Below are 109,410 nucleotides of genomic sequence, written 5' to 3'. Positions count from 1 at the left end.
GGAGTTGAGGGATCATATCTCAACATAATAAAAGCCATATATGAAAAACCTACAGCCAAAATCATACTCAGTGGGCAAAAAATAGAAGCATTCCCCTTAAGAATGGGAACAAGACAGGGATGCACACTTTCACCACTCTTATTTAACATAGTACTGGAATTCTTAGCCACAGCAATTAGACATGAAGAAAAAATAAAGAATATCCAAATTGAAAAGAAGGAAATGAAACTGTCATTATTTGCAGATGACATAATATTGTACATAGAAACCTTAAAGACTCCATCAAAAATCTACTAGTGCCCTGGCTGGTTTGGCTCAGCAGTTAGAGCGTCGGCCTGCGATTCTGAGAGACCCGGGTTCGGTTCCCACTAAGGGCACGTACCTCAGTTGCAGTTTGTCCCTGGCCCTGGTTGAGTCGTGTGGGTGGCAGCCACTTGATGTGTCTCTTTCATGTCAATGTTTCTCTCTCTCTCTCTTCCTCTTTCTCCCTCCCACTCTATCTGAACAAACAAATGGAAAAATGTCCTCGGATGAAGATAAAAAAAGAAATCTACTAGAGCTAATAAATGAATTTGGAAAAGTAGGATACACAATTAATGTCAAGAAATTGACAGCATTCTTATATATCAATGAGGAAATCACAGAAAGAGAAACTAAAAAAACAATCCCATTTATCATCGTGGCAAAAAATTAAGATACCTAGGAATAAAATTAACCAAAAAAGTAAAGGACCTCTTCACAGAAAGCTACAGGTCATTAAAAAAAAAAAAAAATAGATCAAGATATAAAGAAGTGGAAGCATATACCTTGTTCATGAATTGCAAGAATTAACATCATTAAAATGTCCATACAACTTAAAGCAATCTACAGATTCAATGCAATCCCCATCAAAATACATATTTCACAAATGACATATTTCACAGAACTAGAACTAACACTCCAAAAGTTTATATGGAACTAAAAAAGGACCCCAAATAGCCACAGCAATCTTGAAAGAGAAGGGCAAAGTAGGAGGGATCACAATACCAGATTTTAGGTTATACTACAAACCCACTGTAATCAAAACAGCCTGGTACTGGCACAAGGACAGGCAGATAGATTAATGGAACAGAATAGAGAACCCAGAAATGGACCCAAGACAATATGCTCAATTAATATTTGACAAAGGTGGCAAGAGCATATAGTGGAGTAAAGACAGTCTCTTTAACAAATGGTGTTGGGAAAATTGGACAGCTACTTGCAAAACAATAAAGCTAAACCACCAACTTACACCATACACAAGAATAAATTCAAAATGGATAAAAGACTTAAATATAACTCATGAATCCATAAAAATTCTAGAAGAAAATGCGGGCAACAAAATTTCAGATATCATACGCAGCAGAATTTTCACTGATACATCACCTAAGGCAACAGAAACAAAGTTGAAAATGAACACATGGGACTACATCAAACTCAAAAGCTTCTAAGCACAGCAAAAGAAACAACCACCAAAATGGAAAGGCAACCCACTCTATGGGAAAGTATAACTGCCAACAATACATCAGATAAGGAGTTAATTTCCAAAATATATAAAGTGCTCATACAACTCAACAAAAGGAAGACAAAGAACCCAATTAAAAAATGGGCAGAGGACCTAAATAGGCACCTCTCCTAAAAGGACATACACGTGGCCAAGAGACGTATGAAGAAATGCTCAACATCACTAATCATCAGAGAGATGCAAATTAAAACAACTATGAGGTATCACCTCGCACCTGTCAGAATGGCCGCCATTAACAAATCATCAAATAATAAGTATTGGTGAGGGTGTGGAGAAAAGGGTACTCTAATACACTGCTGGTGGGAATGCAGACTGGTGAAGCCACTGTGGAAAACATTGTGGTGTTACCTCAGAAAGTTAAAAGTTGAACTTCCATTTGACCTGGTGATCCCACTTCTAGGAATATACCCTAAGAAACCTGAAACACCAATCAGAAAGAATATATTACCCCTATGTTCATAGCAGCACTATTTACAAGAGCTAAGACCTGGAAATAGCCCAAGTGTCCATCAGTAGGTGAGTGGATACAAAAGCTGTGGTACATGTACACAATGGAGTACTATGCAGCTGTAAGAAAGAAAAATCTCTTATCCTTCAAGATGACATGGAAGGACCTGGAGAGTATTATGCTAAGCAAAACAAGCCAAGCAGAGAAAGACAAACAGCACATGATCTCACATATTTGTGGAATGTAATGAACTAAACAAACTGATGAACAAAATTGACCTAGAGATATAGAGGTAGGGTACAGACTGACAACCCTCAGAGGAGGAGGGATTGCAGGGGGAAGATATAAACCACAGAACTTATATGTATGTATGCATAACCAATGGACAGAGACAACAAAGTTGGGAATGGGGCAGGGGAGATGGGGAGGAGGGTGTCAATGGGGAAAAAGGGAGAAACATCTGTAACAAAAACAAATTAATTAAAAAAAAAGAAAATCCATAGTTATGATGACCCTATCAATGGCCAAGCTTCATTGAACAATTTCTCATTCATTGCATATTCAATGTATTGGGTATTTATTTATTTATTTATTTATGTATTATCCTCACCCGAGGACTCCCCCCCCCCATTTTTGTTCAGATAGAGTGGGGGCAGGGTAGAAAAGAGAGAAACTTTGATGTGAAAGGGACACATAGAGTGGCTGCCTCCTGCATGACCCCAACCAGGGCCAGGAACGAATTGCAACTGGGGTATGTGCCCTTGGCTGGAATCAAACCTGTGACTCATCAGTCCATGGGCCGACACTCTAACCACTGAGCCAAACCAGCCAGGGCTAATGTATTGCATTTTTTAATTTTACTAATGACAAAGTTGGTGAACACAAACTATTGAAAGATTAAACAAAGACAATTTCAAAACAATGAAAGAGAATATGTCAATATTTGCATGATAGCAAATGAGAATTCAGCTTTACAAGAACATCAGTTATGAAATAGTCCAGCCTACAGCCAGGACATTCAATATTTGAATAGGAGTTAATTTCAGCTGTGCGGGGAAGTAACACGGTTTTTCATAACAAAAGCAGTGAGCTATTACATTAACATATTCTGGTGCTTGCCTGCATGTCATTGGTCATAGAATTAAAAAAAAAACAAAACACAAGAATTTAATACACAATCAAGATCAGCTGCAAATAGAACTTAAAGTCAGTATAGTAAAGGAATCACGACCAGTGATACTAGATTTGGCCTTTTTTTTTCTAGACATGATAAAGTTATTACCAAGCATTCTTTCCTTCCTTGAAATAGTGGAATTTGTTCTAGGATATTTTTCCAACAGCTTCATAGCACTGGTGAACTGCACTGACTGGGTCAAGAGACAAAAGCTGTCCTACACTGACCGAATTCTCACTGCTCTGGCGGTTTCCAGAATTATTTTGCTGTGGGTAACAGTATTCAATTGGTATGAAACTGTGTTTGATCCAGCTTTCTGTAATTCAGAATTAAGAGTTATTGTTCATATTGCCTGGGTAGTAAGCAACCATTTTAGCCTCTGGCTTGCTACTAGCCTCAGCATATTTTATTTGCTCAAGATAACTAATTTCTCCTGCTTTTCTTTCCTTCACCTAAAACGGAAAGCTAAAAGAGTGGTTGTCATGATGCTGTGGTGGTCTTTGGTCTTCTTGATTTGTCATCTTGCATTGGTAAGTGCAGATGAAAAAATGCAGATGAATGAATATGAAGGAAACGTCACTTGGGTAACCAACTTGAAGAACATTGTACATCTTGCACATGTGACTGTATTAACGTTTGTATACTTCATACCATTTACTATATCCTTGACAGCTTTTGTGCTGTTAATCTTCTCCCTGTGGAAACATCTCAAGAGGATGCAGATCAGTGGGAAAGGATCCCAAGATCCCAGCTCCAAGGTCCATGTAAGAGCCATGCAAACTGTGATCTCCTTTCTTTTGCTATTTGTCATTCACGTCCTGACTCAAATGATCAGAGTTTGGAGTTCTATTACTCTGCCAAACAATTCAGTTCTCATGCTTTTCCAGGTTCTTGGCATCTTGTATCCTTCAGGCCACTCACTGATCCTGATTTGGGAGAACAAGAAGCTGAGACTGGCCTTTCTGTCTTTTCTGTGGAAGCTGAGGTGCTGGATGAAAAAAAGGAAATAAGTGGACACCATGTGTCTTTCGGCAGAAAACAAACTAATGGTGATGAAATGTTCTGTCCTTCCTACTACATTTCTCAGGCATGCAATCTAATTTTACAAAATAGTGTAAGAACTTCCTCAGGATTATGACGCCATGAGTATCTCACAACATATTATACATTATGATCCCGAAAGTGAAGAACTAATAATCTATATTTATGCATTTTTAAGGACTGACAACTCATCTCAGGAAATCATCGCTATTTTTCATTGTAAGAAGTACCACCTACATGTACCACGGTGTGTTTATATTATTTTCTTGTACCTCCAACATTCTGGATGGTGAGGACTTTAGATTCTAAATCACACACTGAGGTTGTATGTTTGGGACAGATACTATTCCATCATGAATTTTTACTTCATGATTAATACAGAGCACTCAGAACTGTTGTTAACAAAAGCTGCATCTAATAAAACTAAAGAGTGACAGAATATATTTAAGTATATTTTACATACATGTACAATAAACAGTACTAAAGATTAGTAGATTTAAAATAAGTAGATGATGCCCTGGCCGGTTTGGCTCAGCGGTTAGAGCGTTGGCCTGCGGTCCGGAGAGACCCGGGTTCGGTTCCCGCTAAGGGCATGTACCTTGGTTGCAGTTTGTCCCCGGCCCTGGTTGGTCGTGCGGGTGGCAGCCATTCGATGTGTCCCTTTCACGTCGATGTTTCTCTCTCTCTCTCTCTTCCTCTCTCTCCCTCCCACTCTATCTGTACAAAAAATGGAAAAATGTCCTCAGGTGAGGATGAAAAAAAAAAAAAAAAGTAGATGAAAGCTTAGAATATAATCAAGTTCTACAATAGGGATGAAGAAGAAAGCAAAATGATCATGACATTTTTGTTGTTGTTATGGTTCCATGTAAAGTTCAGAAAGTCATTTCTTAGAGTTTTTTAATTCAGAAGCTGTTTTCTAAATTCAAAAACTGATGTCAATTTATTTAGTTCACTTTTACAGCATGTTTAGGGCTCTGAATTGGCAGTCATCTCCATCTTGTTACCTAAAAATTTCTTTTAAATTTCAGACTAAAAGTGTCAAATCTTCTCGATCTTAAATATATGCTCAACATAAGAAGAGTGTAAAATAGTGGTACATAAGTCAACAATTTTTCTATGTATATGAAAATTGTTATCTGTGAAATCTAAGTGATAATTATAAAAAAAGTCTTCAAGATCTGTTTGTATTATACTCTTCTGGAATACGATAAAATAGAAAATCTGTTGAAATAAATTTGATAGCAATTTCTATTATAAAAAGAAATATATAATCATGTTCAACTACTGAATTTATGTGTCTACACTAGTTTTTAGCATAATGAAATTTTAACAAAATTATGTATATGTTAAGATAAACATTTTCCACATCTGATTTATCATCTGTCTGCCCCATTAGAATACAAGCATTACAATGTGAGATGAAATCTATCCTGTTTCCTGCTTACTCCCCAAGACATAAAAGCCAGCTTATGGGATAGTTGGTCAAAATGACATACTAAAGACTAAATAATAGATGAATAAATGACATTAGGTCTGAAGAAACAATGGAAACAAACCCATCACAAAACCAGCAGGTGACATAGAGTTCCAGGTTCTGTTTCTTCATCATTTAAAAGCCTCTAAACAAATCCTCACATGCTCAGTTTCAATTAAGGCCTTTGGGTCAATAAACAGCTGTCATAAATGGACTCCAAAACATAAAGCAACTGATACATAAATTTTATATTGCTTTTTAAACAGTGCTGATGTGTCTGGGGAGCCTTCTATGCAATTATGCAGGGAGTCAGGCTGATCACAAGTATGCCTTTGGAAGCCATTGCCTTTCTCGACCATGGGAGAAGAAAGACATATGGAGGAGTATGTGAGGGAGATGTTTGGCGACAGCCCTGTAAATGGTGCACATAATTTTCACTCACAAAGCATTGATCAAATTTAGTTACATTTTGACACCAACGGCATTTTTTCATTAGATCCTTTCAGGTTTTGTTAAATAGCGCTGAAATTTCCCTACAACATGCTTTTAGGTAATTATATTTTCTTAAGGGTATATGACAGAATATTTTATTAGAAAAGTATCTCTGCTATAATAACACTTTATGGCAACAGGAAAGTATTTGAGACATGAAGAAGAATTGTTATAGCACTGTATATTGAAATACTGATAAATGTATAAAAATATAAAGTATAATATGAATAAGTGTACATAAAATTGCTGTCACAGAAAGAAAAGAGTATTGCAAATTTTTCTAATTAATGATAACTTTCAATAGAAAAAGAATTGTTAATTGTTAAGTAAAATCTAATTTATATAATTATAAAAGTGCTAATATTAGGTTGATGCCTCTAATGTTGGGAGGAATCTGAACAATGGGAATTTTCATACTATGTTTATTAGATTTTGAACTGGTAAAATAACTTTTTGCAAGAGTATGCCATTATGTTTTTAATTTGAGATGCACATCCTTAGACCCACTAATGATACTTCTGTATTTTATATTGGAGAATTTTTTGTATTTGTTTAAAAATATATATATGCAAAAATGTACATATTGCTAAGGAAAACATGCCCTAGCCCTGCAAGATATTGCCACCTAATTGGCACTGTAATGGAGTCTTTGAAAGGCCATTCTTCTATTCTGTCAAGCCAGCAACTTAAGGATGGTGGGGAAAGTGGTAAGATGAGTGAATTCTATGAGTATGGGCCCACTTCCACCTGTTCTTGCTGTGAAGTTGGTTCCTTCATCAGAAGCAATGTTGTATACAGTACCTTTATGGTAGATAAGACATTTGTAAGTGAATTCATGGCAATTTGGGCAAAAATATTACATTCAGGGAAAGCGAATCCATCTCCAGAGTAAACATCTATTCTAGTATGTCCAAATGTCTCCATTTTCATTGTGAAAACAGTCCAATGTAATCAACCTGCCACCAGGTAACTGGGTGATCACCCCTCAGAATGGTGCCGTATTTTAGACTCAGTGTTGGTGTCTGATACCGGCAGAGAGGGCATTCAGCAGTGACCACTTTCTTTCTGGCACCCATAGGGTGATGCCAGGGATGGTTGGGAAAAGACTGTATCCACAGATACAGGTCATCATGTCTAATTATTTATTAAACTTATTGTCTCTTTAAGTGACCCTTCTGAAACATTTACACAAGACACAAATATCCTCACAATTTTGTCCATTCAGAGAATTATGACTACACAACTCTTTCTCAAATTGCCTTGTCACTAATTTTTCAATAATGTTGCTTCCCAATTGCTGACCAACCAGCCAAACCATTGGACACATTCAATGAGACAATATGTAATTACACCTCTTTCCATTCCTCCTTCTAAGCAAAGATAAAGCCAGATATAACGGTCAGACTTCTGTCTACTAGGAGCATTTATGTTCCCACTGTTATTGGAAGCAGTCCCGGAAGGAGCTCCAGTGCTATAGCTGTCCACTTTGTATGGCACCTGCATGTTATGCAGAACCATGTGTAAACCAGACCCAAGTCTTCTCTTCTTCTGTCTACTGATTGTACGGAACTCTCCATAAGGCCAGAGATAAAGGCTCTGAAAAAGATAGTGTAGAAAAATTGGAAATCTGTAGTATTTGGGTCACTTATTCAGGTAACTTCCTAGTGCCATCAGGACCTTCTTGGGCCTGATCATGTATATACGACTTTCATTTGATGACTCTACATGACAATTATATGGTTCAGTGGGTTAGATACACTTAGTTCATAATGGGCAGCTCAGCTCACATTGTAACTTGGTGGCCTATGGTGGAAAGCGTTGTCTCTACTAAGGCCCAGTAGCAGGCTAAGAGCTGTTTTTCTAGCTGATGAGGAAGGCAGGCCTTTGCTCCAACATCCTAAGAAACTGCACTGTGATTCACCCATAAAGGCCTGCCTAAAAGTGAAAACGGCATACCTATCTCTCATGGATACTTCACACAAGAGACTATTGAATCTATTTTATTAATAGTCTCCAGAAGAAGGCAAGATTTAATACTCACACAATAAAAGGAAAGTTTATATTACTTGAATGCAGATATATAGAGAGCTTGCTGTTTTGATTGTACAACCTCAGCTTAGCACAGAATAAATATAGATAGCCAAAATTCACTAGTGGGGATCTGAATGATCACAATCCTTTCCAGAAGAAGCATGTTGTTACACAGACAAATAGACAAACACAAGACTAACAAACCATATTCTGGTGCATTTCTCACCAGAGAAGAGATTTTTTTCTACCAAATAGATAGACCAAAACCAAATTCCTGATTATCACCACTGTACTCATTTGCGATTGTTGAGCAACAGATCAGCACAAATTTAAAGGCTAAAACCAACACACATTTATTATTTCATTTATTGGGGTCAGGATCTTGGTAACGTTAAGCTTTGTTGTCTGCTTCAGGGTTATAGCAAGCGGCAATCACAGTTTTGATTACACTGAATTCTCATCTGCAGGCTTGACTGGAGGAGAATCTACTTCCAAGCCCATGCATATTGTGGACAGAATTCATTTTCTTGCAGCTCTCTCCATAACATGGCTGCTTACTCTTCAAGGCTAGCAAGAATCTCTCTCTCAGAGGAGGCTGAGCCCCATCTTTAAAGGTTTACCTGATTATGTCAGGCCCATGAAGAAAAATCTCTGCTTTAATTAACTCAAAATTATTTGGTAATGGAGAACAAATATACTATACTTTTATAAACCTACCCATATGAATAAAAATAAATGCTAGTTAAATACAGCCTGTTACTCTAATGTGATTTATTTCTCAAAAGTAGAGCCTTTTAGTATACTTTACATCTCAGCAGTTTCGGTTCTGATATGAACCTAAGGAGCAGCCATTGCTCAAAGCCTAGGCTGATGCCAACTGTCCACAGAGGTAAGTTCAACTGACAAAAACCAGATGGGCAACTCAAGGGTGCTGACCATGAATATGTATATATTGGGACTAGCAAGGCCACTGCCTATATATCTAGAATGCTTTCTCCTGATCTTTTTTTTTTTCTCTTACATAAGGTTTTTTTTTTTTTTTAAATGAATTTTTATTTATTTTTTTGTTACAGATATTTTACCTTTTTACCCCATTGGCACCCCCCACCCCCCTCCCTCCACCCTGTCCCCGGCTTAGTTGTCCATGTCCATTGGTCATGCATACATGCATATAAGTTCTGTGGTTTATCTCTTCCCACCCCCCCCACCCCCCATCCCCTCTTCTGAGGGATGTCAGTCTGTGCCCTACTTCCATGTGTCTGGGTCTACTGTATTCCTCAGACTGTTATGTTCATTATATTCCGTATATAAGTGAGATCATGTGGTATTTGTCTTTTTCTGCTTGGCTTCTTTCACTTAGGATAATACTTTCCAGGTCCCTCCATGTCATCTCAAAGGATAAGAGATCTTTCTTTCTTACCGCTGCATAGTACTCCATGGTGTATATGTACCACAGCTTTTTTATCCATTCGTCTACTGGTGGACACTTGGGCTGTTTCCAGATCTTAGCTATTGTAAATAGTGCTGCTATGAACATGGGGGTACATATATTCTTCCTGATTGGTGTTTCAGGCTTCTTAGGGTATATTCCCAGGAGTGGGATCACTGGGTCAAATGGAAGTTCAATTTTTAATTTTTTGAGGTAGCACCATATTGTTTTCCATAGCGGCTGCACCAGTCTGCATTCCCACCAGCAGTGTACTAGAGTCCCCTTTTCTCCACACCCTCGCCAACACTTGTTGTTTGATGATTTGTTGATGGCGGCCATTCTGACAGGTGTGAGGTGATATCTCATTGTTGTTTTAATTTGCATCTCTCTGATGATTAGTGATGTTGAGCATTTCTTCATATGTCTCTTGGCCATTTGTATGTCCTGTTTGGAGAGGTGTCTATTCAGCTCCTCTGCCCATTTTTTAATTGGGTTCTTTGTCTTCCTTTTGTGGAGTTGTATGAGCACTCTATATATATTGGAAATTAACCCCTTATCTGATACATCATTGGCAATGATGTTCTCCCATATAGTGGGTTGCCTTTCCATTTTGATGATTGTTTCTTTTGCTGTGCAGAAGCTTTTTAGTTTGATGTAGTCCCATGTGTTCATTTTCTCCTTTATTTCTGTTGCCTTAGGTGATGTATCAGTGAAAATTCTGCTCCGTATGATGTCCGAAATTTTGTTGCCTACATTTTCTTCTAGAATTTTTATGGATTCACGGGTCACATTTAAGTCTTTTATCCATTTTGAGTTTATTTTTGTGTATGGTGTAAGTTGATGGTCTAGTTTCATTTTTTTGCATGTAGCTGTCCAATTTTCCCAACACCATTTATTGAAGAGGCTGTCTTTACTCCACTGTATGCTCTTGCCACCTTTGTCAAATATTAATTGAGCGTATTGCCTTGGGTCCATTTCTGGGTTTTCAGTTCTGTTCCACTGGTCTATATGCCTGTTCTTGTGCCAGTACCAGGCTGTTTTGGTTACAGTCGCTTTGTAGTATAACCTGATATCTGGTATTGTGATCCCACCTACTTTGTTCTTCTTTTTCAAGATTGCTGTGGCTATTCGGGGTCTTTTTTGGTTCCATATGAACTTTTGAAGTATTTGTTCTAGTTCTATGAAATATGTCGTTGGTATTTTGATGGGGATTGCATTGAATCTATAGATTGCTTTGGGTAGTATGGACATTTTAATTATGTTAATTCTTCCAATCCATGAACAGGGTATGTGCTTCCACTTTTTTATATCTTCCTCTATTTCTTTTTTCAATGACCTGTAGTTTTCTGCAAATAGGTCTTTTACTTCTTTGGTTAAGTTTATTCCTAGGTATTGTAATTTTTTTGGAGCGATGGTAAATGGGATTGTTTTTTCAGTTTCTCTTTCTGTGAGTTCATCATTGATGTACAAGAATGCCGTCGATTTCTTGACGTTAATTTTGTATCCTGCTACTTTGCCAAATTCATTTATTAAGTCTAATAGATTTTTGATGGAGTCTTTAGGGTTTTCTATGTACAATATCATGTCATCTGCAAATAATGACAGTTTCACTTCCTCCTTTCCAATTTGGATCCCTTTTATTTTTTCTTCATGTCTGATTGCTGTGGCTAAGACTTCCAGTACAATGTTAAATAGGAGTGGCGAAAGTGGACATCCCTGTCTTGTTCCTGTTCTTAATGGAAATGTTTTTAGTTTCTGTCCATTGAGTATGATGTTGGCTGTAGGTCTTTTATATATGGCCTTTATTATGTTGAGATATGATCCCTCTATTCCTACATTGCTGAGCGTTTTTATCAGAAATGGATGCTGGATTTTGTCGAATGCTTTTTCAGCATCTATTGATATGATCATGTGGTTTTATTCTTCATTTTGTTTATGTGGTGTATCACGTTTATTGATTTGCGAATATTGTACCAGCCTTGCATCCCTGGAATGAATCCCACTTGGTCATGGTGAATAATTTTTTTGATGTATTTCTGGATCCGATTTGCTAGTATTTTGTTCAGGATTTTGGCGTCTATGTTCATCAGGGATATTGGCCTGTAGTTTTCTTTCTTTGTAGTGTCTTTTTCTGGTTTTGGAATTAGAATTATGCTGGCCTCATAGAACGTGTTTGGAAGTCTTCCTTCTTCTTGAATTTTTTGAAATAGTTTGAGGAGAATGGGTGTTAGTTCTTTTTTGAATGTTCGGTAAAACTCCCCTGTGAAACCATCTGGGCCTGGGCTTTTGTTTGCTGGGAGAGTCTTGATTACCTCTTCAATTTCCTTAGTTGTTATTGGTCTGTTCAAGTTTTCTATCTCTTCCGGGAATAGTTTTGGGAGACTGTGTGTTTCTAAAAATTTGTCCATTTCGCTGAGATTGTCGAATTTGTTGCCATATAGTTGTTCATAGTAGTTGTTAACGATCTTTTGTATTTCTGTGGTGTTGGTTGTTACTTCTTCTCTTTCATTTCTGATTTTGTGTATTTGGGTTCTCTCTCTTTGTTTCTTGGTGAGTCTAGCTAAGGGTCCATCTATCTTGTTTATCTTTTCGAAAAACCAGCTCTTTGTTTCATTGATCCTTTGAATTGTTTTTTTGGTCTCTATGTCATTTATTTCTGCTCTGATCTTTACTATTTCCTTCCTTCTACTTGCTCTGGGGTTTTCTTTTTGTTTGCTTTCTAATTCTTTAAGTTGTGAGGTTAGAAATTTTTCTTGTTTTTTGAGGTAGGCCTGTAGTGCTATGAACTTCCCTCTCAAAACTGCTTTCGCTGCATCCCATAGATTTTGTGTTGTTGTGTGTTCATTTTCATTGGTTTCCAGGAAGTTTTTAATTTCTTCCTTGATCTCCTCGGTGACCCATTCATTGTTTAATAACATGCTATTTAGCCTCCATGTGTTGAAATGTCTTTGCATGTTCTTGTTGCAATTGATTTCTAGTTTCATGCCATTGTGATCTGAGAAGATGCTTGATATGATTTCAATCTTCTTGAACTTGTAGAGATTTAGTTTGTGTCCTATCATGTGGTCTATCTTTGAGAATGTCCCATGTGCACTTGAGAAGAATGTATATTCTGTCGTTTTGGGGTGTAATTCTCTGTAGATGTCTATTAAATCCATTTGGTCTAGTGCTTCATTTAGAGTCTCTGTTTCCTTGCTAATTTTTTGCCTAGAGGATCTATCCAGTGCTGTCAACGGGGTGTTGAAGTCCCCTGCTATGATTGTATTGTTGTCGATTTCTCCTTGGAAGTCCTCCAGAAGATTTTTAATATATTTTGGTGCTCCTATATTGGGTGCATATATGTTTATCAAGGTTATATCTTCCTGTTGGATAGATCCTTTCAATATTATGTAGTGGCCGTCTTTGTCTCTAGTTATGGTCTTCATTTTGAAATCTATTTGATCAGATATGAGGATTGCTACCCCAGCTTTTTTTTGCTTTCCATTTGCTTGGAAAATTTTTTTCCATCCCTTCACTTTCAACCGATGTGAGTCTTTTGTTGAGAGGTGGGTCTCTTGTAAACAACATATAGATGAGTCATGCTTTCTTATCCAATCAGCTACTCTGTGTCTCTTTATGGGAGCATTCAATCCATTTACGTTTAAGGTGATTATTGATATGTACTTATTTATTGCCATTTTTGTTTAGTGTGGTTCTATTTTTCTTCCCATTTCTAGTGCTAATTACAGCAGTCCTTTTAACATTTCTTGCAGTGCTGGTTTGGTGCTAATGTATTCCCTTAGCTTTTTTTTGTCTGGGAAGCTCTTTATTTGATCTTCTATTTTGAATGATAGCCTTGCTGGGTGGAGTAGTCTTGGATTCAGATTCTTGTTTTTCATGACCTTGATTACCTCATGCCATTCCCTTCTGGCCTGTAGTGTTTCTTGTGAGAAGTCAGCTGAGAGCCTTATGGGGTTCCCTTTGTAGGTAACCTGTTGCTTATCTCTTGCTGCTTTTAGGATTCTCTCTTTGTCTTTAATTTGTGGCATTTTAATTACTATGTGTCTTGGTGTGGGCCTGTTTGGGTTCTTCTTACTTGGGACTCTCTGTGCTTCTTGAACTTGAATGCCTTCTTCCTTCACCAATTAGGGAAGTTTTCTCTCACTATTTTTTTGAATATATTCTCTATCCCTTGCTCCTTTTCTTCTTCTTCGGGGACTCCTGTGATGCGAATATTATTACGTTTCCAGTTGTCCCATAGTTCTCTTAAGCTGTCTTCCTGTTTTTTAATAGTTTTTTCCTTTGTTTTTCTGATTGGTTGATTTTTTCTACCCTGTCTTCTAATTCACTGATCCGGTCCTCAGCTTCCCCTACTCTGCTTTTTAAACCTTCCAATGTGTTTTTCATTTCGGATATGTCATTTTTATCTCTTCTTGTTGGTTTTTAATTTCCATTTGGCTTATTTTCAGTGTCTCTATATCCTTACTCATGCTGTTCAGCTTCCTCAAGATCATGGCTCTGAATTCTAGCTCTGTTAACATGCCTAATTGCTCCACATTGATCTCATCTTCGGTGGAGGTCTCTTGCTCTTTCATTTGGCTTCTGTTTCTGTGTTTCACCATTTTGGCTATCACTGTGGGCTTTGGAGCCTGTCAAGTTCTCCCTGTGGGTGTTGGTGTTCTGCTGTTTGTGGCTCCCTCTCCTGTGTTTAGATGAGCGAGGGAGGACCCACGTTGAACACCACTGTCAAGTCTTACTTTCCTGGTTAAAGTTGCCAGCCCAGGAAACGTACTGTTATCCTCTAGCTTTTTGCCTGGAGGCTAGCAGTCTAGGTTAATTGATGAGTTTTGGGTTGTCAGTTGATTGAAAAACTCCCTCTGGTGCTCAGCCAAGGGGCTTTCACGAGGGTGGGGCAGATGCTGGTCGTTAGTGAGCCTCAATTAGCACTTCAATGGCCCACAGGGTGGGGTTGGATCTCCGAGGGAAGGGCTGCTGCCTCTCCTCAGAGCCCTGGGAAGGAGCAATGTGGCCACCGTCCTGAGTGGCTGCACTCAGCCAAATCTCTGAGCGCCCTCCAAACCCCGAGTGTCCTGACACAGTTCCAGTCCAGTCTGCCCTCCCTCCGCTGGAGCCCAAGGTGAGTGGCTGTGGCTGTTTCAGCCTCTGTCCCGGCTGCGCTGTGGGGCCGCCTGGGAGTGTGACCCGAGGGCGCCGCTTATAGCTGAGGCCGCTGCCGAGCTGACCGTGGGCTCCCAGCCCCGTCTCGCGCCTTCATAAGCCTACCGGGATCGGGTCAGTGTCCCTCGTTGTATGGTCCTCGCAAGCTGCTTTTCTGTTGGTTTTTCCAGTCGATTTGTCTGTGTTATAGTTGTAATTCCAGTTTGGTTCTGGGAGACGGTCTGTGTAGCTCCGTTCACTCCGCCGCCATTTTTCGGTTCTCCTTCTCCTGATCTTTTGCTTTGCTTTTCCTCTCTTGTACAAAAACCCGTGCCTGCACAGAGATATTAAGATCAACTTAGGGATAAAAGTTCCTTATATTTTTAGTTGCCGGCACTTGAGTAAATCTCCTTTCTTCTCACCAGCTCTTATCTCATGAGTTTGGCTTTTGTTGAGTCATCTAGCCGAACCTGGGTCTGGTTGCAATTTGATTTGGTATCTTAATTATATGCAACATTTCTTCATCCTTGCCATATTGTGCAGGCTAGATGTGAGTCATATGTCCTCCACCACTGAAGGGGAGGAAAATATATGGTGTATGAACATCTGAGAACAGTCATCAGACAGGGCCTTGTAGGGCCTGTAACTGCTGTTGCCACAGAGGAAGAATACTATTTTAGCAGTGCATAAATTGGAACCAGAACTAACTAGTCCATGTAAATGTTCATGCAAAGACTCCTATATACTAGTCAAACTACTATTAGTGATTTTTACCAGTGATATTACATCAGTAGAGTATTGAGGCCTGAGATGACTTTTGAGATGATCAAAATTGCCTCATATTGTAATCCTAAATTATATCCATTTATGTATATATATCTCTCCCATTATTACAAAGATTTAAATTTTCTTGACAGTGTCTTTTCATAAGTCACAGTCACTACTATTTTTGTTGTTGTTCAGTGTGTTTGTGTGTATGTGTGTGTGTCCCAGCTATAAAGTCTGCATATCCCCAAATCACAAAAATTTTACTCTGTTTTTTTCTAGAAGCTTCATCATATGATCTTTTATAGTTAGGTCAGCTCAAATTAATTTTATTGTATGGTGTGAGATAAGGGTTGAAGTTCATTATTCCATACTGTTATTCACTTTCACAGCATGATTTAATGAGAGAATTTTTTGAATTGTTTTAGTTCCTTTATTAAAAATGAACTCCCCATACATGCATGGGTTTATTAGTAGATATTTTTTCTATCCATTGAGGTGTTTGCGTAATAAACAACAGTATCACGCTGACTTAATATAGTTCTACATTTTTAAATTCAGATATTTATATCACAGAGCAAAAATTTTCCATTTTTATGTAGTTTAATATATTAATTTTTAAAGTTTATGCCTCAGTCTTTTGGTATTCTACCTAAAAAAATTGACCTAACCCTAGTTTGCAAAAGTTTTCCCCTATATTTAATTCTAAAAATTTTATTGGTTTAGCACTTTCATTTAAGTCTATGATCAATTTTAAGTTAAGTTTTGCCTATGGAATAAAATAAGAGCTTTATGCATGTGGATATTCAATTTTGACAGTATCATTTGTTGAAAAAAAAATGATTTCCTCATTGTATAGACATAGTATCTTTTTAAAAACATCTGCGACACATACTCTTAAGATGGCTGTGTAGGTCAATTTGGTATTTGCATCCTTTCATAAGCAAAACAAAATACAAATAAACTACAGAACAACCATCATTCAAAGCTTCCTGAAATCTGACTGAGTGGAAGCCCTACAACTTGAGAATTGAAGAAAAGCTACATGCCTGGCTGGTGTGGCTCACTGGTTGAGCGTTGACCCATGCACCAAGAGGTCTCTGGTTCAATTCCCACTCAGGGAATATGCCGAGATTGTGGGCCCAATCTCCAGTCGAGGACATGCAGGAGGCGGCCAAACAATGTTCTCTCTCATTGATGTTTCTATCTCTTTCTCCTTCTCTTTTTCTCTCTCTCTAAACTCAGTAAAGAAAACAATATTAAAAAGAAGAAGAAGCTACATCAAGATTGGTGGAGAGCTAAGAAGAAGAAGTGGTTTGCTCCACCCCCATGTGTAGTGGTTAAAACTCAGAAGGGACATCACGGCTGCAGAGGTCCCCCAAGAGGAGCGAGGTGTCCAAGTTCCAAATGAGGTCCCCACAGCACAGGATTCCAGTGCCACAAAGAGAAATTCCCATTATATCTGGCTATAAATGCCAAGGGGATTGAGGCAGAGGGAGATGGAAGTCAGCTAGAGTCACACAAATTTTTCTGTTCTTTTTTTTCAATGTAAATATTTACATTTTTAAAAATGTTTAACCCATTTTAAAATTTAATTTAATTGCACAGTATATTTATAATACTTTCAACAAAGTGAAAAATATTATCTGACCATGATGGTGAGTGTTAATATGTGAACTTTAATTGTGTTTGATTGATAGATGTCCATTATTACTCATGTTGGTCACTATTTTTTTTTAATCTTCACCCAAAGATATTTTTCCATTAATTTTTAAATACAGTGGAAGGGATGGAGGGGGAGAGAGAGAGAAACATTGATATGAGAGAGACTCATTGGTTGGTAGCCTCTCACTCAACCCCAGGGCCAGGGATTAAACCACAACTGAGGTTTGTGTCCTTGACAGGATAAAACCTGTTACTCTAGTCCCAGGGTCAATGCTTTAACCACTGAGACAAACTGGCCAGGGCAGGTTGTATACTACCTTAATTAATACAGCTTTGTAGTAAGCTTTGAAATTAGAAACTGTGACTCTCCAAGTTTGTTCTTTAAAAAAAAATATTTTTTGGCTATGTGAGTGCTTTTCATGTCTATAAACATTTTAGGAATAGTTTTCATTTTCTGCAAAATTGCCTTCTGGAATTTGATAATGATTTCATTAAATTTATAGATCATCTCTTCATCTAAAGATTCCAGTCTTACCTGGATTTTAGTTCACTGATTTTTCTTCCTTACACATCTTGGTGATAAATTTAAAATATAATTTTGACAATATATTTCCCTTATCTTGGTTGGTGTAGGAAGAAATCTGCTTCTTTTTTTACTGCTACATTATACTCATAAGCAGAAATTCTCCCAGGTTAACTTTAAAGTACCAAATAACGCAGGATCAAATAAGTAACAATTCTTGTTGCCTAGGGTCTGTATCAGACAGGCACAATTGTAAGCACTCTACAGAAAAAGTATACTCACTCCTCACAAAGACCACTCGAACAGCTTATCATGGATACCTGCTTCTTACTGATGATTACACTGAGGCAGAGAGCAGTATTCAAAGAGAGTCCAAGGTCAGAGATATACAAAGCGGATCATCTGGTATTCCCTTATGGCAGTCCAGGTCTAAGATCGTCCCCTAAAAACAATTACAATATAAAAATTGAAACAATAAAATCTAAGGTGAGAGGCTGATTTTAACAGTTATTCATCTTTAAATAAATATTAAGCAGTCAGAAATGAATTAAATAGAGAAAGTAAAACTGAATTTTCATATACAGAGAATCTACACTCCCCAAAGGAAACCACCTCTTCTTTTGAAGTTGCCAAGGCATATTTATGAGATTTATGAACTTTTTAATTAAATGATTAATATTAAATGGAAAGAAAAGAGACAGTTTATCAAAGACATAACATGAATGAGATGTTTGAAATCTACTAATAATGGGCAGAAAAGCCTGATTGAAAAAAATATATTTTGATTTAAACCTAGATGACCTCACTGATACTTATTTTAACATTTTGAAAATTATGGGACAATAATTCCTTCCTTCCATGAGATGAGCTTGTGTGTGTTTATGTTTATGAGTTAATAAACAATAAGAGAATATTTATATGTTAGTTATCAGCAACCAGCCCTTATGGAGTATAGGTCATCCTGAGGTACTCAAGAAAGCCTTGATGCCTTAATCAGAAAAGATTGGTTAGTTGTACATAAATCTGACATTAAAAATAAAAATCCCAAAGGGACATTAAATGGTGATGGAAGGTGACTTGACTTTGGGTGGTGAACACACAATATTGTATACAGATGATATATTATAGAATTGTACACCTGAAGTCTATGTAATTTTATTAACCAAAATATCCCAAATAAATTTAATAAAAAATTTTAAAAATCCATTAGTGATGATGATCCTCTCAATGGCCAAGCTTCATTGAACAATTTAGCATTCAATGTATTGGGGTTTTTATATTTTAGTAATGAGAACGGTGAAGAACACAAGTTATCGAGAGATTAAGCAAGGTAAATTGTAAAACAATGGAAGAGAATATGTCCATATTTGCCTGCTAGCAAATGAAAATTCAGCTTTACAACAACATCAGTTATGAAATAGTCCAGCCTATAGTAAGCACATAAAGTATTTGAATAGGAGTTAATTTGAGCTGTTTGGGGATTAATGATGTTTTTCATAAGGAAAGCAGTGAGCTCTCCCGTGAGCATATCCTGGTGCTTTTCTTCATGGCACTGGTCATAGTATATTTAAAACACAAGAATTTAATGCATAATCAAGATGAGCTGCAAATGCACCTTAAGGTAAGAAGAGTTAAGGAATCACGACCAGTGATATTAGACTTAGCCTTTTTTCTAGCAATGATAAATTCATTATTGAGCATTCTATCCATCCTCATCATAGCAACATTTGTTCTAGGAAGTTTTGCCAGTGGATTCACGGTACTGGTGAACTGCATTGACTGTGTCAAGAAACAAAAGATTGAGATGACATGGAGGGATATGGAGAGTATTATGTTAAGCAAAACAACTTGGTTTGTCATTTTGCAGTGCTACACATAGATGAAAAAATTCAAATAAATGAGTGTGACGGAACTGTCACTTGGGAGACAAACTTGAGGTACATTGTATACCTTACAAACATGACTGTATTCATGCTTGTAAACTTTATCTCTTGTGCTATACCATGACAGCTTTTCTGCAGTTAATTATTTCCCTGTGGAAACACCTCAAGAAGATGCAACTCAGTGGCAAATGATTTCAAGATCCCAGCACCACGGTCTGTATCCCAGCCTTGCAAACTGTGCTTTCTTTTCTCTTGTTATTTTTCATTTAGTTCCTGGCTCAAATCATTTCACTTTGGAGTTCTTTTACTTTGCTGAACAATTCAGTTCTCATTCTTTGCCAGTTTCTTGGCATTTTGTATCCTCCAGGCCACTCATTGATCCTGATTTTGGGGAACAAAATGCTGAGACTAGCCTTTCTGTCATTTCTGTGGCAGCTGAGGTGCTGGTTGAAAGAAAGGAAATAAGTGGGCACCATGTGTCTTTTGGCATAAAACCAACTAATTGTGATGATATGTTTTGTCCTTCCAACTGCATTTCTTAATGTGTATAGAATTGAGTAAGGTATACCTAGAAAAACTTGTATCTAAACTTATCAAAAAATATATATGTGTGCATGTATATGAACATTACAAGAAAGCTTATAAGATTACCATATTATATTTTTCATGCATGCGATGTAATTTTGCAAAACAGTGTAAGAAATTCCTCAGGATTCTGAAGCCACGAGTGTCTCACATATGTGTTGTACATTATCATTTTGTAAATAAAGAATTAATGTTGTATATTTATGCATTTTGAAGGCCTGAAAACTCGTCTCAGGAAATCATTGCTATTTCCTATTATAATTAATGCCACACATATGTACCATGGTGTGTTTAGATTATTTTGTTTGTACCTTCAATATTTTGGATGGTAAGATATTCAATTCTAAATCACACATTGAGAATGGATGTTTGGAATAGATATTATTCTATCATGAATTCTTACTTCATTGTTTATATAGAGTACCCAGAACTTTTAGGAAAAGATACTCAGAGTAAAATTAAAGAGTGATAAACATATATAGAATGTGTTTTATATTCATGGACAATGCTCAGTACTAAATATTATTTAACAGATGTTGGTGAAAGCTTAGAAAATAATCAAGTTCTACAATAGGGATGAAGAAGAAAGCAAAATGATCATGTCATTTTTATTGCTGCTATTATCCATGTGCAGTTAAACGAAAGTCACTTCTTAGAGTTTTTTTAATTCAGAAGACTGTTTTTAAGGAGGAAACCAATGTCAATTTATTTAGTTCACACTTAGAGCAAGTTTGGGGCTCTGAATTGCCAATCATTTTCTCCATTTTGTTACCTAAAAATTCTTTTTAAACTTCAGACAAAAAGATTGAAATCTTCCCTCTTTTAAATATATGCTCAACATAAGGATAATGCAAAATTTTGGTATATAAGTCAAAGACCTTTCTAAAAATACAAAAAATTGTTATTTATTTAGTTTATGTAATAACTGTAAGAATGCCTTCATGATCTGGTTTTGTTATATTGTGGAAAATGATGGAATAGAAAGTGTGTTGAAATAAATTTGGCACATGTTCTATTATAAAAAAGAAATGTATAACCTTATTCAACAATTGGATTCACTTGTTTATATTTGATCTTAGCATTACAAAATTCTAACAAAATTATATATGTGTTAAGATAAACCTTTCCCACATCTGATTTACTCATTTGTTTTTATCATCTGTCTGCTCCATTAGAATATAAGCATTATAATGAGGGATGTTGTCTATCTTGTTTCCTGCTGACTTCCCAAGACATAAAAGCCAGGCCCTGCGATAGTTGGTCAAAATGACATCTTAAAGACTAAATAAATGGATGAATAAGTGACATTAGATCTGAAAAACCAATGAAAACAAAATGCATCAGAAAACCAGCAGGTGGCATAGAGTTCCAGATTCTGTTTCTTCACCATTCATACACATCCACACATGCTCTGCTCCAATTATGGTCTTAAACTGGATAAATAAACAACTGTCACAAATACACTCCAAAACATAAAGCAACTCATGCATAACTTAAATTTTGTATTGTTTTTTAATAGTGTTGATGTGTCTGGGGAGTCTTCTATGCAGTTATCCAGGAAGTCAGTTGATCACAAGTATGCCATCGGAAGCTTGAGGTTTCCAAGGTTGCCTGGAAGCCGTTGCCATTCCAGACAACTGGGAGAAGAAAGACGTATGGAGGAGCATGTGAGGGAGGTATTTTGGGTCAGGCCTGTAAATTGTACACATGATTTTCACTCACAAAACACTGATCAGGTACAGTGACATTGCCACACCGTCTGTAAGGGAGGCTGAAAAATTAGTCACTCTATAGACCAGAAAGATGAAAACAATTCATTTAGAAATGGATGCTGGAGGAAACTTAATAATTTCAGTTGAAAAGCCAGTGAGTGGTTGTAAACAGAAGAAATTCCATTGTTTAGAATGGTGCTGTATTGTCCATATACCTGGTAATTTGACATGGCCTTACATCAGCTGTGAATTTGTTTCTGTATTTCTTTATAAGTTTGAAATAATTCAAGTTCCCACTAAATATTCCTGTTATAAAACCATCATGAATTCTGCATTAAAGCATTTGTAGCTTCTTCATATTTTTTGCTTTTAACATCTGATTTAGCTTCTGCACTTTCTTTTATTAATTATTTTTAGTTATTTGTTCCAGTACTTGGGTGTGTTTTTTGAACTAAAAATAATTGCAGTAAATGATTACTATTAATTAAATTGCATAAACAAAAGTATTTGATATATAGAAGGATAAGTAACAATTAATAACTGAATTATATAAAGTTATTTCCTAGCAATTAATATTGAAAATTTGAAATATTTGCATATAGATGCATGGCTCAGGGAGATAAAAATACAAATATGTAGAAAATAATTTCTTTCATATTTGCATGCTTACATACTTTACTTCACTGATTTAGTCAGGGCACAAATGGTAATTTGCAGCTGGTGTCAAGATAAGTGGACATCATTTGCATTTATTGTGGGAATTATATAGTAGCTGACTGGAAGTAATGTGATAGGTATTCATGAAACATTGTGTTTCTTTACAGAACTGTTCAACTTAGCACTGGAATTACAATATGAATAGAATGAACTATCTTTTTTTGAAGGTCTCTGGAACTATATCACAAAGCAGAATTTTTGTTGAAGAAAATATTTACAGAAAGCATCATAAGTGGATATCCATCTGCAACTGTTTCATGAATAAGCTTTCAGTGAGGCATCACATTAGAAACATTCTCATACAGATGTCAGTTGGAATGAAGGTCTCCTTTCTGGTAGTGGCCACAGGAGAACTCATCTTAGGATTGCTAGGAAATGGGTTCATTGGACTGGTGAACTGCATCGAATGGGTCAAGACTGGGAAGGTTTCCTCAGCTGACTTCATCCTCACCAGCCTGGCTGTGGCCAGAATTATCCATCTGGGGGTAATACTATTGGATTCATATATAATGGGGCTCTCTCCACATCTGTATGCTACCGGTAAACTACCAAAAATTCTTAGTATTGTTTGGGCACTAACTAATCACTTAACTACCTGGTTTGCCACCTGCCTAAGCATTTTTTACTTCCTTAAGATAGCCAATTTCTCCCAGTCCTTTTTCATCTGGCTGAAGTGGAGAGTCGACAGAGTGGTTCTTGTGATTTTCATGGGGTCTTTCTCCTTATTATCTGTTAACTACATAATGCATAATTGTCTTAGTGAGTTGTGGATAAGTATCTATAGAGTGCCTGAAAGAAATATGACTTTAGTTTTAGATGGAAGTAAAATATTCTATCTTAAATGTCTTCTTCTTATTAGTTTGACCTATATTATCCCGTTTTTCCTGTCCCTGATCTCTTTGCTCCTATTATATTTATCCTTGGTGAGACACACCAAGAATTTGCAGCTCAACCTGACAGGCTCAAGAGACTCTAGCACAGTAGCCCATAGAAGGGCCATAAAAATGGTGACAACATTTATCCTCCTCTTCATCATTTACTCTGTATCTACTGTAGCAGGAAGTTGGATCTCCACTGACTTACAGACACATCAGGCCATTATGTTTGTCACGATGATTTCAACTATCTTTCCCTCAGGCCACTCTTTTATTATAATTTTGGGAAACAGCAAGCTAAGACAGATCGCTTTGAACTTACTGTGGCACTTAAATTCTCTGAGAAAATCAAAACCTTTCACTTTATAGACAGAATTTGAAGTAACCTGCTGTATTCAATGGCAAAATACCTTAATGGAAAACCTTCAGCATTTCTTCATCAAGTTTTTTCAGGTTTTGTTAAATAGCACTAAAATTTTCTTACAACATGCTATTGGGTAGTAGTATTTTTTTAGAGTGATATAAGAGAATATATGATTAAAGAAAATATCTCTGCTATAATAACACTTTTTGGTAACAGGAGAATATTTGAGAAGTGAAGAAGAAGAATGGTTATAAAACTATATAATGAAATACTGATAGATGTAAAAAAATATACAATATAATGTGAATAAATATATATATAAAATTGCGGTCATGGAAAGGGGAAAAGCAATGCAAATTTTTCTAACTAATGATAATTTTGAAAAAATTGCTAATTGTTAAATGTAATAATAATTTATGTAATTATGAAAGTATTAATGTTATTCTAATGCTTCTAATGTTGGAAGGAATCTAAAACAATAAAATTTTTCATACCATATTTCTTGGATTATAAATTGGTAAAATAACTATTTGCAACCATATGGCATTATTTTTTAAATTTGAAGATACATGTCCTAAGACCCATTAATTGTACTCCCATATTTAATTAATTAATTTCTTTAAAAAGTTTTTATTTGATTTTTTTTAGATAAAAAGCAAGGGAGTGGGAGAGAGAGATAGAAACATCAAAGAGAGAGAAACATTGATCTGCTGCCTCCTGCATGTCCTGCACTGGAGATTTGGCTGACAACCTGGGCAGGCACCCTGACCTGGAATAGAACCAGCGACCTCCCGGTGCATTGGCCAACGCTCAGTTTCCTGAGCTATACCAGCTGGTGTACACCTATATTTTATACTAGAAAATTTTTTCTACATGTGTAACAGAATATATATGCAAAATGTACATGGTTGTGGGGTTGGATGATGGACATTTTGTAACCTTGTGCTAAGCACTCTCACCTGACCTGGGGGGGGAGGGGAACCTGGCCCATCCAGGTGTATTGGGTGCTTCATTTGCATGTGAATAAGGGTTTATGATCTTTTGGCTTCAAGGAAATAATTTTAACCTGGGGGTACCAATCTGCAAATAAATGGGACTGCATCCAAAGATCTGGAGCATTTGCTCTCTTGCAAAGCTCCCTCTCACTCCAAGCAGCCTGTGCTTGTAGTTTCATTGCATTGCACCTATCCCAGCAGGCCGAGAGACGGTACATGGTACTGTTATTTTTAATAGCTGAAATTGAGAATTCATATAAATGCCCATCTGTTATAAAATGGGCATACATATTATGGCATACAGACAAAATAAAATACAACACAAAAATTAAAATAAATTAAATCTATAAATTCCTTAGTTCCTTGATAAAAAAAAAAAAAGACATAGAGCTCAAAAGTTGATTTGCTAAAGCAAAATACATATCTAATGTAGTATTTGGGTATGTTTATGTATTTGTAGTACTACTTTGACTGCTGTAATAAAATTACCCAGATTAATCATAATAGCTAGGAATGCAAATAAGCAGACAAGAGAATTATGCTTGCTAACGATGCTATTAAAATATGAAAGTTTATATATCGTGTTTTAATATAAAAGTTACATACGTATCCATATGAACATGCTATAAAAGCAAAGAAGAATTGGTTTGAGTTCACTTTGTATTCATTCTTAAAGTGTAGTAAAAACAGCAAGTAAAATATTAGAAATTATTGTTTTTAAGTTACTCTTGATGACGTTTTAGGTGAAGTTGTTTTTTCAAGCTAGACCTGATGCTGAACATGATGTAAGTATCAAAAGGACATGGAAAAGATTGATAGTGTTCTTAAATTACAGTGAACTCTGCCTCTAAGAAAAATCGATGAAGTCACAATTATAAGTTAGAGATCTACCATTTATCTGCCATCATCATCATCATCATGATCATCACCATCATGATCATCATCATCACTATCATGTATCTCATTTAATGATTTATATTTCGAACATTACATAACAATATCGACAAGGTGTAATTTCTGAAATATCATTGAATTGAATTGAATTTAGTAAATAAAAAAGATCAAGTCAAGCAGAATACCTCAAGAAATGGAGTGTTCTTTTCTTTTAAATGTATTACTTGAACAAATTATTTATAGATGATCTTAAAATCATAGAATTAAGCTACAGAATCCCATTTTTTAACATAAGAAGTAGAGTAAATGTAAAAGGACTACTGAAGAAAGTAAGTCGGAATAGAATTGATGTATTTATATTTTGGTTGTTTGTATATATTTGGAGATCAAAGTCTGCTCCTAATTTTTCCTGTAAGGATTAACTATTGTAATGACACAGTTGTACACAGGCTACCATCCAAGAAAATCTCATCATGTGGTTCTTTCAACTTAGTGGAGTGTGAGTAGTCCATGAATATATCTATTCTGTGACCAAAATTAGAGAAAAGAAGAGAATTGATACATTTTCTTCTTAACAATAATGAAAAATGAAAATGCTTTCTTTAAGACTTTGGTGCTATATATTTTATTTAGTTTACCAGTAGAAGATTTCTAGAAGAAGAAAACTGGATTGTTATCGGTATGAATCGTAGGACATGGTAATACTAAGAGACCGGCTATAGAAATACTAAAGAAATAGCACTATTTATTGCATGCTCATTTCAAGTATATGTGACCTTCTTGGGAAACTTGCCCCAGCCCTGCAAGATATTGCCACCTATGTGGCACAGTAACTGTGACTTCAAAAGGCCATTCTATCATTCTGTCAAGCCAGCTACTTCAGGATGGTGAGGAATATGGTAAGGTGAATGAATTCCATGAGTATGGGCCCACTGCCACACTGTTCTTGCTATGAAGTTGATTCCTTGATCAGAAGCAGTTATATACAGTACCTTAATGGTGGATAAGGCATTTTGTAAGTAAATATATGGTAGATTTGGCAAAAGGTCTACATTCAGGGGAAGCAAATCCATATCCAGAATAAACATCTATCCAGTAAGACCAAAACATTTCCATTTCCATTATGAAAATAGTCCAATATAATCAACCTGCCAGCAGATAACTGAGTAATCACCCCTGAGAATAGTGCCATATTTTAGACTTAGTGTTGGTGTCTGATACTGGCAGAGTGGGCATTCAGCAGTGGCCACTGCTCCTGCTGTTCTGGTCATGTTGTACATGAGCCCACTGGGGATGACAGGGGTGGTTGGGGAAAGACTGTTGTTCACAGATCAGGTCATCTTTTCTATGTGTTTATAAAAATTATCCTCTCATGAAGTCACCCTTTTCGGAACATTCACATGGAACACCAATATCTTCACAACTTTTGTCCATTCAAAAAGTCTGTGCACATAACTCTTTCTCAAATTGCCTTGTCACTAAATTTCCAGTCACGTTGCTTCCCAATTGTTGACCAATCAACCATACAATGTCCACAGCCAATGAGACAGTATGTAATTACATCGCTACCCATTTCCACATCTAAGCAAAGTGCACAACCAGGTACAATGGTCAGAATTCTGTCCACTAGGAGGATTTGTTATCACCACTGTCATTTGAAGATGTCCCAGGAAGGGGCTGCAGTCCTGTAGTTATACACTTTGGTATGGCACCCACATGTTATGCAGACTATCTATAAATGAGGCTCTTCTGGCTGGTGTGGCTCAGTGGACTGAGCTTTGTTCCATGGACAGAGAGGTCCAGGTTCGATTCCGGCTCATGGCACAAGCTCAGGTTGTGAACTTGATCCCAATATGGGGCATGCAGGAGGAGCCAATCAAAGTTTCTCTCTCACGTGGATGTTTCTATTTCTCCCTCCCTTCCTCTCCCTCTAAAAAAATTAATAAAAACATATTTTAAACCAGGCTCAAGTCATCTGTTCCTCTATTCACTGATTGTAGAGAACACTCCATAAGGCAAAAGGCAAAGGCTAGACAAAAAGACAGTGTAGAAGGATTGAAGACCAGGAGCATTTGGGTCACTTATTCATGTAACTTCCTAGTGCCATCAAGACCTGCTTGGGCCTGATCATGTATATACCACTTCCATTTGATGACTCATCAGACAGAGAATGATTTTTCTATACCAAATAAATAGACCAGAAGCAAATTTCCAATGATTGCCACTGTACTCATTTGCGACTGCTGTGCAATAGATCACCACAAATTTAGTAGCTAAAATCAACAAACACACCTTTATTATTTCATTTTTTGAGGGTCAAGATCTTGGGAAAGTTAAGCTTTGTTGTCTGCTTCAGAGTTATACCAAGCGGCAATCACAGTTTGGATTACATTGAATTCTCATCTGTAGGCTTGACTGAAGAATAATACACTTCCAAGCTCATGCACATTGTTGACAGAATTCATTTTCTTGCAGCTCTCTCCATAACGTGGCTGCTTAGTTGTTCAAGGCTAGCAAGAATCTCTGTCTCAGGGGAGGCTCAGCCCCACTTTAAAAGATTTGTCTGATTATGTCAAGCCCATGAAAAAAATCTCTGCTTTAATTAACTCAAAATTATTTGGTAATGGAGAATAAATGTACTATACTTTCATAAACCTACTCATATGAGTCATAATAAATGTTAGTTAAATGCAGCCTGTTACTCTAACATGATTTTTCTCTCAAAAGTAAAGCTTACATGTTAAAAGGCTTTTTAGCATACTTTACATTTCAGCAGTTTCAATTCTGGTATAAACCTAAGGAGTAGCCAGTCCTCAAAGCCTTGGCTAATGCCAACTTTCCACAGAAGGAAATTCAACTGACAAAAACCACATGGGCAACTCAAACTCAAGGATGCTGATCATGAAGATTATATATATATTGGGACCAGCAAGGATACTGTCTACATATCCAGCATGCCTCTTCCTGATCTCTTTGCTTTGCTTGCCCTCTCTTGTCACAGAAAAACCTGTGTCTACACAGAGATGTTAAGATGAATTTAGGGACAAGCGTTTCCCAACTTCTCTCGAGCTGGCACTTGAGTAAACCTCTTTCCTTCTCACCAGCCATTATGTCATGAGTTTGTCTTTTGTGGAGGCATCTAGCCGAACCTGGATCTGGTTGCAAGTTGATTTGGTACCTTAATTATATGCAATATTTCTTCATGCTTGCCTTATTGTGCAGGCTAGAAGTGAGTCATATGCCCTACATCACTGAAGGGGAGGAAAGTATGTGGTGTGTGAACATCAGGGAGCAGTCATCATGGAGAGTCCTGTACGGTCTGTAACCACTGTTGCCACAGATGAGGAATAATGTATTGAAAGCGCACAAATTGAAACCAGAACTAATTAGTCCATGTAAATGTTCATGGAAAGACTCCTCCTTACTAATAAAACTAGTATTAGGATTTTCACCAGTGGTATTACTTCTGTAGAGTATTGAGGCCTGAGATGACTTTTGAGATGATTGAAATTGCCTCATATTGTAATCTTACATTATATACATATATGGATATATATCTCCCATTATGGCAAAGATTAAAATTTCTTGACGGTGTCTTTTTATGAAGTCACATTCATTACTACTTTTGTTGTTGTTTTGTGTGTGTGTTTGTATGTGTCCCAGCTAAAAAATTTGCATATCTCCAAATCACAGAAATTTTATACAATTTTTTCTAGAAGCATCATCATTTAATCTTTTATAGTTAGATCAAGATCACCTCAAATTAATTTTATTGTATGGTGTGAAATAAGGGTTGAAGTTCATATTCCATATTGTTATTCACTTTCTAAGCATCATTTATTGAGATAATTTTTTAATTGTTTTAGTTTCGTTATTGAAAATGAACTTCCATACATTCATGAGTCTATTAGTAGATATTCTTTCTATTCACTGATGTGTTTGTGTAAGAAAAAAACACTATCACATTGACTTAATTAGTGTAGTTCTATATTTTTGAAATCAGATATTTATATCACAAAGCAAGTACTTTCAATTTTTATTTATTTATTTTTTCAAGTTTGATTTTTTTTAAATGTAAAATGTATTACAGATGCTCCACATTTTTCCCCCATTTACCCCCTCCTCCCCACTCCCACCCCCCTCCCTCCTTTTCCCACACTATTGTCTGTGTCCATTAGTTATGCATATAAGTTCTTTGGTTTATTTCTTCCCAACCCCTTCAACCACTTTCCCTTTGAGGTTTGTCAGTCTAGCAATGAATTTGTACTTCTTAATCTCTTCACCTTTTTCACCCATTCCCCCAACCCCTCTCCCAACTGGCAGCCAACAAAATGTTCTCTGTATCTATGAGAATGCTTCTGTTCTACCTGTTCATTTTGTTTGTAGATTCCGTTGTTGATAGCTATGTATTCATTGTCATTTTGTTTGTTCACATATTTTATCTATCTTTTTCTTCAAAAAGACCCTTCATCATTTCATATAATAACGGTTTGGTGGTGATGCACTCCTTTAACTTTTTCTTGTCTGGGAAAGTCTTTATATGGCCATCGATTCTAAATGACAGCTTTGCAGGAGAGAGTAATCTTGGTTGTAGGCTCTTGCTATTCATCACTCTCAATATTTCTTGCCACTCCCTTCTGGCCTGCAAAGTTTCTTTTGAGAAATCAGCTGACAGACTTATGGGAGCTCCCTTGTAGGTAACTTGCTGCCTTTCTCTTGCTGCTTTTAAGATTCTTTCTTTGTCTTCAACCTTTTGCATTTTGATGATCATGTGTCTTAGTGTGGGCCTCTTGGGGTTCATCTTGTTTGTGACTCTCTGTGCTTCAAGGACTTGTATGTCTGTTTCCTTCACCAAGTTAGGAAAGTTTCCTGCCATTATTGTTTCAAACAGGTTTTCGATTTCTTGTTCTCGCTCTTCTCTTTCTGGTACCTGAAAGATGTGAATGTTGGCATGCTTGAAGTTGTCCCAGAGGCTCCTTACACTATCCTCATTTTTTGGATTCCTTTTTCTTTTTGCTGTTCTGATTGGGCATTTTTTGCTTCCTTATATTCCAAATTGATGGTTTGCTCCTTGAATTTACGTATTCTATTATTGAAGCTGTGTAAATTATTCTTTATTTCACTTAATGCCTCCTTCAATTCTAACTGTGCATCCATGGTTTCTGACTGGTCCTTTTTTATGCTCTTGAGGCCCTCACTAAGTTCACTGAGGTTCTCACTAAGTTCATTGAGCATCCTTATAAGCAGTATTTTGAACTCAGCATCTGTTAGGTTGCTTATCTCCATTTCACTTAGTTCTTTTCCTGGGGTTTTGTTCTGTTCTTTCATTTGGGACCTGTTTCTTTGTCTCCTCATTTTGGCTGCCTCCCTGTGTTTGTTTCAGTGTATTACTTAACAAGAGGTATGGGGCTAGCTGAGACCAGATGCTGCTCGTTTGAAAGAATTTAATAAAAACCTGAAGCAGGATCCAAGACAGGCCAATCCTATGGTTAAGCATCTGGCAACAGCTTGGGTGGGCCTGAAAGTTGGGTGGGGCGGGACCTCAGGGAATCACCAGGGCGGGGCCACCAGTGTGAGCCAGGTTGCTGGAGTACCAGATATGGCAGCTGTCTGCCACCCCAGGGAAGGGCTCACCAAAGAAACAAAGGCCTCTGACAGCACATTTGTCCCAGAGAAAGCCCCCTCTCCAGCCCTCGCTCCAGTGCCAAGTAGCTCGGTTCTTCCGTGTGTGTCTCTGGTGCCCCTTGAACTGCCTCCCCTCCAAGCTTAGAGGGAGAGAGTCCGATAAGTCCATGTGCCGGCCCTTTAGGGAGCTGCCTGGGGCTCCAGCCACTTCAGCTTCCCTGAGCCTCAGTTCCCGCTGGTTTTTCCAGCCAGAAGTTATGGGGACTCTCTTCCTGGCACTGGAACCCTGAGCGGGGCACCTGGTGTGGGATGGGAACCCCTCAGGAAGGACCTTCCCAGCCAAGGTATCCTCCTGATTTTTATCCGCCACACTTGGGTGTGGGACCAACCCATCGCGCCACCACCACTACCGCAGCCACCGCTGCCGCTGCCCCTCCTACCAGTCTGGATGTGGCTGCTGCTTTAATTCCGTAGTTGTAGGACTTCCATTCAGCTGATTTTAGGTGGTTTTGAATGATGGTTGTTCTGTAGTTTAGTTGTAACTTTGATGTGGTTGTGGGAGGACTCGGTACTGTGTTTACCTACCCGCCAACTTGACCAGAAGTGTACTTTCAATTTTTATATAGTTCAATTTATTAATGTTTAAATTTATGCTTTAGTCTTTTGGTATTCTACCGAAAAAATTCACCTAACCCAAGTTTACAAAGGTTTTTTCCTATATTTAATTCTAAAATTTTTATTGGTTTAGCACCACCATTTAGGTCTAAGATCAATTTTAAGTTAACTTTTGCCTATGGTATAAAATAAGAGGCTAAATTCAGCTTTATGCTTATGAATATTCAATTTTGCCAGCATCATTTGTTGAAAAAAATTATTACCTCAATATTTAGACATAGTATCTTTTTAAAAAACATCTGAGACACACATCCCTTCAGATGGCTATGTAGCCCTGGCTGGTTTGGCTCAGTGGTTAGAGCATTAGCTGGTGGACCAAAAAGCTGCGGGTTCAATTCCAGTCAAGAGCATGTACCTCAGTTTCAGTTCGTTCCCCGGCCCTGGTTGGGGTCATGTGGGAGGTGACCCATCGATGTGTCTCTCTTGCATCTATCTTTCTCTCCCTCTGTCTCTCTCTCCTTCCCATCCTCCCTTCCACTTGATCTAAAAATCAATGAAAAAATATTGGTGGTGAGGATAAAAAAGATGGCTGTGTAGGTAAATGCAGTACTTACATCTTTTCACTAACAAACCTAAATTACAACCATCATTCGGATCAGTCTGAAATCTAGCTGAGTGGAAACCCCACAACTCAGCAATTAAAGAAAAAGCTACATCAAGATTTGTGGAGGGCAGAGAAGCAGAAGTGGTTTGTTCCGCCCTCACATGTAGTGGTTAAAACTCAGAAGGGACATCTCAGCTGCAGGGGTCCCCAATGAGGATTGAGGCATCCCAGCTCCAAATGAGGCCCCCCAGCTCAGGGTTCCAGTGCCAGAAATAGAAGTACCCAAAATATCTGGCTGTAAATGCCAAGGAAATTGAGGCTGAGGGAGATAGAATTCGGCTGGAGTCCCAGACATTCCTCTTTTTTTTTGTTATTGTAAATATTTTAATTTCTAAAAATGTTTAAGCCATTTTAAAAGTATTTAACTGCACAGTATTTTATAATACTTTATACAAAGTTAAAAGTAAAAAACAAAAACAAAACACTTAATCAGCTTAAAAATGAACAACCTCTCCTCTTTGCCCCTCTTGAAGATGCGAAAATATTTAAATCAATGCGATGTACGTATTTGACTAAAAGGATTTTTAAAAGTAAATTTCTTCTGAACTATCAGTATGCTGACAGTAGATAGGAATTTAAAACAAAACAAATCTAAAATAATAAAACCCACAATTAAGTGAAGTTTTCATTTTATTCAGTTGTGAATAAAATAGCAGCCATTGTTTTATTCAATGTACTAATGGTATCAACCTCAGAAGAAATGATCTGCCTTGTTTGTGCAAAACAAGAACAGCTACCTTCTGTTGAAAGGAAGTGAGGTTTTCAACCTTAGTTCATTTTCATTTGTGTCAGAATTTCCAAATAAATAAATGGCTCCAGCTAGTGTCTTGGCAGTCCAGTTCCTTATATGACTACATCTCCCAGGAAGTCACTATGTAGACACTTACAGGCATAATCTTTGGAACATTTCACAGTTTCAAAAAGGCATTTAAAGTCTGGAGGATACATATCTGTTATTTTCTTCAATATATCCATTGCATTACTTGGATGCAATGAATTACTGTAAGTAGCCTATTAGCCTGTCATTGTACTTCAGAAACACTGCTTCAACATGTGAGACAATACATCATAGTTAACAGGTGTTAATAAATTTCTGTGAATAAATTTCTACAAGGAGTCGATTGACTAAAACACAGGTTTTGTTGTACTTGTTCTAATGATTCCCTACTCTCTGGCTTTTCCAGTTTCCCACACTGGGTGTATATGTCACATGATGACCAAGGTTCCATGTGCAGAAGCTTAGTCTCACAGACTACTTGCCAGAGCACACTTAGTGCATGATACATGTTTTGATTCTGGGGTGTGCCATTATCTGCTGGCAGTTTGTTTCATTAATAAACAAATTTAATTCTACCTGTCCATGTCTATATAGAGAAATACAGTAACATATACTGTATTGTGTAAAAGTTTCCAAATAATCTTTTTCTCATTTTTGGTTGGAAAGATTCCAACCACTTTTAAAGGGATACCTTTATACCACGGTAGTGTTTTTATTCCAATAGGTTTTGAAAAACCACCTTTGAATTCACAACAGGTTTTACCACTCTGTAATTCTAGGCTCCAGTTTAAAGAAGTCACAAGTGGAACATGTCTAGTTTTCCACCCAGCTTTTTCTGCGGGACTCCAAATGTGGGGCAAAAGTTTTGTCACTTTCAAGGATAATCACTCTGGCACCTCTGTGAAGTAATACTGGATTCAGGATTCCAGAAGCTGAGATTTATTCCAGGATTAATTTACAATCCTCTTCTTCTTTCAGCAGGCACTGCACCATAATCTCAGCCATTCTCAGACTGATATGTAACATGAAGCAGCACACAGACATCCTTGAGGGCCATTCTCTGAGACCCTCACTGGGCAATAGCTGTGGCTGGAAGTCAGACAAATCATGGTGGTCCTTTGCTGGACATTGTATGTCCTTCCAAATAGCTGCTCTGGACCTCAAAATGCAAAAGCACTGGATAATGTTGATCACATCAGCCCCAGAGGAAGCCCATCACTGGGACACACATCTTTAAACTGTAGTGTCTGTTCCAATGTGACCCAGAATCATTACAGCATCAGTGAACTCCTCGTACGGAACTGTACATGCAGCATCTCCTTACCACCTGACTAGGCCAGGCAAAAGCCCGGGCATTTCTCTTAAAGGGCCTGCTCTTGGATTTCCTTGGATTCAAATTCCTCTGAACTCAAGCACTGGAGCAGCAGCTTGAAAGGCACCAGAGATATGTGGGGAGGAATTGAATTGTCCAGCATCAATGTGAGAACTGGAGGGGCAGCTTTCTCTCAGACAAAAGTGCAGGCATAGGCTACTGTTCCTTTGATGAGCCCTAACAGCACAGAACCTGCAGGTTGCACCATATCTGAGACTCCAGCCTCACCTAACTTTTGGGCCCACCAAAGCTGTTCTCAGTGGCCTTTCCATACAAATGACCTATTTTAGCTAATGCTTCAGATTTTCATAAAATCTCTCCAACAAGCAGCATGAGTCCTCAGTATGCCCTATACCTTTCAATCAGTGGCCACAAGCCAGTAACTGGCAGGTGAACTTAGTTCACAACATGGCTTCCCCAGAGCACCTCCAAGCCCAGCACAATTAACAGCCATCTGCAGATCACATTATAGCTCATGCAGAGTGGCTCTGGGAAGAACACAGATGGTAAATGACCTGATCTTGCAACCCCGTGAGGCCCCAGAACCACAGCACCCAGTGGACAGCTTCAGACCTCATTAACACACTACCACTCAACCACTTCCACAAGTGACACACTCAAGGGGCAGACATAGCAAACATCGGAGTACCACTGAAGTATGTCCAGAGCTGTAGGGTGGGCCCCTGCACGGCCAATCTTCCACAGTGGTCAGTGGTTTCAACCAGTCCTTGCAGCTGATTGGCCCAAAGGTAAATCATTCCCATTGACATTCCAACAGCAATCAAGGATCAAGTTCAATAGGAGTGTGTACACAGCACTCACGTGGAATGCACTGGAGCGCCAGGTTTGGTAATCAGGGAAGCTGTGCCACTGGACCTTACAAGATGCCTACTACATAAGGCCACTCTGCCAAGCGTGGGAGATGTCACAGTCCTACCTAATGTATAGCAACAAACACAGGGAGTCAGCCAATATGAGAAGATAAAAAAAACAAAAAACAAAAAAAACAAAACAAAAACAAACAAACAAAAAAAACATGTCCCAAATGAAAGAACAGCAAAAAACTCCAGAAAAAGAGCTAAACAGAATGGAGGCATGCCATCTACCAGATGCAGAGTTCAAAACACTGGTTATAAGATGCTTAATAACTTAGTGTAAAAGTAGATGAACTTAGTAAGAACTTCAAAAAAGAAATAGAAAATAAAAGAAAACAGAGATAGAAAACAAAAAAGAATCAGTCAGAAATGAATACATTAGCTTAAATGAAGAATATGTTTCAAGGAATCTATAGTAGAGTGTATGAGGCCAAAATAAAATCAGCTATTTGAAATGAAGAAAGCAAAAAACACCAAATCAGAAGAGCAAGCAGAATAAAAGAATTTTAAAAAGTGAAGATAGTGTAAGAAGCCTCTGGGACAACTTCAAGCATACCAAATTTCACATCATGTGGGTGCCAGAAGAATAGTGACAGCAAGAAATTGAAAATCTATTTGAAAAAATAACGACAGAAAACTTTCTTAACCTGCTGAAGGAAATAAACTTACAAGTCCAGGAAGTTCAGATAATTTCAAACTGATGAAGCGAAAAAGACCTACACCAAGACACGCCATCATTAAAATGCAAAAGGTTAAGTACAAAGAGAGAGTCATAAAAGCAGCAAGAGGAAAGCATTTCATTACCCATAAAGGAGAACTCACAAGACTGTCAGCTGATTTCTCATCAGAAGTTTTATAAGCCAGAAGGATTTGGCAAGAAATACAGACAGTGATGAAAAGCAAAGACCTGCAACCAATATTACTATATCCAGCAAAGGTATCATTTAGGATAGAAAGACAGATAAAGAGATCCTCAGACAAGAAAATGTTAAGGAGTTCATCACCACTGAACTAGTATTATATGAAATGTTAAAGAGTCTTATTGAAGAGAAAGAAGAAGAAGAAGAAGAAGAAGAAGAAGAAGAAGAAGAAGAAGAAGAAGAAGAAGAAGAAGAAATATGACAGTAAAATGGCAATAAATACATATATACCATGAGTTGAAATTTAGAAACAAATAAACAAACAAGTAGAATGTAAACAATCTCATGAGTACAGAGAACATTGTGATAGTTGTCAGAAGAAAGGGGATTTCTGGTGATGGATGAAAAAGGTGAAGGTATTAAGAGGTACAAATTGGTAGTTACAGACTAGTAGAGAAGATGTAAATCACAGGATAGGGAATATACTTAATAACATTCTAATAAATATGTGTGGTGTAAGATGGGTGCAAAATTGATTGGGATGTTCACTTACTAAGTTATATAATATCTAAACACTGATGTGTACACCTAAAACTAATATAATAATATATGTCAATTGTAATTGCAAAATAAAAAATTATTTAAAAAATCATCTGACAATGATGGTGAGTGTTAATACGTGAACTTCAATTGTGTTTGATTGATAGATGTCCACTGTTACTCAAGTTGGTCACTATTTTTTTTAATCCTCACCCAAAGATATTTTTCCATTGATTTTCAGATAGAGTGGGAGGGATCGTGGGAGGGAGAGAGAGAGAAACATTGATATGAGAGAGACCCATAGGTTGGTAGCCTCCCACACAGCCCCAGGGCCAGGGATCAAACCACAACTGAGGTTTGTGCACTTGACAGGAATCAAACCTCTGACCCTTTAGTCCCAGGGTCAATACTTTAACTGTCAAGCCAAACTGGCCAGGACAGGTTGTACACCATCTTAATTAATACAGCTTTGTAGTAAGCTTTGAAATTAGAAACTTTGTTCTTTTAAAAAATATTTTTTGGCTATGTGAGTGCTTTGCATGTCTATAAGCATATTAGGAATCGTTTGTACATTCTGCAAAATAGCCATCTGGAATTTGATAGTGATTGCATTGAATTTATTGATCATGTCTTCATCTAAAGACTCCAGTTTTACCTGGATTTTAGTTCACTGGTCTTTCTTCCTTACACATCTTGGTGATACAATTAAAATGTAATTTTGACAATATATTTCCCTTATCTTGGTTGGTGTAAGAGGAAATCTTGCTTCTTTCTTTGCTGCTACATTGTACTCAAAGCAGAAATTCTCCCAGATTAATTTTGAAGTACCAAACAACACAGGATCAAATGAAGAACAATTCTTGGTGCCTAGGGTCTGTATCAGGCAGGCACAATCGTAAGCACTCTACACGAATTGTATACTCACTCTTCACAAAGACTACTCAAAAAGCTTATCATGGTTCCCTGATTTTAAAAAGTAGTTTTTAAACTTGATTTTTAGAGAGAGAGGAAGGGAGAGGGAGAGAGATAGAAACATTGATGAGAGAGAACATCGATTGTCCGCCTTCTGCCTGCCCCTTGCTTGGGACCTAACCCATAACCTGGGCATGTGTCCTGACTGGGAATTGAGGCGGTGACCTCTTGGTGTGTGGGTAGATGTTCAGCTACTGAACCACACTGACCAAGTGGTTACCTTATTTTTAATTGATAACTATACTGAGGCAGAGAGCAGTTTTCAGAGGTCAGAGATATGCAAAGCACAGAATCTGGTTTTCCCGTAAGGCACTCCAGCTTTAAGATCATCCCTGAAAAACAATTACAACATAAAGATTGAAACAATAAAATCCAAGGTTAGAGGCTGATTTTAACATTTATTCATCTTTAAAAAAATATTAAGCAGTCAGAAATGAATTAAACAGAGAAAGTAAAACTGAATTTTCATGTACAGAAAAGTCTACACTTCCCAATGGAAACCACATGTTCTTTGGAAGTTGCCAAGAAATATTTATAAAATTTCTGAGTATTTGAATTAAGTATTTAATATTAAATAGACACAAAAGAGAAAGTTAATCAAAGAAATAACATGAGAGATGTTTGATATCTGTTAATAATGGGCAGAAAAGCCTGAACAAAAAAAATATTGATTTAAATCTAGGTGACCTCACTAACACTCATTTTAACATTTTGAAAACTATGGGACAATAAATCCTTCCTTCCATGAGATGAGCTTGTGTGTGTGTGTGTGTGTGTGTGTGTGTGTGTGTGTGTTTATGTTCATGAGTTAATAAACAATAAGAGAATATTTATATGTTAGTTATCAGCAACCAGCCCTTCGTGAGTATAGGCCATCCTGAGGTACTCAAGAAAACCTTGATGCCTAATCAGAAAAGATTGGATTATCTGTACATAAATCTGACATTAAGAAAAAATCCCAAAGGGATGATAAATGGTGATGGAAGGAGACTTGACTTTGGGTAGTGAACACACACCACCATATACAGATGATGTATTATAGAATTGCATACCTGAAGCCTAATAATCTTATTAACCAATGTCACCTGAATAAATTCAACAAAAAATTTTAAAAATCCATAGTTATAATGATCCTATAAATTTTCAAGCTTTATTGAACAATTACTGTACATTCAATGTATTGGGTTGTTATATTTTACTAATGACAAAGGTGATGAACACAATTTGTTGAGATGAAACCAGGAAAATGGCAAAACAATGGAAGAGAATCTGTCAATATTTGCATGCTAGCAAATGAGAATTCATCTTTACAACAACATCAGTTGTGTAATATTCCAGCCTACAGCAAGGACATCAAGTATTTGAATAGGAGTTCATTTGAGCTGTTTGGGAAATAACAATGTTTTTCATAAGGAAAGCAGTGAGCTCTTCCATAAGCATATCCTGGTGCTTTTCTGCATGGCGTTGCTCATAGTATTTAAAAGACAAGAATTTAATGCACATTCAGGATCAGCTGCAAATAGAACTTAAGGTCAAAATAGTAAAGGAATCACGACCAGTGATATCAGACTTGGCCTTTTTTCTAGACATGATAAATTCATTATGGAGCATTCTTTCTGTCCTCATAATAGCAGAATTTGTTCTAGGAAGTTTTGCCAACGGCTTCATAGCAGTGGTGAACTGCACTGACTGGGTCAAGAGACAAAAGCTGTCCTGCGCTGATGGAATTCTCACTGCTCTGGCGGTCTCCAGAATTGCTTTGCTCTCGGTAACAGTATTCTATTGGCATGCATATGTCTTTATTCTGGATTTTTATACTTTAAAAGAAGTAACAATTGTTTATATTGCCTGGGTAATAAGCAACCATTTTAGCCTCTGGCTTGCTACTAGCCTCAGCATACTTTATTTGTTCAAGATAGCCAATTTCTCCTGCCTTTTATTTCTTCACCTAAAACGGAAAGTTAAAAGAGCAGTAGTCATGATCCTGTGGGGAAATTTGGTCTTCTTGGTTTGTCATCTTGTAGTGCTGAGCACAGATATAAAAATGGGGAAGATTGATTGTGAAGGAAACATCACTTGCAAGACCAACTTGGAGGACATTGTACACCTAACAAATCTGACTGTATTCACGCTTGCAAACTTTATACCCTTTACTATGTCCCTGACGGCTTTTCTGCTGTTAATCTTTTCCCTATGGAAACATCTCAAGAGGATGCAACTCAGTGGGAAAGGATCCCAAGATCCCAGCTCCAAGGTCCATATAAGAGCTATGCAAACTGTGATTTCCTTTCTTATGCTATTTGTCATTTACTTCACGGCTGAACTCATCACAGTTTGGAGTTCTTTTACTCCACTGAAAAATTTAGTTTTCATTCCTAGCCAGTTTCTTTCCGTCTTGTATCCTTCAGGCCACTCATTGATCTTGATTTGGGGGAACAAGAAGCTGAGACTGGCCTTTCTGTCATTTCTGTGGCAGCTGAGGTGCTGGTTGAAAGAAAGGAAATAAGTGGGCACCATGTGTCTTTTGGCAGGAAACAAACTAATGGTGATGGGATATTTTGTCTTTCTTACTGCATTTCTTTTCTTTAAAAAAATTATTTTCCTTATTGATTTTTAGAGAGAAAGGGAGAGAGAGAGAAACATTGATAAGAGAGAACATCAATTAGCTACCTCCTGCATGCCCCTCACTTGGAATTGGGCCAACAATTGGGGCATATGCCCTAAAGGGAATCGAACCAGCGAACTCTTGGTGTATGGGTTGACGTTCAACCACTGACCCACTGGCAGGACAGCTACTGCATTTCTTAATGTGTATAGAATTGGATAAGGTATACCTAGTAAAATCTTTATGTAAACTTATCACAAAAAAATGTGTGTGCATATTTATGAAAATTACTAGAAAGGTTATAAAATTATCATATTATTGTTTTCAGATATGCAATCTAATTTTATAAAATAGTGTAAGAAATTGCTCAGGATTCTGAAGCCATGAGTATTTTACATATGTAGTGTACATTATTATCCTGTAAGTGAAGAAATTATCTCTATTTGTGCATTTTTCAGGACTGAAAACTCATCTCAGGAAGTCATAGCTATTTTCCATTGTAATTAGTACCACACATATGTACCATAGAGTGTTTAGACTATTTTGTTTGTACCTCCAATATTTTGGATGGTAAGGATATTCAATTCTAAATCACATATTGAGGATGGATTTTGAAATAGTATTCCATTAAGAATTCTTACTTCATGGTGTATTTTATTTTTTTATCTTCATCCGAGGATATTTTTTCCATTTTTGTTCAGATAGAGTGGGAGGGAGAGAGAGTACGAGACAGAGAGAGAAACATCGATGTGAAAGGGACACTTCGAGTGGCTGCTTCCCACAAGACCCCAACCAGGGCCGGGGAAGAATCCCAACTGAGGTATGTGCCCTTGACCACAATCAAACCTGTGACTCATTGGTCTGTGGACCGACACTCTAACTGCTGAACCAAACCATCCAGGGCTTACTTCATGGTTTATAGAGAGCAACCAGAATTGTTTTGGGGAAAGATGCTTGTAATTAAATTAAAGAGTGATAAACATATTTAGAATATGTTTTATATTCATGTACAATTAATAGTACTAAACATTATTTATTCAATAGAAGTTAGTGAAAGCTTAGAAAATAATCAAGTTCTACAATAGGAATGAAGAGGAAAGTAAAATGGTTATGTTGTTTTTATTGCTCCTATGGTTCTCTGTGCAGTCAGGAAAGTAATTTCTTAGAGTTTTTTTAATTTATTTTTTAATTCAGAAGACATTGTTAAAGAAGAAAACTGATGTCAATTTATTTAGTTCACACCTAGAGCAAGTTTGGGGTCTGAATAGCCAATCATCTCCATCTCGCCACCTAAAAATTCCTATTAAACTTCAGACAAAAAAATTCAAATCTTTTCTATCTTAAATATATGCTCAACATAAAAATAGTAAAATTGTGGTACATAAGTGAATGATCCTTCCACAGATATGAAAATTGTTATATTTGAAGTTTATGTAATAATTATGAAAATACCTTCAAGATCTGTTTTTATTATAATCTTGTGAAAACTAATGAAACAGAAAGTTTGTTGAAATAAATTTGGTAGAGTTATATTATAAAAAAAGAAATCTATAACCTTGTTCAACTGAATTTTCTATCTTGAAAGTCTTCATCTTCTTAGTTTGACCTATATTATCCCCCTTTCTTGTCCCTGATGTCTTCGCTCTTTTTATTTCTGTCCTTGGTGAGACACAGCCAGCATTTGTAGCTCAATCTGACAGACCCAAGAGCCTCTAGCACAGTAGCCCATAGAAGGGCCATAAAAATGGTGACAACCTTTGTCCTCCTCTTCATCATTTACTTCATTCCTTCTCCAGCAGAAAGTTGAATCTCTACTGACTTACAGACATATCAGGCCATTATGCCCGTCATGATGATTTCAACTAACTTTCCCTCAGGCCACTCTTATTATAATTTTGGGAAACAGTAAGCTAAGACAGATCGCCTTGAGATTACTGTGGCACTGAAAGTCTCTGAGAAAACCCAAATCTTTAACTTTATAGACAGAATTTGAAGTAACCTGTTGATTTCGATGAGAAAATACCTTAATAGAAAACCTTCAGCCTTGTTCATCAGGTCCTTTCAGGTTATGTTCAACAGCACGAAAATTTCTGCACAACATGCCTTTAAGTAATTATATTTTCTCAAAGTGATATAATATTTGATTAAAGAAAATATCTCTGTTATAATAACACTTTCTGGTAACAAAAGAGTATTTGAGACATGAAGAAGAATGGTTATAGGACTATATAATAAAATGTTGATAAATGTATAAACAATATATCATGCGGTATGAATAAATGTATATAAAATTAGTCACAGAAATGAAAATATTAGTACAATTTTTACTCACTAAAGATAAATTTGAAATTATAATAGGAAATGATTTGTAAAGTGTTAAGTGTAGTAATAATTTATATAAATATAAAAGTGTTAATATTATTGTGGTACTTCTAATTTTGGAAAGAAACTGAAACAATGGGAACTTTCATACTATATTTCTTGAGCTATGAATTGGTATAACAACTTTGTGTATGAATATGGCTTTATGTTTTTAAGATGAATGTGCATATCCTAAGACCCATTAATTGTATTTCTATTCTTTATACTAGAAAATTTTTGGTACGTGTGTAACAGAATATATGTGCAAAAATGTACATGTTATTACAGTTCTTAAGGGCTGAAATTGAGAATTCATATAAATGCTCATTAGTTATAAAATCAACAAGTAAATTATGGCATATGGACACAATAATATGCAATACAAAAGTGAAAATGAACAAATTACTTTTTTAAACTTTCTAGTTCCTTGACAGAGAATAAAAAAGACATAGAAAGGTAAATTTATTAAAGAAGCATAAGTCTTTAGTGTAGTGTTTGTATATGTTTATGTATATGTAGTACTACTTTGACTGCTGTAATAAAATGACCTAGATCAATCACAGTAGTTGGGCATGCAAATAAGCAGATGAGAGAATTGTACTTGCTAATGATGCTATTAAAAACAACCATCAAAATGGAAAGGGAACCCACTGTATGGGAGCGTATAATCACCAATGATACATCAGATAAGGGGTTAATTTCCAAAATATATATAGTGTTCATACAACTCCACAAAAGGAAGACAAAGAACCCAATTAAGAAATGGGCAGAGGTGATAAATAGACACTTCTCCAAACAGGATATACAAATAGCCAATGAACATATGAAGAAATGTTCAGCATCACTAATCATCAGAGAGATGCAAATTAAAACAACAATGAGGTATCACCTCACACCTGCCAGAATGGCTGCCATCAATAAATCATCAAACGACAAGTGCTGGCGAGGATATGGAGAAAAGGGGACTCTAGTACACTGCTGGTGGGAATGCAGATTGGTGCAGCCACTATGGAAAACAATATGGTGTTTTCTCAAAAAATTAAAAATTCAATTGCCATTTGACCCAATGATCCCACTTCTAGGAATATATCCTAAGAAGTTGAAACACCAATCAGAAAGGATATATGTACCCCTGTGTTCATAGCAGCACTATTTACAATCACTAAGATCTGGAAACAGACCAAGTGTCCATCAATAAATGAGTGGATAAAAAAGCTATGGTACATATACACAATGGAATACTATGCAGCTGTAAGAAAGAGAGATCACGTATCCTTTGAGATGACATGGAAGGGACCTTGAGAGTATTATGCTAAGTGAAATAAGCCAGAGAAAGACAAATACCACATGATCTTACTTATTTGTGGAATATAATGAATACGGTGGGCTAATGAATGAAATAGAACCAGAGACATAGAAAGGAGTATAGTTCAGACTGCCAAACCTCAGAGTAGGGGGACAGAGTTGGGGGATGGATGAGATGAACCAAAGAACTTATATGCATGTATGCATAACCAATGGACATAGACAACAATGCTAGGAGGGTGGAGGAGCTGGATGGGGAGGAGGAGGTCTAGGGGGGGGAAGAAGGAGAAACATCTGTAACAAAAATAAATTAATAAAAATTTGAGAAAAAAAAGAATTGAAAAAAATATGAAAGAAGGTTTATATACTGTATTTTTATGTCAAGGTTATATACATGTCTATAAGAAAATGCTATTAAAGCAAAGTACTACTTTTTTAGTTCGCTTTGCATTAATTTTTAGGATGTATTAAAAAGTAGCAAATAAATTATAAGAAATGTTTTGTTTTTAAGATATGGTTGATGAAATTTTAAGTGAAGATGTTCTTTCAAGGTAGACTTGATGCTGAGCATGATTCATCATAAGAGCATAGAAAAGATTGATAGTGTTCTTAAATTACAGTGAACCCCTCCTCTAAGGAAACTGGATGAAGTCACAACAAAAAGTTAGAGATCTCCCATTACCTGCCATCATCATCATCACCATCATCATCACCATCATGTATTTCATTTAATGACTTATATTTCAAACTTTACATACATAAATCAGATCATGTGTAAGTAATTTCTTAAAGATCATTTTACGTAACTTAACTTACAAAATAGAAAAGTTAAAGTTAAGCAGAATACCTTTAGAAAAAGAGTGTTCTTTCATTTTAATGTATTACATGATCAAATTATTTATGGATGATCTTAAAATCATAGAATTAAGCTATAGAACCCTATTTTTTTTATCCTCACCTGAGGACATTTTTCCATTTTTTATTCAGATAGAACTGCAGGGAGAGAGAGAAAGAGAGAGAGAGAAACATCGACGTGAAAGAAATAAATTAAATGGTCAGCACCCGCACAACCCAGCCAGGGCCGGGGACAAACTGCAGCCGAGGTACATGCCCTTAGCAGGAACCGAATCCGGGTCTCTGTGGACCATAGGCCAATGCTCTATCCACTGAGCCAAACTGGCCAGGGCTAGAGCCCTATTTTTAACATCCAAAGTAGAATAAACTATTGAAAAATAGAAGTCATGGAATAGGATGGTGCCTCTGTGATTAAGGTTATTTATATATTTTATATTTAGAGATCAAGTTCTGATCTTAACTTTCCCTACAAGGAGAGCCTGTGGTAATGACACAGTAATAGACAGGTTGCCATTCAAGAAAATCTCGTCACATGACATCCATTACCAGTTTCTTTCAACTTAGTGGAGTGTGACTAGTCTATGAATATATCTATTCTGTGACCAATGTTTGGGAAAAGAAGGGAATTGACACATTTTCTTTTAATAACAATGAAAATGCTTTCTTTGGAAGCTTGGTGTTATATATTTTATTTAGTATCCCCACAGAAGATGATTTATAGAAGAACAACAAACGATTGTTTCCAATATGAATCATAGGGCATGGTAATACTAAGAGACCACCTAAAGAAGTAGTGTTCAATTTCCACTTGGTGGTCAAGATCAATTACTCCAGCCTGCACAGTATCTTCCTTCTTTGCCTGTTGATTTAGAAGCCCAAGGAGTTCAAAGTGGCTGGATGGCAGTCTTGTTTACAGTTTGCCTTTCTACAATGACCTCCAGACCTGCAAAACAAAAGGTCTTGGGAAGAGGAAACAGATTTTGCTATTCGGTTACTAGGGGTGATAATGAACAGTGACCACTGCATTTCCACTCCTGGATTCCTGCACTTGTGAATCCTTGTTACTGGAGAAACAGCACCATTTACTGCATGCTGATTGCAAGCATATGTGACCTTCTGGAGAACTCTGCCCCAGTCCTGCAAGATGTTGCCACCTAACTGGCACTGTAGCTGTATCTTCAACAGTCCATCAACCATTCTGTCTAGCCAGCTATTTCAGGAAGGTGGGGAATGTGGTAAGATGAGTGAATTCCATGCAAATGGGACTTTTGCCACACCTATCTTGCTATGAAGCCGGTTCCTTGATCAAAAGTAATGTTGTATACAGTACCTTGATGGTGGGTAAGGCATTCTATAAGTGCATGCATGGTGGTTTTGACAGAAGCTTTATATTCAGAAAAAGCAAATCCATATCCATAGTAAACATTTATTCCAGTAAGACCAAAACCTCTCTACTTCCATGATGAAAGTAGTCCAATGTAAGCAACCTGCCACCAGGTAACTGGGTGACCACCCCTCAGAATGATGCCCTATTTGGGACTCAGTGTTGGTTTCTGATACTGGCAAATTGGACATTTAGCAGTGGCTATTTTGGTCCTGCCACTCTGGTTATCTTGTACATGAGCACATTGGGTGATGCCAGGGGTGGCTGGAAAAGCCTGTTTTCAATCAAACAGGTCAACTTATCTACTTGTTTATGAAAATTTTCGTCTCTTGAAGTCACCCTTTGGTGAACATTCATATCAGACACCAATATCTTCACAATTTTTGTTCATACCGAGAAATCTATTCACATACCTCTTTCTCAAAGTATCTAGTCACTAATTTTTCAATCACGTTCCTTCCAAGTTCCTGACTGTCCAGGTAAACCATTGGCCACAGTCCATGAGTCAGTATGTAATTGCATCTCTTTCCATTTTTCCGTCTAAGCAAAGTGCACAACCAGGTACAGTGGTCAGAATTCTGTCCACTAGGAGGCTTTCCCTTCTCCACTGTCAGGTGAAGCTGTCACAGGAGGGGCTGCCGTGCTGCAGCTGTGCACTTCGTATGGCACCTGCATGTTGTGCAGACCATGTGCAAACCAGGCCCACATCTTCTCCTCCTCTGTCAGCTGATTGCAGAGAATGCCTCATGAGACCATGGCTAAAGACTGGAAAAGAAAGGCAGTGTAACTTCCTAGTGCCGCCAGGACCTGCTTGGGACTGATCATGTATATACCACTTCCATTTGATGACTCTGCATGTGAATTGTATGTCTCAGTGGTTCAGATAAAACTCAGTTAATAATTGGCAGGTCAGCTCACTTTGTAATTTGGTGGCCCATGGTCAAGAGTTTTGTCTCTACTAAGGCCCAGTAGCAGGCTAAGAGCTGTTTCTCTAGCTTCAGAGGATGGCAATGCTTTGCTCCAACATCCTAGAGACCTGCAGTGTGATTCACCCATACAGACTGGCAAAGGCTCCAGACAGTATGCTTATCTGTCACTGAGACTTCATATGTGCATAACCAATGGGCACAGAGAATAGTGTGGTGAAGTGGGGGTGGGGAGCAAGAAACAGGGGATCAATGGTGTAAAATAAGAGGGACAGCTGTAATTTATTTAACAATGAAGATACATTTTAAAAAGAGAGACTATAGAATCTATTTTATTAATATTCTCTAGAGGTAGACAAGTTTTATACTCACACAATAATAGTTGAAGGTTTATGTTAATTAGATACAGACATACTGAGAGCTTGAAGCTTTGACTATAAAACGTCAGGTTCAGCACAGAATAAATATAGATAACCATAATTCACTAGTGCAGATCTAAATGCACCATAATCCTTTTCAGAAAAGCATATTCTTGCATAAATAGACAGGCACAAGATTAGCAAACCACATTCTGTAACATTTCTCACCAGATAGAGAAGAGATTTTTCTCTACCAAATAGACCTAAAGCAAATTCTCAATTATTGCCATTGTATTCATTTGCAATTGCTGTGTAACAGATTCACAAATTTAGTGCTAAAACCCATAACCACACATTTATTATTTCACTTTTTGGGGGGGACAGGAATCTGGACAAGGCTTAGTTGTGTTCTCTGCTTCAGGGTTTTGCGAAGCTGTGATCACAGTTTTGACGACACTGAATTTTCATCTGCAGGCTTCACGGGAGAAGAACCCTCTTCCTAACGCTCACAGGTTGTTGGCGGAACGCATGTCCTTGCAGCTCTCTCCACGGGCACTTTGTAACATGGCTGCTTACTTCTTCAAGGCTGGCAAGACTGTCTCTCACTCAGGGGAGGCCCAGCCAGTGTTTAAAAGTTTTTCCTGATTACATCAGGCCCAAGAAGGATAATCTTTCTGTTGATTAACTCAAAATCAGTTGATTTGCGATCTTCATTACATACAAAATCCCTTCATCCTTGCCATATTCTGAAGGCTAGAAGTAAGTCATTGGTCCTGTCTGCGCTGAAATTATACGGGGTGTATGGATGTGAACACAAGGGAACAGTGATCATGGAGAGCCATGTAGGGCCCATAAACCACAGCTGCCACTAATGAGGAATAGTATATTGGCACAATTTGAACCCAGAACCAGCTTGGTCATGTACATGTTCATGAAAAGATTCCTCTGTAGTAGTCACACTGTTGTTTGTGGGTCTCACCAGTGGTTTTACATCTGCCGAACTCTGAGGGCTGGGCTGACTTTTGAGAGAATTGAAATTGCCTCATAGTGTAATCCTAAATTATATACATCTGTATATAAAACTCTCATTTCTAAGGCAAAGGTTTTAATTTTCATCGTGGTGTGTTTTCATGAAATCTAATTTATTACTTTAAAAAACAATTTATATACTCTTGAAAAGATTTTTAACCACAAGACCCCCTCCCCCCAGCTCCCGCCCCCCATCCTGCCTCCCCCACACTATTGTCTGTGCCCACTGGTTTTGTATATATGCAAATAAGTTATTTGTTTTATCTCTTCCCTCCCACCTGCCTCCCTTTCCTCTGAGGTTTGTCAGTCTGTTCCTTATTTCCATGCCTCTAGATCTATTTTGTTGGTCAGTTTTTTTTTTTTCTCTTTTCTTTTTGTTTAGTGTGTGTGTGTTCGTGTGTGTATGTTCTAGGTAAGAAATCTGCCTATCCCAGGTCACAAAATATTATACATTCTTTTCTAGGAGCTTTATTATATTATCTTGTATATTTAGGTTTATGATCACCTCAAAGTAATTTTATTGTATGGTGTAAAATAAAGATGGAAGTTTATTTTTCCATATTGTTATTCACTTTCCCAGCAACATTTATTGAAGAATTTTATTTCATGTTGAATTGTTTTACTTTCTTTGTTAAAAATGAAATGACCATACATTTGTGGGTCTATTACTAGACATTCTTGCCTGTCCATTGATCTATTTGTGTAAGTAAACAACAGTTTCACATTGACCTAATTACTGTAGCTATACATTCTTGAAATCAGGTATTTATATCACAGAGAAATTTTTTTTTATTTTTATGTAGTTTAGTTTATTAATTTTTAAATTTAATGCATCATGCTTTTGGTGTTGTTGCTAAAAAATCACCTAACCAGTTTACCAAACATTTTTCCTATTTTTTTTCCTAAAAGTTTTATTGGTTCAGCTCTTCTGTTAAGGTCTATGATCAATTTTAAGTTAATTTTTGCATATGGTAGAAAATTACTAGCTAAATTCATTTTATACATATGGATATGTAATTTTGCCAGCATCAATTGTTGAAAAAAAAAAAAGATGAGTTCCCAACTGAATCGACATAGTACTTTTTAAAAAATCCTCACCTGAGGATATTTTTCTATTTATATTCAGATAGAATGGAAGTGAGAGAGAGGGAGAGAAAGGGAGAGAGAGAGAAACAACAATGTGAGAGGGACACATTGACTGGTTACCTCCCACATGACCCTGACCAGTACTGGTGAAGAACCATAACTGAGGTACGTGTCCTTAGCTGGAATTGAACCCATGACTCATTGGTTTGTGGGCCGTTGCTCTTCCGCTGAGCCAAACCTGTGAGGGCTCAACATACTACTTTTTTTTTTTTTTATCCTCACCCGAGGATATTTTTCCATTCCTTGTTCAGATAGAGTGGGAGGAAGAGAGAGAGAGAAACATCAGTGCGAAAGGGATACATCGAGTGGTCGCCACCAGCACAACCAAACCAGGGCCAAGGACAAACTGCAACTGAGGCACGTGCCTCCAGTGGGAACCGAACCTGGGTCTCTCTGGACCTCAGGCCGACGTTCCAACTGCTGAGCCAACACTGCCAGGGCTCGACATAGTACTTTTTAAAGAATATCTGAGCCCTGGCAGGGTTGGCTCAGCAGTTAGAGCTTTGGCCCATGGACCAGAGAGTCCTGGGTTCAGTTCCCTCTAAGGGCATGTACCTTGGTTGAAGTTTGTCCCTGGCCCCGGTTGGGGTCCTGTGGGTGGCAACCAATCAATATTTCTCTCTTACATTGATGTTTCTCTCTCTCTCTCTTTCTCCTTTTCTCCCTCCTGCTCTATCTGAAGATAAATGTGTGTGTGTGTGTGTATGTGTGTATGTATATATATATGCTCTTAAATGCTGGAGTAGGTAAATGCAGGTACTCGCAATCTCACACAACCACACCAACTAAACTAAAGAACAACCATTATTCAGAACCACCTGAAATCTGGCTGAATGGAAGCCTAACAAATAGGGAATTAAATAATAATCCACATTGAGACAAGGAAGAGAGACAGAGAAACGGAATATGCTGAGCCCACACCCACGTGTGGTGGATAAAAATCAGGAGGGATATCTTGGCTGCGTAGGTCCTCCCTGAGGAGGGAGGGGTCTCAACCCCAATTCAAGACCCTCACCCATAACTTCTAGCTGTAAAAACCAGGGGGATTTAGGCTGAGGTAGACAGAGATCTGCTGAGGACACAGGCAGTTTCTTTCAAAGGGCTTGCACTTGAACTTACTCAGAGTCACTCCCTCTGAGATGCAGTGCTGAGGCAGCAGCTTGAAGGGCACTAGAGACATCTAGGGAGGAACTGACTTGTCCATCATCAGGGCAAGAGCTGGGGAGGCAGCTTTCTCCTAGACAGAAGTGCTGGCAGAGTCCACTGTCCTTTTGATGAGCTATCCCCACAGAGAGCCTGCAGGCGGGGACCATATCTGAGTCTCCATCAAGTTGGCTCATATTATTTGCCCCTCCCTGGTGATTTTGTGAGGCCTCTTAGCACCCAACTTTTGTACCCACCCAAACTGTTTTTAGTGGCTTTTTCATACAAATGCCCTGTTTCAGCTCATGCTACAGATTTTTAAAAAATCTCTCAAATAAGTAGCATGTGTCCTCAGAGTGCATCATACCTTTTGTTCAATGGCTCCAGGCCTGGCATTAGGAGCAGCTGGACTTGGGTCATAGGTTGGCCTTTCCTGGGCACCTCCAAGCCAAGCACAGCTAGCAGCCAGTTGCAGGCCACTTTGTAGCTCATGCCAGGTAGGCCCAGGCAGTACACTGGTGGCAGCTGACTTTGTCCTGAATCTCCTGAGAGGCCCCAGATTCAGAGCACCAGATGGACAACTTCAGACCACATTGAAGCACTACAACACAACTATGTCCACAAGTAACACACTGAAGGGGTGGACTCAGCATATTCGTGCCCCACTGAAATAAGTCCTGCTCTTGGGGTGGACCACTGTACAGTGGTCTGTGGTCACAGCCAGTCTTGCTGCTGACTGACCTGTGGGTAAATCCCTCCTACTGACATGCCAATAGCAATCAAGGCTCAACTACAGTAAGAAGGTGTACACAGTACATGAAGAATGCACTGGAATGCCCATATTGGGTAATAAGGGAGATTGTGCCACTAGACCCTATAGGACACTCATTACATAAGGCCACTCTACCAAGCCTGGGAGATATAGAAGCTTGACCTAATACATAGAAACAAACTCTGGGAGGCAGCCAATATAAGGAGACAAAGAAACATGTCCCAGAAGAAAGAACTGAACAAAACTCCAGAAAGAGATCTAAATAAAGTGGAGATAAGCAATCTACCACATGCAGATTTTAAAACGCTGATTATAAGGATGCTCAATAAACTTAGGGGAAGAATAGACTTCGTAAAAACTTCAAAAAAGAAATAGGCAATATAAAAATGGAAATAGAAACATAAAATGAACCAGTCAGAAAGATACATTAACTGAAATGAATACATTACAGGGAATCAACAGTAGAGTACAGGAAGCCAAATATCAAATCAATGATCTGGGATATAAAGAAGCAAAATACACCCAGTCAGAATAGCAGAAGCAAAAAATAATTTTAAAAAATGAGGATAGTATAAGAAGTCTCTGGGACAACTTCAAGCATACCAGCATTCACATCACAGTGCTGGAAAGAAACAAGAGATAGCAAGAAATGGAAAACCTATTTGAAAAAATAATGACAAAAATATTCCATAACCTGGTGAAGGAAATAGATATACAAGTCCAGGAAGCTCTGAGAGCATCAAACTGATGAACTCAAAGAGAACCACACCAAGGCACAACATAATTAAATGCAATAGATTAAATACAAAGAGAGAATCTTAAAAACGGCAAGAGGAAAACATTTAGTTACCTACAAGAGAGAACACATAAGACTGTCAGCTGATTTCTCAAAAGAAACTATGTAGGCCAGAAGGCAAGACATATAGAAAGTGATGGAAAGCAATGACCTGCAACCAAGAATATTCTACCCAGCAAAAGTATTCTTGAGGAGACAAAGAGCTTCCCAGACAAGAAAATGCTAGAAGAGTTCTTCACCACCAAAACAGTATTACATGAAATGTTAAAGGGTCTTCTTTAAGAAAAAGATGAAAAGTAAGAAAAATAAAATGGCAATAATTACATGTATATCAATAATTGAAAGCTGAAAACAATCAAACAAGTAGAACAGAAATGACTCATAGATAGAGAGTACATTTTGATGGTTGCCAGAAGGAAGTAGGAATGGGGTGATGAGTGAAAATGCAAATGGATTAAGAAGTACAAATGGATTATTACAGAATAGTCATGGAGATGTAAATTATAGCTTAGGAAATATAGTTCATAATATTCTAATAACTGAGTATGTTTTAAGATAGGTGGGAGATTGATCAGGATAACCATTTAGTAACTTATGTAATATCTAAACACTGCGGTGTACATCTGAAACTAATATAATAATGTACGTCAATTCTAACTGAAATAATAAAACAATGGCTTAAAAAATCATCTGAGGACTTTTGGTCAAGATGGCAGGTAGGTAAACACGGTAACACATCCTCTCACAACCACATCAAAATTACAACTAAACTACGGAACAACCATCATTCAAAACTGCCTGAAATCGAGCTGAACGGAAGTCCTACAACTACGGAATTAAAGAAGCAGCCACATCGAGACTGGTAGGAAGGGCAGAGGCAGACAGGCTGGTCCCACACCCACATGTGGCAGATAAAAATCAGGAGGATACCTCGGCTGGGAAGGTCCTCCCTGAGGACGGATGAGTCCCCGTCCCACACCAGGCACCCTGCACAGGGTTCTAGTGCCAGGAAGAGAAGTTCCCATAACTTTTGGCTGGAAAAACCAGCAGGAACTGAGGCTCAGGAAGGCTGAGGTGGCTGGAGCCCCAGGCAGCTCCTCACAAAGGGCCCACGCACGGACTTACCGGACTCACTCCCTTTAAGCTCGGAGGGGAGGTAGCTCCAGGGGCACCAGAGACATACAGGGAAGAACTGAGCTGTTTGGCACTGGAGCGAGGGCTGAAAAGGGGGCTTTCTCTGGGACAAATGTGCTGTCAGAGGCCTTTGTTCCTTTGGTGAGCCCTTCCCTGGGGTGGCAGACAGTCGCCATATGTGGGACTCCAGCAACCTGGCTCACACTGGTAGCCCCGCCCTGGTGATTCCCAGAGGCCCCACCCCATCCCACTTTCAAGCCCACCCAAGCTGTTGCCAGTTGCTTAACCATAGGATTGGCCTATCTTGGATCCTGCTTCAGGTTTTCCTTAATTCTTTCAAACAAGCAGCATCTGGTCTCAGATAGCTCCATACCTCTTGTCAAGTAATACACAGAAACAAACACAGAGAGGCAGCCAAAATGAGGAGACAAAGAAACAGGTCCCAAATGAAAGAACAGAACAAAACCCCAGAAAAAGAACTAAGTGAAATTGAGATAAGCAACCTAACAGATGCTGAGTTTAAAATACTGCTTATAAAGATGCTCAATGAACTTAGTGAGGGCCTCAAGAGCATAAAAAAGGACCAGTCAGAAATGATGGATGCACAATCAGAAATGAAGGAGGCATTAACTGAAATAAAGAATAATTTACACAGATTCAATAGTAGAGTATGTAAATCCAAGAAGCAAACCATCGATTTGGAATATAAGGAAGCAAAAACGCCCAATCAGAACAGCAAAAAGAAAAAAGAATCCAAAAAATGAGGATAGTGTAAGGAGCCTCTGGGACAACTTCAAGCGTGCCAACATTTACATCTTTCTGGTGCCAGAAGGAGAAGAGAGAGAACAAAAAATTGAAAACCTGTTGGAAACAATAATGGCAGAACACTTTCCTAACTTGGTGAAGGAAACAGACATACAAGTCCAGGAAGCACAGAGAGTCCCAAACAAGATGAACCCCAAGAGGCCCACACCAAGACACATCATCATCAAAATGCAAAAGGTTCAAGACAAAAAGAGAATCTTAAAAGCAGCAAGAGAAAAGCAGTTAGTTACCTAGAAGGGAGTTCCCATAAGGCTGTCAGCTGATTTCTCAAAAGAAACTGCAGGCCAGAAAGGAGTGGCAAGAAATACAGTGATGAAAAGCAAGAACCTACAACCAAGATTACTCTGTCCTGCAAAGCTGTCATTTAGAATTGATGGCCATATAAAGAGTTTCCCAGACAAGAAAAAGTAAAGGAGTTCATCACCACTAAACCATTATTATATGAAATGATGAAGGGTCTTTTTGAAGAAAAAGATAAAATATATGAACAAACAAAATGGCAATGAATACATGTCTATCAACAGTGGAATCTACAAACAAAATGAACAGGAAGAACAGAAACATTCTCATAGATACAGAGAACATTTTGTTGCCAGATGGGAGGGAGGTTGGGGGAATGGGTAAAAAAGGTGAAGGGATTAAGAAGTACAAATTCATTGCTAGACTCACAAACCTCAAAGGGAAAGGGGTTGGGAGGTGGGAAGAAATAAACCAAAGAACTTATATGCGTAACCAATGGACACAGACAACAATGTGGGAAAAGGCAGGAGAGGGCTGGAGTGGGGAGGAGGGGGTCAATGGGGGAAAAATGAGGAACATCTGTAAACATTCAACAATAAAGATTAAAAAATAAATAAATAAATAAATAAATAAATAAATAAATAAATAAATAATCATCTGACCATGGTGGTGAATGTTAATATATGAATTTCAACTGTGTTTTATTGATAGATATCTTCTGTTATTCAAGTTGTACACTATCTTAACAGCTTTGTAGCAAGTTGAAATGAGAAACTGTGATCCTCCAACTTTGTTCTTTAAAAAATTTCTTTTGATTACTGTTAGTGCTTTATATGTCAATAAACATTTTAGGGATAGCTTTCACTTTCTGCAAAAGAGCCTTCTGGGACTTCATAGTGATTCCATTGAATATATACAACATCTGTTCATGTAAAGACTCCACTCTTACCTGGATTTTATTTCACTGATTCTCCTTAAGTATCTTTGTGATGCACTGAAATTAAAATTTTGACAATTTATATCCCTTTTCTTCATTGTTGTAGGAAGAAATGTTGCTGTTTTCTACTGCCACATGTACTCATGAGCAGAAGTTCTCCCAGGTTAACTTTGAAGTATCAAATAATAAAAGATCAAATGAATACTAATTCTTGATGCTTAGTGTCTGTATTAGACAGGCACAATTGTAAACACTCTACACAAATCGTATACTTACTCCTCACAAAAACCACTCAAAAAGCTTGTCATGGTGACCTGATTTTTTACTGATGATTACACTGTGGCAGTTTTCAAAGAGAGTCCAAGGTCAGAGGTAGGCAAAGCAGAGACTCTAGTTATCCCTTATGGCAGTCAAGATCTAAGATTATCCTCTAAAAGCAATTATAATATAAAAACTGAAACAATAAAATCTAATGTTAGAGTCTGATTTTAACTTTTATTAATCTTCCAATATTAAGTAGTCAGAAATGAATTAAACACAGAAAGTAAAACTGTATTTTTATATACAGAGAAGTCTAGACTCTCCAATGGAAACCACATGTTTTTTTGAAGTTTCCAAGGAATATTTATAAAATGTATAAACATTTTAAATAAATAATTAATAATAAATATTAAGTAGACCTAAAAGAGAGAATTTATCAAAGCCCCAACATGTGAGAGATGTTTGATATCTATTAATAAAGGACTAAAAAGCCTCAATGCCATAAAAGATGGATTTAAACCTATATGATCTCACTGAGATTTATTTTAACATTTTGAAAACCATGAGACAATAATTTTTTTCTTACATGAGATGTGTGTGTGTGTGTGTGTGTGTGTGTGTGTCTTGCTTATACGCTTAAGAGTTTTTAAACAATAAGAGTATACTTGAATGTTAATTATAAGCAACCAGCCCTAGTGAGTGTTGGCCTTTCTGGGGTACTCAAAAAAACCTTGATGCCTTAATAGGGAAAGATTGAATTTTTTCTACATAAATATGACATTAAACAAAAATCCCAAAGGTATGATAAATAGTGATGGGAAGAGACTTGACTTTGGGTGCTGAACACACAATACCGTATACAGATGATATATTATAGAATTGTATACTTGAAGCCTATATAATTTTATTAACCCATGTCACCCAAATAAATTCAATAAAGTTTTAGAAAATCTATAGTTATGATGACCCTATCTGTGGCCAAGCTTCACTGAACAATTTAGCATTCACTGCATAATCAATGTATTGGGTTTTAAAATTTTACTAATTACACAGTTGATGAACACAAATTATTGAGAGATGAAACAAAGACAATTTCAAAACAAAAAGAATATGTCAATATTTGTATTTTAACAAATGAGCATCAGCTTTACAACAACATCAATTATAAAATATTCCAGCCTACAGCAGGGACATACGATATTTGAATAGGAGTTAATTTGAGCAGTTTGGGGAAATAACAAGGTGTGTCATAACAAAAGCAGTGAGCTATTTCATTAGCATATCCTGGTGCTTTCCTGCATGTTATTGGTCATAGAATTTAAAGAAAGAAGAATTTAATACACATTCAAGATCAGCTGCAAATAGAACTTAAAGTCAGTATAGTAAAGGAATCACGACCAGTGATACTAGACTTGGCCTGTTTTTCCTAGACATGATAAAGTTATTACCAAGCATTCTTTCCTTCCTTGAAATAGTGCAATTTGTTCTAGGATATTTTTCCAACAGCTTCATAGCACTGGTGAACTGCACTGACTGGGTCAAGAGACAAAAGCTGTCCTGCACTGATCGAATTCTCACTGCTCTGGCGGTCTCCAGAATTATTTTGCTGTGGGTAACAGTATTCAATTGGTATGAAACTGTGCTTGATCCAGCTTTCTGTAATTCAGAATTAAGAGTTATTGTTCATATTGCCTGGGTAGTAAGCAACCATTTTAGCCTCTGGCTTGCTACTAGCCTCAGCATATTTCATTTGCTCAAGATAGCTAATTTCTCCTGCTTTTCTTTCCTTCACCTAAAACGGAAAGCTAAAAGAGTGGTTGTCATGATGCTGTGGTGGTCATTGGCCTTCTTAATTTGTCGTCTTGCTTTGGTAAGCACAGATGAAAAAATGAAGATGAATGAATATGAAGGAAACGCCACTTGGGTAACCAACTTGAGGAACATTGTACACCTTGCACATGTGACTGTATTCACGTTTGTATACTTCATACCATTTACTATGTCCTTGACAGCTTTTCTGCTGTTAACCTTCTCCCTGTGGAAACATCTCAAAAAGATGCAGATCAGTGGGAAAGGGTCCCAAGATCCCAGCTCCAAGGTCCATGTAAGAGCCATGCAAACTGTGATCTCCTTTCTCTTCCTATTTGTCATTCACGTCCTGGTTCAAATGATCAGTTTGAAGTTCTATTACTCTGCCAAACAATTCAGTTCTCATGCTTTTCCAGGTTCTTGGCATCTTGTATCCTTCAGGCCATTCACTGATCCTGATTTGGGGGAACAAGAAGCAGAAACTAGACTCTCTGTCATTTCTGTGGCAGCTGAGGTGCTGGATGAAAAGAAGGAAATAAGTGAACATCATGTGTCTTTCGGCAGAAAACAAACTAATAGTGATGAAATGTTCTGTCCTTCCTACTACATTTCTCAGGCATGCATCTAATTTTACAAAATAGTGTAAGAACTTCCTCAGGATTATGATGCCATGAGTATCTCACATACATTCTGTACATTATTATCCCGAAAGTCAAGAACTAATGATCTATATTTATGCATTTTTAAGGACTAACAACTCATCTCAGGAAATCATTGCTATTTTCCATTGTAATGAGTGCCATCCACATGTACCGCAGTGTATTTATATTATTTTATTGTACATCCAATATTCTGGATGGTGAGAATTTTGGATTTTAAATCACACACTGAGGTCGTATGTTTGGGATAGATACTATTCCATCATGAATTCTTACTTCATGGTTTATAGAGAGCACTCAGAACTGTTGTTAATAAAAGCTGCAGCTAATGAAATTAAAGAGTGACAAACATATTTAAGTATGTTTTAAATACATGTACAGTAAACAGACTAAAGATTATTAGATTTAAAACAAGTAGATGGTCCTGGCCGGTTTGGTTCAGCGGTTAGAGCGTCGGCCTGCGGTCCTGAGAGGCCCGGGTTCGGTTCCCGCTCAGGGCACGTACCTCGGTTGCAGTTTGTCCCCGGCCCTGGTCGGTTGTGCGGGTGGCAGCCACTCAATGTGTTCCTTTCGCATCGATGTTTCTCTCTCTCTCTCTGTTCCTCTCTCTCCCTCCCACTCTACCTGAACAAAAAATGGAAAAATGTCCTCGAGTGAGGATAAAAAAAAACCAAAAACAAGTAGATGAAAGCTTAGAATATAATCAAGTTCTACAATAGTGATGAAGAAGAAAGCAAAATGATCATGAGATTTTTATTGTTTCTGTGGTTCCATATGCACTTAGGAAAGTCATTTCTTACAGTTTCTGAATTCAGAAGATGTTTTCTAAAGTTGAAAACCGATGTCAATTTATTTAGTTCACTTTAACAGCATGTTTAGGGCTCTGAATTGGAAATCATCTCCATCTTGCTACCTAAAAATTTCTGTTAAATTTCAGACTAAAAGAGTCAAATCCTCTCTATCTTAAATATATGCTCAACATAAGAATAGTTTAAAAGCCCTGGCCAGTTTGGCTCAGCGGTTGGAGCATCACCTGCGGACTAGAGTCCAAGGTTCGGTTCCCGCTAGGGGCACGTACAAAAAAAAAAAGAATAGTGTAAAATAGTGGTACATAAGTCAATGACCTTTCTATGTATATGAAAATTGTTATCTAAAAAGTCTAAGTGATAATTATAAAAAATGTCTTCAAGATCTGTTTTTATTATACTCTTCTGGAAAATGATAAAATAGAAAATCTGTTGAAATAAATTTGGTAGCAATTTCTATCATAAAAAGAAATATATAATCTTGTTCAACTACTGAATGTACGTGTCTATATTAGATCTTAGGATGATAAAATTTTAATAAAATTATCTATATATTAAGGCAAACCTTTTCCACATCTGATTTGTCATCTGTTTTTATTATCTGTCTGCCCCATTAGAATATAAGCATTACAGGATGATGTCTGTCCTGTTTCCTGCTGATTCCCCAAGACATAAAACCAGCTATGAGATAGTTGGTCAATATGACATACTAAATAAATAGATGAATAAATGACATTAGGTCTGAAGAACTAATAAAAACAAACCCATCACAAAACCAACAGGTGGCATAGAGTTCTAGGCTCTGTTTTTTCACCATACAAAAGCCTCTAAATCCTCACATGCTCAGTTTCAATTATGGCCTGAGGCTGTCATAAATGGACTCCAAAACATAAAGCAACTCATACATAACCTAAATTTCATATTGCTTTTTAAACAGTGCTCATGTGACTGGGGAGCCTTCTCTGCAGTTATGCAGGGAGTCAGGCTGATCACAAGTATGCTGTCGGAAGCAAGTGGCTTCCAAGGTTGCCTGGAAGCCACTGCCATTCCAGAAAACGGGAGAAGAAAGGCGTATGGAGGAGCATGTGAGGAGATATTGTGGAGACAGCCCACAAATGGTGCACATGATTTTCACTCACAAGACATTGATCAGAATCAGTCACATTTCAACACCAACTGTGAGGGAGGGTGAAAAAATAGTCACTCTATAGCCCAGAAAGAAGATGAAAACATTTAATTTAGAAATAGATTTTGGAGGGAACTTAGTAACATTTGAGTTGAAAGCCAGTAAGTGATTGTAAAACAGGAGTTTTTCTTTTTAGAAGGGTGCTGTACTATCCATGTTACTGGTAATTTGACATGCCCTTGCATCAGCCTTAAATTTGTTTCTGTGTTTCTTTATAAGTTCTAAATAATTCAACTTCCCACTTAATAGTACTGTCCTCATAAAACCATCATGAATTCTACATTGAAGCTTTTGTAGCTTCCTCTACAAATATATTCCCAATATTCTTTGCTTATAACATCTGATTTAGCTTCTTCGATATCTTTTTTTGAAATATTTTTTTCTTCCTTTATTGATTTGAGAGAGAGAGAGGAATGGAGAGGGAGAGAGAGATAGAAACATCAATGAGAGAGAACATCGATTGGCCACCTCCTGCATGCCCCCCACTGGGGATAAGGCCCACAACCTGGGCATGTGCCCTGACTGGGAATCGAACTGGCAACCTCTTGGTGCATGGGTTGATGCTCAACCACTGAGCTACACCAGCCAGGCCTCCAATATCTTTTATTAATTATTTTTAGTTATTATTTGTTCTAGTACTTGGGGGTGTTTTTTGAACTAAAAATATCTGCAGTAAATGATTACTGTTAATTAAATTGCATGAACTAGAGTACTTGATATGTAGAAGGATCTCATTGATAAGTAACAAATGACTGAATTACATAAAGTTTTTTTCCTAGCAATTACTATTGAAAATTTAAGATATTTGCATTTAGGTGCATGGCTCAGGGTTATAAAAATAGAAACAGGTTGAAAATAATCTCACTCATATTTGCATGATTATATATATTATTTCACTGATTTAGCCAGTGGCACAGATGGTAATTTGCAGCTGGTGTCAAGCTAAGTGGACATCATTTGCGTTTATTGTGGAAATTATATAGTAGCTGACTGGAAGTAATGTGATAGGTATTCATGAAATCTTGTGTGCCTTAACAGAACTGTTCAGTTTAGCTCTGGAAATGCAATACAAATAGAATGAACTATCTTTTGTGAAGGTCTCTGGAAGTATATCAAAAAGCAGAATTTTTGTTGAAGAAAATAATTACAGAAAGCATCATAAATGGATGTTCATCTGCAACTGTTTCACTAATAAGGTTTCAGTGAGGCATCACATTAGAAACATTCTCATACAGATGTCAGTTGGAATGAAGGTCTCCTTTCTGGTAGTGGAAACAGGAATACTCATCTTAGGATTGCTAGGAAATGGATTCATTGGACTGGTGAACTGCATCGAATGGGTCAAGACTGGGAAGGTTTCCTCAGCTGACTTCATCCTCACCAGCTTGGCTGTGGCAAGAATCATCCATCTGGGGGTAATACTGTTCGATTCATACATAATGGTGTTCTGTCCACATCTGCTTGCTACGAGTAAACTACTAAAAGTGGTTACGATTCTTTGGGTACTAACTAATCACTTAACTACCTGGTTTGCCACCTGCCTAAGTATTTTTTACTTCCTTAAGATAGCCAATTTCTCCCAGTCCTTTTTCAACTGGCTGAAGTGGAGAGTCGACAGAGTGGTTCTTGTGATTTTCATGGGGTCTTTCTCCTCATTGTCTCTTAACCTCTTAGTGCAGGATGGTCTTAGTGAGTTGTGGATAAATGTCTATAGCGTACCTGAGAGAAACATGACTTCACTTTTCGATGGAAGTAAAATTTCCTATCTTAAAGGTCTTTTTATTGTTAGTTTGACCTATGTTATCCCCTTTTTCCTGTCCCTGATCTCTTTGCTCCTTTTATATCTATCCTTGGTGAGACACAGCAAGAATTTACACCTCAACCTGAAAGACTCAAGAGACTCTAGCACAGTAGCCCATAGAAGGGCCATAAGAATGGTGACAACATTTATCGTCCTCTTCATCATTTATTTTATTTCTATTCTAACAGGAAGTTGGATCTTCACTAAGATACAGACATATCAGGCCAATATGCCTGTCTTGGTGATTTCAACCATCTTTCCCTCAGGCCACTCTTTTATTATAATTTTGGGAAACAGCAAGCTAAGACAGATCGCTTTGAACTTACTGTGGCACTTAAATTCCTTGAGAAAATCAAAACCTTTCACTTTATAGACAGAACTTGAAGTAACCTGCTGTATTCTATAGGAAAATACTTTAATAGAAAACCTTCAGCCTTTGTTCATCAGGTCCTTTCAGGTTTTGTTAAATAGCACTAAAATTTCCTTACGACATGCTTTTAGGTCATTATATTTTCTCAAAGTGACATGACAAAATATTTGGTTAGAAAAGTATCTCTGTTATCTCTGTTACATTTTATGGTAACAAGAGAGTATTTGAGACATGAAGAAGAATGGTTATAAAACTGTATAATGAAATTCTGATAAGTGTATAAAAATATAAAGTGTAATAAAATAAATGTACATAAAATTGTTGTCACTGTTAGGAAGAAAGTATTGCAAAAGTTTCTAACTGATGATAATTTTGAATAGAAAAAGAATTGTTAAGTGTTAAGTAAAATTCTAAGTTATATCATTATAAAATTGCTAATATTAGGTTGATACTTCTAATGTTAGAAGGAATCTGAACCATGGGAATTTTCATATATTTATTGGATTATGAATTGGTAAAATAACTTTTTGCAAGAGTATGACATTATGTTTTTAATTTGAGATGCATATCCTTAGACCCCTTAATGGTACTCCTATATTTTTTATTAGATAATTTTTGTGCATGCTTAACAGAATACATATGCAAAAATGTACATATTACTACTGTTCTTAAGACCTGAATTGAAATTTTTGTTAAGATGGCTGCAGGCAGCCCTGGCCCGTTTGGCTCAGCAGTTAGAGTGTCGGCCTGCAGTCCAGATAGACCTGGGTTTGGTTCCCGCTAAGGGCACATATCTCTGTTGCAGTTTGTTGTGCGGGTGGCAGCTACTCGATGTGTCCCTTTCACATCAATGTTTCTCTCTCTTCCTCTCTCCTCTCTCTCTCCCACTGTATCTGAACAAAAAATGGAAAAAAATGTCCTCGGGTGAGGATAAAAAAAAAATGTTGGTGGCAGGCAGGACCAAAGGGATGGTGAGTGTGTGAGAAAGTGTGAGTGGACGTGAAGGTGGATGACCAAACCCAAGCAATGAAGAAACACGGAGCAGAAGGTTCCTGTCCTGGGGATGGGAGCAGCTGGCTACCGTGGTAAGTGGCCCTTCAGGGTGCTTCTCCCTGCACCACAGGGAGGTCCCACCATTTTGGAAGATCCTGGGTCTTCCTTGGGAGGAGGCAGTGGGAGCAGCTAGGGCCCAGCAACCTGAGCCCACCAGCACACCTGGCACCATCGGACCAGTGGACACCCTGTGTCAACACAGATTGGTGCACAGTAGTGGAGCTCCCAAGGTGCTGGTCGTGGAAGCTGCAGACAGCCCTGAGCCCAGCAACATCCCCCACAGTAACAATCCCTCAGAGTTGAGATATACCCCCAGCAACAGAGGCTGGGGAGCAGATATCCATTCCCAGGCAACAGAAGCACAGGCCAGCAGCTGAGATCCATCCCCAAAAACTACAGCAAAAGCTGAGCAGGAGTTGAGCCCCACGGGGCAGCAGCACTCCCAGACACCAGCAGTGGGACCTGGGCCCCACAGAGGCCTGTGCGGTCCAGTAGCTCACAAGAGCAGTGGGAAGCCAGAGCCTGAGAGAGACTGGTGCAATCCAGCTGCACACCGTGGGACCTGCAGGGTGCGGGGGCACCAGAGAGGCCTGTGCAACCCAGCAGGGACTGTGCAATCTAGTTACCGGCAGAACCTTCAGAGTGCTGAAACACTAGAGAGGCCTGTGCGACCCAGCAGGGACTGTGCAATCTAGTTACCCATGGGGCCTGTGGGGTGCTGATTCACAAGAGAGGCCTGTGTGAGCCAGCAGGGACTGTGCCATCCAATTAGCTGAGGCACCTGTAGGCTGCTAAAGCACCAGAGGGGACTATGCAACCCAGAAGGGACTGCATGATCTAGTTACCCATGGGACCTGTGGGGTGCTGAAGCACCAAGTGGCCTCTGCGACCCAGCAGCCCATAACATAGGCATAGAGCCAGGTCCCCAAAAGGGCTGTGTGATCCAGTTAGCTGCGGGACCTGCAGGGTGCGGGGGCACTAGAAAAGCCTGTGTGATCCAGCTGCACACAAGATAGGCATAGAGGATATGAAAATGGAGGCAGAGTGAATAGAAGCTACGCAGACAATCTCCTAGGACCAAACAGGAATTACAACTAAAATAAAGACAAATCCCTGGAAAAAAAAGCGACAGAAAAGCAGCAGGCCAGGACCATATAACCAGGGACACTGGTAGGATTCTCAGAGACAGAAGAGGGTGGCAGGCTGGGAGCCCACAGACAGCAGCAGTTTTAGCTGTTACGGGGCCCTTGGGGAATAAAGAGCAAGCCCACTCCACAGTGCAGAGCCAGAACAGAGCGCTAAAATAGCCACAGCCACTCACCTGGGGGCTACGGCAGAGGGAGGGCAGACTGGGCTGGAACTCTGTGGGGACACCCGGGATTTGGAGGGCACTCAGAGTTTTTGCTGAGTTGGAACCAAAAAGGATAGTGGCCAGTGTGCTCCTTCCTAGAGCTGTGGGGAAAAGCAGCAGCTGTCCTCTCAGAGATTCAGCCTTTCCCAGGTGAGGCAAAGAAATGCAAATCGAGGCTCATTAATACCAGCATCTATCTCACTTTCTGGAAATTCTCTTATGCAGAACACCAAGGCTACATTTCAAGGCACTGAGTAACTGAGACTACTAGCCATCAGGAAAAAGCTAGAGGATAACTGAACCTTTCCTGGGCTTGCAAATCTTCCCAGGAAAGTAATACTTGACAGTGGTGTTTAACATGGGACCACCCAGGCTCATCCAAACCCAGTAGAGGGAGCCACAAACAGCAGAACACCAACATCCACAGGAAAAATTTGGCAGGCTCCAAACCCACTGTGATAGCCAAAATGGTGAAACACAGAAACAAAAGCCAAATGAAAGAACAAGAGACCTATACTGAAGATGAGATCAATGAAAGGCAGCTAAGCAAATTATCAGAGGTAGAGTTCAGAGCCATGATCTTGAGGAAGCTCAACAGCATGAGTAAAGACATCAGCACCATGAGTAAAGATATAGAAACATTGAAAACCAACCAAGTGGAAATGAAGAATGGCATAGCAGAAATTAAGAACACATTGGAAGGACTTAACAGCAGAGTAGAGGAAGCTGAGGCCAGATAAGTGAATTAGAAGACAGCACAGAAAAAAATCAACCAATCAGAAAACCAAAAGAAAAAAACAATTAAAAAACAGGAAGACAGCTTAAGAGAACTACAGGACAACTGGAAACATAATACCATTCGCATCATAGGAGTCCCTGAAGAGGAAGAAAATGGGCAAGGGTTAGAAAATATATTTGAAGAGCCCTGGCTGGTTTGGCTCAGTGGTTAGAGCATCGGCCTGCGGTCCAGAGAGACCCGGGTTCGGTTCCCGCTAGGGGCATGTACCTCGGTTGCAGTTTGTCCCCGGCCCTGGTTGGTCGTGTGGGTGGCAGCCACTCGATGTGTCTCTTTCACGTCGATGTTTCTCTCTCTCCCTCTCTTCCTCTCTCTCCCTCCCACTTTATCTGAACAAAAAATAGAAAAATGTCCTCAGGTGAGGATAAAAAAAAAAAAGAAAGAAAGAAAATATATTTGAAGAAATAGTGACAGAAAACTTTCCTAACTTGATGAAGGAAGAAGGCATTCAAGTTCAAGAAGAACAGAGAGCCCCAAGTAAGAAGAACCCAAACAGGCCCACACCAAGAGACATAGTAATTAAAATGCCAAAAATGAAAGACAGAGAATCCTAAAGGCAGCAAGAGATAAGCAACAGGTTACCCACAAAGGAAACCCCACAAGGCTCTCAGCTGACTTCTCAACAGAAGAACTACAGGCCAGAAAGGAATGGCATGAAGTAATCAAGGTCATGAAAAACAAGCATCTGAATCCAAGACTACTCTATCCAGCAAGGCTATCATTCAAAATAGAAGGTCAAATAAAGAGCTTCACAGACAAAAAAAAAAAAAAAAAGGCTAAGGGAATATATTAACACCAAACCAGCACTGCAAGATATGCTAAAAGGACTGCTGTAAGTAGTAGAAGAAATAGAAAGAAAAATAGAACCACACTTAACACACGTGGCAATAAATAAGTATACTTCAAAAGTTCTTATGGAACCAAAAAAGACACTGAATAGCAACAGCAATCTTGAAAAAGAAGGACAAAGTAGGTGGGATCACAATACCAGATATCAGGTTATACTACAAAACGACTGTAATCAAAACAGCCTGGTACTGGTACAAGAACAGGCATATAGACCAGTGGAACAGAATAGAGAACCCAGAAATGGACCCAAGGCAATATGCCTAATTAATATTTGACAAAGGTGGCAAGAGCATACAGTGGAGTAAAGACAGCCTCTTTAATAAATGGTGTTGGCAAAACTGGACAGCTACATGCAAAAAAATGAAACTAGACCATCAACTTACACCATACACAAAAATAAACTTAAAATGGATAAAACACTTAAATGTGACCCATGAATCCATAAAAATTCTAGAAGAAAATGTAGGCAACAAAATTTCAGACATCATACGCAGCAGAATTTTCACTGATACATCACCTAAGGCAACAGAAACAAAGGAGAAAATGAACACATGGGACTACATCAAACTCAAAAGCTTCTGCACAGCAAAAGATACAATAATCAAAATGGACAGGCAACCCACTGTATGGGAGAGCATCATTGCCAATGATATATCAGATAAGGGGTTAATTTCCAATATATATAGAGTGCTCATACAACTCAACAAAAGGAAGACAAGGAATCCAATTAAAAAATGGGCAGAGGAAATAAATATACACCTCTCCAAACAGGACATGCAAATGGCTAAGAGACATATGAAGAAATGCTCAACATCACTAACTAAAACAACAATGAGGTATCACCTCACACCTGTCAGAATGGCTGTCATCAACAAATCATCACACAACAAGTGCTGGCAAGGGTGTGGAGAAAAGGGGACTCTAGTACAGTGCTGGTGGGTATGCAGACTGGTGCAGCCACTATGGAAAGCAATATGGTGTTACCTCCAAAAAATAAAAATTGTATTGCCATTTGACCCAGTGATCCCACTTCTAGGAATATACCCTATGAAGCCTGAAACACCAGTCAGAAAGAATGTATGTACCCTCATGTTTGTAGCAGCACTATTTACAATAGCTAAGATCTGGAAACAGCCCAAATGTCCATCCCTAGACGAATGGATAAAAAATCGGTGGTACATATGCACAATGGAGTACTATGCAGCTGTAAGAAAGAAAGATCTCTTATCCTTTGAGATGACATGGAGGGACCTGGAAAGTATTATCCTAAGCAAAACGAGCCAAACAGAGAAAGACAAGTATCATATGATCTCACTTATTTGTGGAATATAATGAACATAACAGTCTGAGGAATGGGGTAGTCCCAGAGATGTGGAAGTGGGTACAGACTGACAATCCCCAAAAGAAGGGGTGGTGGGGGAGAGATAAACCACAGAACTTATATGCATGTATACATGAACAATGAACATGAACAACAAAGCTGGGGACAGGGCGGGGAAGGAGGGGGAATCAGTGGGGAAAAAAGGAGAAACATCTGTAATAAAAATAAATTAATTAATTAATAATAAGAAAAATAAGAAAACTGATGTCAATTTATTTAGTTCACACCTAGAGTAAGTTTGGGCTCTGAATTGCTTATCTTCTTGATTTTGCTACCTAAAAATACCTTTAAACTTTAAACAAAAAATTCAAATCTTCCCTGTCTTAAATATATACTCAACATAAGAATAGTGTAAAACTCTGGTACATGAATCAATAACCTTTCTATGTATTTGAAAATTTTTATCTATAATGTCTATGTAATAATTATGAAAAATGTCTTCAAGATCTGTTTTTATTAAAATCTTGTATAAAATAATGAAATAGAAAGTGTGTAAAATATAATTGATAACAATTTCTATGGTAAGAAATAAATGTATAACCTTGTACAACCTAATTTACATGTCTGTATTAGTTCTTAACACTAGGAAAATTTAACAATATTTAATATTTTCTATATGTTAAGATAAACCTTTCCCACATCTGACTTACTCATTTGTTTTTATCATATGTCTGCCCCATTAGAATATAAGCATTATAATGCAATATGATGTCTACCCTGTTTCCTATTGACTCCCCAGGACATAATAGCCAGCCCATGGGATAATTGGTTGAAATGACATAGTAAAGACTAAGTAAATGGATGAATACATAACATTAGGTCTGGAAAACCAATGAAAACAAAACCCATCACAAAATCAGTAGGTGGCATAAAGTTCCGAGTTCTGTTTATTCACCATTCCAATGCCTCTTAATAAATCCGCACATGCTCAGTTCCAACTACTGCCTTCGACTGGGTAAATAAACAGCTGTCACAAACAAGCTCCAAAACATAAAGAGACTCATATACAATCTAAATTTCGTATTGATTGTAAACAGTGCTGACATATCTGAGGAGCCTTCTCTCTGCAGTTATCCAGGGAGTCAGGCTGATCACAAGTGTGCCCTCGTAAGCATGTGGCTTCCAAGGATGTCTCAAAGCCATCGCTGTGCCTGACAGCAGGAGAAAGACGTATGGAGGAGCATGTGAAAGAGATATTTTGGGGGTGGGCCTGTAAATAGTGCTTATAATCTTCACTCACAAAACATTGATCAGATTCAGTCACTTTGCCACACTATCTGTAATGGAAGCTGAAAAAGTAGCTACTAGTGCAACCAATGGACATAGACAACAATGTCGGGGGGTGGGGGGAGTGGAAAGGAGAAACATCTGTAACAAAAATAAATTAATAAAAATTGAAAATACATTCTTACTCTATAGCCCAGAAAGAATATGAAAACATTTCATTTAGAAATGGATGTTGGAGGGCACTTAGTAACATTTCAGTTGAAAAGGCAATAAGTGATTGTAAAACAGGAGTTCCTCTGTTTAGAAGGGGGCCATACTTGTCCACCTCACTGGTAATTTGAGATGCCCTTACATCAGCCTTGCATTTGTTTCTGTATTTCTTCGTAAGTTCTAAATAATTCAAGTTCCCACTAAATATTCCTATCCTCATAAAACCATAGTTGGCTAGGCATTGTAGCATTCCTTGTGTATAGTCCCAGTATACTTTGCTTATAACCTCTGATTTAGCTTCTACAACATTTTTTAGTCATTATTTTTAATCATGTGTTCTAGGCCTTGGGTGTGATCTTTCTACTGGAAATAATTGCAATAAATTATTTCTATTAATTAAATTGCATCAACAAAAGTACTTCCTATTAGGAAGGATCTTATTGGTAAGTAACAAATGATGACTGAATTTTAATAAAGGTTTATTCCCTAGCAATTAATATTCAAAATTTAAAATATTTGCATTTAGAGGCATGGCTCAGGGAGATAAAAATACAATTAGTTGAATATACTCTCTCTCACATTTTCATACTTTTCTCTCACATTTACATACTTTACTTCACCAGTTTAGTCAGGGCACAAATGGTAATTTGCAGCTGATGTCAAGCTAAGTGGACATCATTTGCATTTATTGTGGAAATTATATAGTAGCTGACTGTGAGTAATGTGATAGGTATTCATGAAATGTTGTGTATCTTAACAGAACTGTCCGATTTAGCACTGGAATTACAATACTAATAGAATGAACTATTCTTTTGTGAGGGTCTCTAGAACTATATCACAAAGCAGAATATTTGTTGTCCTTTCTGGAATTATGAAGGAAATATTTACAGAAAGCATCATAAGTGGATGTCCTTCTGCAACTGTTTCATGAATAAGCTTTCAGTGAGGCACCACATTAGAAACATTCTCATACAGATGTCAGTTGGAATGAAGGTCTCCTTTCTGGTAGTGGCCACAGGAGAACTCATCTTAGGATTGCTAGGAAATGGATTCATTGGACTGGTGAACTGCATCGAATGGGTCAAGACTGGGAAGGTTTCCTCAGCTGACTTCATCCTCACCAGCTTGGCTGTGGCCAGAATCCTCCAACTGGGGCTAATACTATTGGATTCATATATAATGGGGCTTTCTCCACATTTGTATGCTACTGGTAAACTACCAAAAATAGTTACTATTCCTGGGGCACTAATCACTTAACTACCTGGTTTGCCACCTGCCTAAGCATTTTTTTTACTTCCTTAAAGTAGCCAATTTCTCCCAGTCCTTTTTCAACTGGCTGAAGTAGAGTCAACAGAGTGGTTCTTATCCTTTTCCTGGGGTCTTTCTTCTTACTGTCTCTTAGCCTCTTAATGCAGGATGCTCTTAGTGAGTTGTGGATAAATATCTAAAGAGTGCCTGAAAGAAACATGACCTTGCATTTAGATGGAAGTAAAATTATGTCTTAAACGTCTTCTTGTTAATTTGACTTCTGTTATCCCTTTTTCCTGTCGCTGATGTCTTTGCTCTTTTTATCTGTCCTTGTTGAGACACACCAAGAATTTGCAGCTCAACCTGACGGGCTCAAGACACTCTAGCACAGTAGCCCACAGAAGGACCATAAAAATGGTGACAACCTTCCACCTCCCCCTCATCATTTACTTTATTTCTACTCTAACAGCAAGTTGGATCTTCACTAAGGAACAGACATATCAGGCTATTATGCCTGCCACGGTGATTCCAACTATCTTTCCCTCAGGCCACTCTTTTATTGTAATTTTTTGAAACAGCAAGTTAAGACAGATCGCTTTGAAATTACCGTGGCACTTAAATTCTCTGAGAAAATAAAAACCTTTCACCTTATCGTAACGTGCTGTATTCTATTTTAAAACACCTTAGAAAACCAGCATTTTTTCATCAGGTCCTTTCAGGTTTTGTTAAATAGCACTAAAATTTCCATACAACATGCCTCTAGATCATTATATTTTCTCACAGTAATATGACATATGTGATTAAAGGAAAGATCTCTGATATAATAACATTTTCTGGTAACAAAAGAGTATTTGAGACGTTAAAGAAGAATAGATAAAACAATATAATAAAATATTGATGAATGTATAATAAATATACAATGTAATATGAATAAATATATATGATTACCATCACAGAAAGGGAAAATATAATGCAAAATTTTCTAACTCAAGATAAATTTGAAATGAGATAAGAAAAAGAATTGTAAAATGTTAAGTGTAATAATAATTTATATAAATATAAAATGTGAATATTAGGCTGATGCTTCTAATGTTGGAAAAAATATGAAACAATGGGAATTTTCATACTATATTTCTTGGATTATGAATTGGCAATACAACTTTGTGTATGAATATGCCATTATGTTTTTAAGGTGAAGGTCCTATATCCTAAAATCTATTCATTGCATTCCTATTTTTTATACCAGAGATTTTTTGTTACATGTGTACCAGAATTTATATGCAAAAATATGCATGTTACTACTGTTCTTAAGAGCTGAAATTGAGAATTCATATAAATGCCCATCAGATATAAAATGGACAAATTATGGCATATAGACAAAATAAAATACAACACAAAAATGAAAACAAATTAAATCTATAAATTTCTTAGTCCCTTGATAAAGGAAAGAAGACATAGAAATAAAAATGTCAATTTGTTAAAGCAAAATACAAATGTAGTGTAGCATTTGGGTATATTTGTGTACATGTAATACTACTTTGTTGTATTAAAATGACCCAGAATGCCCTGGCCAGTTTGGCTCAGCGGTTAGAGAGTTGGCCTGCAGACCACAGAGTCCCGAGTTCGGTTCCCACTAAGGGCACGTATCTCAGTGCAGTTTGTTCCCGGCCCCAGTGGGGGTCATGTGAGTGGCCACCAATCGATGTATCTCTCTCACATCTATGTTTCTCTCTCTATCTTCCTCCTTCTCTCCCTCCTGTTCTATCTGAAGATAAATGCAAAAGTGTCCTTGGGTGAGAATAAAAAAATAAAATAAAATAAAATAAATAAATAAATAAATAAATAAATAAATAAATAAATAAATAAAATGACCCAGATTAATCACAGTAGCTGGGCATACCAATAAGCAGCCAAGAGACCTGTGCTTTCTAATGATGCTATCAAAATATGAAAGAAAGTTTATATACTCTATTTTTATATAAGCTTATATACATATCCATATGAAAATGCTAGAAAAGCAAAGTACTATTTTTTTAGTTCACTTTGCCTAAATTTTTAGAATGTAGTAACAATTAGCAGGTAAATTATCAGAAATATTTGAAGTTTTAGGTGAAGTTGTTCTTTCGAGCCGGACTTGATGCTGAACTTGATGTAAGTATCATAAAGCCATGGAAAAGATCAGTAGTAGTCTTACATTGCAGGGAATTCTACCTGTAAGGGAAATGGATGAAGTCACAACTGTAAGTTAGAGATTTCCCATTTACCCATCACCATCATCATCATCATCATCATCATGTATCTCATTAATGATTTCTATTTCAAATGTTTACATTCATAAGTCAGAAAATATGTAAATATTTTCTTACAAATCACTGTATGTAATATAACTTAGTAAATAACAAATTTCAAGTCAAGCAGAATACCTTTAGAAATGGAGTTTTCTTACATTTTCATACATTACTTGGGCAAATTACTTATGGATGATCTTAAAATCATAGAATTAAGCTACAGAGCCCCATTTCTAACATCAGAAGTAGCATAAATGTAGCCCTGGCCGGTTTGGCTCAGTGATTAGAGTGTCAGCCCATGGACCAATGAGTTGTGGGTTTGATTCCTGTCAAGGCCATGTACCTCAGTTGTGGTTTGTCCCCTGCCCTGGTTAGGGTCGTGTGGGAGGCAGCCCATCAATGTGTCTCTCTCACATTGATGTTTCTCTCTCTCTCTCCCTCCCTCACACTCTAAATAAAGATAAATAGAAAAATATCCTCAAGTGAGTATTAAAAAAAAGTGGAGTAACTGTAAAAGGACTACTGAAAAAAATAAGTCATTAACTAAGATGATGTCCCTGTGATTGATGTATTTATAATTTGGTTATTTGAATATATTTAGAGATCAAGTTCTGCTCTTTACTTTTTCTTGTAATGAGAGCCTGTGGTAATGATGCAGTAATAGACAGGTTACCATCCAAGAAAATCTCATCACATGACATCCATTACCAGTTTATATCAACTTAGTGGAGTGTGACCAGTTCATGCATATAGATATTCTGTGATCAAAGTTAGGGGAAAGAAGGGAATTGGTACATTTCTTTGATAACACTAATAAAAATTAAAATACTTTTTAAGAGTTTAATATTATGTTGTTTTTTTTAAATCCTCACCTGAGGGTATTTTTCCATTTATCTTCAGATAGACTGGGAGGGAGGGAGGAAGGTAGGAAGGGAGAGAAAGAGAGAGAGAGAGAGAGAGAGAGAGAGAGAGACAGAGAGAGAGAGAGAGAGAGAGAAACATCAATGTGAGAGAGACACATTGACTGGCTACTCCCTGCAGGGCCCCGACCAGTGCCGGGGACAGAACCGCATCCGAGGTATGTCCCTTTGACTGGAATCTAGCCCACGATTCTTTGGTCTGAGGGCCGATGTTCTAACCACTGAGAAAAACTGGCCAGGGCTGATGTTATGTATTTTATTTAGTATCCCCATAGAAGATATTTTTAGAAGAAGAACAAAAGATTGTTTCTAAGGTGAATTGTAGGACATGGTAAAAGACCACCTAAGGGAGTGGTGGTCAGTTTTGTCTTGGTAGTCAGGATCAATTAGTCCAGCCAGCACATATCTCTCATCTTTGCCTGATTTACAGGCCTACAGAGTCCAAAGAGGTTGGATGGCAGTCTGTTTTACAGTTTGATAAATCATTGTTGTGTCTCCTGGTAGAAGTATTCCTCCCTTTGTACAATGACCTCCAGACCAGCAGAACATAAGGTCATGGGAAGAGGAAGCAGATATTTTGTTATCGGGTTATGAGGAGTAATAGTGAATGGTGACAATCAACCTTCTGGAGAAACTTGCCCCAGCCCTGCAAGATATTGCCACCTATTTTGGCACTGTAACTGTGTCTTTGAGAGGCCATTCTACCATTTTGTCAAGCCAGCTACTTCAGGATGGTGGGGAGCATGGTTAGATGAGTGAATTCCATGAGCAAATGCCCATTGCCACACTTCTCTTGGTGTGAAGTTGGTTCCTTGATCATTAGCAATGTTGTATACAGTAACCTGATGGTGGATAAGGCATTCTGTAAGTGCATGCATGGTGGTTTTGACAGAGCATTACATTCAGAGAAAGCAAATCCACATCCAGAGTAGGCATCTATTTCAGTAAGAACAAAACGTCTACTCTTTTATTATGAAAGTACTCTAATGTAATCAACCTGCCAACAGTAACTGGGCGATCACCCCTAGAATGGTGCCATATTTGAGACTCAATGTTGGTGTTCCCTCTGGCAGATTGGGCATTTAGCAGGGGCCACTTAGTTTCTGCCATTCTGATCATCAATTTCCTTAATCCATTGCATGATGACAGTGGTGGCTTGGGAAAAAGTGTTGTCCACAGAACAGGTCATCTTTCTACGTTCTTATTAAAATTCTTCTGTGTTGAAGTTACTCTTTGGTGACACTTACATGGCACACAAATAGCTTTAAAATTTTTGCTCATTCAGGGAAATCTGTTCACATACCTCTTTCTCAAAGTGCTTTGTCACTAATTTTCAAATCACGTTCCTTTCATGTTGCTGACCTTCCAGCCAAACTATTGGCCACAGTTCATAAGTCAGTATGAAATTATACCTCTACTCATTTCTCCTTCTAAGCAAAGTGAACAACCAAGTACAGTGGTCAGAATTCTGTCCACGAGGAGAATTTCCTTTCATCGATATCATTTGAAGGTGTCCCTAAAGGGGAGGCTGTGCTGTAGCTGTCCACTTGGTATAGCACCTGCATGTTATGCAGACCATCTGTAAACCAGGCCCGAGTCTTCTCTTCCTCTGTCAACTATTTATAGAAAGCATCCCATGAAACCAAATGTATAGGCTGGAACAGAAAAGGCAGTGATTAGGAGTGGGGACCTTGGGCATTTGGGTCCCTTCTTCCTGTAACTTCCTAGGGCCACAAGGGCCTGCTTGGGCCTGATCTTGTGTATTCCACTTTCATTTGTTGATTTCACATGCACAAGTTTATGGCTCAGTGGGTCAAATAACAATCAGTTCATAATGGGAGCTAAAGTCACATTGTAACTTGGTCACTCACGGTCAAAAATTTTGTCTCTACTAAGGTGCACTAGCAGGCTAAGAGCTGTTTTTCTAGCTGCAGAGGATGGCAAGACTTTCCTCCAACATCCTAAGGACCTGCACTGTGATTCACCCATAGAAGCCTGCCAAAGGACTGAAACGGCATCCCTATCTGTCACTGACACTTCATATAAGAAACTATGGAATATCAAAATTACAACTAAACTACAGAACAAACATCATTCAGAATGTTCTGAAATCAAGCTGAATGGAAGTACTACAACTATGAAATTGAAGAAGCAACCATATCCAGACAGGTAGAAGGGGCAGAGGTGTGCACAGGCTGGCCCCACACCCACGTGTGGCGGATAAAAATCAGGAGAATACCTTGGCTAGGAAGGTCCTCCCTGAGGAATGAAGAGTCTCTGTCTCACACAAGGTGCCCAGCTCAAGGTTCCAGTGCCAGGAAGAGAAGTCCCCATCACTTCTGACTGTAAAAACCAGCAAGAACTGAGGCTGAGGGAGGCTGAAGCTACTGGAGCCCCAGGCAGTTCTTCTTAAAGGGCCTGTGCAGGTACTTACTTAGACTTGCTTCCTTTGAGCTCCAGTGCAGAAGGGGAGCTTAAAAGACACCAGAAATATATGGGGAAGAACTGAATTGTCTGCATTGGGGTGAGAGCTGGAGAGACAGCTTTCTCCTGGATAGACATGATAGTGGAGGCCTTTGTTTCTTTGGTGAGCCCTTTCCCCACAGGGCAGGCAGATGGCTGCCATATGTGGGACTCCAGAAACCTGGCTCACACTGTTTGCCCCTCCCTGGTGATTCCCTGAGGCCCTGCCCCACCCAACTTTTGGACCTACCCTAGCTGTTTCCAGTGGCTTTACCATCAGATTGGTCTGTTATGGCTCCTGCTTCTGATTTTTTTTAATTCTCTCAAACAAGTAGCATCTGGCCACAGCAAGCCCCATACCTCTTACTAAGTGGCCCCTGGCCTGGCACTAGAAGCAGCCAGCCTTGGTTCACAGCTTGGCTTTGCCTGGGTACCTCCAAGCCCAGCACAAGAAGCAACCATTGGCAGATTGCTTTGTAGCTTATGCTGGGTGGCCCTAGATAGAACACAGCCAGTGGCAGACCTTGCCCCAGAGCCAGCAAACCCTGTGGACAGCTTCAGACTACATTGAAGCACCACTACCCAACCACCTCCACAAGTGACACACTCAAGGAATGGACTCAGTGGGTACCAGAGCCCTGCTGAAGTAAGTCTTGCTCTGTGTGGTGGGCCCCTGCACAGATGATCATCCAAGGTAGTCAGAGGTCAGTGGGCAGTGGGCACAGCCAGTCCTTGCAACTTATCAGCCTGAGTAAAACCCTCCCATTGACTTGCCAACAGCAATAAAGACTCAATTAAAACAGAAGAGTAAAAAGTCCACACAAGGGGTATACCTGGAGGACCCAGCTGGGAGACCACACAGGTAGTGCCACTGAACCCTACAGGATACCTTCTACAATAGGCCACCCTACGAAGCCTAGGAGACATAGCAGCTCTACCTAATACATAGAAACAAACTCAGGGTGGCAGCCAAAATGAGGAGACAAAGAAACGTGTCCCAAATGAAAGAACAGAATAAAACTCCAGGAAAAGAACTAAAAGAAATGGAGATAAGCAATATAACAGATGCAGAGTTCAAAACACTGCTTATAAGGGCACTCAATGAACTTATTGAGAATTTCAAGAAACTTCATAAGGATCTCAAGAGCATAATAAAGGACCAGTCAGAAATGAAGGATGCACTAACTGAAATAAGGAATAATTGACAGGGAATCAATAATGGAATAGGTGAAGCCAAGAAGCAAACCATCAATTTGGAATACAAGGAAGCAAAAATCACCCAATCAGAACAGAAAAAAAAAGAATTTTAAAAAATGAGGATAGTATAAGGAGTTTGTGGGACAATTTTAAGCATACCAACATTCACATCATGGGAGCACCAGAAAAAGAAGAGAGAGGGGAGAAATAGAAACCTTATTTTTAAAAATGACAGAAAACTTCCCTTACTTGGTGGAGGAAACAGACATGCAAGTCCACAAAGCACAGAGAGTCCCAAACACAATGAAGCCAAAGAGGTCCACACCAAGACACATGATCATCAAAATGCACAACAGTTAGTTACCGACAATGGAGCTCCCATAAGACTGTCAAATGATTTATCAAAGGAAGCTTTGCAGGCCAGAAGGGAGAGGAAAGAAATATTTAAAGTGATGCAAAGTAAGAACCTACAACCAAGATTACTCTAGAGCTATCATTTAGAATCAATGGCCATATAAAGAGTTTCCCAGACAAGAAAAAGCTAAAGGAGTTCATCACCACCAAACCAGTATTATATGAAATGTTGACAGGTCTTTTTAAAGAAGTAGAAGATAAAAAGTATGAAGAATAAAATGGCAATAAATACATATCTATCAACAATCGAATCTACAAACCAAATGAGCAAGCAGAACAGAAACAGACTCATAGATACAGAGAAGTTTTTGTTGGTTGCCAGATGGGAGAGGGGTTGGGTGAAAAAGATGAAGGAATTAAGAAGTACAAATTGGTTGTTAGACTGATGAACCTTAAATGGAAGTGGGGAGGTGGGGTGGGAAGAGAGAAACCAAAGAACTTATATGCCTATATGCATATCCAAAAGACACAGACCATAGTGTAGGGAAGGCAGGTGAGAGGTAGAAGTAGGGAGGAGGGGGTCAAGGGGGAAAAAAGAAGGGACATCTGTAATGCAGTCAGCAATAAAGATAAGTTTTAAAAAGAAAAATAAAGTGACTATGGAATCTATTTTATTAATATTCACCAGAGGTAGGCAAGATTTAGTACTTACAGAATACTAGGTGAAAGTATTTATTAATTGCGTATAGATATAAAAAGAGCTTGCTGCTTGATTGTAAAACTTCAGCTTCAGCACAGAATAAATATAGATAACAAAAATTCACTAGTGCATGTCTAAAAACACAATAATCCTTTCCAGAAGAAGCATATTATTACACAGACAAAGAAACAAACAAGACTAGCAAACCAAATTCTGGTGCATTTCTCACCTTAATCTTAGTAAATGTGAAACTCAGCCTTTTATTCTAACCTGATTTTTCGCTCAAAACTAGAGCTTACATGTTAAAAGGTGTGGGGTTTTTTGTTTGTTTTGTTTTGTTTTTGTTTTTTTTTAGTATAATTTACAGTTCTGTAGCTTCAGTTCTTGTGTGAACTGCAACCAAGGTACATGCCCTTGGCTGAAATCAAACCCATGACTCTTTGGTCTGCAGGCCGACACTCTAACCACTGAACCAAACTGGCCAGGGCAGTTTTAACTTTCTTGATTGTGCCTCTTTATGAAGTCTAATTCATTACTTTTGTTGCTGTTGTGTGTGTGTGTGTGTGTGTGTGTGTGTGTGAGTGTGTTTCCTAGCTAAGAACTTTTGCCTATCCCCAGATCATAAAAATATTATACTTTTCTTCCCAGCCCAGCTTTTCAGGTCACTGTAATTACAAATCTATTAGGTCCCTTGATCTTCTCCAAAGTTCAATGATGTTTTTTATATTTTCAAAATTCTTTTACCTTCTTATTTCATTTTGGTTGGTTTCTATTTTTATATCTTCAAGTATACCAGTGTTTTCTTCTATACTCTCCAATCAGATGTTATTCCCATCCAGTGTCTTTTTCATCACAGATATTGTGGTTTTAATCTCTAGAAGTTTAATTTGGGTCTTTATCATACTCTCCTTTTATCTTAACATTTTGGACACCTGCAATACAGTTATTATAATAACTATTTAAATGTCCTTGTCTGTTAACTCTAATACCTGTGCCAATTCTAGATTGACTTTGTTTGATTTTTCTTATTTTGGGTCATATTTTAGGGCTTCTTTGAAGATAATCTTTGATTGGATATCAGACCATGAATTTTACCTTGCTGAATGCTAGATTTCTTTGTGTTCCTATAGGCATGTGTCATGAGCTTAGTTCTGGGATGCCATTAAATTATTTGGCTCTTGCTTTTAATATTTGTTAGGCAGGACCCGAACTATGTTAATCAAGAGCTAATTATTTTCCACCATTGAAGCAAGACTTTCCTATGTGAATACTGTGTGAATGCTTTTCTGTATGTCTTGTGAAATAAGACATTTTTCAGAGTTTTATTCCATTTTGGCTGCTGTTACAACAACAAAAACCTCATGGATTGGGTGGCCTATAAACAACAGAATCTATTTTTCACAGTTCCAGGTTGGACATCCAGCCTCGAGGAGCTTGCAGATTTGGTGTCTGATAAGCTCCCACTTCCTGGTTCATATGGCAACCTTGCTGTGTTCTCACATGGCAGAAGTGGCAGGCAGTTCTTTGGTGTCTTTTAAAAAAAAAATAAGGACACTAATTTCATTCATGAGGGCTCCACAGTCATAACCTAATCATCTCCCCAAAATCCAACCTTCAATACCATCATATTGCAAGTGGGGATTTAATATATGAATTTGAGGGGATATAGCATTCCATCTATAGCATCTAATTTTACTGATGGGGACAGAAACGGTTTCATACCATTTGTGTGTCCGGACCACTGTTTCCTTTAATCACCTTAGATGATTCTTTCTCAGCCCTTGGTAGTTTCCTCATAGGTACATGTCTGTTAGTTTTCTGCTGAATACTTGATGGGGATCCCCCAAAGTTCTGTGCAATTACTTCTCCTTCTGGTACTCCATGATGCAAATTCTAGCAGTCTTGGTCTCCTGGATTCTCAGCTTTGTCCCTTCAACTTGGGAAGTTCATTGGGCTCTACTAGGTTCTTGTCTCTGCATCATGTGCTGAAAACATTTTCAAAGCCATCATCTGGGCAATCATAGGCTTACATCATTTGTTTCCTAACTCTCAGGTGTCACTGTCCTTCAATGCATGATGTTTAGTTTCTTGAAATCTGTTGTTTCATTATTTTGTCTGATTTTCATATTTTCAGACAGCAAGGTAATTCTGGTCCAAATTATTTGTTCAGAAGTAGAAGTGCCAAAGCAAAAATTTCTTTGAATAACCTAGTTTTATTTATTTGACATTTTATTCTTTTTCAAAGATAAATTATGCTTAAAGTACAATTAAGTTAATTATTAATCTATTAATTAATAGTTATTTTATCATGAAATCCTTCCTTAGAGACAAAATTCTTTACTAGGTTACTTCTTATACCATTTAGAATTTAGAAGATATTAAAAATAAAGCTACTATGAATATGTACATAAAGTTTTTACATGGGTATATACTTTTATTCCTCTTGGGTAAATAACGAGGAACGGAATGTCTGGATCATACAATAAGTATTTAACTTTTTAAGAATCTTCTGTATCTCTGCTTCAAAGTAGCTGTGCCATTTTATATTCCCAACAATCCACATGCTTACCAACAATTGAATGGATAAATAAATTTTGATGTTTTCATGCAATGGAAACTTGGTAATTTAAAAAAAAAAATGAACTATTGTGATCAACAACAACATTGACAAATCTTGCTAGAATATGCTGAGTAAAAGTCACCAGACAGAGTTATGGTATATAATTTCTTTTATATAACATTCTAAGTATAAAAAGCAACCTATAATTTACAGAGGCATGATGAAATTTTGGGGGATAATATATGTTTGTTTCCTTGATTAAAGTGATGGTTTCACAAATATATAAATATATGTTTACCGAATTGTATAGTTTAAATATGCACAGCTTGCCCTGGCCGGTTTGGCTCAGCGGATAGAGTGTCAGCCTTGCAGAACAGAAAGACCTGGGTTCGGTTCCTACTAAGGGCACGTGCCTCGGTTGCAGTTTGTCCTCGCCAGTCGATGTGTCTCTCTCTATCTTCCTCCCTCTCTCCCTCCCCCTCTATCTGAAGATAAATGCAAAAATGTTCTCGGGTGAGGATAAAAAAAATTTTTTTAAAGATAAATATGCACAGCTTATTTGTATATTAGAAAGAATTCAAGAGGAAGCTAAACACAAATAGGCATTCCCAGAAATCTTGTCTCTGCAACTTTCAAAGAATCTAGTCTCTTCACTTCTGATTCCTCTTCTTTCTCTGGGGATCCCAGAACTTCTGTTTATTGTGATACACTGTGTAGACCTTCTCCTTGTTTTCTACATACCTTACATAAGACTGGTTTGTCTTTGACAAGGGCTACTTTTGAATGCAGAATGCTGCAGATGAGTGTGTGCACGTATGCATGTGTGGAAGATAGGACGGTAGGAACAGAGAGCTCCCTTGGGGTGAGTCTTATTTTTACTGGAACTTAAGTGCTGTTTCAGCTTCTAAAGTCCAATGGAAGTTCAGTTTCACCACTCATTTCATTTTCTCATCTTTGTTTACAACGTTGTGGGAGTTGGTGTATTCCTCAAATTGTGCCTCAGTGTCTTGGAAGATGCTAATCCTGGAATGTCCATCCTACTTCTGTGATGTGTTGGGGCTTCTACCCTTGACATATTTGCCTTAAAACTTCCCATTTTTCTTGTTTAACTAAGAATCTTGATTCCTCTAAATTGGAAGGTATTATTGATAATTTTACAGGGCTTTGTTGATTTGGGTTTATTGCGTCTATATTGCTTTCTAAAATATTTTGTAGAAATAAGTACATTGTTAGGGTTTTTACTCTGCCATCTTGTTTAAGAAACCTATAATTACATTGGCATTTGATTTAATAGACAGAGAGCAGATGTTTCTGGAAGATGTAAGAACACGCTGAATAAAACGTAAAAGCCCTTGCTGACTGTAGGAGAATGGGTATTACTGAGTGATGGTGAGGTGTGAATGAGGACAATTCGTACTCTGCAGATGAGCCTCTCAATGTTGCCCAGATCTGGAGGGAGTCAATGGGGGGAGGGGTAGGAACATCTGTAACAAAAATAAATTAATAAAAATAAATATTGCCCATATCTGGCTTTAACTCCGAGAGTGGTTTGCTGGATAAAAATGGAGTTCTATCATTTCTTTTTTTTTTTTTTATCCTCACCTGAGGACATTTTTTAATTTTTTGTTCAGATAGAGTGGGAGGGGGAGAGAGAGAGAGAGAAAGAGAGAGAGAGAGAGAAGAGAGAGAGAAACATCAACATGAAAGGGACACATCGAGTGGCTGCCACCTGCACAAATCAACCAGGGCCAGGGACAAACTGCAACCGAGATACATGCCCTTAGTGGGAACCAAACCCAGGTCACTCTGGACTGGAGGCCGATGCTCTAACCGCTGAGCCAAACTGGTCAGGGCAGTTCTATCATTTCTTACAAGCCCTGTAAATAGTTTCCAAAGTTGTCTGAACGTTTACAGTTCAGTGTGAAACATCAAGAGCAATCATGTTTTTAAAATATCTTGATGTATAGTATTATTTTTAACACCAGGAGAAGCTTAATAAATATAAACAAAGAGATGGATGTCTGAATTATTAGAGAGAAAAACGAGATTTTTGAATCCAGATGATTTTGGATTTTCTGAGCCTCATTTTCTTATTGGCAAAAGAAGACAGCCATTCCTGGACAATAATCCCACGAGGTGTTCTGCAAACTGTTTGTTTTCAGGCACTCACAAACAATTTATTGATAAATATAAATTATCAATATCTAGCATTCAGCAGTTATGGCTTTGCTGGGTTCCCTCAGGAAACTTGAGTGCTTTGGATGCCCAAAGCTTTGAATAAACTATGGAAATATCCCTTCAGTCTTTTTTCATTGCATCTCAGTGGTGATGATTTTAGTGCTCACCAAACTCCACCTACTAATGTAGATATTTGCTGTATGTTAGGGTTCTAGGCATTCAATTTTTTAATGGTTTGGATAACAACTGAAATTGGTAAAAAAAAGTTGGGTAGAGGTTAAATAAAGCAAACATTGCAAAATAGTGAAAGAGAATATATCTTTATTTGCATGTTAGCAAATGAGAGTTTAGTGTATTTTTTCAACATCAATTATGAGAAATTTTATTTCACATTGAGAACATAGAGTACCTGGATTAGAATGCCACTAATTCTTTTGAGGGGAATGATTTTTATAAGGAGAGCTATGTGCCCACTCATTAGCACACCTTAGTGCTTTCTGACTTGATATTGAACCTGCAGTTTTTAAAAAGAAATTAACTACACATCCAAGAAATAAGTGTACATGCTATTTGAATGTGGTAAATCAAGAAATTATCAACATTGCAATTAGACATTGAAGCTCTCTCTTTGAAACCATGGTAAGTGCTTTGCATAGTTTCTTCACCATTTTAGTAAATATGGAATTTACAATTGGTGTTTGGGGGAATGGATTCATAATACTGGTGAACTGCATTGACTGGTTCAAGAAACAAAAGATCTTTTCTACCGATCAAATCCTCACTGCTTTGGCCATCTCCAGAATTTGTCCGGTTTGGGTAATAATGATGACTTGGTTTGCAAAGGATATTTATCCATCTTCACAAATGAATACATTGGAAATTATACTTATTATTCTTGGGGTTGTGGCGAATCATTTTAGTAACTGGTTTGCCACAGGCCTCAGCCTTTTTTATTTTCTCAAGATAGCCAATTTCTCAAATCCCATTTTTCTTCACCTAAAGCGAACAGTTGAAATGGTAGTTCTGGTAATATTGCTGGGAGCATTAGTGTTCTTGTGTTTAAATCTTACTACCATAAGTATGTATATTAATATCCAGATACACCCATATGAAAGAAATATGACTTTGAGTTCTAAAAGGAGTAATACTAAAAACTTTTAAAAACTGATTGCATTCACCCTGGGAGCCCTCATACCCTTTCTCATACCCCTGAGCTTTTTTATCCTGTTCATCTTCTCCCTGTGGAAACATCTCAAGAATATGAAGCACAGCGCAACGGGATTCAGAGATCCTCGCCTCAAGGCCCTTGTAACAGCTATGAAAAGTGTGGTATCTTTCCTCTTACTATTTGTTGTTTACCTCCTGTCTCTTTTTATAACAATTTTCCATTCTGAGTTGTTGCAGAGCAACCTGGCCCTTTTGCTTGGTCAGGCTATTATAAAGCTTCATCCTTCAGTCCACTCATTTATCCTAATTCTGGGAAATGATAAGCTAAGAAAGGCTTCCCTTTCGGTGCTGGGGCTGCTGAAGTGCTGTTGAAAGCTGGAAAAACCTCAAATTCATAGACCCTTCTGGAAAGCATTGTATATAATCTAGAAGGATAAAAAGTTAAGAAATTTTTTTGTGGTATTTCACCCTTCTCTGGAGTTCTTCTGTAATGTGCGATATCAAATATTTTAATGTTTATTTTAAATGGGCTCTTTTCTATGCTTATTTAATGTTAGTTATATATATATGTATAGATAGATGATAGATAGATAGATAGATAGATAGATAGATAGATAGATATTTAACATATTTATACAAGTAAAAAATAATGTGGTGAAGGTCTGGGGGATGGGGCAAGGTAGAGGGAGGCAAAGGGGGAAAAATGAGGACATCTGTAATGGAGTCAACAATAGAAAATTAAGCAGATTATTGATTATAAGAGCTTTTGCCAGCAACAAATAATATAAATAGTATTTCAGTTCTTACTTCTTTGGAAATTTTAATTAAAAATGTCAAAATAGATATTATAGACATACATTTACTAAAATGTGAAAGTTATACTTTTATGCATAACAGTTTTTCAATTGTAAGAATAAATTTATAGCCCTGGCCAGTTTGGCTCAGCGGTTAGAGCGTCGCCCTGCGGTCTGGAGAGACCCGGGTTCGGTTCCCGCTAGGGGCACGTACTTCGGTTGCAGTTTGTCCCTGGCCCTGGTTGGTCGTGCGGGTGGCAGCCGCTCGATGTGTCCCTTCACATCGATGTTTCTCTCTCTCTCCCTTCCTCTCTCTCCCTCCCACTCTATCTGTACAAAAAATGGAAAAATATCCATATCCTCGTGTGAGGATAAAAAAAAAAAAAAAAGAATAAATTTATAAATATTTGTTAGCTACTATTTCTCAGAATCAAGAAACAACCTGTATATCATTCACTCATTCCACTTGATTACTTTTCAATTTAATGATTCATGATATATAAAATTATACATGATCAGGAAACCGCAAATTTGTATTCTATTCATATTTTGTATAAATTGTTATATCAAAGGACTGTTATTTGAACAAATCTTTTACGAAACCACTTATATTCATCAACTTTTGAAAAGAGTCCATGCTCTGTTAATATAATACTTTTTAGTTAGATTTTAAGTAATTTAATATATGCTCAATATACTTTAATGTCATTTTGTACATCGTAAGTAATTTTGTATTTTATATCTACATAAACTGATATATTTTAAAAAACTTTTTTAGAGTGTAGAAAAAATGTCTTCTCCTTTTAAACACTTTTCTTGGGATTTGCCTGGTTACTTCTAAGATGGTCTATTTGTTTCCTTTTGTAATTGAATAATTTTAAAAGACTTTGGTCAATTTTATTGTATTTTTAAGAAGTTATTGTTAGTCCTGAATTTATGAGTACTTTCTTTTTATCCATTTAATATTACTTTCATTTGTTTTAATTAATTCTTATTTCTCCTCTCAGGTTTATTTCACTTCTCCTTTTTTTATTATGTGAGTTTATTTCTTAATTTATTTTCAATACTCATTATTGCATTATAAAATAATCTACGTAAAATATCTTCTAATTATTATGCAAACCAAAGCACATTAGTTTTCACATGTCTGTTGAGATTATTTTAGTTTCAAAATCATGGGTAAATTTAAGTTTTCTGTTTGACTCAAATATAATGTATGCATTTACATTATATAAATATTTCAAGGATACAAAAGGTTTTGTTTGTAAGGTTATGATAATATGACTTATAAAAGTACACTTTATAATTTCATTTTACTATATTTACTTTGTTTTCTATAAATTTGTTTAAGAAAGAATGCATTTTTTGCTTTAGGTTGCAAAATTTGACATATATAAGTATAGTATTAACTATATTTATTATATTATTCAAAATATTGGTTCTCTTATTTTTGTTTCTCTCATCTGTTGAAGAAAAATGTCTTTGAATCTTCTATAATTGTGATAAATTTGTTATCTTTGGAAATTTCCAATAGTTTTTGTTAACTATTTCTTCAAATACGTTATTTGACATATAATTCCCCTACAGGGACAAGTTCAAATATTGAAACAGCTGTATAATCTATCTTTTTTAAAAAATATGTTTTATTGATTTTTTTAGAGAGAGATAGAAACATGGATGTGGGAGAGAAACATCCATGGGCTGTCTCCTGCATGCCCCCTGACTGGGAATCAAACCTGAACCTCTCAGTCCATGGGAGGATGCTCAATTCACTGAACTACATCAGCCGGGCTAAAATCTATCTTAAGTTAGTAGAATATTTTTATCTTTTTTTTTTTTTATCCTCACCCGAGGACATTTTTTTTCCATTTTTTGTTCAGATAGAGTGGGAGGGAGATAGAGGAAGAGAGAGAGAGAGAGAGAGAGAGAGAGAGAGAGAGAGAGAGAGAGAGAGAGAGAAACACCGACGTGAAAGGGACACATCAAGTGGCTGCCACCTCCATGACCAACCAGGGCCGGGGACAAACTGCAACTGAGGTACATGCCTTTAGCGGGAACCGAACCCGGGTCTCTCTGGACCATAGGCTGACGCTCAAACGTCTGAGCCAAACCGGCCAGGGCAGTAGAATATTTTTAAATATCTGGGAAGATTATCTAACACTGAATACTAAGAAATTAGTTTTTATTGGAGGAAAATAGAAAATTGGAGATACATTTTTAAAAAATTTTATTAATTGACTTTTTTGTTTAGAGGGAGAGAGAGAAACGTTGATTTGTTGTACCACGTATTTATGCATTCATTGGTTGCTTCTTGTATGTGCCCTGACTGGGCTCAAACCTGCTACTTTGGCATATTGGAACGACACTCTAACCAACTGAGCTATCCGGCCAGGGCTAAAAATTGGAGATATATTATATTTTGCTTTTTTTTTAAAAAAAAAAGTTTGTATTTTAACAAGTTTAAATAACTTGAGAAAATAGAAAAGGAAGGTATAATTCTGGAAATTATAGATAGTATAGTGGATTTAAAATGGCCTCAATTTCCTTGACACTTCTCCCATTGACCCGGTTTGGGGGTGGGGAGCATCTACTTCCTGTCTCTGAATCTGTCCAGGCACTGTGAATGCTTCAATCAGTAGAATATGGTATAAGCAATGCTGTGCCAGCTTCTAGGCATAGTTTTCTGTATGATACTACACTGTTCACTCCCTGTCTTTTGGAACATTCACTTTTAGAACTCTGGCCAGCACATTTTGAGAAGCCAAGACATAGGAAGAAGCCACTGTAGATATTTCAAAGGACAGCCCCTGGGGAGCACCTCACTGGCAACCTGGACCAACTGCCAGTCACTGGATTGAACCATTGTATATGTCTTCAGATGAGCCTTCAGATGACTCTACTCCCATCTATCATCTGATGACAACTAAATGAAAGACCACATTAAGAACTGACTGGCCAAACCCAGGTGATCTGCAGAACCACAAGAAAAAATAAGCTGCTGTTTTAATTCACTAATTTTGAGAATGGTTTGTGAAGTACAATAGAATCTTAGAGTAGATGGAGAAAGGAATAAAAAGAATTTCATCAACGTAATCCCAAGGCATGATGCAGTGTGCAGGTGATGTTTTATTGAGTTGTACACTTGAAACCTGTATGGTTTTATTAGCCAGTGTCACCCCAATAAATTCAATAAAAAATAATAAAAATAAATGTTTGTATAATAAAAAAAAAGGAAACAAGACAAGAAAAGGGAACAAATCAGAGAAAGACAAAAATCACATGATCTCACTTATTTGTGGAATATAATGAACAAAACAAACTGAACAACAGACCCAGGGACATAGAAGTAGGATATGGACTGACAAACCTCAGAAGAGGGAGCCGTGGGATGGGTGGGGGAGGGAAGAGATAAACCACAGAACTTATATGCATGTATGCATAACCATGGACATAGACAAAATTGCTGGGGATAGGGCGGGGGGTGGGGATCGGGAGGAGGGTGTCATTGAGGGAAAAAGGAGAAACATCTGTAACAAAAATAAATTAATAAAAAAAACTCTACAGTGATTAAAAATAAATGAATAAAATTATATCATATGCTCACGATCACAGTGACTGCTGCTTCTGTCTCCATAGCTACTCATCTGTTTTGTCAGTGATAGACAAAACTCACTTCAACATATTTGTGCCACAAATGCTTATATTTGTTCTTTTTAGATATAGCATTCAACTAGTTATTTATTGGTTTATATTTTTCATATGCAGTTGAATTATAACTAATATACTATCCAAACAATAGTAGCAGATGAACTAACATTTAAAGCAAACAGCACAAATGATTATTTCAGTCTAATAATAATAAGAGACACCATGGGATAGATGCGCTAATCCTGCATTTAAACACACCTAACAATGCATTACCTAGATAGGTAAAGCAAAACTAATAGCATCACAAGAAACTGATGAATTCAAATAAAGTGAGAACTTAATACATTTCATAAACTAATATATTAAGCAGAACTAATAATGGCATAAAAAAAAGCTGAAGAATATAATTAGCAAAATTGGTCAAATACTTTAATATGAAATCTTTACTGGGCAGAAATCTGTACACAGTCCTTTCAAAAATACAGGAAACATTTACACACTTGGACCATGTATAATCTAATAGTGTCTCAGAAAATTCTGTAGAACAGATATTAGATAGAATATGATGTAATAAAATGTTAGAAATTAAGTTTGGGAATTAAACTACTCTCAATTAATTAGGTTTCTGAGTAAAAGATGATATTTAGAACTCAAAAATCTGTATAATAAAACTTGAGGAAATCAGCTAAAGCTAAAACTTCACATCCATTATTTCATATATTAAGAAAAAATTTCCTAAATGAATGAATCACTGAAGCATTTCTCTCAGTCTGTTGAGATCTTGTTTCCAGGTATACCCTCTGTTTGGCTCAAATACATTTTTATAAAAATTCTCTGCAGGTTTGGACATTTATGTCAACATGTTGGATTTCATTTTGATGAAGTTCAAGAATCAGCAAAATGAATCTATGGTGCTAGAAGTGGTTCTGTCATGGGGGAATGACTGAGAGAGGGCACGAGAGAACTTTCTCAGTGCTAAAAATATTCTCTCTTGACCTGTGTGTTTACACACGTAAAAATTCACCTGAGATCTAAACTTGTGATATTTGCATTTTATAAAATATAAGTTACCACAGTAAAAATGTAAAAAATTATTCTAACAAATAATTTTTCAAACTGAATGAGTCACATATTCAACTCAAGAACTATAAAGCAATTAAAAACAGGGTACCCATCCCCAAAGTGTAAAGAGGTCAAAACCAAGCTGCATGGCTTTTTACGAGTGAGCTTCCAAATTCCTGCAGTGTCACTTTTGTTATTTTTTGTTAGCTGAAATAATCAGAAACTATCCTGGATGCAAGAAGAGGGAACATGGACAGGTTTCGTCTGCTTCTGAAAGAAGACAGTCTTTAGAAATCACAACTTTGGATTCATAAATCTGTAACAGTGCAGCTACAATCGATCAATGGTGTACTGAAGGTAGAAATTCCCTATCAGCAGACGTGAATGCCAAGCATACTGGAGACCCTGTTTATAATCATTCCTGTAGTAGAATTCATAATAGGAATTTGGGGAATGGAGTCATTGTATTGGTAAACAGCATTGACTGAATCAGGAACTGGGAATTCTCCACGATTTATTTTATTCTCACCTGCTTGACCTTCTCCAGGATATGTTTTCTGTGGGTATTGATTTTAGCTATCTCTTTCACTGTGGTCTATGACTAAATATTCACTCTAACAATCGAATGCTACGTTTTTTATGTTTGTTTATTTTGTTTTTTAAAAAATATTTTTTGTTGATTTCTTTTCTTTAGAGAGAGAGAGGAAGGGAGAGGGAGAAAGAGACCAACATTGATGTGAGAAAGAAACATTGCCTCCTGCACGCCCCCTACTGGAGATTGAGCCTACAACCCGGGCATGTGCCCTGATCGGGCATGGAGCCAGCAAACTGTCAGTGCAGGGAGGACGACCAACCAACCGCACCACGTTGGCTAGGGCTAATGCTAAGTTCTGACAAACTCTGGACAGGCTCTAACTATTTCTGTTTGACCTGTACCACCTGCCTTAGTGTCTTCTGTTTTCTTAAGAGTCAACTTCTCTAATCCCATTTTCCTCAATAAAGCAGAAAATTCTCAATTGACTAATTGAGAATGGGTAATGACATTCAAATTTCATAGAGAATATATATATGAGTTTTTTAACTTCTCAGATTCTCCTTAACACACAATCCTCCTCAAAGATATTTATCATCTTTGTAGTATTAACAGCCTTCTTTCTTCTTTCAATCTTGTGGAGCCGATGGAGCTACAGGGTACATATTCTAGGAATTTTAACTCAGAAGCCCATACAAGAGCTATGACAGCTTTGATTTTAATCCTATCCCTCTTTATTATGTACTATTTTGAGCATTACCGTGATGTAGAATGATGTTCTAAACAAATAAAATAATGTTTGCTTATTCTATTCTAGTTAATGAGAGGGCAAAGATGTTTGCCAATGCGCTAGCATTTTAAAAATCCTTTTGGCTAATTATTTGTATTGATTTTATGAAACAGCAAACTGAAACAAGACTCTCTCTGTGTTCTAGGAAGCTGAAGTGTGTGTGAGAGGAGATAATTTTTCATTCTAAATACTTATTTCATTCTAATAAGTATACATGATATGAGTGATGATGTTCAAAGGAGGAAAAACAGGAAGAAAAGGACAACTTCACACATGACCCTTTCACTTCCCTCTTCTCTCATTGTGTTCTATGATATATTATTGAGCATTATTAAAAAATGATCTTCTGGTTTGAGTTGAAAAAAAATGTTACCTTGTTAGCATTAGATATAGAGATTATGTATTTAAATAGTAACAGTATAATATATTGATAATGCATTTCATATTAGATATTATAAAGGTATCTTAGATTTTTTTTTTCTAGAAGAGTAATTCACTTTGGCATCCTTTAAATCATATGTAAAAAGCCGGCCATGACAGGTACTGCAAAAGCCCAGAATAGATCATGGGAAGAACAGTAACATTTGTCAGAGGGCACTCCCTCTTCTGACTGCTCTCTAGATTTATTTGTTGTTTCACTTTCATGAGAATAATGCGGTTCTCTCTTGCGTGCCCCTCCCTTCCTATCACTTGTGACCTGATTCATATACTTCTGTAGTGGGATGCTCAAAAGAGGTGCAAATTGCACTGTTAAGCATGTCAATAGGGAAGGAGTCTGTGAAGGGAATTTGCGTCTGAATTTTCCTCATCAGTTAAACTGAGTAGGTCAGCGAAGACAGAGATTTGGGATTAAGAGAAGCCAGGCTAGACCTCTGGATGCAAAGAGAGGCAGCTTTTAGAATGGTGGGTTTAATTTATATATTAAGTCATATAAAATTACTTTAATTATTAAGCAAGTTTGAAACAGACTAAGTTGTACAATTCATTCTTCCACCAGCATACATGGAAAATTCTATGCACGTTCATGCATATGCTAAGACTTCTTACCTATTGTTCAGCTTTGGCTTGGGGATTTTCTGGCTAGCATGGATTATTTTCTCAACATCTCACAGGGACCAGCAATGACATAAATTTCCTTGAATTGTCTTCAGAAACATAGGACTGCTGACAGAATGCTATTATACATTAGCTTGCAGGTGACAACCATTTACTAATATAATTTCTCTCTCATAAAATGTGGCTAGATTATTCATGTCAGTTGTTGAAAGCATATATGATCAAGACCCACTTAGAGCAAATGATGAGACTTGTAATGTTAGCTGAATATTATCAAAACATTACTTCTTAATGATCAAAATCAACTTGAAGACATGTATTAATTTTGAGGCCCACAGAGGTGTCTTTTGTGTTCTCTCTCTCTCTTTTTTTTTTAAATCTTATTGTTGAATGTAAAATGTATTACAGATGTTCCACATTTTTCCCCCATTGACCCCCTCCTCCCCACTCCTGCCCCTCTCCCGCCTTTTCCCACACTATTGTCTGTGTCCATTGGTTATGCATATAAGTTCTTTGGTTTATTTCTTCCCACCACCACCCCCAACCCCTTTCCCTTTGAGGTTTGTCAGTCTAGCAATGAATTTATACTTCTTAATCTCTTCACCTTTTTCACCCATTCCCCCAACCCCCCTCCTAACTGGCAACCAACAAAATGTTCTCTGTATCTATGAGAATATTTCTGTTCTACCTGTTCATTTTGTTTGTAGATTCCGTTGTTGATAGATATGTATTCATTGCCATTTTGTTTGTTCATATTTTTTATCTTTTTCTTCAAAAAGACCCTTCATCATTTCATATAATAACGGTTTGGTGGTGATGAACTCCTTTAACTTTTTCTTGTCTGGGAAAGTCTTTATATGGCCATCGATTCTAAATGACAGCTTTGCAGGAGAGAGTAATCTTGGTTGTAGGCTCTTGCTTTTCATCACTCTGAATATTTCTTGCCACTCCCTTCTGGCCTTCAAAGTTTCTTTTGAGAAATAAGCTGACAGTTTTATGGGAGCTCCCTTGTAGGTAACTTGCTGCCTTTCTCTTGCTGCTTTTAAGATTCTCTCTTTGTCTTGAACCTTTTGCATTTTGATGATGATGTGTCTTGGTGTGGGCCTCTTGGGGTTCATCTTGTTTGGGACTCTCTGTGCTTCCTGGACTTGTATGTCTGTTTCCTTCACCAAGTTAGGAAAGTTTCCTGCCATTATTGTTTCAAACAGGTTTTCGATTTCTTGTTCTCACTCTTCTCCTTCTGGCACCCGCAAGATGAGAATGTTGGCACGCTTGAAGTTGTCCCAGAGGCTCCTTACACTATCCTCATTTTTTTGGACTCTTTTTTCTTTTTGCTATTCTGATTGGGAATTTTTTGCTTCCTTATATTCCAAATCGATGGTTTGCTCCTTGAATTTACGTATTCTATTATTGAAGCTGTGTAAATTATTCTTTATTTCAGTTAATGCCTCCTTCAATTCTATCTGTGCATCCATGATTTCTGACTGGTCCTTTTTTATGCTCTTGAGGCCCTCACTAAGTTCACTGAGGTTCTCACTAAGTTCATTGAGCATTCTTATAAGCAGTATTTTGAACTCAGCATCTGTTAGGTTGCTTATCTCCATTTCGCTTAGTTCTTTTCTTGGGGTTTTGTTCTGTTCTTTCATTTGGGACCTGTTTCTTTGTCTCCTCATTTTGGCTGCCTCCCTGTGTTTGTTTCAGTGTATTACTTAAGAAGAGGTATGGGGCTGGCTGAGACCAGATGCTGCTCATTTGAAAGAATTTAGGAAAAACCTGGAGCAGGATCCAAGACAGGCCAATCCTATGGTTAAGCAAGTGGCAACAGCTTGGGTAGGCCTGAAAGTTGGGTGGGGTGGGGTGGGGTGGTTTGGGGCCTCAGGGAGTCAGCAGGGCGGGGCTACCAGTGTGAGCCAGGTTGCTGGAGTCCCAGATATGGCTTCTGTCTGCCGCCCCAGGGAAGGGCTCACCAAAGGAACAAAGGCCTTTGATAGCACATTTGTCCCGGAGAAAGCCCCCTCTCCAGCCCTCGCTCCAGTGCCAAACAGCTCAGTTCTTCCCTGTGTGTCTCTGGTGCCCCTCGAGCTGCCTCCCCTCCAAGCTTAGAGGGAGAGAGTCCGATAAGTCCGTGCGCGGGCCCTTTAGGGAGCTGCCTGGGGCTCCAGCCGCTTCAGCTTCCCTGAGCCTCAGTTCCCGCTGGTTTTTCCAGCCAGAAGTGATGGGGACTTCTCTTCCTGGCACTGGAACCCTGAGCAGGGCACCTGGTGTGGGACGGGGACCCCTCAGTCCTCAGGGAGGACCTTCCCAGCTGAGGTGTCCTCCTGATTTTATCCGCCACACGTGGGTGTGGGACCAGCCCGTCACATCGCAGCCGCCTCCGCCACCACCCCTCCTACCAGTCTGGATGTGGCTGCTGCTTTAATTCCGTAGTTGTAGGACTTCCATTCAGCCTGATTTCAGGCGGTTTTGAATGATGATTGTTCTGTAGTTTAGTTGTAACTTTGATGTGGTTGTGAGAGGATGTGATACCACATTTACCTACGCCACCATCTTACCGGAAGTCTGTGTTCTCTTTGAACTGGATTTTATTTCATATTGTATAGAATTTTCTTTTTAAGCAAAACTATTGAGTGTCCATGATGAAAATATGACTTTTTAATTTAAAAAAATTGAAATATTAGTGTGCTTGTCTCAAAGTATTTCAAACAAATACTTTAAAAAAATTCTCCTGAAACTAAACTATGATAAATTTAAAATGTTTGACTTTAAGTTTAAAAAATATTTAAAATTGTGACATTGGCTGAATTGCACTTAGAAGCCTGACTATATACATTATTTAAATTCAATTATTTAAAACTATACCATTCTAAATTGTTATCAAATATGTGTATTGTTAATGTTATTAAATGTGACACTCTTGAATAATTAAAAACTAATAACAAAAAAATAAAAAAAGGAAATTGCCAAGGGGCAAACCAAAAAAACTAAGAAGATGAATAAAATAGGAGAGAATTTATGAAACTAAACACATCAGAATTAAAAAAAATACGTAATGGCATATAAATATTAATATTATAGATCAAGATTCAGAAAATAAATATAGTCATATAGGACCTTAACTTAAGATTAATAAAGGAGCCCTGGCCGGTTTGGCTCAGCGGTTAGAGCGTCCGCCTGCGGTCCGGAGAGACCCGGGTTCAGTTCCCGCTAAGGGCATGTACCTCGGTTGCAGTTTGTCCCCGGCCCTGGTTGGTTGTGCGGGTGGCAGCCACTCGATGTGTCCCTTTCACATCGATGTTTCCCTCTCTCTCTCTTCCTCTCTCTCCCTCCCACTCTGTCTGTACAAAAAATGGAAAAATGTCCTCGAATGAGGATTAAAAAAAAAAAAAAAAAGATTAATAAAGGAGAACTGTTAGAGTGTGGTAGCAATTAAACACATGAAATTTGTCTAGATTTTTTAAAATGTCCAAAGGTATTCAAAAATATTAATCAGTTATCAGCCTACAAAACAAAACCCAACCTTTTTACTCTCTACTCTCCCTTAAACATAGAAATGTTAACATTTTCTGACAGTACTATTATATAGATAAATGGAATAAAACATGTACATGTGCACTTGCGTATATTCTTAATTTAAGTATCTTTTATATTTCAATAAATACTTGATTAAAATCTTTGTTGACTGACATTTTGTTGAATGAATACTATAATCATTTCTTGAATTCTATTTATAATTCTTTAAAGACAATGTTTGGAGATATACTAAATCTATAAATATTTGAGATTATATTTACATTATTTACAATCTTACATTATTTCTGATCTCTTATTCAAATCTTCCATTTATGTCTTAGTTAAATCTTCTAAATTTAAATAGATCATTTCTAGGCTAAACTTATTTGCATGTATTTTTCTGTTTCATTTTCTTTTTGTATGCTTAGAAAATAATGTTCTATTTTATTTTTATATGAATTGTCAGGATTTTACTAGTGAAGTCATCTAATGTATTTATGTGTTGCTCAGCAACATTGAGAATGTGATTTACATGCAGATCTTCCTTTGTGATGTAGTGCATATTTGACTTTGGTGTCTGTTCCACTTGTGCTAGAATTAGTCTCTCATTTGGAAGACCAGAATATATGTAATTTCATAGGGGGAGAGTAATTTGCTTAAGATATGTGTAGTTTTGACCTATTGCCAACATTTGTAGTTCATAGTTTTTTACCTATTGCCAATATGCTCTAATGTAAAGAAAACATCATAAGTATTTTCAAACATACATACACACAATTGTTTATCAATATAGAAAGTGAAATAGTGTATCCATGGTTCTCAACTAAGGTAATTTTTGACCCCTCCTGGAACATTTGTCAATGTCTGAAGACACTTTTGGTAGTCACAGTTGGGGTGGTGCTACTGGCATCTTGTGGGTAGAGACCAGGATGCTGCCAGAAGCCTACAATTAAAAAAAAAAAATGTCCAACCCAAAATGCCAGTGCATCTGAGATTGAGAAACCCTGTAGTGCACAATTGGAAACATCTTAAACTTGAAGAGAAGGGAAATTATTAAGGAGTCAAAATCAAAATAATTGAGTCTCTTAAATAATCATAATAGAGAAAAATTTTAATATGAGAAGATGACAAGTATTTGTTTCTTACTGGGAAATTATTACAGAAGAGTATGTTCCATGTGTTTCTCACAAAATATGTAAAACTTCAAAGTTGTAAAACAAAATGTTGACAATGGCTCTTTTAAAAAGCTTTTTGGGTGATTTCCAAGTTTCTGCATAGATTGTGACTCTCTTGAATATTTTTAATGTTACTTTAAAATGTTCCTTTCCGCCAGTCCCATGGACTGAGAGATCCTGGTTCCATTCCTAGTCAGGGCACGTGCCAAGGTTGCTGGCTTGATCTCCAGTAGGGGGCATGCAGGAGGCAGCCAATCGATGTTTCTCATTCACATTGATGTTTCTATCTCTTTTCCTTCTTCTCTCTCTCAAAAAATCAATAAAAACATTTAAAATAAATAAATAAAAATGTTCCTTTTCAAAGTGGTTTTCTGACGCCTGAGATTTATTTACCGTAAAAGCTTTATCTACTTTGAATAAAATTATGGTAAAATGGAAATTCTCTTTATGCCTGTATGTGTATGACATTTACATCTTAGTTTGTGTGGTAACACTGAAAGTGAGTTTTCTTTGAAAAGAGAATAGAGAACATTGAAGGGCTTTGGTAAAGATGCTAAAATAAAGCATTCATTTAACCAAGAAAAAAAATTGAGATATAAAAATTAATGAATATAAATTATATAAATAGTTATTAAAGCTACACAACTCTAAAAATCCTGTTACCTTGGTAATTATCCCTTCCCCCATTCTATTTAATGAGAGGTATGAGGTTATCTGAGACCAGATGCTGCTTGTTAGGAAAACCTAACCTGGCCAATTTGGCTCAGCAGTTGAGCGTCGGCCTGTGGACCAGAGAGTCCCGGATTTGGTTCCAGTCTCTATGTGGCTGCTGCTTTAACTCTGTAGTTGTAGGACTTCCATTCAGCTTGATTTCATGCAGTTTTGGATGATGGTTGTTCTGTAGTTTATTTGTAACTTTGATGTGGTTGTGGGAGGACGCCATACCGCATTTACCTACACCACCATCTTGACTGGAAGCCAAAAAAATGTCTTGCCTTTTCTCTTTTTAATTCTGTAAATGTATGCTTGATTATTTGGTGCATAAATTTTAAAGGTTTGTTGTGATGCTGAAATGACAAAATAATCATAAAGTGCTTAGCACAGTGCAGGGAGTATTATAAAGTCTCAATAAATATTAGATTTTTTTTAAAATTTAAATGTTTGGACAATATATTGATTTAAGTGATTGTTTCTGCCTCCTCCTTTAGAATGTAAATTACAAGAATCACACAAGCTTTGAGTTTCTGCCTACTGTTACATTTTCTTAGTGTCTAGAAGAAAGTTTAGTATATTTAGACTCTCAGTGAAATACTTATTGAATAAATGAATGAATGGATGCCATCACTGTGAAATATGCTAAATAAAGAGATTATTTCTAAGAGCCTTTCATGTCAACAGTAGTCAATATAACCTATATTCATGAATGGAATAACTTAAAAACACAGCAACAATTTTGTGAGATAATATTTGTGAAATGTTCTTTACTCGGTTGAGTTTAAATTTTAATTAAAAGATAAAATATATTGAAAATATGGCAAAATGGTTTCTAATACCCACTTTAACACAAAGCACCAATTATTCAGTGTCTGTGGAATTGAGCTACAATTCACTGCCCTTTTGTATTGTAATGTGAAGTGTGCCCTGCCTAGATTAACACAACATAAACTATGTTGATATTGAAAAAGATGAAGAAATCCAATTTTTGTTTCTGTGTGCTTTGTTTCTTAGAGACGTGTGTTTGGTACTTCTACAATTCAGGTTAATAAATGCAAAACAGTCTCAGGAGGACAAGTAAAATCCATGAACTGCTTTTATTTGCATTTTAACAAATTGTAGGTAGGCATTTAGGATGGAAACATATTCTCTAGGCTAGCTAAGTTTTACACATATAAGTGGAGGGGGTCTCTCTGAAGATTTTTAAAATTTCATCAAAGGGCATTAAAGGGGGGACTTTTATTTTATTTTACTTTTTTTTTTTTTAAATCCTCACCTGAGGATATTTTTCTATTTATCTTCATTCAGATAGAGTGGAAAGGAGAGAGAAGGAGAGAAAGGGAGAAAGAAACATCGACGTGAGAGGAACACATCGATTGATTGCCTCCAGCACGACTCTGACCAGGGCCGGGTATGTCCAACAACCAAGGGTGCCTTTGACCAGAATCAAACCTGAGACTCTTTGGTCTGCGGGCCGACGCTCTGCCTCTGAGCCAAACCGGCCTGGGACACTGGGGCACTTTTAAATCTTTATGTAATGAAAGGAAAGAAAATTATTCTTCCAACAAAGCAGCCAATATATACCTCATCCTGAAGCAGGTAATCTAAAATATACGTAACAGAAACAATATTAGGGCTTGGTAGATATGCTAAGTGTAGTGGAAGGCCTCCTCATTTTTATAGCCGTTGGTGAATCAGTACTGGGGGTTTTAGGGAATGGGTTTATTGGACTTGTCAACTGTATTGACTGTGTCAAGAACAAGAAGTTTTCTGTACTTGGCTTAATTCTTACTGGCTTAGCTACTTCAAGAATTTTTCTGATATGGATAATAATTACAGATGGATTTATAAAGATATTCTCTCCACAAATGTATTTCTCTGGAAACCTAATCGAATGCATTAGTTACGCATGGTTAATTATCAGTCACTTAAGTATCTGGTTTGCCACCAGCCTCAGCATCTTCTATTTTCTGAAGATAGCCAATTTTTCCCACCACATGTTTCTCTGGTTGAAGCATAGAATCAATAGAGTACTTCCTTTTCTGATGGGATTGATGGTTATTTCATGGTTAGTTATTTTCCCACAAGTTGTGAGGATTATTAATGATTATAAAATGAATGCTAGAAACACAACCTGGCAGCTCACCATACCTAAAAGTGAATACTTTACTTACCAAATTTTGCTCAATCTGGGACTCATTTTCCTCTTTACACTGTTCCTGATCACATGCATCTTGTTAATCATTTCTCTTTGGAGACACAACAGGCACATGCAATCGAATGCGGTAGGTGTCAGAGACCCCAGCACAGAAGCACATGTGAAAGCAATGAAAGTTTTGATATCTTTTATCATCCTCTTTATCTTGCACGTTATAGGCATTGCTATAGAAATAGCACACTTTACTGTGCCAGAAAATAAATTACTGTTAATTTTTGGTGTGACCATCACAGACCTTTATCCCTGCGGTCACTCATTTATCCTAATTCTAGGAAACAGCAAGCTAAAGCAAGGTTTTTTGAAGGTGCTCCAGCCTTTAAAGTGCTGTGGGAAAGAGAAACCTCTCAGAATTCCTTTGACAGGCTTGGGGAGAAATGGATGCTCTATGAGAGTAATCCAGTGAAGAAACGCCTGAAAATGTTTCGCTTGCACCACATTCTTGCACTGGTTGTAACTGTGTTATAGACCATCACTGAAGTCTTCCATAATTATTTTAATGACATCTCAGGAAATTTTGTTCTTCAAGGAGATTGTAAGTAACCCCCATGCAACTTCTGTGGCTCAGACAGCTTCCCTACCCTGCAACTTCTTCTCACACATCTCCTAGAGGAAAAACCAGCTTGGAGACGATTCACTGTAAAGAGGATGGTAGTGGGACTAAGCATCTAAAACCTGACTCTTTATTGTGCTTTACGCAACTTCCCTGAAGCACCAGCACCCTTTCACCAAGAAGACCCGAAGGAAAAGAAACAACAATAAAGTGATTATCAATCTTGACATTTGGAGCATGGACATGAGAGACAGAGACATGGGTGCTTCTTTTGAGTTTGCAATTTTAATTCTTTAAAAGGTTAGTTTTATTTTCATTGTTTAATCCTAATGTCTTTTTTTTTTTTTTTTTTTACTGATGTGTGTTTAATATAGTAGCAGTAGTCATGCCAGCAGGTGTAGTTCTGTTAAAATAGCTCAGGAAGCAGAGTCTCCTTGGGGTTAAGTTCAGAGCACTGATAAAATCAGGCTTTATAGTCTTCAAATCCACTGATTTGATGTGAAGCAAAATCATGAACTAATTAAAGTTCAGTAAAGAATCTGCTAGAAGTACAGATCCAAAGGACTCCACATGGTCACTGAGTTATGCCAAGGACACGTACTGACACAGGGTAGAATCAGTGTGAAAGATGAACTGTTCTGATTTAGGATTTTTTTTTTTTTACAAACACATATATATTCATATACACAAACTTTAACTCATGGACATATTTCAAATTCTGATTTTTAAAGTGAATATTTGTATTCAACCCAGGATGTGAACTGAGTGATTTATCTTGGCAACTTGCAAACGTTCATTGCCTTATCCTTACAGCCTGATACCTGGAAGTTTTCTAAATATACAGGCTTAACTCATTTAATGAATATTTTTGAACACTAACTCTGTTATGCGTCAGGAATATAATACTAAACAAGATCTCAGCATAATGGATAAGGTATTTTAGTAGAAAAACAAACAAATAGGAAACAATAAGTTAATTATATTTGGTTTGGGGAGTGAAGAACAAAAGGATGCTAAGCAAATAAACCGACTTGGTACTGGGAGAAGAGATAATGTCACTGAGGTTGGGATAGTTTAGTTTGAGATCTGAAAAACTGCATAAGAGCATGGTGGGAAGAACAAGAGAGATTTGGGGTGGGAGAGCATTTGTGTAGGTCTTGAGGCAAGAAGGAGTATACAGCATTCCAGGAACCGAGAAGTCCAGTATGACTAACTATACAGGAAGTGAAGTGTTTTCAATGATTCTAAGGGAAATTCCAATAAAGAAAAATTTCATAAATTCCTTCCAGAATTGATAAAGTGCCCTTCAGAAATAGTAAACTAATATTTCAGTAGTGAAAAAATATCCATCCCCTTCCAAACCTAAAACCATACAAAGTTATTATATTTAATGTCATTGGTTTTTTAAAAATTGTTTTTAATCCTCACCTGAGGATATTTTTCCATTGTTTTGTGTGTGTGTGTGTGTGTGTTTTTAAGATAGAGTGGAAAGAAGGGAGGGAGAGAGAGAGAGAAACATCAATGTGAGAGAGACACATTGATTGGTTGCCTCCTGCACAACCCCTACAGGGACAGGGGATTGAACCTGCAACCCAGGTACATGTCCTTGACTGGGAATCGAATCTGAGACTAATTCTAGGGCTGATGCTCTAACTGCTGAGCCAAACTGACCAGGACTAACGTCATTGCTTTGATTGCAAAAACATCTTTTTAATTTTTATGTATTTTATTACTAGTGAGTTTAGGCATTTTACAGAATTAGTAACAAATGGTGTAAATTTCTGGAAATTATTCATTTGTTTTCCTTTTATTTTTTCATGCCTATAGTTCTTCTTACCAATTACATAATACTTTATATATTAACATCATGCTACATATGTGTTATGATCTTTACCTTAATTTGCTGTTTTTAAATTATTTAGTTCATAGTGTTTGGGGAAATAAGGTGGTAATTTATATAAACTCAGATCTATATATTTCCCTTTATGATTTCTTCTACTGCTATGTTTGCAAATATTGGCTTAGTTTTATTGTTACATGTTACTTTTATCAATAACTCCATTTTTTTCTGATAAAATAATATAGTTTATTGTACCTAAAATTAAAAAACACAGAAAGGTTTGAAGGAGAAATTATGTATATTTGTGACATGCAACTAACTGTTAACATGTTTCTATATTGATTTCAAGATAAATTTCAAAATAGATATAGGTAGTTCTGTTGCTTAAAAAGCTGTTGTGATTACATTTATATGTAAGCTGAATAGTTAGGTCACTTATCTGTGGACAGTAACATTTCAGATTTTTCTTTTCTTTTAATTTTCTGTGAATTTCTAAATGTTCTATAAATTGTGCAATAATTAATGTAATCAGGGAAATGTAATTACATAAAAGACAAGATACATGAGTAGAACTGTTTGGTTAACTTTCCTTGAAAAAGGAGAAAAAGAGACTTCCTTAGCATTTTCATAAACTGTATAATTACTAACTCTGATGTCTGCTGGTTTAATGTCTAAGTTTATTTAGTTTATTATTTGTGCTGACTTGATTATGACTCCTGGTTGTCATGTATTTTGTGATTCTATTTTGAACTCAGTTTCATTAAATTTTATCTGTGGAAGTTCTTTGAGGTTAAGTTTATAGCGTACTTTGCCAAAAAGGATTTAACATTGCTTGTGATGCTGACTGGGGAACCCAGCAGTCTTGGACTTCTTTAAATTAAATTTTCAGTCTGTAATTTTACTACAAATATAGTAAAGGCTACATAAGTAGTACAAATTCTGGTCCCAAATATACAGGTGTGCAAGGTTATTATTAGAAATTCTCAGAACAATAAATCTTTCTTTCCTTCCTTCAATTTAGTCTCATGATTGAGAGGTAAGTACCCCAAATATTTTAACCTTTTGCTGGGCATATATTATTTTCTTGTTGCCCTTTAAGGAACTGACTTTCAGGGATCATTTTTTTGGTCACCAGATGCAGAATTTCTTTTGTTATAAAGACCAAGTATGATTTCAGTAGGCTACCCATCTATTCCATTCTTTTTTTTTTTTTTTTTAATTTGATAGAAAGGTGATAGCTAGCTAGCTAGCTAGCTAGATAGAATAATTTGTTGTTCTACTTACTTATGCATTTATTGGTTCTTGTATGTATCGCTCTCCGGGACCAAACCCTCAAACTTGGCATATGGGGACGATGCTGTAACCAACTGAGCTTCTCAAACCAACTGAGCTACGCTACCAGGCCAGGGACCATATTTTCATTCTTCTCTCTCTTTTTTTTTTTTTAATTCCTCACCCGAGAGGATATTTTACTAAGTATTATCAGATAGAGTGGGAGGGAAGGAGAGAGAAACAGAGAAACATCGATGTGTTAGAGCGACATCAACTGGCTGCCGCCGGTATGACCCAACCAGGGCGGGCTGGGGGGGGGGACAAACTGCAATAGAGGTGCGTGCCCTTGACTCTCTCATTCTTAAACATACTGTGATCAATTAGACACCACCAAAACTACTTGAGTGTCAAAGAATTCTAATCCCTACTGGGTCCTTTGCTGTCCGATATACTATTTGTGTCCATTTTGCATCTCTTGCTTAGGCATTGATACTTCAGGACTGCATCATCTTCATCACATCTGGGAAGCTTATCTCAAGCATCTACAACTATCATATGTTCTGTTGAGAAGACAGATTCTACAGAGCTTGTTAAAGATATTGATCATTCTCGCCCTGGCCGGTTTGGCTCAGCGGTTAGAGCCTCGGCCTGCGGTCCGGAGAGACTCGGGTTCGGTTCCGCTAAGGGCATGTACTTCGGTTGCAGTTTGTCCCCGGCCCTGGTTGGTCGTGCGGGTGGCAGCCACTCGATGTGTCCCTTCACGTCGATGTTTCTCTCTCTCTCTCTCCCTCCCACTCTATCTGTACAAAAAATGGAAAAAAATATATATATTAAAAAAAAAAAGAAATAGCCATACCTCTCACAGTCCTTTCAGTCACTATTAATACAATAAGGATCAAGAGCAAAAGATACTTGATCCATAAATATATAATAAAAATTATAATTTAAATAAAGGTGGCATCTCAAATTGGGGGGTGGGCAAGATAAATTAGCAAATTGGAATAAGTAGATAGCTATCTATAGCAAAATAAAGTTGGATCTATACTTATTATACATATATACAGTATATACAAAATTAAGTTTTTAAAAAAGCAAACCATGAGAACAATAACAAAAATACAGGAAGAGTTAGTGGAAAAGACTTTTCTAACTATAATTCAAAACCCAGACATCATAAAAGACTGGTAATTATAATTATATAAAATTTCATTAATTCTGTTTGTGTTTAGAAAATACAAGAAAAGGCTGAAGTCAAATAACACACTGGGCAAATGTTGTTAATTCACAAGATAGAAAAAGTGCCCATCTTTCTAATATATAAAGACCCCCTAGAAATTAAAAAAAAAGTAAAAAAAAAAATGAGCAAAGAATATGTACAATTCACAAAAAATAAATTTAAATGGCTCTTAAATATATGAAAAGATCCTTTACTCCTAATGCCATGTAATGGGTGGGATTCTTTGTCTCCAGTTTCTATACTCAGTGTTCATTATTGCCAATATTCTTAAAATACATGTGCAGATGATGCTGGGCATTTGCTTGAGGTCATCACCTCAATTTCTTTTCCTCTAGAAGGGCAGCTCCTCCAGTTAAAGCAAAATCTAAAAGACTCCAGCTTATATTCTAAGTTGGTGGCATATTAAAACCAGTGCAAGAGAATTCCAGTATAGGTTACTCTATTGGTTTATGCATTTAGATGCTATGAGCTTTAAATCATGAAACTTCAAAACAAGTATACAAATAATAAAAATCTGATCAAACATATATTTGTGTTTGAAATGGGTTTCTATTATTATAAGAACATTATAAAGAGCTTTTATAATTCATATTTTAACCATAATAGGTTACATATAAATACAGATTCTGAGGTCAAACTGAGCAATAATGGGCACAACTAGAGCTCAGTCTTCCACATTACAGGATGATAGAGGAAGAGGTTGAATAGTTGTCTTCTTAAGAAAATTAAAAACCACTACTACCTTACCTAAGTGATCCTAATTAATAAAGTCAACCCATTACTTTCAGGCTAAAGTTATTGTTAACTGGCTACACTTTAAATTCAAAGTTGTGTGTAAGCTCCAAAAACTGCATTTGTACAAAATGGTCTACAATTTGGGGCTACCTTCTAAGTCCTTAGAGATGGTAATGGTGTCACGTCTCCAAATTAATTTTAGCCATATTTTCCAAGTAATTGATTTCTTCTTGAAGTTTCTAATCAATGTCTTATTTAGACTAATGAATCAAAAACATGCCAAGCTTAAAATGAGAAACATTGTGCAAATCCAAGAAATCAGATTCATTTCTATTTGTATCTTAGAGCCTTCCAATCATCACTTCACATAAAGAAATTACTGGCTTCTATCAGTGAATTCTTAGGCAGTTCTGACCCAGAGCAGAACTGTCTCTCTTCTTGACCTGTATCACAGCTGAAAAAGAAGACAGATAAGGACAATTTTAGCATGTCTTAAGTGGCAAACACATAAACAATTCTGCACTGTTCAGCTGAAAGCCAATCATCAGTGATCTCCAAAATCATAACTCTCTGCTGACATACCAAGTACAATGGAGGTAATACCATTGTAATTAAGTAGTTATTAAGAATAGGAAAGAAACAAAGGGAAGACCAGACATTCTAGGCATGTCATTTGGGTAACTTCACCAAGAAGCTACAACTTTACACTCCCCAGGGGTCCAACAAAGGGAAGATAGACCCATGCCCAATAAAGTTGGGGGGGACTAGCTAAGGTGCTTGCTGTCAATCACACCTGGGGACAGAGATGGTTGGCCAGAATGGGTGTGGCCACTGCAAGCCCACGAAGATTTGGGATACTTAGCCCCCTGAACAAAGGAGTTCCCTTGTGCTCTTGGGCTCTCTTGGTTCCTCGTGGCACACTTGGCTCATGGCTCATGCCGGCTTCCTGGCATTCTCCCATGTGGCCCACAGCCATACAGACCCCCACACACAATGGACTAATGGACAGTACTAGCCTGATGCTGAACTCGACCCAGCTGCCATAACGAAAGGAAACTCTGGACACTGGCTTCATTTTTAGCTTTACTGAAACCCCAGCTACACTTCTACTGTGACTGGACTAAAAAAAATGAGACTTTGGAAACCCAGGGATTTAATTGCACATAAATAAAAACCACAAGTTCTCCCATGTGAGTCTCAGAAAATTCTTTTTCTTGTGATATCCTAAGAAGTCTACCCCTGGTAGCACCTGGTGAGGAAAAGGACCCCACACGTTGTCCAGTATCAGAGGCCATATCTTGATTGCTGGTGAATTGACAATAGGAATCTGAAAAATGGATTTATTGTACTGGTTAACTGCTCTGGTTGGCTCAAAAGGAATGTTGTCTCCTTGACTGACATCATCCTGATCAGTCGAGCCCTCTCCAAAGTCTGTATCTTGTATGTGATGTTTTTAGATGGTTTTGCTATGCTGCTCTCTGCAGATACATATGCCCATGGTGAGCTAATGAGCACTTTAGATGTTTTCTGGACAATTAGCAATCATTTAAGTATCTGGTTTACCTTTTCACTCAGCATCTTTCATTTGCTCAGGATAGCCAATACATCCCACCCAATTTTCCTTTAGCTGAAGCTAAAGATTAACAGGGTCTTCCTTGGGATTCTTCTGATTTCTTTTCTCATCTCTTTAATTATTGGTGTTTAATTGAATGAGGACTCCTGGTATCACTTTAAGGTCAATCATGAAGAAAATATAACTTGGGAATTCAAAGTGAATAGCATCCCAAATGCTTTCAAACAGGTTACCCTGAATCTGGGGGCTATAGCCCCCTTTATTTTCTGCCTGATCTTGTTACTTTTCTCCCTCTTTAAACACATCAGGTAGATGAAACTGGACGCCACAGGGTCCAGGGACTCCAGCACAGGGGCCCACATGAGGGCCTTAAAGGTAGTGATCGCCTTTTTGCTGCTTTTGATTATGTTCTATGCAGTCTTCTCGTAACCTCTAGCTTTCTGATTCCTCAGGGAAGTTTTGTGATGATGTTTGGCGGCATCATAACTGTCATTTTTTCATCGAGCTATTCACTCATCCTGATAATGGGGAACAGCAAGCTGAGGGAGGCTTTTCTGAAGGTGCTAAGGATTGTGAAAGGTTTCCACAATATGGAAATCTTTTGTTCCGTAGAGAATCATGACTACAAGGGGAAAGAAGTCAACCAAGACTCTCTCCCTTCTCCCAATTGATTGCGTTCATTTTTTATTATATGCTATGGGAAATAATTAATCTCTATCATTATTCTATTGTTTTATTTGTGTTCCTTCACATTTTGTCTAATTTGTTTAATTTTGTCACATTTGTTTAATTTTGAATCCGTCGTCACTGAACAACTGAACCTGAATCCCATGCCAACATCCCTAAATGCAACAAGGTTCTACTTCTTTCTGCCGTGTACTGGCAAAGGCTTTCACCTCAATGAATAGAAGAATTTCAGGCCAACAGGCTACGGAAAAGAGGTTTTTTTCTTCTTCCAAAGTATATAATATATATTGAACAGCACATAAGACACCACTTGAGCTTCCCTTGTAGCCAACAGGAACTATTTTGACATATAAAAATTAAAAATTTTAACTTCTAAATCGTTAATATTTTTTAAACATTATACGGACTTAAAAATTGTTCAACATTAACCCATGACCCCATCCCTAGCAGAAAAAAACCCACCCCAAATCCAGAAGTCACAGTTTTTTGTTCCTAATAACCCCACAGCACTGAGTTGATCTTCACTTCCAGCTGATCGCTAACCAGAGGTCCCTAACAGACAGCCCCAGGAATGGAAGCACTGTGTCTCTTATCTACCTGGGCAGCACTGGTGCACCTCTGAGGTCATGTCCATGAGATTCGGCCCCCAAACTAGGGTCCTGGAAGGGTGAGCTGGAAGCTTCCCCCATCTCTCCCCTCGAAGGCTATCCAATAAACACCTGGGAATTGACTTTTCTTGGGAAAAGGTGCTGGTAACACCTGTCAGAGCCAAGGCAATAGTGAGAAGTTCAGTTCTCTGCTCTTTGTATGAACTGTGTAAAACATTTCTTTTAAAGACACAATGTTAAAAATATTATAAATGTCTACAAAAGCTAGAGGGCTGTCTTTTTCTCTAAGGGTAAAAACTTGTGGGGTGGTAGGAAAAAATTGAGATCCCAGAACTATAACTCTGCAGCAAAAGATAGATAGGTGCCCTTCAAACACGTCACATTTTTAAGAGGTCTTACTAATGTAGCAAGAGCTGAGGGTGACTGTATGAGTAACAGTAGGAGGGGCACCAACACCTGCAGGGGAGGTTCCTACTGGGCACCCCACTCTGCACAAGAATGTTATGGGAAAGAGATTTTAAACACACCAGCACTTCCTATAAAACCAATCATGTAAAAACAACAACAACAACAACAACAACAACTGCCTACTTTGTCTGAACTGTAAAATAATCCTTAATTTTCTGCCCTGTTATCACCCTTGTTTCTGGAATGGGTTGTCCTTATCAGGATGGGGAGGAGGGGCACTTTGGGAGAGATTATGCCCAGGGT

At 37.5% G+C, this 109,410-nt stretch overlaps 5 protein-coding genes and 3 pseudogenes across 5 annotated transcripts; 7 read left to right on the top strand and 1 right to left on the bottom strand.

Moving 5' to 3' along the window:
- Positions 1 to 3,167: 3,167 nt before the first annotated feature.
- On the top strand, positions 3,168 to 4,175 carry LOC118623012 (taste receptor type 2 member 43-like). Its single transcript, XM_036250592.1, has one exon. The coding sequence runs from the start codon at positions 3,258 to 3,260 to the stop codon at positions 4,173 to 4,175; it is 918 nt and encodes a 305-aa protein (XP_036106485.1). The 5' UTR covers positions 3,168 to 3,257.
- A 15,355-nt stretch (positions 4,176 to 19,530) lies between these two features.
- On the top strand, positions 19,531 to 20,069 carry LOC118623348 (annotated as a pseudogene).
- A 13,424-nt stretch (positions 20,070 to 33,493) lies between these two features.
- Positions 33,494 to 34,433, bottom strand: LOC118623346 (annotated as a pseudogene).
- A 5,109-nt stretch (positions 34,434 to 39,542) lies between these two features.
- Positions 39,543 to 40,553, top strand: LOC118624607 (taste receptor type 2 member 20-like). The gene has a single exon (XM_036253006.1). It carries the CDS (start codon positions 39,543 to 39,545, stop codon positions 40,551 to 40,553), a length of 1,011 nt encoding a protein of 336 aa, XP_036108899.1.
- Positions 40,554 to 57,557: 17,004 nt separating this feature from the next.
- Positions 57,558 to 58,473, top strand: LOC118623345 (annotated as a pseudogene).
- A 3,347-nt stretch (positions 58,474 to 61,820) lies between these two features.
- On the top strand, positions 61,821 to 62,759 carry LOC118623344 (taste receptor type 2 member 42-like). Its single transcript, XM_036250846.1, has one exon. It carries the CDS (start codon positions 61,821 to 61,823, stop codon positions 62,757 to 62,759), a length of 939 nt encoding a protein of 312 aa, XP_036106739.1.
- A 36,866-nt stretch (positions 62,760 to 99,625) lies between these two features.
- TAS2R10 (taste 2 receptor member 10) lies at positions 99,626 to 100,600 on the top strand. Its single transcript, XM_036250845.1, has one exon. The coding sequence runs from the start codon at positions 99,626 to 99,628 to the stop codon at positions 100,598 to 100,600; it is 975 nt and encodes a 324-aa protein (XP_036106738.1).
- Positions 100,601 to 103,612: 3,012 nt separating this feature from the next.
- On the top strand, positions 103,613 to 108,075 carry TAS2R9 (taste 2 receptor member 9). Its single transcript, XM_036250844.1, is given in 4 exon segments — positions 103,613 to 103,623; positions 107,114 to 107,157; positions 107,160 to 107,825; positions 107,828 to 108,075. Coding segments are annotated over 4 exon segments (969 nt in total).
- Positions 108,076 to 109,410: the final 1,335 nt, after the last annotated feature.

The sequence above is a fragment of the Molossus molossus genome, unplaced genomic scaffold, assembly GCF_014108415.1.
Source record: "Molossus molossus isolate mMolMol1 unplaced genomic scaffold, mMolMol1.p scaffold_m16_p_10, whole genome shotgun sequence".
In the NCBI taxonomy this organism is placed as follows: domain Eukaryota; kingdom Metazoa; phylum Chordata; class Mammalia; order Chiroptera; family Molossidae; genus Molossus; species Molossus molossus.
The sequence above is the reverse complement of the archived record's forward strand: the minus strand, read 5'-3'. Positions and strand labels throughout refer to the sequence as shown.

What these genes read in the sequence shown, in the direction of transcription:
- LOC118623012 (XM_036250592.1), top strand. Translation starts at nt 3,258, where the DNA reads ATGATAAAGTTATTACCAAGCATTCTTTCCTTCCTTGAAATAGTGGAA.
- LOC118624607 (XM_036253006.1), top strand. Translation starts at nt 39,543, where the DNA reads ATGCACATTCAGGATCAGCTGCAAATAGAACTTAAGGTCAAAATAGTA.
- LOC118623344 (XM_036250846.1), top strand. Translation starts at nt 61,821, where the DNA reads ATGTCAGTTGGAATGAAGGTCTCCTTTCTGGTAGTGGAAACAGGAATA.
- TAS2R10 (XM_036250845.1), top strand. Translation starts at nt 99,626, where the DNA reads ATGCTAAGTGTAGTGGAAGGCCTCCTCATTTTTATAGCCGTTGGTGAA.